At 39.8% G+C, this 121,896-nt stretch overlaps 2 long non-coding RNA genes across 3 annotated transcripts; one reads left to right on the forward strand and one right to left on the reverse strand.

Moving 5' to 3' along the window:
* Nucleotides 1-33,021: 33,021 nt before the first annotated feature.
* LOC135294142 (uncharacterized) lies at nt 33,022-78,133 on the reverse strand. 2 transcript variants are annotated; one of them, XR_010356295.1, is made up of 4 exons: nt 71,243-71,429; nt 70,415-71,060; nt 62,500-62,642; nt 33,022-33,929 (listed from the first exon to the last, which is right to left on the reverse strand). It is a non-coding gene; the product is annotated as an uncharacterized LOC135294142 (long non-coding RNA). The 2 variants fall into 2 exon arrangements; XR_010356296.1 differs by lacking the exons at nt 33,022-33,929; nt 71,243-71,429 and adding exons at nt 55,017-55,583; nt 77,866-78,133.
* A 1,650-nt stretch (nt 78,134-79,783) lies between these two features.
* Nucleotides 79,784-121,587, forward strand: LOC135294143 (uncharacterized). Its single transcript, XR_010356297.1, has 3 exons — nt 79,784-80,042; nt 121,204-121,377; nt 121,462-121,587. It is a non-coding gene; the product is annotated as an uncharacterized LOC135294143 (long non-coding RNA).
* Nucleotides 121,588-121,896: the final 309 nt, after the last annotated feature.

Genomic DNA, 121,896 nt, shown 5'->3' on the forward strand with positions numbered 1-121,896 from the left:
CTGCTTCTATTCATAAAGTACAAGATATTGCTGCTGCCTGATCCACTGCTGGCTCATACCCAGCTCACCATCAACTAAACCTACAGCAGAGCTGCCCCACAGCAGAGCCAATCCATCCCCATAGTTCTCCCTGCCTAGGGGCAGAACTTCATCTTCCTTATCAAACTTCAAGAGGTTGTTGTTGTCTGTTCCTCTGGGCTGCCCAGCTCCCTCTGAATGCAGCCCTGCCCTCAAGCATGTTGACTGCACCCACACTTGTAAGGTGTCAGCTGCAAAACTTCCACAGTTTATTTAGGCAGTCTCTTCTCTCTTCTCATGACCTCCTTCTTGCTAGATCCTATTTGTTTTTTGTTTTATCTGCTTGCTAAAAACAGGGTAAATTGCAGCCTGGCCTGCTGTTTGAGCTGGCAAGCAGAAGTCTCCCTGCTTTAATCCAGATCACACTCCTTACACAGCTCTTTCTCATTCATAGTATCCAACCACATGGACTTGGATAATGTAAATTTCCTTGCTGCTGCAACAAGGCATTTTTCTAACGGCAGTGTAAAACCTTAATCAAAGCCTACAGTGTACTTTTGCAATGCATCAGCAAGACCAAATGCCAGCTCTTTCCATGTTAGCTGATTAGGCTAATCTCAGGAAAACCAGTTAGTGAACTGCACTAGAAGAGTATTTCCAAACTGGATTCCATTCTCTGATATGCAAATAGTCCTTAAAAACTTTCAAAATGTTACTTTTATTTTAATGAGCAGATTTTTTTTCTCTTGTCATATGCAGGATTTTGTAATATTTATAAACATATATTTTAAATATTGATAGTTCTCCTATCAGTGGGGTTCACAGATTCTGAAAATTTTAAAGGAAGAGTTGGTCATCCTATATTGCTTTATTTTTCTGATTTATCATGTTAATTAAAGGATCATTAATTTCAAACATATTAATAGAAAACTGCAAATAGAAAACTCAAAGCTCAGTTACTGTTCCACATTTTGCTATTCCCCTGCATAAAAAATAGGGTAGGGGTCACTTTGTTCTAAAAATACACAGAGAGTGTATTTTACAGCTCAAATATATGTCAGCAAGTATTTATGGATCAAAATGGGGTAACACCAAATAGATGATACTAAAAATGTCAGGGAAAACATTAGAATGGAAATACACCACCTATTTGTTTGTCAGCCAAGTAACAAACCTGGACTAATGCTTTCCCTTTGCCAGCCTTTTCTGGGGTTTTTTTCAAGCCTGTGTAGCTTTAAAGAGGAAATCATGCATTCTGTGTGCCTATAAATATTCACATACCCCATTTCCCTCAGCTGCTCTTTTGTCCCCTGACTGAGATATATGGATGTTCACCTGAAAAGCAAATGCCTGGCTGTCATTATTCATGTCTGAATGCCAGCTCCAGAGCAAGGAGAAGCCAAGGCTCTCGAAATAAGCAGCCACCAGGGGAAGCTTCAAATAGCATTCAGGAGCTAACCTCTAACAGTGGCCTCTTGGTGACAAGGCTGTTCCTCTCCAGAAGGCCCCAGCTGAAGAGGTAGATCAATGTCAGGCTCGGGATTTGTCTTTGTCCTTTCTCCAGACATCACTTATTAGTTTCATTGGCATAGTCCAAAACAAAACTACAAAAATAATAATATGAACCAAAGGATACTAAGAACAGCAGTGAAAGCATACAAGAAATACAAATCCTATTTATTTGTCAGTCCCACCCAGAATAAGGTCTGCTGCCTTCTTAATGGCTTGACATTATAAATGCTTTGAGATCCCTGGGGCAATCAAATTATTGGATGCCATCTCCCAGTGTTCCCCAGAGAATAAGGGACTGCAGGCTGATTCTTTCAGATGAGTCCATCTTGCTTGAGTATATTTACCTTCTCAAGCCTTCATTTGCTTCCTCAGATTGGAATAAGTTAGCATTATTTGCTCTAGGTGTCTATAGGACTCCGAGACAAATACACTAGCTAGAGACAGGCTGGGAATGAGTTGTCAGTGCCCATCACCTTTCTGAACTTTTTCTTGCCGTAGTTATGTAGTGCTGCATGTTAGCTGTACCACTTGCCTAACATGTGCTTGATGACAATAATCCTCTGTGCCTTACTTTTCTTCAGAACAAACACTGAAATCCATCAAACAGCTTTATTTCACTATGCAAGGGTTTGTTTCATTTGTGCATTGCTAAAGCACATATCTCAAGTTGTAAACACACAGTTGCACAAAAAGTGAACACACCTAAAGTAAGGTGAAGGTCCTCAGATGCTGTCCTGATTGATATTACAACAACAGTACATGCACAAATGAATACTTTTAAATATTTGAATTAGCTTTTGCATAGAAACAGCCCCATGGAAAGAAGGAAAAGATCTCAAGCTCCTAGCAGCTCAGAACAGAAACATTTCATATGTCCACTGGATTTTCTTGCTGTGAGTAGTTAGCCCAAGTTTTGCTATAGAGCAAAAAGTGTGATTGTCATGAGAAAACTTATTTTGGATGGCAAAGAAACACCCATAAGATCTGAGACAGTCCCATCAAAAACAGATATAATACATCCAAGAACCCTGTTTTTCAGCTTGCTGTGTTTTTCAAATAAAAAATGCACTGCATTTATCAGATTCCTTTCCATTTACAGCATGAATTTTTGCCCTCAGTTTATTCTGTAGGTCTTCAATTTTTCTAAAGCAATTCACCGCAAATTCTTTTTCTGCAAGAGAAAGAGAAGATGGAGAGAAAAGGACACACTGACGATGCCACACTGCTCTTTGCACTGACAAATTCTCTCACCACACTGCTTGCAACAAGCAATATAACCAGTAATGGCTTCAGTAATCACAATGCCCCGTGTTACATTGTAGCCTAGCATCTCTCTAACAAAGTCATTTAATGCCCTGGAAAATCAGCCCAAAGATAAAGATTTTTCAGTACCTCACAGAAAAACTATTAGGTGTAATTTCTGTTGCTCTCTTAAAGACATTTGCAGGAACATGCTTCAGAAATTATTGTCACTGAATGATTAAAATCCTGTTTTCAGCATAAGGTCATATGAAATGTGAAAACTACCTACTTTCTGTTTTGTAATTCATAATGGCAATTTTTAGGATCTTCCAGTACCTCCTGTTTCCAATACTGAGGAGCCTCATCATAAAAAATACTGAAGTTAACTGAAAAATGGTCCTGGAAGGTAGAGAAAGTATTTTTGTTCCAGTTTTATAAATGTTAGTTTGTCTTGCAGACAAACAGATGTAATTCTTACTGTCACACACTGAGGAGAAGAGGGCAGAAGAGGGAACAGAAGAGGGTGGAAGTCACCTCAGCACTTCAAATATTAAATATACAGTATAAAATAAGCTCAGAGAGAGGTTTCCCAAGCAGAGTACATCACGCATTAAGATAGATGGCTGGGGCATGCTGCCCGCCAAAGACATCTCTCCCCACTGGTTCTGTCAGGAGCTGAGCCAGCCTGAGCAAACAGCATTTTGACAGCTGAAGCCTGAAGTCTTTCCTTTAGCACTGCTTCTTCCAAGGTGACCGTGGGAGTACCGACCCATTGGGCTGTCTCCTTGTGCAACCTAGGTCAGTTCTCTGGGCAGTTCATTTCCAAAAATTAAGCAGTAACCCTGTCACAACTGGCCATTGTGTTCCGTCCTTAAATCAAAACTATTTTGCTAATCAAGACATGACTTACAATTTCACAGAAGAAACTAATGTTCTTGAACATAACCAACATAACTATATCAATTATCTAGCATTTTAGACCAATATGCTCTGCAGTCTGCTCTGGGCAAACCTACAATCTGCATTTATTTTTAGGGCATAGACTGTGCTAGCCAGAAGAGAAGACCAGTACTGAAACTGCAAACATAAGTCGCAGATCTCTGCTCCCACACAAAAAGGTTTCTTCAGTAGAGTCAAAATACTGTTGATTTATTTGCAATAGCTTTTCTCTATCTCATGCCAAGACTCCCAAAGGAAGACAAGGAGTCATGCTGCTCTGCTTACTCATGCAGAGGAAACTAAAATCTCTTATGAAATAATAAATGCTCTATGAAAGACCTATTGCCAGTCTAATCACTCCGCAAATCTTGATCTTAAGTGGCAAAAATGCCTGTGCTGCTCAATGACAAAATCCAATACTGAAGCCACATGTGGATGAGGAATAGAGGTACTTTAATACATCTCATTTTCCCTTCTGTTCCAAAGTCATGGTTGCAGAACTTGGTTTCTGCATTAGTAGGAGGTGATGTGTAATAGCAGTGAATCCAGGGAGTGGGACAGCTGGTGTTAAGGGTCTGCAGGACACATTACCCCTGTTTCAGGGAGCAGTACCTCAGGTAGGTCTAGTTGTGTCTCATGGACTGAAGGGGATGACTGGCTAGAAAACACTAAAGGCTCTCCCGAACCACATAATTTTGTTTACCTCAAACAAGAGCAGTCCACCTGTTTCAGAGACTGCCCCATGACCCAGAATAAGGTAACAGGGACAATTGGTCTGCACTAAAGTACTGATCTAGATTCACCAGGCATTGCTTTCACAAACTTGCTGGCAAACAAAAACATGACTGAAGAGCTGACTGTCTGTGGCTTAGTCCATACTACTGAGATTAGATTGTCAATGACACCTAACAAACAGGCAACTCATACCCAAAAGAGGAACTATTTCTTAGGCAGAACTACACCATATTTCTAAACACCACCCTCTTTATTGGCACCTTTTACCAGGATAAACTACATATAAGTTTGTATTTACACACTCTGAGCTAGTATAGCTTCTTCAGCAAGAACTTTACATTTTGATATTTCATAAACTCTGTGAAGTCTATAGAATTCTGAACCAAGAAAAACATCCAGGAAGAAATCAAGGTGCCTAAACCTTTCCCTGGTGAACCAGAATCCTGTTCATAAGCACATTTCATTCCAGCAAAACATAATTGATCTCACACACTGAATGCTTTCTCCTTGCCAGTCTTATCGTCACTAATCGGATATTTGTGTGAGCTAGAATCTGCTTCCTGTAATACTTAAATAATCATGAAAGGAATGTGGCCCAACTGTGAGAAACCTTTAATACTCTCTTCCCCTGCCCACAAAAACATGGTGCAAAACTTTTAACACATCTTTCCTTTGACCTCTTGTGCTCTTTAGCTCTGTTGGTACATAACCAATTCTCTGTATCACAAAATACATGAATTATCTCTGTGTTCATCATAGCAACAGGTAATAAGAAGTAGACAATAAGCCTTTTTGGATATCTGAGGTCTGGATCAAACAGAAGATCTGTGTACTTGAAAATAACACTCTGTAAGACCTAAGCCAGGACTTACTAACCTTCTGCGGGTAGAACCCAGAGATGAGATTGGGCCAAATGGCCAGACATGCTACATTCAGTAGAAGTCATCTGAGACTTGTCCTTAGGAGACACTTAGCACAATGAAATGTCTCAAACCCAATCCCTCAATAGAGTTTAACTGAGGCAAGACTGGAAGAATATACACCTCTATGTTCGTATCCATACATGCCTACACACACACACACATACATATATATCTTTGTATGCATACAGTCTGGATCCACAGCACAGTGTCCTGCTCCTCAGAGAGAAGCCTACAGTTTTGCAAAGATATGGACAGTCTCTTCTTTGCAGAAGCAGAGTTGGAATTGCAAACATGCTGATGAAGAAAGAAGGAAACCGAGGCAACTTCCTTCTTCAGCTTGTGTGGTTACAGAACAACACCTTCTGATACTTCTTCCATGTCTGTAAGCATGAAAGTTAGTCTGGATATGGTCAGTATCCATGTCTTTCCTTGATGTGATCACACTATGTAGAAAAACTCTTAAGACTGGGAAAAATCAGAGAGCATGTGCACTTTAGAAAATGTGGTAGTCAGGGCACTCACCTACAAAATAGAAAACTCACGCTCTTATATTAATATCCAGAGTCCCTTCTGGGGTTTTATCCAGGTGAATAAGCAGATTGTAACAAGTATGCCATGCCTTTCAGAGGGTACCACCATTATGGAGGAAGACTGATCCCTGTTCCCTGTCCTGCCTTATGAAGTTTGCATTTTTGTCCCTACATGTAGGGCACAATGCCCTTGCCCATGAGTTACAGACCCACAAAGTGCTCTTCTGGAGTTCAGGTACAGCCAAACTTGCTGAATGCAAGCACTGGTGGCCCAGGTCACCTCAGAGACTGTGTCAGCTGTCACTGTGTGGAGGAGGACCTCCTTCATCAGCTGTATGTTTGAAAGTAAACTGTTGAGGCTTCTGGGGAAAATAAACAGCTGGATGCTCAGTTCCAACTAAGTAGTAACATTTAGCCTTTCACTGGAGCATAACTTGGGCACTTGAGAAAATTTTATCACTAAAACTCAGGCCCTTCAGCTGCTTCAGCAAGCTAGGCACCATGGGGAGGCAAAGGAGAAGTACTCTCTTGTACCAGATTATGTGCAGGCTGCATTCAAAGTTCTTAAATACTCTTTTGTTCCCAAAGTCTTTGAAAATGAATCTGGTCAGGGAGTAAGCATCATGAAACTTTTACAAACACCAATGAGGAACTTCTCAACTGTGCCTTGATCTTATTTTACAAAATGATGCCCTATTCAAGATCCAGCCTAAATTCTGATGAGTCAAATCCCCAGCAGGAAGGCCAGAAAAAAAATTATCGCAAGCTTTGATCATCAGCCATGGTCTTCTGGAAAATACAGATGCAGCTCAAACAGGGTCCTGGTGTTTCCAATCTAGTGACACATAAGAACATCTGGATATGGGGACAACAGCTGCTGAGTGAAATCTGCCTGACTGGTTACTTGGACAGAATAAAAATATTATGTTGGCAGTGGAATAAAATGCTCCAAATTTGAACCTGAGTGTAGTGTTATATAGGTGATTCTTTGCTTTCTGCCCTACCTCCACTACACTTCTGTTTTCTCCAAATGGCTCTACTTTTGGCTCTGAGTCCTGTTCCTCTTCTGTCTGTCACTGCCACAGTCAAACTACTCTCAGGAGGTCAGGCTAGACTGCCAGACATTCTGGCAGTAATGCTCCTTGGAAAGCTTACTCTCACCCTTTCTCTGTCAGAGAGAAGAATGGGATGCTCTTCAAAATGCTGCAATACTGAATTTTCAGAGAGGGCAATCCCTGCATGGCTTATGAATAGTTACACTTAATAACCCACCACAATAAATTGCTCAAGGGAAAAGAGTTCAGTGGCACCGAGCACATATAAAGTATGTGTGAAAACTTGAATCTTTGTAGAATGCAGATAGTGAACACATGAACTGTTACCCAAATTTTTCACCCTATTGATCTCAGAGCTATATTTGAATCTGGCAGAGGTATCACCTGGAATGGCATCATTTAGGGTTTCTGTAATACTCTGTTGCTGATTGACCAGCTTGGAAAACTTCATAACTGGAAGGGTCAAGGCCTGAACTGGCAGCACATATTTGACTTCAGCTCCAGGCACTGCTTGTAGCTAGTCAAATTCCTAACTGTTTTATGAGAAAAAAATACATATTGCATTTTGGTCTAGTCTTTTTTAAAGGGAAGAGCAAAAAAGAGGGTGGTTCAGACTATGGCATTATCCTTTCTCTTAAAACCACAGGCAGGTTGAAGCATGGTGGGAATTACCACATGTTCTGCAGGAGCATAAACCTAATTTCAGGGCCATTAGTGATAACTGGGCAGCAGAGGCCACTTACACATTGTGATTTCCATAGTCCTCCAGAAGTAAGGAACAAGATTACAGCAGTTCTATGCAAAAAAGGTAAGTTGTAAAAAGTTGTCAAATATGGGGACAAATACGTCCCCACTGCAGGTGTCCACAGCTAGTCACTGATATCCACAGTAGAAAAATTGAGGCATGAACCCCTGGGGAAAACTGAAAAAATAAATAAATTACTCTTTACATGCATATGAGCCTAGAAATGGATAAACAACAGACTTACCAGGCCTCTCCTTCTGCTATACACTGCTTTGTACCTTGTGACATTAGCACAGGTGGCTGATTCTCATACTTTTGTGTAATCCATTGATTTCAAATATAAATGTGCATATGTGCACATTTTACTGTGATCATGGCTTACATTGAAATTAGTTCAATATTTCCATGACCGTTTAATTACAGAAAATGACCACAGAATCTGCAGTTTCTGTAGAAAGGCTAAAATAAGGGTTGGGTAACAAGATACATTTTACATACTCTAAAGAGCTTTTCTGTAGTCTCTATTTATCTTTTCCAATGTAATTTCTCTCATCTTCCTCAGTAAAGCTAATCTAAATAACCATAAAACCAGATTATACCTTTTATATGGACACTCTTATTCAGAAAGAAATAAGGCTAAATTCAATTTAATTTAAATCACTTCTAAAGTCCAAAGGAAAGCAAATTATAGTGAAAGTAAGTTTCATTTTGCATAATAGTTTCCACTGGTTTGGGGGATTAATGTAACTTCAGTAATCAATTTCAAAATCACTATTTTTAATTCAGATAGTTTTCCCTCACCATCAAAATGTAGGAAAGCTCTAAATGGCAGCTATTTTTTAAAGTTCATAACCCTTTAGAAAGGATTAAGGATATTCTTAAAGAAATAAAAAAGAGCCAACTTCAGTTACCAGAGAACGACAAGATGAAGTTCTCCATCAGCCATTAATGGTGTTCAGTATCATCAGGCACCCTGAGCTTCACCAGCAACCTGATGACACCGCGCACTGTCAAGTGATAACAGAGTGCTGGAAAACATCATTTTTAAAGCAGCATGATCACAGTGAATTTGCATGACCCGATTCTGTAGGGCTTGAAAAGGCCAGTTTTCTCTGAGCTGCACTCCTGTCTTGTAGGTCACAGATTAGACTTCGATAAAAGCTTAGGTATTAGAACAGCTTTTGTGTTCCAAAAATGTTGTCACAGACATGGGATTGCACTGTTAATTTGGCAGACTATCGTTCCTTTCCTACTAGCACTGTGACATATGGGGGTGGAGGAGGAGAAGAGATGGGAGTGAAAGGTGGTTGTTTTGCATCCCTACTCAGCTTGCTTTCTCTTTTTCAACTTAGTCATCCATTGCAATCCCTGACTGAATAAACCTGGCAAGCTCAGGGGCCAGATGTCAAAGCCCGGCTCTGACTGTAACTGTCCAACACTGGCATTTGGCTGTGCCATTGCCTTATGCATGGGCAATCCATGACTTATTTTTAAAAGAGTAAAGCTATTGAGTTTGCATCATTAGGCCTCTGCATTCAATTCAATTATTTACAAAATAGCCATTTTTTAGCCACAAAAAATTCCAAGTGGCCAAGTAACTCCATTCCTCTTTTTAATACTAGGAGACAGATCAAGCATTATCTAGGTAATTGGCTTCTTCCTTAGCAATCTAAAATCACTAATCTTGTTATTGAATCCAAATACCTCAATCTGCAAGTATTTTGGAGAGCTCACCCTGGGCTGCTTTTGTGTTTGTACTGTGGATGCCTGTAAACAGTAACAAGATGCCACAGTAACTTGTGCATGAATAGGGTCAGGCTCTGAGATGGTGTATATCAAAGCTAATTAGAAAACAAATTCCTGGAGGATGTGAAAGCATTTCTCTGAAGTGCTGCTCTATTTGACAGCTGCAGAAGTGTACCAGCTATTGCCACCTCCTGTGGGGAGTCTCAGTTTTCTTATACAAACTCTTCAGCATGAAGAGGGGCAGATGAGCTGGGCCCATAATAAAGAGGTTTGAAGTTAGATTATTTTTGTGTAAAGAGCTATCTAGGCATTTGAGATGTATCTATGGAGCTATATATTGCTGCCCAGTGATGGGGGAGGGATGCGTGAGATGTGTCATCATTTCAGCTCTTATAAAGGAAAAATGAAAGGTATTAGTTGGAGAAAACAATGCCATTATTGTCAAGAAGAATGAATATTGCAAGGGAAAAAAATGGAACTGAAAGAAAATGTGCTATAGTATTGTTTTTAAATATTCATTTATATGAACAAAACTACTGTTCTTTTTATTGGCTGAGGTGCTTCACATTAATATTGGAAACTTCTATATGGAATTTACCACATTTTAATTATTTCTTGCACTGCCTGGGATATTAATGTTGGGATTACTTTTGAAAGAGTATTACTTTTGGTGATATATGCAAAGTTCAGCAAGTTCTATGACTCTACCAGTTTGAATTAAAACAAGCAATGGAGGAAGGATGCTTCTATCATGACAGCTCCAGATTACTACTTTTACCACTTGATGTGATCAGTGTACTTGAAACTTTACCTTTGGTCAGTATCCTGGAGCTGTACCTTTCCTTCAGCAGCAAATCACTAAGGGAGGAAAAGCTGGGAGACTTGGCTCCATGGACTTAGATTTAGGATTTTAACAATATCATTATGTAATGTGTTTCACCTGTTGCACCTGTTTAGATTCTGCATTCAGGCCTGTGCTTTTATTGTTTAACTGTTACTGGTTAAGCAAGGCAGAAAGTGTGCTAGTAGATAAAATTTTCTGACTGTGTGGAGCTGGAAATGATTCTTCTCCTGGCATTTTGTCCCATTGGATTTAATTGTAAAGTATTTGTACCCACTGAAACTGCATTGTATTGGGCTGGTGTGGCAAGGTTTTGGTACAGGGGCAGTTTCTGTGGGAAGATGTCATAAGTTTCCCCATGTCCAACAAAGGCAATGCCAGCTGGCTCCAAAACAGACCCATTGCTGCTCAAGGCCAAGCCCAACAGACCTGGCAGTAGTGCCTCTGGGGTAACAGATTTTAGAAGGGGGAAAAAAACCCACCTGCAAAACATCAGCTGCATCCACAAAAAGGAATTAAATTATATGAGAGGAACAGCCCTACAGGCACCAAGGTCAGTGAAGGAGGAGAGGGAAGAAGTGCTCCAGACATAGGAGGTGAGATTCCCCTGCAGCCCCTGGAGGCCTACAGGGGAGCTGAGATCCACCCACAGCCCTTGGAGGAGCCCACCCAGAAGAAGGTGAGCAGGTGGTTGCCTGAATGAGGCTGTGACACCATGAGAAGTCTACTCTAGAGAAGGCTCCTGGCAGGACCCATGGCTTTGGGGAGAGAGGAGTCCAGGCTGGAGTAGGTTTACTGGTAGATCCTAGTTTATTTTTCATTAACAAACTAATATTTGATTGGAGATAAGTGATTTCCCCAAGTTGTTCTTGTTTTGCTCATAACAGCTATTGCTGAGTGACCTCCACCTACCCTTATCTTGATCCATGAGCCTTTTGTTTTATGTCTTCTCCTCTGCCCAGCTAGGAAGGGAGTGACAGAGTGTTTTTGGTGGGCACCTGATATCCAGTCAGGGTCAACCCACCACACTGAGTTACTGCCATTGTTCGATAGACTCGTTTATCTCAATGGCGTAAAGTATTTGGAGATCAGAGAATCTCACAGTGAATCCCAAGGATCTTGTTCCTCTACTAACTAATCTGGCCGTGGTTCTTTCAAATTTCTAGAGTTGGCAGGAATTTCCTAAACCTGTTCCAGAGCCTATCAGAGCTTTCTTTCCTGGTCAACAAGAGGCCGTTCTGCTTTCCAAGCAAGACAAGAAGAGGCAAAACCATGATGCCTGATCAAACTGGCAGCTTTGCTTTAGTCTATACAAAATATCAGCTACTTCACTGTATTAAGCTGGAATCACTGAATGTTTTTCTGATCTAACTTGTCAGGGAGCCTATGGCTACCACACAGTGTTTGCCACTTGGTGCCCAGAACTGGAATATTTTTGTGAGAGAGGCAGAGGTTGTAGAGGCAGCAACTGGAGGGAGAAAAAGAAAAAAAAAAGGAAGCTTTCTAATGACATACCAGCTGACAGCATTAAGCAGATGTTTTTCATGTGCAAAAAAACCCCAAACATTTCTCTCTTCTCTTTCTTGCTGTGGTCACTCCCAGTGTAAACCACTTGAAAGTTGTAGAATAAAGACATCAGAGCAGTGATACCAAGGGAGATAGTGAGGAATTTTGTTTTGTTCTGTTTTTTTCTTGCTGTCCCAGTGTGAATAAATAAGAGACATACTGAAGTACAGTATGGCAAATCTCGATCTAGATTTTCTCCACAGGAAATGTGATAAGAAAAGAATAATGAGGTTACATTTGTTGTTAGTGATGACTTACCTCATGAGAAATGTGCCTTTTCTTCAGCCTTGTTTTCACTCCATTCTATAACTACTCAGGCACTCATGTGTGAAAATTTGCATAACAAATACGAGTCAAAAATCCAGGTTCCTGTATGATATCTAGGAAAGATACTCAGTTTAAAAAAGGAGTCACAGAAGTCAGTACATTGTATGAAGTACACAGAGTTCAACCAGAAGAAAATACAGAAACAGAGTTCCAAAAATCTTGCCCTTCTTTTGTCTTTGAAGTATGTATTTACATTTTTAACTTGCTCACTTAGTTGAGAATTGTTTTTACAGCCCAAAATCATTGTGAAAACTATGCTTTCTTTTAAAATATGGTTGCTGAATCATATGAGCCATAAGACTGCCTTGGCATATAAGACAAGGCAGCACTCTCCACTTCTTGTACAGAAGGAAATAGACTCTGCTCACCAAGAGAACGGCTTAAGTCCTCTGCATCCTAGGAAGGTTCAAACTCACCATTCCAGGAAAGAACCCAAACCCTGGAAGAGCACCACTTTCTACATTTACTTTTGAAACAAGGACAAAAACAATGGGGAACAAGACATTTGTTCATCCAGCCTTCTGCAGCCTCAGGCAGGGTGAAGACTCTCCAGTGTGAGATGGGATGTAATAGAGCTCCTCAAGGCAAAGAATGACTGGGGTCCAGGTCTCTGACTCCATGGGTGGCTATCAGCATCTAAAGTGGTGTCTAAAATGCATTGGGTTTCACACCTGTTATACAGTTAATTGCATTTTGGTTCTTCAGAACAATACTTACAGTATCACACGTTCAGGAATATGTTTTGCAGAGAGAGAGAGAATAAAGGCACTTCCCCTGCAGCGTTTGCTTCAATTTCTGGAATCTGGAGATGGACAAATGTTTTATCTCTGTCCTTCTTAATTTCTTGCAACCTGCCCAGAGTGAGGTTTGAGTCCCAGGCACCAACTAGGGGTATGCACGGGGTGTGTTACACAGGCCTTTCAACTTCCATTCTGTTACCAAGACATCCACTCTGCCTTTTTTCTCCTACGTCTTCTCTTTTCACTAGAAGCTGTCAAGTGATTTCTTATAATACACATCATTTACAAACGCACTTCTTCATTTTCTGTATTAACAAGCTGATTTGAGGAGTTATCCTAGAAAGAACTACCTGACGACATAGTACAAAAAGTATAGGACATGAGTAAAATATGTAGAGAGATCACAGAAAGCTGCCAGTTCAACCACTATTATCATTATTCAATATGGTGCTGGTGAAACACTGAAGAAGCCACCAAAATTATCTGGAGTAAAAATTAGAGCCCTTCATGAAACCCTCCACCGTGTTTGTACACCAGGAGCATATCTGCTGATGGCTACTGAAGAGAAGTTGTAGCTGTCTTTGAAATCAGCTGGATATGCTTCATTCAAACACATCAAGTCATCTAGAACATTCTGCTCCTCTGCATTACAAGTTTTTATGATACGACTTTCCTTGACAAAGCTGTAAGTTATCTTTCTCTCTGTGCAGCACCCACTTTTGGCAGAAACCACAAGGAGCACCTTACCACCTTGTCGTTAGGCAGATGGTTTTTATCCAAACACCACCCCATGGCACTGTGGCCAAACCTAGAAAATGTGCTCTCACCACCTGGGACTGTGTAGGTTGGCACTCTCTCCTTATCACTGGAAAGAAAAACCAACCATTTTTTCCATCCGCACTGTAGATGATAGTACCTACTGTGGCAATCAAATTTTCTGGAAAAATCCCTTCCAGGATTCTTCTTCTGGGAAGCTGAGAAGCCTCAGAGAAGAAGGAAAACAATCTTATCTCATTTGCTTCTCCTGTGTTTTGCTGCTTTGGAATGTGGTTGGAGATTTTATCCAACAGGTGATTGTTTCATTGGTTTCATGTGAATTGCTTTGACTTAATGGCCAGTCAGGGTCAAACTGTGTCCAGGCTCTGGAAAGAGTCACGAGTTTTCATTAGTATCTTTTTAGCCTTCTGTCTGTATCCTTTTTGTATTCTTTAATATAGTTTATTTTAGTATTCTTTAATATAATATAGATCATAAAGTAATAAATTATCCTTCTAAGAACATGGAGTCAGATTCATCATTTCCTTACTTCGTCTGGGAACCCCGCAAATACCATATACCTGCCTCCTGCTGGCTGAGGTCACACAATATTGGCCATAAAAGGATGACTAACAGCTCCAGCACCAATTTTTAATGAAGGAACATACATACTTGTGTCATCAATATAGGTACCCTCAGTGCTGGTACTGAGGGCATCCCAAGTGCTGTCAGAATAGCTGCACTATCCACAACTTCTGGATACTGTTTTTGGCACAGCAAGAGAGGAAAGGCAAGTGGCCAATCCTTGCATCCTTGCTTCTCCACAGAGGATGTGGATAGTTTTCTATCAGAAACAGCCTTTAACACAGTGTACAGCTAAGAGCCCAAAGTGTATGTGAAGGCAGGAGAGGATGAGGGTGTAAGGGCTGGAGAGATCACAAGGGTATCTTTTGACACCTCTGTGTGGGCAGGGAATACTGAGTTGGAACCATGCACACTGCTCAGATCAGCTCATACTAATGAGCAGGGTTTGTGTTCACATGACAACCTCCAAACATGCAACATCTTGCAAGCAGATGAGGACTGGGTGTGAAATCCAGCTGCGCTCCAATGGAACAATATGTATGTACCTTCAAAGATTTGTACTCTAAATCTGAAGCTTTAAAAAGCAGAAAAAACTTTAAATAGTTTCCTATTTAAAAGCCAGATAGGCAGAATTAAAGTTCCTGCCCAGCAGAGAGGGGTGAGAAAAGTTTTCTTGGGCCATATGAACTTACAAACTCATCAAAGAAGGTAAAATATGAATGACTACTCATCAATATGAGAACTATTATTTAATTCAGCTGTCAAACTGAAATATGTCTTTGAAGTCTAATCATGTACAAAGCATATTGTGCCTTTGTGTATGTATATATATAGATGTACAAATAAAATATTTAGAAATTTTATATATGTTCATATATATTATATGAATGAAGAAATTTTTATCCTCCTGTTCAGTTTCCCACAATTTTAAGTTCAAGGTTATCAGATTGTTGCTTAAAAACAGATAAGACCACATCTCAAACACAGAACACCTTGATCTAAATAAAGTGCCATTCAAAAACTCTAAATCAAATTTTAAATTAATTTATTTCTTGAGATAAAACACACCTCTAACATTCTTGTGTTACAAATATGTGGTGGGCAATCTGGTTCCTCTGCACTATGAACACTACAAATGTTAATTGGGATATCAGTAAAAATCCAGTAGTTCCTTTGGACATAGTGGAGGAAAATTCAGTTTCTTCCAACATGAGCTTCGAATAGGAATCCCAAGTAAAGGAAACTGAAATTGCATTTCATACTACATTTTCTCTTTTAAACTTGTGTGGTGCAGAGAAGAGTATTGATCTTATTTTAACACTCTACTTTCAGCACTTTACAATAAATATTTTAAAACATTTTGCACTTTACCTTTTTCTTACCAAAAACCAACCCAAAGGCCATTGATGGAATGAGTAACAATGGGCTTCATTAACATACCTAAGAGATTCTTGAAGATTCACAAGACATCCAATGCATTCAATCTGTGTGCAGTACCTCTTTACATCATAGCTTACTACAATTATGTCAACATGTCAATGGGAAACATGAGGCTATCACACAAAGTGTAATTGAAGACAATCCAAGAAGACAGAAATTATTCCAGGAAAAAATGGCCCCTCAAGGAACTTGCTCAAGCCCTGAATCAGCATGCTCTTCACTGAGGGTATGTTCTCCAAATACAGTGAAAGAGGAAGCCTTTAGCCAAATGCAGTGAAGGAGGAATCAGCTTCATTATGAGACCCTGAGACTTGAGCAGTACCAGAGCCTCTTTTTACAGCAGCACAAGCACAGCACCCATCCCTAAGGAATGCAGTGCATTTACACATTACTTCAGGATTACAGTCATACAAATACTGCTGTCCTTTTGCCTGGGCCTATGAGTTTCACAAAAACATTTGTGTTCCCAGCAGGCTTCTGAGGCAACAGGGCCTTATTGTACCACACTACTGCTTTAACAACTTCCCTCCAGTTAGGTCTGATCTTAGTTCAGAACAATTTGGGAATCAGAAAGGGCCTTAACCTTAAAACATTGTGTGTCCCAAGAGCTACCTATTATGAAAACATGCAAATATGAAATGATCAGCAAGGAAGCAGGATTATTACCACAATCCATAGCTATTTAAAAGTCAGAGTAAACAAGACTGAGGCTGAAATATTCTAATTATCTTTATCTATGGACCTTGATGACTAAGAAGAAAATTGACAGATTAAAATAAATGAAGCTTCTCAGCTGACTCAGCAATGTCTTCTTTCTTGTTATTCTGCATGTCCTGCTAGTCTTTTCCCCACTCAGAAATCCCTTTTCTGGGATAGTGTCCCTATTCATCTCCCAGAGACCCTTCATATTTCAGTCTTAGCACTCCAGTCAATTTGCTGAGACAAATCTTTGCTGGCAGGTGCTTGCATAAGCAAGAAGTCAAAGAGAATATACTTTGATCCATCATTGATCAGAGAATGCTTTCCAAGGGTCAGCCTGTGTTAGAATCCTTGTTCAACTACAATCTTCAAACACTGAATGGTCTACTTGCCTTTCAGACTTCCTTGATCAGACTCCTTGAGAAGAAGTACAGTAACATTCCACACTTACAATTGTCTAAAACTACAAAAAGTTTAGGAGTACATGCCTCGTTCTTCAGCTTTATGTGAGGAGTGACTGTAACTATTCCTAATCACAGTTATTTCTCCCTTCCCCCTGCATTTCCCCCACATTTTTGCTAACTCAATATTTTCTAGAAGACACACATTCCATAAGTCCTGTATTTAGCAATACTTCCTCCAGCAACAATCACCATATCACCTAAGCCAATTGGAAGCCTATATTCTTCGCAGATATACAAGTAATCAACACCTTGGGAATAACCCTTAAAAGGCAAATCCACTCCATGATGGAACAAGCTGGGTCTTGGAGAGATTCTAGTAATATATTTCCAACACCTCAAATAAAGAATGCCCCAAGCCCTCTTGCCAGGGCACTTCATTTTTCAAAATTAGTTGCACTTCAACAGCTTGAACCTGTAACTCAAAGACCATTAACCTACTTCCTCTGCTTTTCTGCAGGAAATTAATAGAAAGGTGTCTTACAGTATCTTACATATGTATGATTTTCCAGTGGCTTAAAAAAGATTTACTCTACAACACCTACTAAAATAAGGTTTCATTCCTCAGTTGAGACTCTCCTTGCCAGATGATAGCTCAGACTGACATTTTTTAATGGCTCAATATATAGGCATATCTGAAAACCATGGGTTTAGTGCCAACAATAGATTGACTTTTAATGAGAATAGCATTTACCAGTGTCCCAGTAATTCACTTATCACATACTGTCATTAATGTACCAATAATTGTAAATTGCTTCTGCCCACAGAAGCTCTGCTCACAAGGTCCTGTGAAGTCAGCATCTTAGCCTTTATGTACACTGTAACTTCTTGCTTGGCTAGTGAATGTGCTTGTGTCATTTATTTTTACTGCCTCATTCGTACATGGTTCCCATTTCTTTCAGAAGTTATAATCTGCTTTCCATGACCAAGCTATCTATATTTATAAAGAGATAAGAATCCTTTTAAAGGATGAGTGCCTAATTCTGTACTTTATTGAGGCTGAAATACAGCTTGCCACACTGTATTCTAAAAAGAAAACAGAAGAACAAATTAAAGAGCCAAAATATTTCAGAAGAGCTGTTTACAGATAAAACAAATCTATGTATCAGAACCACTGGGATTATTAAAGGTGCATGTGGTTTCATTTCCCCATGCACAGTAGAAACTCCTTTCCTGAACTGCACACAGAGTAGAACACTCAAGAGCTCCTCATCTTCTCAGGACAGTGCTCAGGTGCAACAACAATTAATCAAAAACAGAAAGAGGAAAAATTATCATTACAGAGTTAATGAGAAAGACTGCACAAATATAATTTCACTGTCTAAATTATGTCAGGAAAAAGAAGAATGTAAAGCCTTCTGGAGAGCCACAGATAAACGTACTTGCCATGTCTGTATTACATCATTCAGGAATGAAGCCAGAATTTTTCTAGAACTGAGGCTTAAAGACAAAGCCTTGGGAAGAGGAGGCAAATATGTTATACTGCACTTTCAACAGAACTTTCTATGCATGTTACTGACATTTTTCAGAGCTTCTTTACAAAATTAACTTTATGAACTAATTAGTTCAACAATAGTAATGCCGAGATGACTAAACATAAGATAGAAATTCTATATATATGCAAGTGATAGTTGCATAAAACTCTGAGCAAACAACCAAGTACCTCTATGCTTTTTCATCAAAGAGGAATAATACAAAATTTAAATAATCAAAGTGTATTTTCCATATCATATTTTCTCATAGAAGTGTTGCATCCATAGCCTGGAAGCAAGCAGTAGGTAGAGTTAAATTACCATTTATTTTAGATGGCCTTGCTTGGCCTCAATCTAGGTTTGTAGGGAAAAACTAGAGGGGAAAACATAACCATTACAGAGGAATTAGAGTAATTTGCAAATGGAAAAGTGGGTCAAATCTGCTGCATAAATTATTCATAATGAATTGTTCATTCAGATTTGTATTGGATAGATTTGAAATCCCTGAAATTGAGATCAGAATTCCTGTAAAGGTGAAATTACTTCAGTGTGTTACTGAGAATAGCTATAGTATTTTACTTTGTGAAATATCGAGTTGACATTTATTTATTCATTAGGGTTACCTGCATTACAGAACAATCCATCCATCGAGAAATCTCTAAGGACAAAATGACACAAACAGGATGTGCATTGCATTAATGGCTAGCATTTAAGAGAGGGTGTCAGAGAGAACCTGACTAAAAATATCCACTAGTGCTAGAAAATCACACTCCAGGCTCGATCTTCCCCAGTAATAGGTTGCAGGGCATTTTGGCAGGCACAGAAGCAGAATGCAAGATGCATCTCTCTTTAGGACTGACTCATCCTTTCTGCTGGCACAATCTGTTTTCCCCAGCATGCAAACATTTAATCCAGCCCCCCGGGGATGTTTATGCTGATAAATAAACGGGCTCTGTTTCGACCTCACTAACAAGCTGTCTCTCTTTCACATCCGCTCCTAGTGGCATGGTTAGCAGAAGCCTGTTGGGTCTATCAGCCCAGATGTGTGCTCCTGCTTTACTTAGAAGTACAGCTGGGGAAGAGACAAGGAGGTCTCCACCAGCTTCTCCTCTGCACCCCGCTGTGCCCACTCCACAAAGGGGACGTGTCAGGGAGGAGACCCAGGCCAAGCCTTTTGGGTGCCTGCTCAGAGCAGTCTCTGCAGCACAACCACTTGGGCAAGGACTGGGCACAAGAACCCTGCAGCGGCACCCTGCCACAGGAACTCATCCTCCAACAGCATTTTTCTGGATCTTTTCAGGGAGGCACAAACTTGGATAAGATGTGCTTTTCATTGGAAATCTGTCTTATTTTTCCTAATTTATTTTTGGCACCTGCCTTGGTTTAACAGGCAAGTAAGGGGGAATTTTCCTTCTCTTGAGACAAATTTGTCCTTGACAGAACTGCACCAATTGGAGCAGTTACATGAGGGATGGATCTGGCCAATTATCTTTTCAGTTTGGGTAAACATGACTTAGCTGCTTTAGCATCATTTGTTCAGATAATCAATAGACACCACAGGCATTTAGAAATTAAGGCACACCCATTGCATAGCCCTGTTGGACACAGCTGAGGAGATATGCTATGATGTGAGCAAGACTACACAAGTCCCACAACTTGAAAATGCATAGTATGTCTCTCTCAGCAAAGGACTGTTCCTGGCTTTGATCACATATATGCCCAACAGAACCCTTTTTAAATGCTCATGACTCCCACTCTTGTTTCTTTCAGTACTATTGGTTCAAAAGACAAATACTTTTAGTACTTAATAGTGTACAGGATTACACAGCATTAGAAAGATGACCTTTTTATTCTTCTCCACAAGTTACATGAAGTGCTTGTAAAACATGCTGAGCATTGCTCTCTGGTCTGCTGAGTGGCAGAGAAATTATAGCAGCTGAAAGGAAAAGGTGCAGGTTAGGTAACTATTTTAAGAGATTTTTTTTTCAGTCTTTTCTTGTAGCTGTGACATTTTATTTATTTTACATTTGGAAAAAGTGGTCCGTCATAAATTCCTCACTTCATGCATCAATTGAGGGGAGAGATTCTGATGGAGAAATATACTTAATTTTGTAAATGTTAAAACCTTGCATAATATTTTTGCATAGCCTCACTTAGTACTACCATGCACACTGAACTCTGTTTTAGAAATGCCTCCTGATCTTGTATCCCCTGGGCACACAAGGCTTGGGTCAGAGTGGTTGCCCTGCCTGGGTTTGGGTGATGTCTGGATGTCTCCAAAAGGATAACACTTCTCCAAAATAATTACCCCTCTGGCTACCCTGGGATGAGTGCTGAATACCTTTCTCTCTCTTTTGCTGCAACAACCACCATCAACTTTATTTTTTTTTAAAGCCCACTCTGTTAGAACTGACAACTGCAGAAACACATGAGGGTAAAGGCAAACTATCCACTGATGCATCTACAAGGTTCAAACCCATGTAAACCATGGCTAGACTGCAAGAGACAGACAAACCAGTGGCTAAAAGAACTGAAATCAGTTGCTTATCTTGTCCCTTCACATCTTCCAGAACTTCCCAGGACATACTGTTTCTCAAGATCTCCATCTGGACATGAGTGCCTTTTTATTTCTCTCCTACCTCATTAATTAGAGGTCAACCCATAGAAAAGCAGTTTCATGGCTGATTTGGAGACTTCACTTCCCAAGTGATCACAAAGAACAAGTTACTGGCTGCTAACAGCTATTCTTGGCTGAGATTTGAAGTTTTGTTCCAGAATGGAGGTTAAAAAAAATAAACAGAGAAGTGATGGGGCAGACTTAAAAACAGCTAAATGGTCTTTAACTCATGGGAACAGTTGGAGAATAGTTGTTTGATGTGGATGTAGGCAGACATGCACTGAATAGTCATAACTAGATTACTCTCTCAGCAGAAAGAAAACAGCACTAGCAGCATCTTACCTTCCTCAGGTTCTCACTCTCCAAGACACTCCTGGTTTAACACTTCTGCCTGCTAAAACTGCTCTGTCCATTCGAGCCTCACAGCTATTTTAATTGAAGTCCAACATTATGTTACCAAAGAGGATGTAAGGGTTGCATTGAACCTTGGTTTCCTCTCACTTCACAGAGTGTTCTTATCCTTGTGGATATGAAATAGGGAAGAGGGAAGAAACAATACTCCATCTTGGACATTTTTCCTGCTCATCATCTTCTTTCTTGCTTAAAATCTCACCTAAGTTGCCACAAGATAACTGCACTTCTCAACAAGTATATGCTTTGAAAAAAAATTCCTAACAATTACTCCTGTTAGAGTCATCATGGACTGAAATAATGAGATACCTTCTTGTCAGAAAATGAGGAACCCCACACTCTGTCCTTGTAGCAACCTCCAAGAATTCACTCTTCTCCCTGACTTCTCAATGGCTTTTCACTATTTGTTCTCCTTTATGAATAGAGAGCTGCTGCTCCAGCAGCCCAGAGAAGATACTATACTAACAATTTTGACAGAAAAGGTGAAAGGGAAAGAGGGTCAGCAGCAGGGCTTTGTGAAGACTCAGGGTTCACAGAACACTGTAGCAAGGTGATCCACTCTATAACCTGAGTTCTGTGTCAGGTTGTGGAGCACATCCTACAGGCACACATAAGTGGGGCAGTAGGTCATGGGACCAGTGATGGATAAAACTTTCTACAATTCCTCTTGCTCCAGGATTAGCACTATAATCACACAGGATAAGCTCCTATATATGATGTCTCATTCTCTTACTTCCATTTAGAAAGTTTTCTCCTATTTTCAGCACTCTTATGACTGACCCAGTGTCCCAATTAGCATGGCTTTCAAAGTGTGCACTTTGGGCATCACAAGAAAATTTTAGAAACCACAAATGGACACACACTCTTTGTTCAGCTGCTGAAGGTTTGCTGCAGTACGCTTGCATCAGAACAGAACTGAAATAGCAGCAAAGAAAGCAGATCAGGAGATTGCTGTCTGAACACCAGCCCTATCCAGTCCAGGACCTTGTGAGGGAATGCCTGTTTATTCCACCACTAAATAGGATGAGTAAAATTGGGGGGGGGGGGGGGGGGGGAGGGGGCGGGGGATTGGGAAATCCCTGTTGGCCTTTCAGAGGCACCACAAAATTGACTAAGGATGCTATTTTATTCTTGTCAAATGTAGTTGGCACCATAATTTTATTTGCATTTGATTCACAGGCACAATAAAGTGCAAGATATAACACTAGGCAGAAGCAAGTGTTATGTGACAGGAGTATTAATCTCACAAAACTATCACCTGCATCAAATGACTGGGGCAAGAAATAAGTCTCAGTAGCATTTTGGTGTCACACACTTATTACAAACTACATCACATAATTCCATAAAGAGCTGTTCAAATACTTATTTGAACTATAAAATTATGTAATATTTTCAAGATAAATACATTCTAAGTTGTTGCCAAAGTTTATTTCCTAATATTTCTCTTTCTGTATTGGATCCAGTATTTCTAACCTAACAAATCTCTCTCAGTCAGATATAATATTTCATATGTCAGTAAATTTAATTATTACCAATGAATGGTCATTCATTATCCATGAGTTATGTTTGAAACATTGATGTTGTTCTTATTCAAATTGCAATCTGTTGGTCACACAAATGTGTGCAAATGCAGTCTGATTTGATTTGCTAACCAGGGAAGAACCCACAATTTCATTAAGAAAGAGCTGAGGAAGGGAAGCTTTCTTCATTAATAAAAACAATTAGTGAGTTGCCCAGCTGTGTTACAAAGCAGTCAGCGACTTTTAGGCTGGCACCCTGGCAGACTAATAACCCAGTGCTAATTGGGATACACTAGGTACGTTGTTCAGCTTCTGCTTCTTATTTATACTGATCTCCATTCAAAAGAAAATTTATTTCAAATGTTTTCTTTAAAATAAAATAAAAGCTTTATTTACTCTGAAACATCAATTGGTGAAGCCCTTGATATTGGAATATTTGAGAGGACTCTGAGTAAGGTTTGCCAAGGAAGAATACAGCCTTTTGCTGCCAGTGGGGTTGTCACAAAAACAGGGGAAGGAGACTGTAATTCCTTCTTCACCATCCTGACCCTCAGAACAAATCAGGTGAGAAAATACAGACATTTCTCATACAAAGGAACAGTAAGTCAGGCTCAGGGGTCTGACCCTGCACTACCTGGGGATCTTCAGGGAAGCATTATGGCTTGCTAAGGACCTCTGCCTCTTTTCTCCTACCTTGAAGATGGTGCACTATCTACAAAAAAAAAAAGTATTGCTGATGAATGCTCATCATAAATACAGTAAAATTCCCCTCTCAGTAGCTGCTTTTTATATTCTCTGAGTTTCTCACCTTTTTATATTCTCTGAGTTTCTCACCTTCTCTCCCAAGTCCCAGGTTATACACTTAGTCCTACCTATTAAAAATTACCATGATTCTCCGAGCAATGTGTGTAGCACAGTTGCTTCTTTTCATCCCCAGAAGACTCCTCCATGCGGATCATTTGGACTGGAGTCAGCTGGCAGTGAGAGGCAATCAGATTCCCTGGTGACCTATCTGCACACTCAGTGCCCAGGTTGGTTTGGTACCCTCTGCCTAACATGTCCAACATACACCAGCAAAACCTGGGACATGCCAAAATTTCACAGTCATGGAATGGTTTGGATTGGAAGGGATCTTAAAGATCTATTAGTTCCGATCCCCTGTCATGGGGATCGGAACCTTCTCTTTCACTAGAGAAGGTTTTTCAAAGGCCAACCTGGCCTTAAACACTTCCAGGGATGGGACATCCATAACTTTTCTGGTCAGCTTGTTCCACTGCTTCATGACCCTCACAGTAGAGATTTTTTCCCTTATATCTAATCTAAACCAACCGTTCCTCAGTTTAAAGCCACTACTTGACTTAAAACTATTGCATCACCTGACTTGCAGCCATCTGATTTATTTGCTTGACTTTGGATTTCAACCCTAGTTGAGTAATTACGCCTTTCAGCCATCTTTGGGAAATTTAAGTATGAAGCTTTAGATTCCTGGAGGTTCTTAGGTGATGGATGGAGCAGACAATTTCCAGGGAGTTGTTCAGAAATATGTCCTTTCCTGACTTACCTCCTACCTATGGAGACATCTGTATTCTCCTGTGCTGCTCCATCCTGATGAACAAGATCACACAGCACGTCAGGAAAAGAGGTGCCTGCAGGTCAGAGGGTTTCCTTGCAGCAATTGCAGACACAGTACAACTTACACTAAGAAAAATAACTCAAACTGACTAGAAAAGAACAAAAAGAAGCCATTATGTCAATTCTAGTATAATATTCCACCTCTAACTGGTAAATTATTGGGCATGCTCAATGAGATGGCACCTGTCCTTTATTGTGAGGCATACTTTTGACTGGCAAATGAACCAACCTGGGGCAAAGAAAATTACCCCTTGTTTAGTGAAATCACCTTTGCCAAGTCACACAACAGGGTAAACTACCTGAAGGAAAACCATTTGTCATAGGCAAATGTATCAGAATGTAAATATTATATGAAGAATGTAAATATCCCTTGAAGGTGCCCCATAAATAGAATGATAGCAAAATTAGTTTATTTGCTCAGGTTCTACATGTATAATATGGTAGTCATCAATCTGTACAGGCAAAATTTAAACAAAAAGCAATGCAATCAATCAAATATGAAGCTTTCCTGCAAATGAAAGGAAAATTGCTTTTTAGATTATATGCAGTAAAGCACAACTGCATGACCGTTGACTTTTTATCAGTTTGGACACAGGCAAAGCCCACAAATCATGGAGAATTTCCCCGTTACTAGCGGAAATTTTTTTAATTTATTATTTTCATATGTCTGACCATAGTGTGTTAGTGCATGGTTTCTTTTTGAGATTTTTTCTTTTGCTTAATGAGTGTATTCAAGCATAAAGATGTGTAAATACACTCAACAACTGTGAATTCCTACCAAGGTCAGAATTCACTGGTAAAAATATTTTATTCATTGTCTTTTTTATTTTATAGAATAAAGTGTGCTTTACCACAGCCAGTGAAATACATAGTTTGAAATGTAAACTCCAAAGGGCTATGTCTGACCTTCACAGATTTAGGTCAAATCTAGCTATGAAAGCTACTGTGCAAGAAACTTGCGCATCTTAAATTTAAAAAAAAAAAATCAAAAATTAAACTAAAGGCTTCTATTCCACAACCCTCATATGGCAAATTGCATTACAGATGTAGGAACACAAAGGCAAACTCAAAACTTTGCTCAAAAGGCAAACACAGTAGGGAAAAACTGATGTGATAATGTACAGTGAAGAAGTTAACTCCATCATAATACAGTTTCCTTGACATAATTACTCAGGCACAACCTTAACAAATTATGAAAGATGGTACTTTTCTTATTTGTCTGTGTTTTAAATGCTACAAACCATTCCTGATCCACCCAAACAACCCTGTTGAGCATATGACTTAGTGGTTTGTACTAGAAGACATGGTGAATTGCTTTTGGGGCTACAGCTAAGAAAGCCTCATTCCTTCTCCCACTCAGAGGACAGGTATGAAGGAGGCAAATGGGACAATGTCCTTTTCCACTGTTTGAGCTCAGTTACCATGCCCCGGGACACGTCCATTGCTCCTCACAAGTTCCTGGCCTTTGTCATTGCATGTGTCAAATAACACCATTTGATGCTGCATTTTGTCTTCACTGCAATGTGCCAGGACCACAGGCAATGCGCCAGGCTATGTTGGGCAAAGGCTTCTCAGACAGGCTCTTCCAGCCTGGGGATGTGAAACTGTCCTTGCTGAAGAGCAGAGGAAGCTTTATCCCATGCTGACAGCAGCAAGTGGTCTTACCCAGTGGCACTGGGTAAGATTCAGCCCATCTCCTGGTGTGCGAGTTTGTGCTAAATGACACCCAGTCTCATTTGGGGGTATTTTTTATTAAAACTACAGACAAACCTCAAGTTTTCTATGAATCTCACCTGCTCAAAATACAGCAGGTGAAGTAGTAGAGCTCAGGATGTAACCTCTACTCTGTACCCCTTGTCCTTCTCTGTGAGAGCTCAGTGGGCTCAGCACAAGGAAGAGGGATGCAGTCTCCCCGTGCTTTCACAGTGACAGCACGCTGGGAACTGGGTAGCAGAGGAGCTGACCATCAGTCGGAAGGTGTCTGCCAGTGAATCCCCCCGGGGCTAGCTGATAGTGGAGGTTTGGCATGCCCCTGGAGCACTGTCTTTTCTGCACACTCAGCCCAACCATTAAGTAAAAATTGTCTTCTACACCATGGCTATACCTTTCATAGATTGATGGAGTCTTGATCTCAGCAGGGTCTCCAGACTGAGCCACAGTTCAAATACAATAAATGACTCAACAACAGACTTTGTGTGCTTCTGACAACTTCTTCTTTGGAAAATGAGCTTAGGAAATGCCTGTACAACTCAGGGTTGTACTAGAGGTTGTATTTATCTTCGTAAGTATAAGAAAAGGAAACCCTGTTGCACTATTCCATTTTTTCTGGAAGGTGTCAAGAACTAGCACACAGAATAGCATAATAACATGCCAACAAAATTAAAGCACAGCTGGAAAAAGCAGCTTGCTCATATTCTGGGGGTACTTTCTATAGTACCAGAAAAAAGACAGGTTTATGGTCTTTATGTAATAGGTTTACCAATGTATTACCTTGTATTTTACCTTGTATTTCAGTAAATCAATAGTAAAAGAGTGTGGTTGAAGGACATCAATAATTTATAATTTTGAAATGCTTTTTTTCATTTAAACAAATTGGAGCTCAAACCACTGCAATAAGAAGTTGGCATCTTTTCTCTGTGGCATTGTTATAGTTCTGTTATATTGCAATGTGTGTTACAAAATGAAATGTTAAAATTACACAGACCAGTAGATAAAGTATTTACTGAAAATCTACCTGGCAAAGAGGGCATGATTTGTTTAAAACAGTGTCTGAAGGATATAACAAACACAAAATGTATCTTCTGCCCACCTTCAATGCTCTACTTCAGTTTAATTAGTTTTCTTCACCTCCTCATGTCAAACTTAGTGTCTGTGAAAATACCATCAGCCTTAGAGAATTATGTTGTCTACTTGCTGCGGTGCAACGGATTGAAGAGATCAGATCTTTGTCTTCTCTCTGCTGCCCCATAACTGCGAGTCAGGAAATCACAGAGTCTCATTAACAGAACCTTGGGGTGGGAGAAATGTCCCAAGCACAGACATCATGTCATAGCCCAGCACAGATAGCACAGCATAGCACAGAGAAGGTAGCACAGCATAAATACATAGCACAGAGAGGGACAGGTCAGGAAGCAGCAGGCAGGCATGACAATCATTTTTCCTGCCATGCTGTGTAAACTGGGGCAACCTGTCTATAAATACCAGCTTTGCTTTTACTAGTTCAGCTGATTCCAGCCCAGGCTTGTAGGCATCCACAACTCAGTACAGAATTACACTGTCAAAATTAAAGGCACTGACTATTGACTTAAGGTTCCTGTCAGTCTCAGCCCTTGCAGCAATGTATTTCCCTGGGCTGATGTTTGGGTGGACATCCCACAACCAGCGCAAGTTCACCCTCATATATGACTTAGGGGAAAAAAAAAAAGGATCTTTCTATGCTTTTTTCCCTCCTTGAGCAATTTGAAAAACCTGGAACTTGACAGGTAACCAACAATGCTTGGTGAAGAAGGACCTGTATGCCAGCTGCTGATTTCTCTTTTTTCTTTGTCCTGATACAGAGCGGTCCAGCAGAGCAGGTCCAACACTTCAGGCCTTTCTGCAGAGGGTGTGAGTCAAAATGAGACTTAAGCTGCTTGAAGCTGCCTCAAGACTTCTCTGAAGAGCTTGTATCTTCACAAGAGATAGATCAAGCCAGGTTTCCCACCACTTGTAACTACAATGTCTTTAAGTAATACTCTATTTGGTTTTACAATAGGCCTTACACAATCTAGTCTCCCTTCCCCAATCTCTCAAGTGTCACAAATAAGTCTTGCCCTTACACAGCAGATGCAGAAACACAGCAGCTCTCTGAGGAGGAGGCCTGAATCACAGCCTGAGTGACTTTACATTTGTATGAAAGATCTTCACCAGGAAAGTGCACAGCATTTATCTTACTTATCTTAGAGGTCTGCCAAGCACTTCACTGCCACACGCTGCTGAATTTATCAGGGCTGCGGCAGGATGCAATTGAGACGCACTGCCCCCACACATGCTAACAGCCTGACTCGTACAGGGAGAAGAAGAAATAGATAAGGCAGGATGCTTCATCTTCTCATGAGTTCAAATCTAGATCTGCAAAAGAGAGGAGTCTGGGAACCCATAGATAACAAACAGAAGGTCTGACAGGTGCACAGCTTTTCAGCCGGCAAACATAGGCAGTACAAGCCTTATGGAGAAAAGTATCAATTAATTTAGGAAATTGCATACAGAAGGTGCATGAAAAACCCACTTCTAGAAATCTCTCCAGCCAAAGAGCACCTCAGGCTGCCTGCAGAATCGTGGTTTGCTCAATACAGGCACACTTTTCTTTCTTTTCCTCCCCCACACAGTAACACTTCTATGCTTTACAACTTGCAGCGTAGATGAATACCCACCCCTAGTTTAAGCAAGCCCCAGGGTGACACACATCTGAACACATTCCCTGCTTTTACACTCCCCTCTGCACAGACAGTGTTAGCTGCTTCTGGACACAAGATGCTGAGCTACACAAACCTTCCACTAGCTGCCCTGACCTTGGGATGAGTTTCAGTTTATTGTGATGCAGGGTAGTCATACGATTTCCATGATGCCACTTGATCTCCAGATTGGCAGTCCTTCTCTAAAATTCTCTGTAGATGTTCAGCATCTGCTCCTCAAGTGGCACCCATTTGCACATGACTGACACTGGCATCCGTGCCAGTCCCTGGGAGGCACTTTCAGCTCAGGCTCAGCCGTGGGATCCAGCTGGATCTGCAATCCCTGCCACTTCACAGCATTGTCTCTGCCAGCCAAGAGACTCCAGAGCAGCACCTTCCTTGTTGTATTGAGACTTTCATTAAAGCATGACCAAAAGCACTTACTCTATTATTATTTATTGCCCTCTTCCTCCTTCTTTCTATCAAGATACAAGTGATAGCAACACAAGAATAAACTGCCTCCTGTCACTTGATTATACCTCAAGGAATTTAATACCTCTTAGGAATTTCACTGCTATGACACATGGAAAACAGATAAAAAGGCCCAGGTACCCCTCTCTCACACAGGTTTAGGGAAGTTTTCCAGAGAACATGAGAAAATGAGAAAAAATGATGCTCAGGAGAAACCTATTTGCTCTCTGTAGCTACCTGAAAGGAGGTGGTACTGAGGTGGGGTTTAGTCTTCCTCTCCAAGGTAACAAGTGAAAAGACAAGAGGAAACAGCCTTAGGTTGCACCAAGCAAGTTTTAGATTGCATATTAGCAAAAAATTCTTCACCAAAAGAATGGTCATACATTGGAAGAGGCTGTCCAGAGAAGTGGTAGAATTGCCATCCCTGGAGATATTTAAAAGCCATGCAGATGTGCAGATGTGTTGCTGAGGGACATGCTTCATTGGAGGACTGGGCAGTGCTGAGTTAACAGCTGGTATCAATGATCTTAGAGGGCTTTTCCCAAATGATGGTTCCATGATCCTACAAATATTTAGCAAATGTATAGAGCTACACCATATAAGAACTTGTCATTCTTTCTGTTTATTTCTTAAAAATACAAAGTAAATTTAATTTCAAATGCTTGGAAAGAACAGGAACATAAATACATTGGACACATTTGTCTCATAGGTAAGGTCTCATACAGACTGTGTTGTTCTGGTTCAAAATCCAACATATCAGGAGTATTCAGCTGGTTGCACACAAAACATTTTTTTTTATCATACAATTTTATAAAACATTAAGAATTCATCTTACATCTTCTGTAACGGTAATTAAGAAGGAACCACAGAGATGTGTTTCAGATAATAATTTCTCTGAGACAGGAATAATGAAATCTAATATAAAACAGAAACATGTTCAGCCAAAATTAGTTGTGTTTAAAAAAACTAAGGCTCTAGAGCTAAATCCAACTTTATTGTTATTCATTACTTCCAATTTTATTCTGCTAATTGTCAGGCCTCTACATGGTAGCACAACTGTACAATAGCATGCAAATTTTTTCCATGTACTTTTGGTTTTTTATGGTGTATATATATCACTTGAAGAAGTTATCACAGAGAAAGAGATCTGGATTTCTATGGCTTACCTTGGCTTGTTGGCTCTGTAGCTCAAACCTCAAAATTTTTTAGTATTGCTTCTCTTCAGAGGTGTACAAGCCATTGAGTTAAAATATGATTGATACTATTTGTCTTTGCAGGGTAGGATAAAGATTTTTATAATAAATAGCAGAAATTGAGAGATACATGTGTTCCAACCTGCAGTTAGACAGGGTTTCTTGAAGGGTACAGCTTCATCCACAATCTCCATTACTTCCAATTCATTTGGCGACTTGCAGTGAGATCTGTATCACCAGTGAAACCCAACCAGGCCTATTTCCAAACAGCGGCACATTGGCACGTGTCACACATCTTGACACTCCTTTGAGTGGAAATCACCAATGTGAAAAATGGGAGGGAATTTTCCATTAAGAGTAAACTGCCAAGGATGTGAGATGGCATATTTTTCCCTTGGGTTCCTAGACAGTCTTGTTCCATTGAACTCTCCTGGAAGGACTTGCTAGAAGGTTTAAAATCCTGTCTCCTCTGGACTAGACTGGACTAGCATAAATTGGTGTGAGAACAAAACAAAAATGAAAAAAGCAAAACAAAGAAACAAAAATACAACCCCCCCCTCCCCCCAAAAAAAAAAGGGTAAAAAACCGTCTATGGTAGGCAGAAAGAAACCCAATGCTAAATATGCACAATGGACATGCTACAAAAAGAATAGCGGTATATCAGCATTCAGAGAATATTTCCCTTAAACATTGTGAGAAAACCCTTAAGAGCAGCAAACTAGAAATGCAAGAATTGCCTGTAAAACAAGAGCCAATCTTCTCACAATTAAAGATTCTTAGTACAGTAGCATTCAAAACAGAAGGGGTTTTCTTGACCTTCGTGGGGTTTGCTTCAAATCTTGTTATTTTGCATCAGTTCATCACTAGAAATAATAAGACTTCTCTTGTTCAAAAACAACTGAAGAAACTCTGCACTAGATATGCTCCACTAAGGCAGTCGAGGAGAAAAACATGCCATCATTTCCTTCCCTCTGGCAATCCCTGGCTCTTTCCAACAACCAGTCCTAACATATTTACAATTTACTTGCCTTATATATAAATTAATTCAACCTTTGTCTCAGTATCTTGTATTTTTAGTTTCCCTAATCTGATTACTGTACCTATTTATGTTCTGAAGAATCTGTAATTAATCAAATTATCCATCCAGCCTGATTACTAGTGGTAACTGCCCCTAGAGATTGATTAATACATTCTCAAATTATTCAGGAAGGCTCTTGAAAGAGCCAACAAAATTTACCCTTCTTGCAACCACAAAGTGCCTTATGAGGCCCACAGTTGCCTGAGGGTTTAATATAATCAATAATCCATAAAGATAATTGTTCCCACATGACTGGTGAACAACCTCAAGCTGAGTGCATAAGGGCTATGCTGCAATTGATGTTTTGGTTCGGTTTTTACACTTAATGCAATTTCACCTTCAACAAGCCAACTCATCCCTTCTCTTGGAGAGTGAATATAGACTTAAGCTTTTCTCCAAGTTATTTCACATTAAGGAAAAACATATGCCCACTTTTTAGTTAAAAACCTGAGGTTTAGAAAAACTTATATTTTAATTGCTAAGATATCATACCTAATAACACTAATACTTTACAAGTGTATGCTAACTTCCTCCTCATTTGTGTTTCAAAATGCTGATAAGCACAGTTATTTAGAGCAACATAGATCTGTCCATTCCAGCTCTTATTAATCTTATAAGACTGCAAGGCTTCTAAGTAAGTACCTTACCTAAAATCATTCCTCCTTGTATCATCGCTGACTGCACATGGAGATAATTCCTGAAGCTATTTCTGATATAGAGAGATCCTCAGAGACTCAGAGATATGGAGAGGGTCAGTCAAATGAAGCTGTGGGTGTTTTTCTGGAAGGAACAAGGTTCATAAGCAAGCAAAAAAAAAGTATATCATCCAATATTCCATTATTAACCATAAACAAGAAGCACTACCAAACAATTAGAAATGTACCAAACCCTTTAAATACATATATATGAAAGAAGTTCAGGGAAGGGAAGTGAAGTTCAGGGAAGGGAAGTGAAGGGAAGTTCAGGGAAGGGAAGGGAAGATGAAGGGAAGTGAAGTTCAGGGGAGGGGAGGGGAGGGGAGGGAAGTGAAGTTCAGGGGAGGGGAGGGGAGGGGAGGGGAGGGGAGGGGAGGGGAGGGAAGGGAAGGGAAGGGAAGGGAAGGGAAGGGAAGGGAAGGGAAGGGAAGGGAAGGGAAGGGAAGGGAAGGGAAGGGAAGGGAAGGGAAGGGAAGGGAAGGGAAGGGAAGGGAAGGGAAGGGAAGGGAAGGGAAGGGAAGGGAAGGGAAGGGAAGGGAAGGGAAGGGAAGGGAAGGGAAGGGAAGGGAAGGGAAGGGAAGGGAAGGGAAGGGAAGGGAAGGGAAGGGAAGGGAAGGGAAGGGAGAAAATAACCTCTCAAGAAGTGTGGTTGTGTCTTTTGGAAGAATAAAAATCTGCTGCTTCCTTTCATTCCTGTAGCATTTTTCTCACCTACACTTTTGTGTCTTCATTTGTCTTCTCGAGATCTGCAGATCATTGCTTTGCTTTTGAGAATGCTTTGTCATATTTAGGATAAAAAGTTTCCCTCAACTTTACACAACTTAGGTGATATCACAGCCCCAGAGTTATTCAAGAATTTCTTTATTTTTTTTTTATCCTCCCTCTTTACTCTTCCCCACAGATCTGTAAGACTTTTTTCTCAATCCTACTTTGTTGCAGTACCTTCTACATTTTGCAATGCTAATGGTCAGATCTTTAAAAACAGCAGCACCCTGTTGATTTCCTTCCTGCTCACGGTCTTTGGAGGTCTCCACATAGCCTAATCAGAAGGAAGATGAAATATATATGAACGTACTAGCCAGTTAAAAAATGCTTCATAACCTGTGATGAAGGTGCCTGCCAGAGAAAAAGCATTGTCCTTCAGGCTCTGAAATACTCAAGTGTCCTTAAAGGCCATAGGCGGAGGAATACATCAGCTTCCAGTAGCAACAGCAGAACTGTACCCATCTCTGGACTGCAAATCACTGATCTAACATGGGAAAAAAACAGTATTTGTACAGTTATAAATAAAGAATCAGGAGTAGTGTGAAGCTTCTCCTTGATAACGTGGCACCTCTTTGTGGTCATACATAGTTCCTATGATCACAAACTCCAAAGTCACATACTCTTTTGCTACCATTGTTAACTTCACGCCTTATTATCATCAGCCATTAAAGTGTCCTGGAGAAATCTGTGTCTTCTTATTTTTCCCATAGTATGCAGAGCAAATATTTGATGATGTAAATGAGTGAACAATAGCAGATGCTTTGTTAATCTCTAGGTGTCCTCTGTGGCAAGAAGAAAAAAGAAATACTTATTGAGACATTTTACCAGAGATAACACCAATTTTCCCAGGCTTTGTATTCTTGCTGCCACCAGTCCTTATGTTGCCATCTAGATATGGAAGAGATTTTCGACTTTGTAAATATAATGGGTGAATCCATGGAACCAGATACAAGGATTGAACAAATTTAGGCCCAAAATATGACTCTCAGTATTCCCCAGCACTGTCGCCTTTTTCGTTTTCAGCACAATAGCCTCATGGACTTTGTTTATACAGGCTGATTGCCTATTGGGTGAAATATACCCCTTTTTGTTTGTTTTCAACCTCTTGTACAGTCTCTGTTAAATTCTTCTATACTTGTATTGGAAGAGACAGTGAATATATCAACCACTATCACCTTCACATCACTTATGATGTTTCATGCCTCTGTTTTGTCCCCTCCTGTAGGGGCTTCCTTTCCAGTGCTGAAGAGTCCTGGTTTACTTAGTTCATTCCCACCTGGAAGTTATTCAATACTGTGATCATTTTGGTTACCCTTCACAAAATGTTTTTCAGCTTTAGCATTTCCTTTTGAAAACGAAGGTACCTGTGTTTTATACAACACTTAGGATGTGAGTAAACCATAAATCAATGAAATGACTTTATAACATTTTCCGTTATTGTTCTCTCTTTCCTTCTCATGATCCTTAACATTTACATCTGCTTTTGACTACTACTAAGCATCCTGAATGACATTTTCATGGAAATATTTATTGTAACCTCAAGATCTTACTCTTGAGAGGTAATGGTCAGATAAAAGGCCATCATTTTGTATGCAAAGTTAGAATTTTTCCATCTGTGCATTTCTTTCATAATTCTACACTGAATTTCATCTGCCATTTTATTCTCCAGTCACTCAGTCTCATAAGTTATTTCTGTCAGTCTTCACGTTCAATCCTTGCCTTTGTTGTTAGTCTTGCTATGAATAATTTTATATCATCACCAGCTTTTGTCTTGGTGTTGTTCAAACCTTCCTCCAGGTGTTTCATTAATATGTTGAACAGCCCATGTGCCCACTCAGACCTCAATAGGAATCCACTGGTGATCTTCCTCCACCTCCCTCATGCCTCCAACCATTTACTCAAACTTTCCTTTCAAACAATTATTCAGCAATAAAAGGACTGTCATTCCATCACACAGATTTCTTAAATGTTTGAGTCTGGAGCTTGGGTTTTTTTGTGAGAGAATCTGTTGAATACCCTTTAGGATTCAAATGGATTTTGTTGACAAGACCATCACATCTACAATCCCAGTGTGTTCCCTAAGGAACATCAGCAGATTGATAAGGGCAAAAACCTCTCCTCACCAAGGCCATGTCAATGATTCTGAAGTAGATGGGACTTACCCAAAGTGATATCCAATGGGAAGTGGCTAAGTTAACTTAGTGATCCTCCATTCTAGTGCTTTATGAATATAGTCAGCTGTGATCAGATGTCAGCTTTTGACAAAAGAAACTCCCCCAAACCACCTGCTGTTTTCTTCTCTACTGTATAAAGCTCATTTGTATACTGTATCCTTAGATCATTAATTCTGGGCTATGTCTTGGGCTATGACATATATCCTAAACATTCCTACTGCTAAATACATAAATTTGGGGGTTTTTTTAACTTGTAGAAACCTGTGCATTCATACATCACTGCTAGTCAAGCTCAAAGCCCTCATCTAATAAAGAAAATAATTGTGAAATTTGTATATTTTTAACAAAATTTCTCATTTTTCTACATGTAGCTGCTCATTCACATGCTCAATACCTAATCAGCAGATGTGACCAAAAAAACCTCCTTGAGCAGGTTTCACAACTTGTTAAAAACAATACCTAAGGAAGACACATTATTACTAAGCAGCTGTGTTCTGAAATCGGTCTTAATTTAAGTAATCAACAAGGCATTTACTGTTATAGCATGCACCTGTGTTTGTACAGTTCTGTTCACCCATATATGCTTTATCTTTAGAGATAAAACCTGCTAGTTAGGGGGAAACAGGCACGCAGGTGCATGGACTGCAGCTCGCCAGGAGCACCCTTTGAGAAGGGGGAGATCAGATATTGTAATGTGTTAGGGCTGGTGGACTACAAGGACTTGTTATTACTCACAATTCCACCAACTAATCTGCTTTAAACTCTTCCTCAAAAGTAAAGGATCATTAGAATCTCACAGAAAATTCAGGCTTCTCAAAAAAAGCAGTTCAGATTGGGAGCTCCAAAAAGCTCTGAGACACTCAGAGTGCTGTATTTCAATTATGATGTTCAGATTTATTTTGTTTCATATCAATATTTGAATAGCAATGAAATAAGCACATGTATCATGTATTATTGGCACAAAAATAAATGCCAGAAAAGTCTCTGAAGCAAACTATCTGACTTCTTCCCATTAAATATTTGCAACACTTTCCTGTAAAATATTCTTATATTATCAGAACCTTTCCTTTTCCTAGGAAGATAATTCCATCAAAAAAACAACAGTGAGTTTATTATCTGATTACCTAAGTTGTCTGTACCCAGTATGTGAGCACCTCAAAAGCATTTTTTTTTCTGTGTTCTTTTTCCTACCTGTGACAGGTACTTTTCTTCCAGGACTTTAATTATTGACATTTTCCATGGGGAAGAATGTCTCTATTGGGAATGCTTGACCTCTTAAGAAAGGAGTCTTCCTGCAAGAGTCTAACTGTAGAAACCTTTGGCTGAAAAGACCAGTAAGTCATTTAGGATCATTCTTTGGTGAAAGACAGACATTTGGGACCCAGTTTACATCCCATACACTAAGACACTTTGAGCCTACCCATCTCCCCTGCTTAGCAGAGCAGCCTACACATTTATTCCAGGTGCTCTGATATTAATTACTGAAGGTCTGTAGCTAGAGAGGATCTATTCCAGATGTGCTGGCAAGTACCAATGACTCCATTCGTGTATGGAAGAGCTGCAAGTTAAAGTACAACTGAATAGAGAGCACAGCGTTGTCCCTCCACTCCAGTAAAATGTCCCTGAATCCCTGGTGAAAAAGGGCTCAATTTTCATATTGCTGCTGAACTAGAAAGGAGATAATCCATGGGAAACACTGACCCAAACCAAAGACTCAAAAATTAACGTTTAGGACAGTAATAAGTTCTGTTGCATGGAAGAGAAGCTCTTTCTGAAACTTAACTGTGAAACTAAAATCTCCAACCAACATTGTGACCTTTGGGTTCTAATACCTTGAGGGGATTTAAATATGACATGTGGCATTTTTTGATCTTTGAGGTTTTATACTAATCAAAATTTTGTAGTATGTTTAACAAGTAAGATTTTACAGGTTTTACACAGTTTTTATAAAAAAGAAAACTTTGCTTGAAATAAAATATTCCACATTTAGTGTCCTTTGAACTCTAAAACAAGGACTATAAAATTTCTTTATAATGGTTCAGCCACATAAATTGCTGCATCTGCTGTATGCTACTTATTTTTTAAGGCTATAGTTTGTGATTATCATACATTTCCTCACACCTCTATGGTTTTCTTGTATATTCTTCAAGGCTGTATTACTTTATTTGGTGGTACTTCTGCATCTCAATATGCACCCAGGAAGCTCAGTGACACAAGACTATTCAGTGTGCAAACTTTAAAAGGGTGGACAAGGAATCCCCCTGGGCTTCCCCCTGTCACTAGCATGTCTCAGGACCCATCCCAGGAGATTGTTTTTCTGCTGACCACCTATATAGCCTCAAACATCACTTTTGGGAGACATCCTCATAAAGCCATTGTGTGATGTCTAATTTAGTGGAGATAAGAGGGAAATTTTTAAGAGTTTCTATGATTCTCTTTATTATAAATTTAGACCCAAATCAGAGGAAGCAATTCTCCCACTGGAGTGTTCTTCAGCCATGAAGGTAAGAGACAGGGGCAGCTTCAGGCTTGCCAGAACTTGATGCTCTGAAGGGTGTCAGAGCTCTGTATTTTCAAAAATGTCACAGCTCCTTAAGGCAGCTGTTATTTTTTTCAACACCACATTTGAAACATATTCTACCTCCCTGCCAGTAACATATTCACTGGAAACAAAGTGTTAGGGACTGTTCCTGGAAAGGCTTAATTTATGACAGCTTACAGCTGTCACCTCATAGTTTTCTGAATGGAAAGGTTTTTTTCCCTGTACAGCCATGTGAGGTATTCCTGAGAGAGCACAGAACTGGTCTTGAGGAGACTCGAAATGACATTGTTAGAAAATCCAGCTGTAAGACAGGCAGGCTGCCTGGCTTGGTGACCAGGTAAGGACAGCTGCCCTGGGAGCAGCGAGGTGCTGGGGCCGCTGGGCTGGGCAGGTCCCTCAGCAAGGCAGCTGAGAAAAACAGGAGCTGATGCCTTGCTCTGCTTGCTGCCTGTCCTCTCTCAATTCCCTGCTCTCCCCAGGGAAAAGCACGTAACTGGGGATGTGCAGAGCCTTGCTGTCTCTTCCCTGTCCTGGGGCAGGCCTGAGAGCACCTGGCAGAGATGCTAAATGAGGCTGACTCCACAGATGCTGCTGGGGAAGGCAGCCTGAAGCACACACCACAGGCAGTCTCCAAATCACCTTGTGAGCAAGGGACAGTGAGAGCTCAGTCATTACCCAAATAAAATACTGTTTGAAACCACTGTTCTTACATGCAATCAACTGTGTTTAATTAGGAAAATAACCAAATAGGTGTTATTCCTAAGATTAGCTCTAGGATATTCTTATACAGGCAGAAATTTAGAAGTAAAATATTTGCATACAATTAGAACTATTTGTTCTGCCATGCCTGTCTAAACCAGTCATTCACAATGTATCTGAGCTGCCAAGGAGCAGCAGGATAGAAACACCAATTGATCAACAGATGGATTTAATGATCATTGAGAGTGAGATTCTCCTAGAAAAAAATATACTTGGGGCTTAGCACATCAGCTGAACATCAGGTCTCATCTCACATCCCCCTGGTGAGGCTGGTAGAAGGATGGATTTCCAAATTGTTATGTGCCCCTGCAGATTGCCAGTGTTGAGAGAAGTGGTGACAGCAGAAGTGCTGAGCCTGCCTCACAGGCCTCAGCTGCTGCACAGGCATCAACAGACATCAAGAGATGGACAACCTCAAGGAGAAGGGGGTAGGCTGGCAGATTTCACAGCCCTCTGGCAAACACGGACACAGTATTACAAATGTTCCTATCATGAAAACACATAAAGCTGAAAGTGAATATGATCTTCAGTCTTCTGTAGAGAATCAGTGGTATATAAATTCTACTAGAATAGCATTATAGATGCAACTAGTTAGTATGGAATTTAATTTCAACAGACATTGTGTGACCTCCTCAATCTCAGTTATTTCAGGCAGTAAAAGAAGTCTGCCTCCCTGAAAGTTGAAGGCAAATTTCCCATTGTTTTCATCCTCTTTGGTCAGAAGCCCCTTCCCTTCCCTTCCCTTCCCTTCCCTTCCCTTCCCTTCCCTTCCCTTCCCTTCCCTTCCCTTCCCTTCCCTTCCCTTCCCTTCCCTTCCCTTCCCTTCCCTTCCCTTCCCTTCCCTTCCCTTCCCTTCCCTTCCCTTCCCTTCCCTTCCCTGAACTTCCCTGAACTTCCCTGAACTTCCCTGAACTTCCCTTCCCTTCCCTGAACTTCCCTTCCCTGAACTTCCCTGAACTTCCCTTCCCTGAACTTCCCTGAACTTCCCTTCCCTGAACTTCCCTTCCCTGAACTTCCCTTCCCTTCCCTGAACTTCCCTGAACTTCCCTTCCCTTCCCTGAACTTCCCTTCCCTTCCCTTCCCTGAACTTCCCTTCCCTTCCCTTCCCTTCCCTTCCCTTCCCTTCCCTGAACTTCCCTTCCCTTCCCTGAACTTCCCTTCCCTGAACTTCCCTGAACTTCCCTTCCCTGAACTTCCCTTCCCTGAACTTCCCTTCCCTTCCCTGAACTTCCCTGAACTTCCCTTCCCTTCCCTGAACTTCCCTTCTCTTCCCTTCCCTTCCTTCAAAATATTAAGACCCCAAAATATTCCAAAGAACATTTGGAATGTACCCAAGCCACCTATATCCTGCATGTCCCAGGGGCTACCTGGAGTTTCTGTTTCCTGAACGTGCACTGATGGAAAGTGTCTGTAGCTGTCTCCCCAGCATCCTGCAGTTATTCTGCCCTTTACCTCCTATAACTACATACCAGCCCCAACAGCACTTCACAATAAATAAAGGGGCCATAATCTGGGAGAACTAAATTCCTTATGGCTGAATGCCAATACAATTCATGTACTAAAAAAAGGCACATCTAATCCTGTTTATTAAGTCTGATCATTTATATATAATGTTTACATTTAAGAGACCTGATTATTGTATAAGGTACATTCTTTATTTGTGTTGAGAATCTCTTCTCACTTTTATTTGCAAATATGTTTCCTCTTGATTAAGGAAATTCTCAAATTATATTGAAGGAAAAAAATCAGCATATTCAGTTGATTTGCAGAACACGTCATTCAGTAATAGTACACTCCACCATAGCATTCTGAAACTAAATAGTTCAGTGCCTTTGTATTTGCATAGAAAACTTTTATTCACTGTGTAATGCTGCTATACATGTGGCAGACAGAAATCTGAAAAGCAAGGACTGAAGGTTAAGGAGGAATAAAGAGAATATTAAACATCATATTGGGCTCCGCTGTAAAGGAAAATGTCAAAGGACAAAAAAGTAGAAAAATCATTAAGAACAGTGTCTGCTCCTGTGACTATCTGTTGTATATTTTTGAGGATCAGGAAAATCAGATGGAAGGAATATTCACAGCCATGTGAAAAGGAGAACATCTGGAATGGGTGAGTATCCTCTTCTACTTGAAAAGAAAATTTAATATTTTTTATTCAGTTAATGATAACATACAGTATAGAAACAAAGTTTCAATCATGATTAACATCATCATTCAGCTCTCTTTGTTGCACACAGAGTGCAGTGCTGCAGCTGTCATGTCTAACTTCAGGAGGCTCCCCAGACAGCCAGAGTGCCCTGCTCTGTCCCAGCCACCCACTGTTAACAAAAGCTTTTGCACTGGTGAACAGAGGAGGAAAAATCTCTGTGGAGAAATCTGTGTGTTAGAAAGGGATCTAAAATAAGTGAGAAGTTGAAAATTCAGATGCAACAGAAAAAAGCCTTTGGGCACTTTGCTGCACCCTGACCACGTTTGCTGAGGGCACTCAGCTGGGAGACAAGGAAAATGTGTCAGAGAGGAGAGTCATCTTCAGAGGCAGCTGGGAGAGGGGTCTGGCAGGAGCTGTACGAACAAGCACGAGTCAAAGTGCTGCACCTGGGACAGAGTTACCAAAGAGCACAGGGCAGGATCTATGTGTCAGGGGAGAACCTTGCTGCAAGGGACCTGGGGGTCCTGGCAGGCAACAAGCTGAGCATGAATCAGCAGAGAGCCACTGTAGCACTAAAGGCAAACCAGCTCCTGGGTTGCGTTTGCAGGGGCATCACTGGAAGTATAGATATGTGATCATTCTGCAATATTCAGTGCTTGTAAGGCTGCATCCAGAGGACTGTGCCCAGCTCTGGTCCCCACAACTCAAGAAAGATGCAGACAGACTGGAGAAGGCCCAGAGGAGTGCCATGAAGATAATTAAGAAGGGCTGAAAAACCTGCTCTCTGTGGATAGACTGAAGGAGTTAGATCATTCATTGGTGAAGAAGAAAATGCTCAGCAGGGACGTCATCACAGTATCTCAGTACTTAAAGGGCAGTTGCAAAGGTGACAGACACTCTGTATTCACTAGGGGCTAGATGGAGAAAACAAGAGGCAATGAGTATAAGTTGTACTGGGAAAGATTTCATCTTGACATAATAAAGGATTTTTTTGCAATCAGACCAGTCACTGGAACAATCTCCCCAGGTATGTGGTAGAGTCCAAACCACTGGAAAGTTTTTAAGATGGACAGGATGCTAGATAATGTCAGCTAGAATTCCTTTCCCATGACAGGTAGAAGCTGATGATCCTTGGAGGTCACTTCCAGCCTGGGCTCATCTGATTTTGTTGTATTCTGCAGTGCTGGAAATAGCCAAGCAACAATCTCAGGCCTGAGCAGTGCTACAGTGCATGGGAGAGAAGAGGTTCCAGTCTTTTCCAAATTCAGTAAAAAACAATAAACCAGCAAGAAAATAAAGATTTCACAGCATAATGCTCTAGCAGGGGAAAGGAAAAGAAGAAAAGGAGGGGAAAATGAGGGATTGTGTTACTCTTTCTGCAGCAATGCCTAGATACCCTCCCACATAAATTTCCTCTTTGAGGCTGTCCAGTTTTGTAAATGTGATAGAACATTTCTGCCAATAAAAGGCGTGCAGGTAGGTATGAATATCTACAACTGGCATTGTGGTATATAAAACACCTGCAATAAATGATAGCCTTAGGAATCCATCAATTATTTCTAATTCAGTTATCTGAGCATTACACTGAACCTATAAGTTTTTTCAAATACTAGAAATCTTCCCCAAAACAATGGCTGTTCATTTTGCAAGTGTTTATGTTTGGTACCCCATGGGAACAAAACATTTTAAAAGCCACATTGAAAAGCTGTTCAAAATATTAAGGAATCAGTAATGAAAGAAGAGAAAGCAGAAAAGTAATGTAATAAGTTTCTTCTGAAATTAGATGCTATTACACTAGTTACTACCTAGTGATTAGAAAACATTACTTCCCTCATGAAGAATTTGCCACCTAAGAAAATAAAATAAACAAAAGATGTAATTGATCTCATGTGACAGGTAAAAATGAGGCTCTTCCAAAGCAGAGTAGAAAGAGTAACTCTTCCACAGACAAATATTTCTTTTACCCCACCCCAGTTTCTGTTAAAAATAAGTTTAATAAACTTAATTACTATCTACAAGGAAGTAGGTAGCAATGGTAGGGGTTTTTTTCCTCTCTTTATGTTAATTTGCCTGCAAGAAGCTTCTACCTGGCCCTGCCTTCCATGATCTACTGCTATTGTTTTATCCTTGGATGAGATGTATGCTAAATGTCTAAAATCAGAGCAGCAGAAAATAATCTAAAAAATCTATAGAGAAATAACAGACCTGAGAAATCACAAGCTTGATGGCTGCGACCCTGCAGTTTCACTGTGCACCATTTGATACATTTCCTTGCACCACCTTATTGCTTTTTTAAGGCCTGTCCTTGCAATTTACAATCTACAAGGCTGCTGAGCTCTGTGGAAACGTTAATTTGCCACCTCTTCAAGGCACAGACTTTGTCTTTACTCCCGGAGGCACACAGGATGCTATGAGCACTCTACAAATATTACCTGAGATAATGTAATGGCAACTCCTCCACAAAAGGTGTGTTAGGGTGGATTTACTGTTCTCCAAATGTCTTCCATCACAGTGGACAAACAAGTAACACATTAAAGAACCAGTTTTCAACCCACAAAGGACCAGCCTTAAGGGAATATCCAGTACCATCACATTTCTCACTGACACCAAACACTAACAACATTTCCAGCATGCACACACATTCGATTCAACAATGTTACCCTCACTCTCGGTGCACATATCAAACAGCTGAAAAGGACCAGCTAGTCATCGACACATAAATGAGCCCTGCAACATCAGCTGGGGTAATTGAATGCCTAATTCTGGTGCTACTTCCAAGGTGATAAAAAAACTAAATAGTAGAAGAGATGTGTAGAGTAAAATAAAGCTCACAGTCAACAAATATCAAGATTCTTTATGGAATTCATTGACTTAAATTAATCATATGGAACTACAAAAAGCAAGGAGCTCACCAAGCTCCATCCATGCCTGAGGCCAAGTAGAGGAAGCTCAGACTGAGACCAAATCAATTTATTTTCAGCCAGGTGTAAATTTTTGAAAAATAACTGCACCACAGTTGATGTTCTGGGCATACAATTACCATCACTAAAATGAGAAGTATTAATCCAAAGACTTAAAGCCACAGAAAATGGAAGGAAAATACCTTTCACATAAATTGTGTCTCTCCCAAAAGCCTCAAGTGTTTGTGCTTTAGTCTCATTTTAAGGGCTTTTTTATGGTACTTTGGTGGTGTAAAATAGGTAAAGGAAAACCTGTAAGTTAGGAAAACACTAGACAAAGAGCTATGAGGGTCCTCTTCTACTTCCTCCCACCCCTCTCAGCCCACGGCTCCTTCCTAAGAGGAGGCTCCTGCTTAGGAATATACTGGGAACTCTCATCTCAGGATTTCACGGTGGCCTCAGGTGTCTGTCACCTCCCAGGGAGCAGACACACGGGGGTGCAGCAGCATCCACCCTGTCCCCATGCACACATCCACGGCCAGAGCTGCACAAAGCCATTCTTTCGTCTTCTTTGTGTTCTTCCCTATACTGCCACGTAAATCTGGAATAACTCCATTACTGCAGCAAAAGGGCAGCAGCATAAAACTGAGCATGAATGAGGTCAGATGAGTACAGCTCTCAGCTAATGTGTGAAACGCACACTCAGTTTCATATCATTGATTTGGTCCACCATGCTGCAGTTACCAATCAAATGGCTTTTTAGGAGCCTGGCATCCGGAACCAATATTTTAAATCAGGAAAAAAAACCATCCAATCACATTAAGGAAATGGAGAACATGAACTGAAATTTAATATCTAATTACATTATCCATATATCCAGCATGCATGCAGATTATAAAAATCTTGAATGACTAAGATTTGGTTTGCAGGAAAAGAATCCTAGACTCTGCTTACTCACAGGCTAAGGAATGAGAGTGCATGCAGAAAGAAAGGAGCCACACAGTATCTGCACTGACATAATTAACTTGGATTCTGAAGGAAAAAAAATCAGTATGGACACTAGATCTTCCAAGGTTTCAGAGAGGAAAAAAAGTATGGAGTTTAAAGAAAAAAGATAAAACATTGGACAAGATCCAACCCATTATTTTCTGGTACTCAAACTGGGAATTGCAGTACACAAATTTGGAATCTGACTCTCAGCAAGGACATCTAAATTTGATCCATCCCTTTGTAGGCAGTAAAGAAGATAAAACTGAACCAGAGAGAATCTCTCTGTGTGGGCTCTGTCCTAGAGACACTCAACAGGGAAATCACTATGAAAAACCTCCCACCCTTTTGTGGAGCTTAAGGAGGCCAGTCAGACCAATACAAAACACCTCTTCTCAGAGTGCAGCTGTCCCAGCTAGGGAGAGGCACCCGCATGCGCAGGGCTCTGAGCAAAGCGAAAAGAGCAAAGGGAGATGAACACTTCACACAGTGAACCTGGCAGGCAGAGCATGCACCTACCAGGTGTCTGAGATCCTGACTCCACACTGTGTTGCCTGCTGGATTTGATGAAATGTATGTGAAAGGGATGCACTAAAGCACAAGACTTTTGGGGCATTTGGATGGTGGGGAGAGGGGAGAGATTCTTGTTGTGGCAACCGCTCTTCTGGTCAGCCAAAGAGGAATCTTCACAAGCAAGAAATGTCTGGAGCAAAGGACTGTGGCCCCAAAGACTCAAAGTTAGGGCACTCAGATGTTCTAGGGAGTTCTGGTTTATTCCTCTGGCCTTTATCTGATAAAGATCTAATGTAACATGCGTAAGCAGTCCAGGGACTTTTGTTGATCATTGTCTTAATTGGCTGAAGTGCAAGGAAACTGTTCTATGTATTGATTTTCTAATCAAATTAATGTCTGGTATTTACCCTCCATATGTTTATTCCTCTGTTGTGCAAGGCTCTCTAATGTCCCATGGGGTTTGTGTCCAAGTTAAAAGTTTATTGTCCTGTGCCTTCTCTGAATATGCACAGAATGCATCAGGCTCTCATACCCATTAACAACCAACTGAAGGGGAGAATTTATTTATCTCTTTAATCAATGAAGCTGCTGATAAAGAATTAGCCTTGTATTTAGGGAAATCAGTTTCATTATGAATTACAGTGCTTCAGATTTCCTTCCTCACCGCATAGCCTGACTTACTCTTGCCTTGGTTTCACACTAAAAGTCCTGAGGGTGATAAAGATGTCAGAAGTTTTAGGCTGGAGACAGCAGTGATGAGACCATTGAAGTCTTTCTACCATGCACAGCAGTCTGCAGGATGCCTGTCCTGAGAAGCTGGGTTCTGCCCTCCCTGACTCCAATGGCTTCTTCACCAGATACTCCATTTATTTGGCCTGGGAAGTGAGTCCTGAGCCAGGGGAAGAAAATATTATACACATTTCAGAAGCATCTCATAATGCAACTGGGGAAAATCTTGTTACAGTGCACTCCAAGCAGCCTATTCAAGGTAATCACATTTATATTTTTTAAATGAGGCAGCATTCACAAAAAGTCAGCTTTGCAGCCAAGACATAAACAAGCCAGGACATAGTCCAGAAGCAACAAAATGGTTTATGACACTTCCTGTTCTCAGCATCCTCCTTTCTACTTCCTAATGAACTTTAATAAGAGGATGTACCAGCATTTATGTACAGTGATTTCCAGGCTGGCCACTTCATATAAATGCCTCTCTCAATAAAGGAAACACCATGCAAGGTGGAAAATTAAAGGTGAATGCCAAACTTCTTTCTCTATAATTTAGTTAATTATACCCCAAAAGAGCACCTGCAGTAGGCTTTTAAAGGTTTATTTTTCTGATTAAAATATTTCTTGTAAAATAGATGTAAATTTGCTTTCTTTGTTTATCCATTAATTTATTTAGTTACCCCAATGTAAAAGATAGCAGATATAAAAGAAAGTGGATCTGAGTCAGTTAGAGGTTTTGGGGAAACAGCTGCAGAAGTAGTGGTGAGGTTTCAGAATAGGAAACAACGTAAAATAAGGAAACAATGCAAAGGCATTTCACTAAAGGGTTGAGGCAAAATAAAAAGAGTTTTACTTATTTTCATTTGAAAAGCATCAAAATATGCTTTTCAACATATGTGCCAACAACACCTTCTTTATTTCAGAACTAGAGCTTCTAGTATTGATTAAACACAAGCATAAGTTAACACATGCTTTTAACCATTAAAATAAATACAGCTCAACAAAGTAATTAAGTCACTCTTATATGGTGTCTTGAATAAGGCTGAAATTCTGAACTTCATTCCGCAAAGTGCTTTGGGGCAAAATTTTGAAAATTAATCTGAAAGTGTCAATATACTGCCATCACATTTTAATGAATTTGTACCGAGATAAGCAATGAACAATGGATTCAGGATTTTCTGGCACATTATTGCTGAGAACAAAAACTACTATATTTTAAGAAAAAAATGTATTTCAAAAAAGCTGTCCTGGCAAGAAGGAGATTATATCAGAACCTGGAACTTACCTCATGCCACAGCATGAGTTCAACAATCAAACTGAAACAAGAAAGTCAGAATTACTTCTCTATAGCAACAATGACCAGTTCTCAAGAAAGATAAAAGCTATTGTGGAAGCAGCATGATGTCACTGTAATTAGATCTATAAGCTGCAAATAAATACCTACACAACTTCACTACCCACCAAAAAAAAAAAAACCAACTAAAAAACAAACAACAAAAAGCCCCACCCAAAAAACCCAAAACAAACAAAAAGCCATGCATACAAGCAAAAACAGCAACAACAAAAAAGCAAAACAAACCAAAACCCACATAACACTTAAAATGAAAGGGAAATTTCTAGAGTGACAGATATGTTGGTTGAGATGCCTACCTATTTTCTACAGAATTTTACATATCAAAACATTTTTCTTTCTAACCTTCAAGCTCTGATTTTTCTTTCATTTTGATGTGGCTTTCAAAAAGACACGGCATTGTAGTCAGACCACAGTATGAGGTCTGTAATATGCTCTGATGGGCAAAGCATTTCTGCTGTCTTGGTCTCACAGTAATTTATTAATGGATGGGCTGATAATGTTTATTATGTGCCTGAGATAACCTCAAAAGTACAAGCAAATACAGCTAGACTTAAATAGTGTCTGTTCTTGTGAAGATTTCTTAGCAAGAAATTGGATTTTCAATGCAAAATATATCACATTTTTGAAAAAAGAACAACCAGACCTTTGAGAGTGCACTAGATGTAGAAGGTGTTTGGGAAATAAGCAAAAGCACACCTCATGTCTTCAAAATTATTTAATTCATCAAAGGGCAAAGAAATCTCATTGAAACATGGCATTCTGTATCTTTTATTTCTGATACACATGACAGTAGGGAATAGTAGTTTTCTATTATTACATTATCTTGTAAGAGTTATTGACAAAAATACAGTCATATCATCTAGACTATAAAGATGAGGTGATCCTCTTTTATTTCCCTCGTTAGTATTTAATCATGTACTTCAAAAGAATTTCTGAAAACACAGGTTTTCCTAGTACCATTGCACCTAAAGATGAGCAGCTATGTTTCATATTGAACAATTTATTTGTATCCAAATGCATGCTTTTGAATTAAATTAGTCTTGGGGGCTTACTCCTCTGCCAACTGCTATTTGTCCTGCAGGAAAACAACTCCCTGAAGAAATGCAAATAACTCATGGTTCTTAAGGGCTTTGGTACAATTACCATGCCATCCAAGCTCTCAAAATTGCAGTAAGTAGGTTATATAGCCTTGGCATCATCATTCCATATGGCTGCAGCTGAAATAAGATGCTTAGGTGGGTTGTAATGTGACATAGTTTGAATACACATAATTGTATCTTAAGCTCAGCTACAAGCCCTGGGCCACCACTGGTTCAATAAGGGATCAGACGTGGGTCAATTAAATTCTGTGAACATTTTATTATCTGGGAGCTGCAAGTCTTTAGCTGAGATTAGACAGCTACAGATCTTCACAGATTATAAACACTGCTCTGATGGACTGCTGCTGCTTGATGCAAAGAATATCATCTCACATCACAGGTAAAACTGAAAGGGAAATAATGTTAAAAGGTAATTTCAGGAGACACTAAAACACAGCATTGATTCTGTGCTTTACACATGGGAGTCATTAAATAGGTCTACTTTTGTAAAAGCTATATGAGCAATTAAGTGAGAACATGGATGAAACCAGCAGCTTTTCTACCATAAAATATTTCTGTGTTGACAGATTGCAAAATGTATTTCACTGGAAAAGGTATTCCCACAAAACTCCTGTCCAGCTCTTGTCAACTTTTCCTGCTTTATCTGAGAATCCCAAAATTAAAGAATTAACATAACACAAAGGAGATGGGTTTTGCTGTGTGTTACTGCATTTTTGTCTTAAACTGGACTGACTTGCCCAGCTCTTCCTGAAACCCAACCCCAGTATGCTGTTTGGGAGAAGGTACCATGGGAGCCAGCAGTTGCACTAAATTTTTGTGCTGTTCTTCCCATCATTACCTTTCAGTTTTTGAATGCTTCGTGTTATGCCCATGGGACAGATTACTATGTAGACTGGGAAGTCCCAGGCCACAGAATACTTGTGACTTTTTTGCTTTCACACTTTCCTCTCCTTTCCCTTCCTAGTCACGGTATAATTCTTAATGCAGTTATTAATTTACCTTTAATTTAAGATGCTTTTAATTTGATTATTCTCATTATTCTTGCAATAGTTATTACTTTCTTCCCCCTTTAAAGTATTTTTAGAAAGGCTTTTCAATGCAAGACGACTTTGCAAATGCAAATTTTAGCAAAAAATTAATGCAAATCAAGATTTGTTATTCAAAAATAGATTAGGAGTTTATTCATTTTTTAGAAACAAGTATCCTATCTACTTCACAAGTACAGTTCTTGGATCTTGGACTGTATTCTGAGGCACTTACAATTCAATCTTGACTAAAGATACAAGAACCAAATATCAGTAAAAGTGGCAAGGGGCAAACATATTTCTTTTCCCCCAAGCAAGACCCACCTGACTATGTAGCACCACTGGTGCCATCAATTATGCTGAGCACATTAACAGATTGCCTTTATTAACAAATATGATTCAGAACTGAAGATTAACTCTATTTTATGGAGCACACAATATCTGCTATTTTTCATTGTGATATCTTCTCACTCACAGAGCCTTAACAGGTACTTCTTCCCAGTTTCCTAAAGAAAAATACTCTGTTTAATGTAGGCTGTAAGTGCAACCATACCAAATAATGGGACAATATGTAAAGGATTTACAAAATTAAAAAAGGGAAAAGGCAGAAATTTTAAAATATAAACTCATTTAAGTACATAAGTACTTAAGTACTTAAGAAACTCTAAGGAAAAGGTGCCCTTGTAAGGGTGTTGTTGTTTTTGTCAGGTCCATCAGAGATATGCCTTAGTCCAACACTCTATTGTATTGTAACAGCTATCACCCCATTTTCTGTGGATATATCACAAGATTTACTGAAAATGCACTGGAAAGGATGCCTATAGCAATGATAGTGGAGATTACTGTTTCACAAAAAATATAAGGTTGGAGATGGTTCAAAAGCCAAACCACTTTGGAATTTTCCAATTTGGAATTCTCAACGTAGACATTCGAGATTGCATGGGAGCATACAAGCAAAAGTGGCCAGGTTTCCAGTGGCACCAAACATCCCAGTTAACATAGGAGTGCATGTGTTCATGTCTATGAAAATTGGAATTCATGCTTTGCCCTGAGGCTAGACACCTACTTTGCGGTAGCCAAAATCTCTGAGGTTTATTCTTAGTTCAAGTTAGTTCACAAAATTAATAAAAAAATTTGAATGACCAAAAAGGTTTTCTAGGCTCCTAGCTGATTATCTGATGTCTTGAAATAATTGCAGGTAATGGAAGCAACCAGGAAGTTGGAAAGACTTTTATAAGGTGTATTGGGTTTATGTGGCCAGGTTTTGGTAGCAAAGGGGAGTACAGGGACCTGCAGACCTGTGGAGAGCAGAGCCCACACTGGAACAGGTTTCCTGGTGAACCTATGACTCCATGGGTGTACCCATGGAGCCTGAAGCAGGACTGCATGCATGGAAGACTGACCCATGTTGCAGCAGTTCACAGAGAACTGTTGCCTGTGGGACGGACTCACACTGGAGAAGTTCATGGAGGACTATTTCCTATGGGAGGAACCCCATGCAGAGGCAGGAACAATGTGTAATGAGCTGACCTTAAGCACCATTACCCATCTCCTTGCACCTCTGAGGGGGAGAAGGTAAAGCTGGGGAGTTATTGATGGGGGAGGAGGGGGTAGGGAAATTTGATTTGAAGACTTATTTTATTTTTCATTAACCCACTCTGGTTATGTTAGTAATAAATTCACTTCTTAACTCAAGTCCGTTTTGCCTGTGATGGTATTAGATGAGTGATCTCTCCTAGTCCTTATCTTAACTCATGAACCCTTTGTTATATTGTCTCTCCTCTGTCCAGGTGTGGAGGGGAGTGATAGAGTGGCTTTGGTGGATGCCTGGCATTCAACCAGGGTCAACCCACTACATATGTGAAGGCACTAAATAAAAATAAACCACCATTCATGATTTCTAATAGAGTGATGCCTAGGAGCCAGACACTTCTCTTTGTTGGACACATCTGTGCAAAAAACAGGAAGAGACTAACAAGCAGAATAAGGACTATAGATGCCTCCATTGCTTTATCTTCACTCATAACACAATAGGCAAAGAATAAGCAGTGAAATCAACTGGTATCCAGCTGCTACAAAGATACATGGGTCTTCGTGAAAAGTAATTTACTTTGGAATTCACTGCTGCAAAGTGCCTCTGAGAATCTCCACTTCTGAGCAAAAAGAGGAGCAGGAAGTTTGCTCACACACTGGACATTCAGGCATCGCCTCTACTTAAACATTACACCTTTCTCAGCAGCTCCAAGTTAGTTTCTTGAAAAGGCATATTTGGGAGCAGCTCCCTTTGGGCAGCTGTTCTTGCATGGACAATGCGCCAGTTAGTCTCTTTCTGCTTTCCAATGATATCCTCAAAGGATTCAATATTCCCAGATGCACTCCAGGCTATAAGAGATGAGTCCTCAGTTTCATGTTGTGAAAATGTCACTTTCAAAGATCTGACATTTTGCTGACATTATCTCAGATATTTAGAGGTTTAAAAAAAAAAAGGAAAAAAAGAAACCACAGAAGAATCATTCTTATGTCTTTGAACCACAATTTGGGCCAAGAAACCGTATGGCAGACACACTTTGCTGCAGAGTGGCATTGTGAGTACAACCCAGTTGGTACCATCAGTCCTGGAGGTCATTTCCTGGCCTTCCAGCACCATGAGATCTGACACATCTTTTATCCTCAGTTAGACAGTGGGTATGCATCTGTTTTATTTACCAGCATAGATGTAATCAATGAGACCAGTAAATTATGAGGATCAAAAGAGTATCTGATGTTTGCAAGAGAGCATCAGGACCTACACACATAAATCAAATACAAAATAAACATCACCTTAGCTGTGAATCCGCATGTTGCAGGGCAGCAGTTAGCAAAATTCCTGTGATTAGGCAGAAACTACCAGGTACACAAGTTTATAAAATAGGTGCCCACAATGGTTTCCCATCTTGCTTAGTACAAATCTTCACTTCCCACTATCTGGATTGGATCTGAAAACTTCTGTGATCCTAATATTGGTATCCGGTCATGTTTCTGTTCAGCCAACATACATTTTAATACATGATGTCAAATAATTCTGCTACTACTGTTCTCTTTGAAGTTTATGAATGTAAAGCATTAACCTATTTCCAGCATGAGATACCATATGATCAAATTAGAATATGTAAATTGCTCACAAGAGCTTCCTATGGTGCATGAATTTTCTGTTAACAAGTGCTTTCCAAATGAAATAAGTGTTCTTAACTCCTCTTAGTATGACTAGAAGACATCAAGTATTTCAGGATTAGACTTGAGTCCCTCAGTCCTTACCTGTCTCCTGGCAAAATATGTCAATCATCTGGCCTAAATACCAAAAGTTCACCTTGCCAACCACCACATGATCCTCCTGCAATTGAAACACATTGGCAGAGAATTGCTGGATCAAATGTAAGCATCTGAGAATATGATCTAATGTGACTTAGTTGTCTACATTCTCTTAATCAGTCATTAAGGCAATAGAGAGCTCTACAGATCAATTAATTGAAATCTAATGGCTTGAGCACAGAGACCTATCTCAAACATTAGCAACTACTATAGATGTCTACCATCAAGAGAGGTGAAGCCCACAGCAGTTTATATGATTCAGTAACTTCATCAATTGGACTAAACTGTGTTGCAGGTAAGTTCTGCATCATCCTCACCATAAAAGAACTTTTCAGTTTGCTACTCTTGTTGCAGGGATGCTTGTGCACACAAAAGCACGTCGTATTTTTCCAGCCTTACTATCTTTTTTTTACTTGGTAAAAAAAAAAAAACATTATTTCTGCAAACAAAACTCACTTTGGCCTTTTTTTTAGACTGCCACCAGCACACCAAAACTACCCTCCTTACATCAGCATTTCTTCATGTGGGAGTTAGTCAGCAGCACGGAGGCTAAGCAATGGCATAAAAGAGCTGAGAGTGTTGGATGGCAGCTGAGTCGCTTATCCTGGGACATCAGCTTTCCCCTGCCTGCATCCCAGGTCTTGAATATTGCCACAGCTGTGGGACTCAATACCTGCTGGTACCTTGGCCTTTGCTTCCCTCTTCTTCTCCAAGGTAATTCCCTTAACAAAACCTGCTGATGGGCAGAGATGGAGGAGAGGGGACCACACCCCACAGGAGTATGTCCTCACTGCACACAGGAATGAGGTCAGAAAGGGAGCATGAGTAGAAAACTTGGTGACATTTCCCTTCCGGAAGAGAAAAGAAAAGGAGAAATGGAGAAAAGATGGGATTCCAGTTCCTGTATTCAAGTCCTCAGGAACAATTCACAAAAACTTTTGGGAGGATAATTTTTTCTCCTCATCCTTTTCCTCTGTTGGCTTCAGTGCTCCTGTAGGACACAGGAAATAAAGATGTTAAGCTACTGATGCTGAGGAAGAAGTCAGATCATCTACTTCACAGGCACCTCCTGGTATTTACCTACACTGAGCCTCTAACTGTGTATTAAAGGGAAGTAACCACAGCTGCAGTTAATGAGGAATCAAATCTTTGCACATATACTGTATGTGTTTGGAGAATGGTGATTGAATTCAGGACCCTGGAGTTTGCAGGCAAAAGGGTTCTTATTTTCTGCGCCATCATTGGGCTAAGGCATCAACTAACCATAAATTGCTCAGACTGGGGGAAATTTTTTTATAAAGGGAAACTTTCAAAGGAAGGTTTAGCGACATCTAGATAGGTGGGTTTAGATTGAAACTTTGGGCTTTGGGAAATTTCAGGCATGCATTTTTTTCCCCTAGGGTCAAATCCCTTTGTGCAGTTTTCATATTACTTGAAACAGAAACTATCTTGCAGATGAAGCAACATAATATTTAAAATTAACATAATTTAAAATTAACATTTAAAATTAACGTCATTAATTACAGACATAGAATCTGATGAAAGAGTGAGAGAAGAAACTGAGCAAAAAGGTTTAAGAAGAGAAAGGCAGAATTAGGATGGAGTGGAAGAAAATGAGAAGAATTATAATTAAAAATAAATTCCAGCCACTTCCCATGTTGAAAGCTCACAGCTAGTAAGCTGATTGGCATCTTACAATTCCGCCAGGGTATTACAGAAACTGCATTTGAAGTTACCATCATGTGTTTTATGTGCTTCATAATTACTTTTGTTAATAGGAAGATGCAAGATTTCATCTATACTAAGCTTTAGTACTTTACCACTAAAGTCTAATTAGTAAATTATGAAGGAAAGGAAAGCAAGCTGATGCTTTGCTCAACAAGCTTCTATGTACAGTCAGGATTAAATGTCAGATAAAGCCTCTGCTTTATTAATTTTCACTTTACTATGAAACAAAATATATGAACCATGCAATTATTTCAAAACCCTACCAGCATTAAACTCTCCCCATCTCTTACTTCTTCCTCATCACACTTTCACCCCCAGCAGTAGAGAACAGTGTCTCCTGCTAACCTGCAATAAACTCTGCTTATTTCTGCCTTCAAACGAGGTCCACAGAAACTTAAAAATAAATGAGACAAGACTCAGATTAATAAAATAGGCAAGGATAATTGTTCATTTTTTTATGACCCAAATTCAATCCATTAAGGGAAGTGTATAAGACTCCCTTCTAGTTAAATTGACTGAAACATTCTGCAACAGCGGAGAATAATAAAGCACAATTAAAAGTGAAAGTGACCTGGAGCTTTAAATACCCAAGAACCATGGTAATGGAACAAGAAGGCCATTTAAAGGTCAGCAGCTTATAAACAATGTCCTCAGAGCAATTTCTCAAGAAGAAAATAATTTCAGATGGGCCTACTGAGTAATTTATAAAACGGAAGGCTTCTCCCATCCTGAACGAAGCCAAAAAAAATTAAATGCCTACTATGAGGCTCTGGCAGCCATTGTTTCATGTCTTAGTTCAAGCAAAGCCATTCCAGTTGGCCTTCAGTAGGATCATCTGGCAGGGTAAATCCCACAATCCCATGCTTGCAGAGTCTTGCATTTCCCAAAACACTTGTTCCTTTGCAGATGACATCTGGGCTGCAGCCCATGAACTCTGCCTGCACAGCTGGCAGGGGTTACCCGAGCACATGCACTGCTGCAGAGCAAGAGGCAAAAGAAAACACTGACACTCACAGTTCTCTGTGGGTGGTGTGGGAAGCTATGTCCGTCAGCCCCTTTGGTTCTCTGGCATATTTTCTGTGGCCTCTCATGCACACACACCTCCCAGCACACGCTGGGCACTGGCACCTGCTGCCAACATGCACAAGCAGTGAGTGTCCTGGCACCACTACTGAAGTCTCCAGTTCTTCCTCGCCAAGATGAATTGTCCTGCATGCACTGGTCTATGACTCTGGAAATATGCCCCCATGAGGGAAAATACAGAAAACACTCTAGAAACCTAATATAATTCCTCATATTTATAGAGATGCTGTAAACTCAAAAGGAAAAAACAGAATCTTTCTCTTAGGGCCTTTATTCATTTTTCAGATTTGAAGGTAGAACCCCGTTCTAGCAGGGTCTGTACACCACAGCTGGAAATATAGATTATACCCAAAAAATATTAATTGAATGTGTAGGAAAATAAAATTATTCATATGTGTATCCATTACAAATCTGTCAAAAATATTAAGCTAGAAAATTATTTTTCATCCAGGCAGGTATATTAGGTACAGCAGTCCAATAACAGCTATGTTGTGTCAGCACCTACAGGAAAAACTACTAGGAAGGACATGGAGGATCCAGCAAGTTATTCTACATCACCTAAATCCATGTCCAGGAGAAAAATTAGTGATCTTACACATTTATTTAGCCTGTGCTATATCTCAGTCATCAGTGAACACACCTCATAATCTAGTGTACAGAGGAAAAGTCAAGAAGATACTAGACACAAGGTATTACCACATGTAAGGTATGTTTTATGTTTCATGCAGCTTCATCAAAACTGACATAAACCAGTCATTTCAGAAATCATCTAATAGCAGAGAAGAATTATACTTAGGCTTTTAGTGAATTCTTTGCTGATGTGTCTTAATTTGAGAGATAGCATAATAGTAATGCTACACAGCACAGGTTTTCACTGACTACTTATGGGCATTTAATATTTCATTAGTCCTTTTTCTGATAGCTTTTCTTCTTCTGTGCTCATTCTGTAGTTTTTTCTCCATCTGCCCTCTTCCCTCCTTCTGCACACCACAAGTTCACTGAATATTTTACTCCCTCTTCCTTTCATGGTCTCTTTTATCTAAACAACACATCAACTGAATGACTTGAAGCTTGTTCCCCCTGTGTTCAAGTTAGTAAAAAAATTAGCTGGAAGACATCAGCCACTTTGCTGTAACTATGTTTTGTCTGTAAAGTAACATGAAACATCACATTGCATAGTGCTATTTCAAGAAAAATAGTCTCTCTCCTCTGCATTTTCTGCTGTTGCAGTTCATTTACAGCAGGCTGGCTATGTGCCCACTATGCACAGACAGTGCATGCAGAGTCAGAGGAACAGCTGATCAAACACAACCAAGATAAATTCAACCCAGTACATTTTCCATTGTCTATAAAAGAAATTTGGTTTTATAGATTTTGTCTGCGTCTCTCTTCTGAGCCATAGGTGTAAAAATAAGTCAGGAAACTGGACTGATTTTCTTCCCTCAAGACTGTAAAATCACTCAATAAACCTCTTCCTATAATAAAAGCCTTAAAATTATGGTTGAAACCCTGGCTCCACTGGAGTCAATAGTAAAACTCCCATTTACATCAGGAGCAAGTGACTTCTGCACTAATGAAAGCCCTTTAACGGTACCAGCTATGCTACAAAATATAGCATATAATAACTTCATATTATAACTTGCTATAAAACACATGTTTTTCTCCAGATAAGGTCTCACATTTTTTTACTAATAATACATTTTTAAAAATACCTGTTTCTTCCATCAGTAAAAGTCAATACATAAATGCCTATTAACACAGAACAGCGGTTGATAAAAAGGGCTTCTGAAGACAGCATGAAAATGAAGCTGCAGGCTGAATGTTATATAGGCCAAATGGAATGGTCAAGGCTGTTTCAAGTCTCTGCTGGAAGCTGGTATATCTAGTACCAAAGTAAATGTTAAAAGCATTATTGGCCAGGATGGACTCACACTGACATCTGGCAAATTTGTACAAAACTAGGAGGAATTTGTAGTCTTTGTTTCTGTCTAACATTTTGATTTAGACTAACCAAAGCATATATGGTAAGCACCCAGACAGAAAAAACAAATTCCAGTATATTGCCTGCAAAATGCCAGCACAAAAGGATTTTAGAGAGAGAAATTCACATTGTCAACTGTCAGTTCACAGCGCGGATAAATCCTGGCATGTAATTGCAGCATTAGTCATGCTGGCTAACAAAGGCACCACAGAGCAGGTGGGGGACCAAGAGTGGAGAGCAGAGAGGTCATCAGCTGTCTGAGGCACCAGCATTCCCCAGCAGACTCCAGCACGTGCTCAGCCAGCAGGATGAGGAGCCCAGGCTGGAGCACTGTGCTTGCTAACGCCCTCTCTGTGCCCCACCATCAGCTTGTCCAGGGCTGGCTGCCAGCCCTGCTCCACTCACTGGCAGCTGTGCATGGGCTCAGGTCCTCCTACACCACTCGTCCACCACAGAGGGGACAAAAGTGAGCCATCACTTAGAAGCTGTAACTGTGTTAGTGCTCCCTTGGGCTTGGAACAGGATGGAAGAGGAACAGAGGAAAAAAGCTTTTCCAAAACAGCCACAGATCGGAGATGGGCTGCTTCTGAATTCAGGCTTTGGGTTAACAAATGTGCCACTACAAAGGTGGGATGAAACTCACTTCTCCACACTCAGAAAAGTCTTTTGAAGAAACAGCCCTACACAGTTTTGGGTTTTTTCAGCAAGTCAGTAACTGAGTGAGGGCCTGAATATGGAAAAATAGTCCTCATAAAGATTCCACCAATTTGTAAAGAGTAGCAGGGGAAGAATATTTCTGATAGTGGCCTCTCTTACTTTGTCATTGTTTGCACCTATGATGATCAGAACTGCAAATACAGAACTATGGGCATAACCTATGAAGTGATGTGCTAGATTTGCCATCACCTGAAGTAATTAAATAAGGTGTGGAAATCTTTGAAAAACATATTCTAGCTCAATCAGAAGACAAGTCTGTGCCATGGGCCTGCATTGTACAGCTGAAGGATATGATGACAACAGCTCTTATAGGCATTAAAGGTCATGAACATTTGAATCTGCTTTGCCAGAGTGGTTTGGATTTCTTTTCATTCCATGATTTTGGGGCCTTACAGCATTCATATTTGCCAGCTTGCAGAGTAACATCAAAAACAAAGGTACAAAGCCCAGCCTTTCAGGATATAAATAGATTCATAGTTCCCAGGGGGAAAGGTACCTGAAATACCCAGGCTGATTCTGAGCCATTCCAGAAGAATGACATTAGACAAAGCCTTCCCCAAATCCCACTCTTAAGGGCATTTGAAATGGAAAGAGGTATTGGCCACAAGACAGGCATTTAAAACACACGACCTAGGGGGTAAAAAGTTCAGAAGTGTTTTATAAGGAGCTAAAGGCATCTGAGGAGAACAGCCATTTTAAAGTAAAGAATAAAGGCAGGAAGACTGAAAAGGCTGTTTCTTTCAAATCTTGAAGAGAGCTGATATTGATGAAGAAAGTGCTTCTACAGGCCTAAGTGGAGCACCCAGCACTGCACAAAACATAACAAACCTTCAACATTGCTCGGGTGTCCTCCTGTCCGTGAGCACACCCTGTGCACAGGAGGAGCCATGCCAATTTGTCCATCTCAAATTGCGAATTCCAGCTGGAAGGAACAACCTAATTTTTTTTTTTTAATTTGTCTTGTTCACCAAGATAGTATTGTTTTAAAGAGGGAGAGATTCTCCAGAGCTACAAATAAACACCAGCTGATCCTGCACAGAGGTAGATATCACAGGTCTCTCTGCTGGCACATCATGTAGGAATAGGATGAAAGGCCTGCAGAATCTCAATCTTGCAATGAAGTGAGCCAGGGATTCACACCGAGTCCACACAAATCCTGCAAAACTGAAACATGACTCCCAAACAGGGTCTTTCCTTTCCTTCTATACCTAGCACAGTAGAGCTCCTGAGACATTTACAGAGGCAGTGTTACAGCAGAATTCAGTAGCACACGTAAAGTAATATGAGGTAATTGACATGATTAATCAATAATATTTCGTCCCAAATTGTTAAGCTTTTTATCAGATTTTTGATTCTACCAACATACTAATGAACAGTTGGTCTCTCAAATCATCCCCAAGCCACACTGGCAAAACACTGGAGCTTCCCTGTCTGTGGACAGGGAGGAGGAGTTTGGGAAAGCCATTATTGAAAAGTGTGACACATACAAAGAGCAGCCTGAAATTTTGGACTTGATTACTCATGTCAGACCCCTTTGGAGTCCCATAAAGAGCACATAAAACCTGACATTTCTGGGATTATGTAGAGGGAGAAAGAAAAGCAGGAGTGAGGAGAAAGAAAAAAGGAGGGGCTGAGAAAGCCATTTTCCATGGTAATGTGATTAAGAAGAGCAGGAAGAGAAGGGCTGTGATCCAAAGGCAAAAACAGGTTCAAATACCATGAATAAGGAGACATCATGAGCTGTCCCATGTTTTGGAGCTGAGAAGCAAAGAAGCAGGTAAGAAGAGGAAAGTAGCATCTGTGCAACAAAGAGTAAGGAAGGTTGGGAAAGTGGAGTTCGGGACAAGCAAGAAGGAAATGGTATTTTTTTCTTGGCAATCAGTGAATTCTTCTTACAGTTTACAGACAATATTGCCTTCCCTTGGAACAGCTGGTACATTCTCTGAAAGCTGATAACTTTTCTGCAGTGAGGTGCCCTGTGTGCCAGAGCAGTTGGGTGCACAAAGCGGTGAATTTGTTTACACATTTCTCTAATCCATTGACAAAAACCAGTATGGTTGTGGCAAAACTGCTCCTCTACACACCTTGCCTGGAAGAGGAGTCTCAGCAACCAGCAGTGGTGTGTGGGGTGCTCTGGGCCACTGAGCAGCAGGTTGGAAGAGGAACCATATCTCTGTTGCCCATGGATTCATGAGATCCAGGAGTGGCAGTCAGGAGTGCTGATTTCTGTGTGTGCAGGTACAACATCTGCCTTGAACACATCTGGCATTTAAATGCATAGGGCTGAAGCTGCTGTTAGTCTCTCTGGAGGCAGTTCTGCATTTGTCCACCCTTCTACCATAACCTGAACATAGACCCTATAATTCCCCAGCACTTTGACAAAAACATCTTGTTTCCTCCTCTGAAGAATGCAGCAATATAATTAATAGTAAGAGCTACCCCACAACTGTATGCATTCTCTCATGTTCTCAGCCAAGCAAATCTTTCATTTTGTCGGGTAATTTCTTTTTAATGCGGTGCTTGCTATTATTTCTTGATAGTGATAAAAGACCTGAAGCAAAATTCTTTTCAGAGAATTCAAGGGGAAAAAAAAACTTTGTTGGTGAAAGGAGCATATTTAATGCATGCAGAAGGTGTTAATTAAAAATCCTTAAAGCTGACATTATAGTCCTAAAAATCACTAATATTTTGAGTCTTAAATGTCTCAGTTATCGTCACAGAACATGTCTGCCATGGCACCCATTTCTTTGGCCTGAGGCATCACTATAAAATTAAAAATGAGCATTTGGAGCTGGTAAGCTTTGATCTAATTGAGTATGTGGTAGGATCAAATCATAATATGCCCATGATTTGCTGATCTCATTCCTCCCTTCTGGCAAGGGTTTATCAACGGATACTAACGTACTCTGATAACCTACAGATGTTTTACAAAGTAAGCTGATTTTTGCAACTTATTTTTGTGCGTGAGCTGAACAACTCACACCCCACCCCCCAAAAAAGCAACACCCCGCCTGAAATTTCCATATGAACCACAGGACAGAGGAAGCTTTCCAGCTGTTATAATTCAGTAAGTATGACATTTACCTCTCTGTGTTTTTCTGCAGCTGGCTTAGTACACACCACACTGTGCAAAGCTGAAAATCAATTAATTTTGGAAAAAATTTGTTTTTATACACTCTCTTCCATGGATCAAATTTCTCATCTGTTCAGGGAATTCTTTTGGCATGAAGAGGTAAAACTGATGAATATTAAATCATTGCAATCTTAAAGAGAGTAGTGCTTACCCAAGTTTCAGTGATATACAGTTGTGTATATACATCTACCTAAATATATACAGTTTATATACATATAAAGACATGATTAATGCATAGGGTTTTTGTTAATGTATAGACAGAGGTTCTAAATAAAATAATTTTTTTTTATCCTTTGAGATGTCAGATAGAAAAAAAAATTACTTCTGCAAATGAGAAGTGGCATCAGCCATCAGAGGAAGAAGTGTACAGAATCTGAAACAGCAAAGCAATTGAACATGAAAAGTTTGGCATAGAAAAGAAGGGTGAATAATTTAAACCCACTCAGGAACAGGTGTGACTTGTTCATAAACCAGTTAGGAAAAAAAAATGTTCAATTACTCCTCTCTGGTAAATAACAAATTACCATAGTAACTCCACTTTCAAACAACATATGCATATATTTTGTTACAGAAAAGCTTGAGTCAAAACTGCATTTTTGTATCATATCATGCCTTCTTTCTTAACTTCAAAACAGAATTCTATGAACTTTCCGCTCCTTATTTACATACACTCCCTCAACCTGCAAAGACCACTTTAAGGTTGACAGTATTGCTCAATCCATGCTTAAAATATATTCTGCCTATTTGTTGAGACAGTTACATTGAGCCAATTCAGCCACCAGCTTTTATGATAGGGAGAGTAGCTGTCATTTTGGGGGTAGATTCCCAATGATTTTTTAAAATCAGATGTATTTTTTCAGCAATTACAAATGACTTGGGACATATGCTTATATGCAAGTATATATTTAATTTTATCATTATATATCTCTGTGGCGGTGGTGGTTATCAATTTGTAAGTATTTTCATTTTCAAGGTGGCAAGTTTTCAATTAATTTAAATGAGTGACCATACAAATGAATACAAAATAATACAAAACTTTGTGCAGAGCTACACAGCCCTGGTGGATTAGGAGGAGTTCCAAACCCCACTGCTCCCCAGTCTTTGCAGTACAGCAACATACACTCACTCACTTCCAAATCCTGGTCCAGACTTTGCAGAAGAAAAGTTCATTGAGAACAATCCATCTGCAGCATGCAACAGTCACCTGGTTAGTGATTAGTCTTCCTTTAGAAGTAGCTTAAAGGCAGCCAGTGTCAGTGCTTCCAGAGCTGGACTAGAAAACAAACAAACAAGGGTTATGGAGCCACAATTAGGTAACATAATTTTAACATCTTGAATCTTTAAAATATGTATGATTTGGATCTTGCACCCTGAAGAGTCACTGGGTTTGTGCAGACTCATACTGAGGGGCATCTCACCTGTTAATATTAACCTGTCCAGGCTAAAAGTAGTCTCTAATTAGTCTTCCAACATAGAGAGGTGATCAGAATCTGCTGTTGTTGACAGTTTTCCATTTTGTGATCAGCAACAAATCAGACTTTACTTAATGTTCCCATAGCCATCTGTTGCCTCTATAATGACAATTTCAGTCTGGATCCTTCTATCCTATTTATGTTTATACGATTCAGATGGCCAAAAATATCAGAATGGGCAGCAGCATAACAAACACCTACACTTTCAATTTGAAAATTGCCTTAGATTAATCTCTGATTTTATAAAAACATGCCAGAAGGTTGGCCCAATAAAGATAAGACGTGTATGCAGTTGTAAGCTCTGGTACCCCATCCTCTTTTTTCTAAACAATAAAGGAAGAAGATGAAGTAGAAAATATAGGCACTTAGTCCTTAGACAGTCTCATCTCGTAGTTCATTGGAAATCATTTTTGCATGAAGAGATGCTCTGAACTAAACCACTCAATCATCAATAGATGCAGTGAAACAAGTCTCTTCTCATTCCATTGAAAATATGCAAACAGTAATATATCTCTTGCCTGAAGAATAATCCCCTGTTCATTGCATGGTAATTCGTCTCACTGAATTATCTTGCTTTACTTATTCATTCTAGAAGATTTTAAAGGAAAGAGGAAGAAAAAAGGAAGGAAGGGGGGGCAGAAGGAGGGAAAAAACAGCAGCAAACCGCTCATCAACAGTGCAGACACAATTAAAAATTCACCTGTGTCCAGTGCCTCAAAACAATAGAATTGAAAAACTTTCTTTCAGATCACTCTGTGTGGGCTGCATCTATAGCAGAATTTTTGTCTGTGGCAGGTGTGCAGTTTTGGAAGCCTCTCAGTTTTCCCCACCTGCAGTACCTCAGGTGAGGTCATGGAGACGAGTGGAGTCACTGTGTGCAAGCTGTGCCCCTCCCAGTGGAGATAAGCTGTCAGATGCCTTCCAGGGAAGCACTCAAAGCACAGCAGCCATTCTTAGGTGCTCAGTCCAAGCAGGAAGGTTAGAGCTACCCCAGGGAAGGCCTCTTGAATGCAGAGAAACACCCAGCCCACAGCCTCACGTCCTTGTCTTTTCAGATCCAATCCTCTTGGGTTGCACCACTTACTGATACAGGTACAGGTTCTGCCAGAGATCTTAGCTTCAAAAGACTTTCTTGCATGGAGTGATTATGTCAGGTGGATTTTATTGATATCTTTGGTTTCATTACCTCCTCCCACCTTTTCATCTTTGTATTCAGGTAAGAAATGTAATTCTGCACAGGTATAAAGTTATCATATCCTCGCCATAAACTGAGTGACACGATAACTTGTCTTGTCAGATAGTTTTACAGTGCTATGCATCAGCTGAAAGGCTGAGAATGAAGCAAATAGTCCAAGTTTTTTTATATCTCCCCTAAAGCCATAAGGAGATGTAAGTACTGATATAAAATGACACTACATTTTTTTGGGGAAAATTTTGCAAAGTTGTTTTAGCCCAAGATAGCAGCAATTACATAAGTAGCAACAGCATCTTCTCTTTTAAAGTCTTCATTTTCTCCTTTTTCATGAGGAACAAATGTACCTTGAGATCAGTTAGCTCTCCCTTTAGATAATGAGAACAGAGCAAAGTGCTTGAATCAGCACATGAAACTTCCTGAGAAAAAGATATGGGATCTTGTCTTAAAACTGCCCCTCCCAACATCAGATAGATGCCTGAAGCTTGCAGAGATGGAGTAAAAATACAGTACTAGCAGCTGGAAGTGGGACAAAGCTGAAGGTAAAGAATCCTTCCTTGAAGCATTTCTTTTTTAGCTTTGAATTTTCGACTTTGAAATTTGTGACCTTTGTTGAAATGACTGTCACACAGCCACAAAACATCCCTTCTGTCCAGGGCACTCATCCCTTGGGCCCCGACTTCCTTTATCTCCCATGGGCAGAACAGCAGCAGTGCAAAGCTACTTCTTTCCCTCACCTCAGAGCAACATCTAGTCTGCATGGGTATCCCAACACAGCTGCTCTATGAAGCACTCAGGATCATCACTAGCCATGTTAGTGTGAGACACATGCAGATGGAAGTGAAAAGAGTAATGGAGCTGCTTGCTCTTCCTTGCCTCATTTTTCTGGTCATTCTTGAATGCTCCTTGGTCAAGAAGTTCTTCAGTTTTATTACAGCCAGTGCTTCACTGCAATCCATGAAGAACTTTTCTCATGATTCCTTATAGTAGGTAGCTGCTGAGTTATGGTGCTCAGAAAACAAGAAAATCAAAAGACACTTCAAGCTCCATAAATTTTTCTTGAAAACTGAATGATGAGACAGACCAAGAAGTGCTGTTTCAGATACTATTTCTCAACGTTTTCAAGCTAAAAATCACCATATCTTTGCAAAAGATTTCATTAACAGCCAAAGAGAATTTCACCTAAGCTTTGAATAGTCATTTATTAATTCTGGTTTTCCACATCCATATGGATTCTATTTTCTGCACATTTTCACTCATTTGCCTATGTAGAAACGTGTGCATTTTGGGAAAGTTTTTTAATGGATTTGATCTTTGGACCAAGTTTTGATGTCTCCTGGACCTCTCAATCCTGGGGACAGCAGGTTGTTAAACTCCTCTGAGTGCAGCTACAATCTTCTGTTGGAGACTGATCTTTATTCTCCTCAGAGACTATAAACAGTCAGGCTGCTGTAGGTTTTATGTTCACAACTACTTTCTTTAACCTTAGCTGAGAAGAGAAATTGCCAGTACCTCAAAAAAACTGCACTCTCATTTCTTTCCTTTGTTCCAAGCATTAGCTGCATTTTTAAACCCTTTCATTATAGTGGCAGTGGCCTCCTTGATAAAGCTCCTTGTGGGAGGGGTCCCATAAGGTCAGCTCTGTCAGTTTGGCTTTCCTGATTTGATTTTCCTTTCTTCATCTATGTCAAAGACCAGCTTTTACAGTCACAATTTATTTTGTTCTGTAGCTTCTTACAGAGTGTGAAATTTCACCTAAAGGATCTCGTGGCTGAGTCACAACTCTCCAAAAACAGGAATTTCAAAACCGCATGTGGATTTTTCCAGTTAAAATCCACGTGTCGTTTTGGCACATTATTAATCAAAATTCAAATGGAAATGTTTTCTCTTGCCCCAACAGCTGTAGAACAGCACAAGCTTTCTCATCCTTCGCATTTCAACAGCATTTATAGAATTCCATGTCTGTCAGCCACCCTTAGAAAAAACAGCCAACCTAAATATCAGCTATCCAGATATCTTAAATTCTGACTTTGCTTCATTGATTCTATTTTGCTAGTACAATAAAATGGCACTGTGCAATTTTACTCTTTCCTTCATTCATAATTGCCCTTTTGATTTTGAAAATAATGCTTCTCACTGACTGCAATGTGAGCTGCATTCAGTTTGCTATGTTATCTAAATCTGAGCAAATATTATAAAGCTCACGCAGTTCCTCTGAGGGACAGAATGTTCTCATTTCTTCAGTTACTCACATTTGAATATAATGTTTACAAAGACATTTGCACATGTCCTTCTTTCTTATAATGGTAAACTTTAAGATTAGCATGGCTGCTTAAGAAAAGATACGTTTGAGTGAACAAGTCTTTCTAAACTTAATTTTCTTCACTGAAGGTTACTCTTTTTTGTTTGTTCCAGCTTTCATTCAGATATTTTAAAATGCTCTTGCTGATTTAGGTCCAATTTGTCACAGAGGTCCTGGCCCAATTATGGCTGTTAAAACACTACAACTATTGAATACATCCTTCAAAGGGACATCTTTTTCACTAAACTTAGCAGAAATCTCCCCATTACATGCAGGGTCACCAAGTTTGGTCTCCAGCCCACCACCATTGAAGAAGAACTATTCTTTTTGAGGCTTCTGCTGCAGCTCCACCCTCAGGTCTGCATAAGGCTGGCTGTGCCAGAGCTGGCCATGAGGAAGGACCTGATGGGGTTCCAGTGCCACCCTGGGATGGATTTCCAGATTTTGCCAGCCAGGAAGCCTCATACATAAAAATATAGGAATGTAAAGGTTTTGGCCAAAATTTAGAACTTTATTTCTAGCACTTGAGTTTGGATATTTCTACCCTTGGTTTAGATTGGACATGGTGATGCTTTCCAGCTCCAGCAGGGCATTGCTGAGCAAGGCCACTGCAGGCTGGAGAAATAGGACAGCAGAGAGCACTGTCCCCCAGGCTCACAGTGATTCCCCCTGGCACCCAAGGGACACAGGCGCACCTTCTCCATGTGTACTGCCTCACAATCTCTTTTACACTGCTCTGGAGGGACAAAAGCTCCTGTCTTTGAGCCCTGTTTTCTGTTTTTATATTCACACAGACATGTGTGTGTGCTTTTATAATAGAGATTAATTAGAGAACTGTTGCCAGCATTGATGGCAAAAGGTAACTGTAAAAAGAAAAAGTACAAATTATAGAAGACTTTCAAAAGCACACAATATGAAGGACATGGCCAATTCAATGGCTGGAAATAAAGAAATACAGACATTTTATTTAAGCAGTGTGGTATTTCAGTGTGGTATTTAATGCCACAAACTGAAGGGAAATCCAACTGCAGAATAAATAAGATGTAGCAAGTGTATTAAGGACATAGGTTTATGTATATAGCGCACATCTGAGTAGAAAAGATGTATCTATGTACATTTGAATCTGGATGCATGCATAAAAAGAATGTTTATTTTTTTCACCCAAGGGTATAGTTCTGAAATACTCTTAATCATTTATAGCAAATTGGTCATAAGAAACATCATACTTGAGGTCCAGCCTCCAGTAAAGACTGTTTTTCTCAAGACTTGGAATGCTGTGTGGCAGCCATGCCCGGCCTGAACAGAGGCATCCTTTTCTTTGTTTAATGAATTGGGCTGCCCTGCTCTTTATGCAGACCAAGTACAGCCAATCTGAGGCACATTTAAGTAAAAAACCATTCCAGCATTTCATTTGCCTCAGATGAAAGAAAGTCAGGCCAGCCCTCAATGTCTTAGTGGGGTTTGTGGCTGTATATCCTTTTTCAGTTCCCCAAAAGTTATGTTCTCATTAAAATGTCACCTTACAATAATGCTCTAATGTAGTGGCTTCTCCTTCATTAGCTGTTGAACTAAAGCTAGTAATGGAAAAACAGATTACCCTGAATTTATGATGGGGTAATTCCATTCCTTCTAGTCACAAAGATAAATCACCCTTTGTTTACAACTGAAAGACCAGTAATTTTTAGCAGAATGAAGAATAGATGGGAAAATATAGTTCTAACTCTTGGCACAGACGGTTTTGAGGCCCCAAAGCAACAATGTGGTCAGCAAGTAAAACATAAAATCAAGCTCTGGTAAAGACCAATGAGCAGTAGTTTGAAATTGCACTTATTTTAGTTCGTTGAATATCCCACCATTTACCTCTGAAAGTGGGATTTGACCCATGAGGCATTCCCTGTCATAAGGATATTGTTAAACAAAAAGTGAAATCCAAATCAATGAAAAAAACAAACAAACAAACAAACAAACAAAACTTAGGAGAGATAGTAGAAGAAATTATTATAAAGTCAGGAGTTAACTAAAAATTACCAGACCACAAAGTCACAATGAAAATTTCCCAGATCATCAATGGGGCAAACAGTAATTCTATTATTGCTAATTTTTTTATCCTGCTTTAAATCATATATAGAAAAAGGCAATGAATAAGAATGTTATGTGATGTCCCTTACTGAGCTAGGATAGCACAGGAAAAGATTCCACCTTCACAGGCACAGGTATAGGAAGGAAGCAGGGATTCATTATCATGCAATAGATAATGATAAGCACAGATTTGTAAGAATAAGCAGCAAGATTGTATGTAAAGAAAAAATACTGAAAATATGTTTAGAAGCTTTTCCTAAAGGCTTTTTTATATGCCTCTAATTCTGTAGAAAGTAGATGAAAAATATGTTGTAATTATCTGGTTCCAAAGTAAGTTTTATTTCTTCAGCAGACTAGTTTCTATACGTATACAAATATAATTACCTATACCTTTGTTTTTCTTTTTATTTTCCAGCAACACTGATTTATCTGCTCTATTTTTACCAGCTGGTAAAAGAATAGATACAAAGTCAAAAGGGACAAGAAAAAAAAAAAGGGGTGGGGGGAAATCTGTTGGGACATAAATTCCCCAAGGGATAAAATGAAATTAAACAAATTAAACATTTTAGCTCATCAGGTAAATACCATGTCCCTCACATAAGGGATAGCATTTTCACTTTACTGGTTCAAAGAAAGTGATCCTAAAAACCTGTTAATGGTCCTTTGTTTTCCAGGTAAAAGAATGACATAGCTGAAATATAAATTTAACTATTAAGGTGGAAAACTTTTTATTTTTTTCTCTCTGCTTAAAAAAAAAAAAAAAAAAGCAAACCAGAAATTAATTATTTTAATATTTTCTCTTTTTTCTCCCATCACTCTTGCTGTTTGGGTTATGACTTGGAGTCTGAGATTCTTCACAGGATTTATTATCTTGTTTAAGAAGACATCAGAAGAATAAGTGAATACACTGATAAAAGCTGTGGCCACTGAAAGACACAGTCTTATTTAGAATACCCACAAAAATTAGTCAATTTTAAAAACATCTTGCAACCATCTTCCTCTTAGCTTCAATAACCTAAGAATCCCATTCTTACTCTGGAGGAGATCCCAAATGTTTTCGTGCTTACAACAGTCAGAAATAGATTTAGTTTTGCCCAGAAAGCAAAGTTTATCAGAGAGATATTTGGTTTATGTCTCAACTGATGTGTTCTGCAAACTCTCTTCTTCCAAACTGCAAAACAACTGATATCTGCATTTTATTTGATTAAGTCTCCCTGGAGGAGTCTGACAGTAATCTACAGCTGGGACACCAGGAAAATATCCTTCTTCTTCAACCATTTGGTTCTTTCACTTATTTAAAGCCTAACTCCTTCTGGGTATTTTGCTCTTTAAATGTACACTGAGATCTTTCCTTGTACATGGTTTAAGGAGATAATTGCTGTTGTCAGCTGTGCCATTTTTTATTTGACTCACACATAAGTTGTGTTTTTCCTGAAGTTCCTAGACTCTTTGGTTGAAGCAATTAAATAAGAATTTGAAGGAGCCATGTTCTTAGCTCTTGTGCTTGAGAAGAAGAAATTTTAAAAACTTGAGCATTCAAACAAATCCAGAGAACCCGATGCTTCCAAAATAGTATGATTTTAAATCCTCTCACGACTTCTTAGTGCTCACTATCATCAAAAATGCTGCACTATTAAACATAAATTATAATAAAAATGTTTGCTAAAAATGATCCTTCATTAGCAAACAATAGAGCTACTGATTCAACAATGAAATTTAATCAAAAACTAATAGCCCATGTGCCCACACAAATGTCTTATTTCTCTGGCTTCAATTTTCCTTCCATGAGAAAATCTTGGCTTTCATTGCCTTCCATGTCTTTATGCTGACAGTTGTGTGGGTCTGTCTTTATAAATTATTATAACAGCGCTCATCCATCAGTCACTAGACGACTTCCATTTAATAAAGCTGATTTTTGCTAATATGTATTAAATATGCTCTAAAGGTGTTTTCCAATCTCCTCTCCCACAAATTTGTAAGAAAAGTGTTTTCTGACTTACCAGCCTTTTTCAAGATCTGCCTCTTATGTTTTTTTGTTTCACTCAGTGTGTTTCCACCCTTTTAAATTTCTCTGCAGATCACTCATTAGAAAATTCCTTTAGATCAACCAGTTCTGATGCTGAGGTTGCCTGCCCTGCCTAGGAACCAGTTACAGAATGCTACACCAAATGGCAGCTGTGGCTTGGTCTCTCCAAGTGTTATGTGCCTGAGTGCCACTCCGAATGCACCCAGAACTCCCTCCTTCAGCCCTCTCACACAGGCTTTCTCAGTGATTTTAAAGCTTTAATTTCCTCAAGCCCGTAATGAAGGGGTCTTTAAGAGCACTTAAAATTGTTGGGCAGGCTGCAAAGGACCCACATCTGATTTCTGAAAGTTTTCTTTCACCGGCAGACACTCTCATTCTTCCCTTCTGAGGAACCTTCAGCTCCTAATCAGGGCAACTTGAACCCGAACTTGTGCTTGGCACAGGCTGAGAAATGTGTCTGTCATCTGCTGGGATCTAGCCTCGTAGTCCAAACACCTTTTCCAGTGACAATGTAAATGTTTTTTCTGAAGATTTCAGTTAATGCTCCATCAGGGTGTTGCAAATCTGTATGTTAAACCCACTTGTAACTTAAAGCCTTCACTTCAGGAGGAGTCTTCTTCCTGAAGAAAAAAGATGAATCATTATAAACAGTTTCAAATTACCAAGTGACACAACACACACAATAGAAGCAGCAGCAAGCAGGGACAGGAACATTATTAAGATCGTGACAAAAGGGAAAAATAAAATGAAGACTTTAAAAATGCTAATTAACTTTTAAAAAAATGTAAATTTTGCAACATACTTGGAGGTTTTGAACTTGGTGTTTGAGGAACTTATTACTGATCCTGAGTTCATTTGTTCCAGCATCCTGGAGCTGCAGTACAAGGGATTATGCAAAAGATGAAAAAAACAAAGCACAGAGCAAATCTGGCGAAGAGGGAAGCAGGTAGGCAGTATTTAACCAGCTGTAAGGCTGAGCACAGATGTGCTCCCCACCCCTAACAAAGCACCCCGAGTGCTTTGGCTGGCCCAGCAGGGAGGGCAGGGCTGCCCTCCAGCTCCACAAAGGAGTTCTTTCTTGTCCCAGGGTTATCCATGCCCACTTGCTCCTGATGGCACTCTCAGCTGCTGAGCTGATCACTCACGACCAGCAGCCCCAACTAGAACAATCAGTGTCCTGAAGTCTTGCCTTTACTTTTTCGTATCTTTGCACACTGATGTTTTCCCTCTTGAATACACCAGCTACTTCTGATCTTATCTCAACAATCCCACTTCTGTCAATAATTTTGTCTTTTTTATCTCCATGCAGCCTTTCTCACATCACTTTCAGACTTGCCTGTGTGGAGGTTATACAGCTGTGCTGCATCAGAGATGAGTCTTGCGTCCAAATACACGATCAGAGAGACCCTGGGTGACAGGGGAGAGCTTGCAACTGGGTATCCAGAAAGGGGGTTGGTTAAAAACAGCCATAAGAAATTCCTAAACACATCAATATAAGTTTCTCTCTTCATAGTGTATCCACAGACACACACACACACACACCAAAAATAAAGCTCCCTCTAAGTAATAAATATTTTCCTCCTATGAGCTAGCTAGTTAAAGAGGATTTTACAAGGCAAGCAACCTATGGCTAGGACAGGCCACCTGATTCTTCACACTGAAGCAGTTTATCAAACACTCATCCAGCATCCCTAGGCACTCATAATTCCTAACCTACTTAGAGCTTTAGGGGCACAACATCTGGAAGACCAGATATAAAATGACAAAAAAGCTTTGAAGGTCATGCAGGATAATTTACCTAAGCTTTGAGTATTTGATAGATGAGAGGGCTGTTACTCATTGGAAATGTTAGGAGGCATTACAAGAACTAGTGAGAAACAGAAATTTATAGGTTCATAAATTTTAATGCCAGAAGAATCATCTAATCTGACCTGCATACCATAGGCAATGAAATTCCAGCAAGTAATTGCCACGTGAAGCTCATCAATTTGGGGCTAAAGTAGCACTTATCTCCTCATAGTTACAATCATCATAGAGCATGAGGTAACTACTATGTAAGAGCAAGAGAAAGAAGAGAAGGAAATTTTCTAGTGCAATTCTATCCACCCCCTTTTTCTCTATACTCCATGCCTGGTGGAAGCTTTCAGAAAGTTGTACTGCAGTTAAGATTACAGAGAATAAATGAGAAGTACCTATGCAGTTTGCACATGACATTGCACTTCTTGAATATCTAGAAACTGCAGAGAAGAGGGTAATAAATTATATTTATGCAGCAAACAAGAAATGGGGAGCTAAAATAAACACAAAGAAAACTAAAGGGACACAAAGCATTTACGCACAAGAAAAAATACTCTTGGCAAATGGAATGTAATAACAAAGCTGCAGCATACATTTACTTTCAGTAGCTTTGCACATTAGAAAATGATGATCATGAAAAAAAATTATAACAATAACCTAGGATACATGGAGCTTCTTTCTGAAAGGAAGTTATGGAAAACAATAAAAGCACATCCCTTGCAGAAAAGATTACAGGCTGGGTAGGTAGTTTAACCTATTCCAGAGCAGGAACTGTGGACAAAATAACAGCAGAAGTTGAGCATAAAAGAAAGGAAATTGGTAGGTAAAGGGGAGAGCTAAGGAAATGTTACTTCACACGGATTTGTCTTGCAAGTGGCTGAGTGACACCTCACACCTGCTCACCTCAAGGACAAGAGCTTCTCCTTACACTGCAACTCCCACCATTTTACACACAGTCTCTCCAGTGTCCCATCACTGCCCCATGGTGCTCCCAGGACTTTGTTCCCCACATTCCCACAGCACAGGAGCCCTCCTGCCCATGTGTCCCTTCCCCATCTGCCTCTCGGGGCTCACTGCCTGGGCAAGAGACAGGACCACAGCCTCACCGAGTGCCCGTGCTGGGGGGGCATGCTGATAACCTGAACTGAGGCATGAACAAATCCTCTGTTCTTTTCACTTAGAAGCAGAATCAATGAAGTCAGTGTTCTCTAAACAGCCCCTGATTATTAATTTTTTTTGAGACTTCATAGTCTTTGAGGCCTCTGTCTCAATTGATTAAAAAGGGACAAAGAGGGAGAAGAGGTGGAGGAGAACAGTGAGATAAAACAATTTTATTGACTTTGTCTCTCATGGAAAAAGAAATTAAATGTGTAATGTATTCATTAGGAGAAAACAGAGAAAAAACCATGCCATCATCATAGGACTAAATACTGACAGGCAGGCTTAATACTTTTGCAAATAAAGTATAAAAGTCCCTTTTAAGTGAGTCATCAGGATGTCAACCATCTAATCAGAATGATTAGGGGATCTCAGTAGTATTCTTTGTTTTTATTTTAATTCTATGTGGGAGGTTGAAAAATCAAATCTACACATTTAGGTCAGAATGGTCTTTGTGGCTGTCTCATGAAGGAGGAACATATATCTAGGTGTTTCATGAGAAGAACAATACCAGTACAATTACCAGTAGAAAGGATGATACAAAATGTACCTATCTAGCAAGTGAATATCTAAGTTAAGGCTTGAGATTAATAAATGTATAAATAGATTAATTAAATAAATGCATTTGCAAAAGCAACTTCTATCAGAGCTTAATGATTATCAGACAAATATGCATGTAATTTCTATTTCAAGTTCCTTATTTCCTTTAACTATAAATACCATAGAATCTCTTAGCATACACACTTACACGAGTAAGTGTTTAGGTAAATAACACTTCTATAAATATAACAAATGTTTCTATAAATACAACTGCATACTGATGAAGAATAATTATTTTTCTATTTTCTTGGATCTCTCAGCAATAGATACTTGAATAAACATGAGACAGCATCATTCTAATAAATGACTGTAGGACATGCAGCCAGAAAGATTTAAAGGAGACAGATCATTAATAATCATTGTCACTGCTACAGCTTGTTTGCAAAAACATAATGCTTTAGTGCCACCTGGGACATGGGGCAGAGTTGGTCCGCCTAACTTGGGGGAATTTGACTACTGGTAAAAGGACCAGGACCTGTCTTAGTGACAAACCATTGATGAGCCTTCCAGTGATCTCCTATCTGGCTGTAAAAGGACATCCAACCTGCCTATGGAGCTGTTTTCAGAGCAGTATTTTATACCTTAAGATTTTCTTCTAGAATCAGGTTTGGGTAACTGCTGCTTTCCTCACAGGGAAATTGTCAATAGGAAACTTCTTTCTTGTCCAGTTCTCTCTGTTTTTCAGTGTCCCAACAGGAGTGAAAACTCCCATCCACCTAATGCTGAACTTCAGCAGCTTTAGTTCTATATATTGCACTGGAGTTGCTCACTCTCACTTTCTGCTACATTCATTGGAGAGAAGCACTTTAGTGGTTTCTTGACCTATTTTAGGCATCAACTTTAGGTTTGAAACAATAAGTTTAAAATAAATATGTCTCTCAGGGCTCATTCTAGTTTGTTGCTTCTTGTTTGTATTTTTTCCCCTTGGAGGGGGTACAGGCTGTACTTGGTTACTCTAATTTTAGGCATTGAATTTAAGGTTGAAATCACTTTTGCCCAAACAGTACCAGTGTGCTCTGAACTGAGGTACATAAACTTTTGATTGCACTCAGACATGTCCAGAAGGAAAAGGCACATTTTATAGATGTATTTATTGCAGCGAGCTGCAGTAGTGTGGAAGCTGTCCTGCTCCAGGCAGAGGGAAGAGGCGATCTGAGGACACACAACACGCCAGTGGCTGCAGGTATGGTATGCATGATTCCAATTACACCTGACACTGAACCTCATGCCTTGATGAAATAACTACTGAAGGTTGCAGGAAGCTGCCAAGATTCATACATATGCATCAGGAACCCTATTGAAATATGGGAGAGCAGCAGCTGACTTCAGTCCAAGTCATGGGGTGACAATGACAATTTTTTTCCTGTCTTCCATGTGTAGAAAAAATAAGTAATCCTGCCCACTAATCATTGTCTAAAAAACGAATAGCTATATTTTAGCTATATCTTGTTTTGTATATCTTACTTCTAAAATTCCTTTGCATTACACATGTGTAAACACAAAAGTCTGCTACCAAATTTTCTGTTGAGATTCCCAACCAAACTAAAATGGATTAGGGTTACAATGATAGAGAGAAAGCAGGCTGTGATGGGAACAGAAGCAGTTTGGAAGAACTGAAAGACTTTCCCACTGGCTTGTGAAGAGAGGTGCATCACCTTCAGAAGTGGCTCATCTGCGAGCTGAAGGGAGCACAGCTCGAAGCCAAACAGGTGTGCAAGGCAGCTGTAAAGTCTGCTATTATTTTCCCTCCCTGTGCTTGTCCTAAAATGGAGTACATGGTTTTTCTTAGCCCTGCATTTCAGACTGGTAAGCTCGTTTTCCTGGGAGGTAGTTTTCCCAATAGACTGGCAGCTTCAAAGGAGATTCTTCAAAGGTGCTGCTGAAGGTAAGGTGCTGGTGGAGTCCCAGTTGTCTTCCATGAGGAAGCACCTAGTCCCCAACTAGGAGCACGAGCAGAGCATCTTCTCTGCTCTCCTGAGGTGCCAGCTCAGAGGGCAATCGGGCCAGGAGGGGAGAACATGCCACAGGCAGGGTGGCAAGGAGCGTGAGGACAGCTGAGGCCACCACAGTAACCTCACTATCTCCACCACACACAGCCACCAGGAGAGGAGCAACTCTCAGGTTATGCACAGGGCCTTGTATTTTCCTGTAGTTAACTGAGAAAGCCCAGGTTCCATTTTGCTACCTACTGCACATATATATGAGTGCAAGATGACTGTGGGGGAAAGATCTTCAATAATATCTGTATGATGAAAGCAAAGATGTGAATCCTGAGGTCAAGATAAACATATTTATATTTATACCCTGACTGATCCCTTCTATTCACAGCTCTGGATTTGTGCTAACTTTTTATGACTGGAGCAAGGGGTGGGTGCAGCACATTACATGTGTGCCTTTGGTTTTGGGGGGAGCAAGTGGCTGACAGATAACAATTCTCTGCTTTCGTAATTCTATTCATTAGCCTCCTCCCTCCCACAGTGTTCCTGCAAAAACGTCCTTTATTTCTTTTTTTACCACTAGATGGTAGTAGCAGGTAGAGACTTGGGGTTTTTTTTTTTTTTTTTTTCCCACTCTTTTGCACTCTCCTTTGTTTACGATCTGTAGATTAGTTTTAGGACTCCGGGTTTAGTAAAAGGTTTATTGTTTTCTCTGAATGGTGAAATGATTGTGCACACACTAAAGATTGGAAACGTTTTCAAAATGACCATTTTCTTCCTTTTCTACACCCCTGCTCCCCACACATCCTTGCTGAGCTGATCCGAGGCAGCATGATGGTCAGAAACAAGCCTCACTTGCCTCCAAAAACCCTCTGAAGACCTTCCTATGCACTATTAATTACACTCAGCGTTTTCAGTAATTGCTTCTTTATGGGTAGTAAGGGGCACAAGCAGCTGTTTTGTGGCCTCCAAAGCAGCCCTGAGCTTTCCCTCAGTCTGCCTTGCCTTTCTTTCCCCACTTCCTGGGCTTGGGTGGGAAGAAATATTCCCAGCCCTGGCAGTACTGCAGAGGGATTGCCTGCCATCTGGCTGGGACCAGGACAGAGCCAGGCAAGGAAGCAGCTATGTTTCCTGACAGTGTCCACCTTGGAAAATTTTTAGGAAAGTAATTACTTCCCTATGACTCCAAATCATCTGTTTTGATTTTTATATAGGACACATTTCTGCTCTGCAGATGCAGCCAACAATTATTTAAACATTGTCTTAAATTAGTGCAAGCTGTGCCAAACCATCTCTAAGAGTTCATAAAAAAAAGCTGTTTTGCACTATCGTGTTAGAAAGAAAATACAATCACTGCAGCTGTCATTTGATCATATCAAATATTATCCTTGGCTACTGATAAAGCAACACAAAAGCATCATTTTGCAAGTGCTTGATGACTAAAGTCTGGATTTTAAGACTGCATTCCCTCTACAGAAATTTATTATAGATGGATGAGTACAAATTAAGGACTACACGTAATAAGTACTTTATATACCCTCCCTGTCCCTCGGGTGCATGCTCTTACACAGTTCACTGCATTTGTGTGACCCCAAGGAGGACCCTTATGTTAAAGGGCAGGTCAATTTACTGAGAGCTGTATTTACTGTTAAAATGGAACTACAATAATGATAACTGAAGGAAGAGCCATCCTTTCATTTAGTGAGAAATAAGCCTTTTATGATTTTCTCAATAAGCCTATCTCTCAAATATCTATTTCTGCACAGATAAAAGTGCCTCTTTAGCAGACTGTTCAAGACTAAGTTCTGAAGGGTATTTTCATCCTTTTTATGTAAAGCACAAACCAAAATAACACCCAAGCAAAACAAAAGAGAAAACACATATTCCTACATCTATTAGTATTAGTCTGCATTAAAGCTTCCATTTCCCCTACCTTTGCTTTTGTAAGGCAATAGAGACATACATCTTTCCTCTTTCATACTGACTTCTTTCTGCCTCTTCTGCCTTTCTGCCACAGCAGAGGAACACTTGAAAAATAATTAAAACTAAGAAGCAGATCCTCAGGTGCTGAAAATCAAAATTGCTTTAATGAACTCGAGTTATACAAATTTTTATTAGTTACAAAATTGGCCCCACTGGATTTTAATTGCACTTCAACATCTGATGTACCTTTTGATAGCAAAAGTAGGCAGTCCTAAGCAACCCTTTAATTTTCACTGGAGAAAGGTTTAACATTCAGTAAAGAATTTCTCAGCTAGAATTTCTCCTTTCAATTCATAACTACATGCATGATCTGCTCTGTAACTTCAATACTTCATATTAATTTCCAGGTACCTGGTCCAATTACAAAATGTTCATAGAAATGACTGCATTAATAAAGAAAATCTCTATCAGAAGAGAAATATGTTCTTATAGTTAAATAATTTGTGCTGGCATCAGGCATTTTGGGCCACCTTCCTGCTCCTTCACAGGCCTTTTGTGTGTTCTTGCAACAAGCCACCTGGAAATTGTTCTTCCAGCCTGACCAAGGGCACTTAGCAAAGTCCCCAAACTGAGAAGGTTGTGGCCCTGCAGTGTGCTCTGTGCTCACGTGAGGTATCTCCTTTTGCTCATGAAAGGGAGTATAGAGCCCCAGCAGTAACAGGTCAAAAACCTTGGTTAAATACCTAAAGTTAGGTGTGACAATTACTATTCACAAATGTTTTAAGCAAACACTGCAGTCCCACTCTTTCCCTGCCTCCTGGCACTCATCAACACCCACTCCTTCCCTTCTCATGTCCCTGCACAAACAGCCAGGATTTGCCTGATAAAGAGAACTATGGACGGGTGTGGACCGAAACTGATGTTGCAAAAAACAAGGATTCCCACCACTCAGACCTTCTGTCCATCCTACCTACCACATGGGCACATATTTGTCTTACCATGCAAGCACATGGAATAGATCACAGGACACAGAGGATGAGAAGTGTGGTGAGCTCTGCCTGTTTGTGGACCCCCACGGGTTTTTTTCTCATCCAAAACAGGGAGATCTCATCCATACTGCTTACTGGGATAAGTCTCCCAAGCCATGGCCAGATACAGTGTTGGATGATACTGGCAAAAAATAGCTGTGGTAGCCTAGTCTGAGCGTGTTCAGTTTATTAATGTAGACAGAACTGTGAGAGAGGGAGAAGTATTTCCTAATGGTGCATCAGCGCTGGGTTCTGTTGTGAACACCCCAAGTGTGGAGACATGAGGCTTGACTCCACGTTCTCAGAAGGCTGGTTTATTATCTTATGATATATATTATATTAAAATACTACATGAAAACTATACTAAAAGAATAGAGAGAAAATATTGATCAGAAGGCTTGAAAGAACAAGAATAGAATGCGTAACAAAATCTTGTGACTGCTCACAGCCTCAGCACAGGTGGCTGTGATTGGTCATCAAGTGAAAACAATCCACATGGACCAATGGAAGATGCATCTGTTGCATTCCACAGCAGCAGATAGTTATTGTTTACATTCCTTTCCTGGGGCTCCTCAGCTTCCCAGGAGGGCAAAATCCTAGCAAAGGATTTTTCGTAAAATATCATAGCTGCAGGGTTCATGAAATAGAGACAGGAATACCTAATTCACCTAAAAATATGCTGTCTTGTCTAATTAGCTTTGGGCAGCCTCTAGTACCATGAGGGCACCACTGGACAATAAAGTAAAACATCCACAAAAAAGTAAAACATTCTCCCACATCTCCCGAATGGCTCTGAGGCTTTTCTTTGAGCCAAGATATTGTGTCTTAACTCGGTTCAGTAGAAACTTTGTTTCGTAACAACACTGTGCTTTATAATTGGGTTTGTAGTTTTAGCCTCATCTGTCCCTGTGGTGTTGAGCTCCCAGGTTGGACTCTCTCCACATGAATACAGCACTGGCTCTCGTCTCACTGCCAGCCCCACCACTGCAATGAGCCCACTGTCTTACCCACCCAGGACAGAGTGACACTACAGGCAATTCAACCTCCAAACCCCACCAGGCAGAATAACGTTGCAGAAACCTGCAGATTTGGTGCTCAGCTAGGAAAAGATCAAATGTCAAATTGTTTCTGAATCCATTTGAGAACACTTTGTTCCGAGGTGAGTGTTGATATTTTCACTTCTTGTCCCGAAGAAGATGGAAATTCTAACTTTTGTTCAGCCATTTCTGCAGGTTCTGGCTCCTGCTATAATAAAAGCAAACCAATTACAATAAAGTAAAAATAGGTTTTAACAAACTATTCCACAGATGCCTTGTACAACAGTCTCAGTATTCTGAAATTAACCTTTATTTTTTCCAGAACACAGAAGATTTCCTCACATAAAATGGCTAGTTCTGGCTAGTTCCAACTAATTATGTTACATTTTGTGTGTGCCATGTATTTTTTCTTTGCCTAACTCATGACAGGACTTCCAATATAGTACATTCTGCTCTCAGCTACTCTGCTGCAACCACATTGATTTCAGGGGCTGTGCTGAGCTCTGAATTCTGCTCCCACAACTGCATGTTTGCACACTCTGCAGTCAGATGTGTTCTCTGTTACACTCATTTGGGACACAACTTCAAGAATGAGTCAAGAGGCTTGGAAAGTGCAGTTGTGGTTGTTGTTCAACAATACTTGCTCCTGACAATAGCAATAACTAATCTGGGCTTTTCATTCTCACTGACATTATGATCGCTTCTGAGTTTGCTTTTGTTGTTTTGGGGTTTTTTTTCTTTGCAAGAGGGAGAACTGTGGAAAGCAAAGAACATTTTTAAAAATAAATTTCAGGAAAAGTTATTATAGCATGCTGTGTTATTGCACATGGTGCTTCAAAATTGGCAGCTAGGCTATGTCTTGGGATCAGGTTGCTGTGTTGTTTGCTAATGATTTTGCAGTATAGAAAGCACTGCCTAAAGGGTAATGGAGATAGTGAATGACTGTGTTCTTGAGAGCAAAACTCTTCATTTCACATGTACATGAGGTGTACTTCCTGAGCAGCCAGACTGGCTATAGCTTTGTGATTCTCAGAATTGTCTCAGCTATAAGTTAGAGACTAGGGCCATCCCATTTTGGATATCAGTAGTAGAAGCAGATACCTCAACTGAAGAATCAGACTATCTTGAAGCTAGTGAAACCTTGTCCCAATTCCAAACAAATAGAGTTTGCTCTGGTTCACAAGCTGATGTCTGTGCACTGCTGCAACAGGATAAACCACAAGAGCACAGGTAAGTGAGTTATCAGTTTGGTACTGGCCAGTGAACTGCTGGAAGTTTGCAATAAGATCTTATCATGGGGGGATCATGCTTCATGGGATAAGGTATATAACTGAAAGTTTTGCGTGTCATGGATATGGCTAGGATTTTCCCAGAGGAAGGAGGAGCCAAAAATGTCAGAGGCAAAAGATATTTCACCTTGTGTCTGCAAGGTCTTTATTGATACCTAAGTGGGAAGCAAAAGCAAAACATATAATGTCAGGATATTGAGGATGCCTGGCATCTATAGGGTGGGGCAAATAGGAACTAATTTTCATTTTGACATTGTTGTTTTCAGTGAGTTATTAGTGTCAACAGCTATTCTAGAGGACTGATTTTGGCTTAGAACAAGAAGTTTAGGTTAAATATAAAGCAGTGGTGAGCACATTTAGTGGGTTAAATGGAGTATGCATTTACATAGCAGACATTAAGTAAACTAGCATTTGGATACCACTGTGACAAATATCATCCAGACTGTAGAACTCTGCAATAGAACTGCAGGGGTAAATTTAAGCACTTTTATAAGAAAGTGTCCGGGAGAATCACAGGGTTTTTCAACCAGTCACACACACAGAAAACTGTGGCATTCAATACTGAGACAGGTTCAGAGTCAGCACAGAGGAGATCACATCCTCCTCCAAAACTAATACTCCAACAGCTTGATAATGAGGAGAGAAACTCAGAAAAGTATGCAATATATTATTGGTTAAGTGGAATGGGAGTACTAATACATTTGTTAAAAAAAAAAAAAAGTATTCCATATGTTCTGTTATATCATGTATTGGTGAGTTGTTTTGTAAACACTTTGTAAATATACCTGTACTGCATGAATGCTATGAAAGCACAGGGAAAAGCTATTATTATCACAGGATGTGTAGGGAGGGCTGCTCTTATTATTGAAAGAATAAAATATATTTCAGGTTTCAGCTTTGTCTTTTGTCTTGATCTTTAGATGTAGAAGGGACTGTCATAATCAATTTCATTCAACATCTTTATCTGAGAGTTGTATGAGGCATCTCATGGGAAGTCTTGATGATTTTTATGTTTTGAAATTTAGTTTCTACATTCTCATACTCTTTATCTTATTCGTTTATTTAATGATAGCTTCAAAATCATTACTGAAGAGAGTAACATATAATTGAGAGTGGATGAGCCCTATAAGTAAGGAGATATAAGCATCTGAAAAATATTCATGTGCCAGTAATAGATGTTATATTCTTTTTCTGATCTGTTACTGCCTGTGGAAAAATTAATGTGAAGAAAGGAAAGGACTTCTTGTTTTCAGATACTGAAATTATTCTGTTTGCACTGAGCTCAATAGAGTCTCCAGAGCTGATGACTGAGGCATTATTTCAGGAATTATCTTCTGCGATCAGAAAAAAGGAGACTAATCCTAAATGAATAATGGGGGAACTGGTAGTGGCAGAATGTCCCTTACACACACCACCTTTCTCCAAACTTCTCAGTTTTTCTGCTGGCACAGGTTTTCTTTAGTGGATGCATAATGATTTGTGCCTCATTTTTTCTTTCAGATTTTGACTGCTCCCAGTATATTTTAATCAGAACATATTAAGCCTAATATTAGCCAAGCAAGAAATCCCAGGCCTCTGGAACCCCCTCCCAGGGAGCAGTCAAAATGAGGAAGACTGGATATAGCTACTGCCTGAACAATTTGGCACTTATCACCATTGCACATTATTTTAGCTGACATGTTCTTAAAACCTGGTCAGTGCTGTTACAGCAAAGACATAAACCCCAGCAATGACTGACGTATCCACTCTCTGAAATCAATTATATAAAAAATCCTACTCAGGCTATGAAAATAATTCTGTAATCATGGTAAAGATTGCAAAAGTCTGCTTAGGAAACAGGCAGGATTGAATGATGAGGGGGTTTTTTCTCTCTCTGCCTGTAATTTTGAACATATGAGATCAGAAGGATGTAGCTGGAAGTATGAGACAGAAACATAATTTTGAAAAATCACTTTATATTCTCTGTTCTTAACTGAAACTAAGCACACTCCAGAAGTATTCTGTTTCTTGTAGCAGTAAATGTATTGGACAAAGCCCAGAAAATTTTTCCCAAATACATTTGTATTTGCATTGTAGGGGCTTAAAGGTGGTAATAAATAGGATAGATGGTCTTAATGAATTGTGACTGTATTTCAAGTCCATGCGTTCCCCTGCCTGGCCGTAGTGTCATTCCCAGATCTGTCCCTATGTAAGTCTTCCATTTATTTAAAGTCATCTGTTATATCAGCTTTTTTATTATGTCTGAGTCTCATTGATTGCAGCTGATCCATGATAGCTCTACTCAGAACCTGGAATTCCTCCTTGAGATCATCTCCTTGTCTGTGTTAAATTACATTTCTGAAAAGTGGAGGGGGGGAGAAAAAGCCTGTGTGCTGTGAGTGCTGAGTAGGACACGTTGCAAAATCCCAAACTGTGAATTCTATGCCCACATTAGAGCATTTGTATTCCACAGGCTTGAACTACAGACAGTGCTCAACTGCAATTCTGGTGCACTTTCCTGGATAAATTCTTCACGTGCCAGTAAGCTATCTTTAAACTGTCATAGCAGGGGTAAGTTGTGTCTAGCTTGTGGTTCAAATGGTGAATAGAGTTTTCTCTCTGAAACCCTCCTGAAATCAAAGAATTGGAGTAGAACAAAATAGGAACAGAACAAAAAGGAAACAGAACGTAAATTCAGGAAGTCTCTAAAATAACAGTGGTGACCTGTTTGCGCCACGGCCAGGTACAGGTTGGCCATGAAGAGTAAAAACTTGCTGATGATCTTTAGTAGTAAAACCTGAATAAAGTAACTGATTGAAGTGTAATCATGTCCAGAAAAAGGAGGAGAGGAAGGGCACCTTTATGAAGCTGAGGTAGCCCATTTTTTTTAACGAGTGGCTGTTATCCAAGCCACTCGTCCAGAGACAACACTCGAGCACTGCTACCGATGGAGCCAGTCTTGCTCACAAAGATATCCTCACTAGTCCCAGTTATCATCAAATATGACCTGCTGTGATATTATATCAGTGTAGGATTTTTTATATAATTGATTTCAGAGAGTGGATACGTCAGTCGTTGCTGGGGTTTATGTCTTTGCTGTAACAGCACTGACCAGGTTTTAAAAACATGTCAGCTAAAATAATGTGCAATGGTGATAAATGCCAAATTGTTCAGGCAGTAGCTATATCAGTGAACCTTTTTATTTCTTGCATGAAGCTGGTAATAGAAATTTTAATGATCATCAAGATTATTTTCAATGTAAGAAAGATATAAACATTATCAGGTATATGGAGTACAATTAAGATTATCAGGAAAACAGAATGAAACAGCAACTGATGTGGTTAAGCGCTTAAAATTTCCTGATTTGTTTAACTAATAAATTATTTGCAAAAAGAAAAATATTTAGCAAGAGAAGCAACAGATAAAACCAGAAATTAAAAATCTGAAAAATTAATAAAAGTGTGTTTCCAATGTAAGATGGCCATGGTATCCATGGAAAATAGAATGTGGTGATGTAGGAAATGTCCACAGCACAAGAAGAGATCACAGAAGACCATGTAAGAAAAGTTTCAGTGCAAGAAAGGGTAGAGAGGCCACAGCACAGGGAGGTCAGGCCTGCATACATGAAAGCTGATAAATGGTAATTCAGTTTAAGGGTTGCACACCATATGTTTGATTAACTGGAACATGAAGAGAAGCAAGGAGAAAAAGTAAGGTCAAAGGTGAATGAGATCTTGGGGCACGTCTGAGACTATCTTTCATTGTCTTTTGATATGAGAGAACAGTGGATTATGATCGCCTTTAGGAAGGAGGGAGGTTGAAAACTGAGAATAGAAAGTCTTACTGAATTAAGACTTCCATGAAGGAAGCAGAGGGAACAGACCAAGAAAAACATGTAATGTTTTAAATTCTTCACTAGCAACTCCAGAAAAGGGTTTTGGTTTGATAATGTCACATTGGAAGCCTATAGGAGTAAAACTTAAATCTCTTTATGGTATGAGGATATCATAACCACAAAATCATTCATCTTCTGCTATATTCCACAGTTCCATCACCACAAACTACCATGAATAATTCAGGAAGCACTTTGACACTGGTCTCATTAATAAGACATATAATCAAGGAGATGTTTAAATAATATTGTAGAAAAGGCAGAAGAACTCAATAAATATCTAATTTCATAAGTCGAAGAAGCACTTCCCAGCCATCCCTAGTAAAGAGGAATGTTTAACTGAGTGCCTCTGAGGTGTGGACATTACAGAACAAATGGGTTAGGTTAATTTTTAATAGATATCAAATTACTAAGGAAATTTGGGAAGACTAAACAGTGCTAATGTTAAGTCAATGATCAAAAAAAGATAGTGCATTTGTTGATAAGCTTTCAGCAGGGAGTCAGCCTGGGCCCAATAACACAAAAACCAGTGAAAGATTGAATCTATAGCAAGAGATAGGAAAATAATTTCAGGGTGTTAAAACAGCTTCGTCAAACTAATCTCATTTTTTGGTACTACAAATTTGTTTGATAAAGGATGTGTGGCAGACGTTTGTAAGGTATTTGCCTTAGAATCACATGACAATCTGATTAAACAAGTAGTTCTGAGAGCTAACAAAACCTGGCTTTCTAGGGAATTGTGTCTCTCTTGGTTAATTGACTGTTCAACAGTATTACACTTAGATTTTCTGTTTACTCTGCATATATCAACACAGGTCTATTATTTCTTGCTGCAGGGTATTTCAAAATGACAAACATTCTGTCATCTGTAACTACAGAAACCACCTAATGGATTCAGAAATTATTGAGTGATATTTGAACTCTAGAAATATTTTCCTACACATATCTAATTTTATGAAGCATATTTATTTTTAAGATTTTTATCTTCCAGCAAATGTGCCTGAAAATTACCAAAAAACCCTCAAAAAATATTGCAGGGGGTTGGGTGAAAGCAAAAATAGGCACCTTGCTTCCATGGGAGTAAGAGTACCATGAGCTCTGCAGAATCCCAATCAACAACAGTTGGAAACTGAGAGATTTCAGAAAGCAGTGATCAATAAAAAATCATAAACTAATAAGAGTATTTCAAAAGAAACCTCTGAGTATTAGAAAATAGACTACTATTTTACATGTTGAAAGAACAGTAGCAAGCATAGGGAAGTCATGGAAGACATTTATGAGGTGGACCATTAAAAACACATTTTTAGAAAACCAAGTTCAAGGTCCAAAAGTTTGGAACAAGAAAGCAATCAATAGCATGGAACTGAGAGGTGTAACTTGGAAAGCAAATAACTTCAAGAAGGGTTTAGAGAAGACTATGAAGAAGGAAAGGGGGATCATTCTATTAGGGGTAATATCAGAAGAAAAGTGTTTTATATCTACACAAGGAAGGACCAGCAAGCTTTTAAACCAGACACAGCTAACAGCCTACAGCATATGTCTATGTTTATAATGGGCTCCCTAAGTGCTTGTCTTAGGAAAGAAGAAGCTTCAGAAGTGACCAAAGGCCCCTGAGATCCAAAATGTTTAATTTTCTCCTAACAAAACTGTTCCAGGGTCTGTTCTTTGACATTAATTGCCAGGTTCTAACCGTGGCTGTACTATTTGGCTGTTGTAACTGCAAGGAAGCATAGCCAAGGACAAGGTCTCCAACTCAGGAGTTACCTAAACCCTGGATGCCCAAACTGCCTCAGGAATTGCTCCAGCCTTTAAACTGGGGGCATATGGGGCCATGTCTTTGCATTTTCTTTTTTCTCAGTGACTGAGAAGTCGCCATGGTGAGCTCTGTGCAGAACTCTGTGTAAAAAGATTCTGTGCAGTAATTTACCCTCCTAGAAACACTGTACCCATACTGCAAATATCTGTCACAGCTTTTTCCTTGAAAAGCCAGTCAGACACCATGGAACAGGGTTCTCTTAAGCCTTTGATGTTGTATCTTCCGGCATGAATGGCTCCCATGCTGACTGTATCAATCCCTGAATCACCTGCAGCATCCCTTCCACTCCCACTTTTCTCCATGCCAATGCTCAGGGCTTTCTACAATGAAAACCAAAGTGTGGTGATACTCTTTACCCCAGACTCTCGTAGGATACAAAATGTGGAAGGTTTAGCCCAGAGAGGCAAAGTTAACCTCAAATCATCCTAATTTCTGAGTGCTTTATTGAGAAATGTGGGAGTTTTCCCATTTAAGTCTAAGAAAAAAATGTCACGTGTTGCTATTTATTAGATAATTAATTAATGCACAACATTACATGCAACATATTCCTCATCATGGCAGAAATCTCTGTGTATTTCTGTATCATGTATCTTCTGGAACCTAGAGTTCATTCATATAATCTTTCACAGATCTTATTTCCAATCCTCAAATAACTACTAAATTCCATCCACCTTTTTGTGCTTGCATCTTCATAGCTAATGGAAACCTGAGACATCATCTAATCAATATTCACTTATTTAATATATTCATGGCCATAGTGTGCCATAAAAATTGAAGTTTTTTTCTTTTATCCATTTAATATAATTTACGATGTGTGTATAATGTATGTTATTACAGCACCATAATCTTAAATCTGATTATTCAGCAGACCAATGAAAGGCATATCTACATTCCAGAACTATGTCTCTGACAATTTCAATTTTTCAGCAGTTGTCACTGCAATGTGAGTGTTGTTCAGATGAAGGTTGAATTAAAGGGCTTTTTCACCGCCTCATCTTCTTTCCATCTAGAAACTATGTTACAAATTTTTCTTTAAAATATTATCTCATATTTGAGAATATCATACTTCAGCTGAAAAAATAAAACTTTGAAAAAGGTCTGATAAACAACTGAATGTCATCCTTTACATGGCTAAATAAATAATTATAGCATAGCATTTTAGCAAATGTTAGCATATCTGTCACCTTTCATCTATCCTATGATCATCAGTCACATTATCAGCAAACTTTATGGCCTACCAATCCTTTAGCATAAAATGTAATTATAGTGTCCATTTTTAGGCATCTGATAATATGAATGGGTTTAGGGGGATAACTGTCAAAATATCTGTTAGAATTTATAGTAGTGGGTAAAAATGTCTGCCTTTCTGATGTTCCACGATTTCTTTGACATCAGAGAAAATCCTCTGTGTATTTGAGGACTCAGAATTTGCTTGTATTCTGTTTATGCATTATACTATTGGTGTGACTTTCCCAAACCTTAACAATCACTTAAATCACCAGAACTTTTATTATTATCACTAACATATTCCAGAATAATGGGGTTTATTGAAAACAAAATATTGTTATATACAAAACATCAGATTTCCTCCTGTTATGGTAAATACAACATGAGGAAATGTCATCATCCTATTTATTCTATAGACAAGGTTTCAAATTCTCACCTGTTTAATTGACAGGAGTTGGAAAATTTAGCTTCTTAGCTCATTACAGAGGCTTTTGGATAAAACTTAACACAAGCAAAATTCACTGGAATACAATGGCATATCCATTGTTATTTTCTAAATATTGCCTTAAGTTGCCTAAATGCTAACATGCCAAAACAGAATGCTACATCTGTGCATAACTCCAGTCTGTAACACATGTCAAGATATGTTTTCTGAGCCATTTGATTCCCAAGCTCAGCATCTCTGTTCAATTCCTTTTAGCTTCTAGCATCAACAGTGCTAAGAAGCATTATTGTTTATGCTTTGTAAGTGTACTACACATTCACAGTAATGTTTTATATGACATTCTTAGCAATATATCTGAAGGTAATAGGAGTTTCCTGACTGACAGAAATGGTCTTTGAGTTCAGTTCTACACCAATAAAAAAATTCTTGCAGCCATCATTCTGAAATTTCTGATGTCTTCCCTCACTTTTTTTTTTTTTTTTTCAGCAGAAACAAGTCCCAGATCAATAAAAGATGTCAGGAATGTTCTAGTCAGTCCCTTATAATTTTTCAGTCACTCCTGTAACATAAAAATACAGCACTGAAAACAGTTTTACCAGACAAGAAAGTGGTATACTTGAATTGCATTTCAATTTTGTTTTAGGTTACAAATATATTATAAATTTATTGAATTAATATCCAATTTAGGTAAATTGGGTGCCTTGTAGAATAAGGGCAATAGTGCACAACCAGAGGAAACAAAGGGTCAGCATAATCGCAGACCAGGCAGTGTTTATAATGAAAAATAAAAGTCTACATGTTAGAGAAATAACAGGATCCTTTACTTAATTTCATATTCTAATGTTGCAGGACCTTCCCCTCCTGACGCCTTTGAATTCAAACAATGTATATAAAAGTGTTACCAAGATGTGAGATGACGCATCCTTAAAAACTTTTATTTTTCTACCAAATAATTTTCTTACCAGATTGGCTTTTTATTTGTGAATTCCTGTCTTTGATAGCTGTGTACAGCAGACTTCTGGGTGACTTGGAGCCATGGTTCCAGTGAATTTAATGAGGTCTGCTCATGTACCCACAGGGTTTGCCCTCATGCTTGCAGTGGGGTTGGCATATAAATGAGCAGCCACTTCTTAAAGACCTTTGGAGGCTGAACAAAGAGTTCTGCTTTTGAAAATCTGTAAGCAACTGTGGTACTGACAGAGAAGTTTATTTACTGGTGAGGAGGTGAAAAAAAAGAACACAGATGAGGACAGCAGTGTAAGAGTAAAAAAGAGTAAAAAAGGACTTTAAAGGAATGATGTAAAACTTTAAAAATACCAGGGTGGGTCTAGAAGCAGATAACTCCTGTTCTTCACTAACTTATCTAGACTGGGACAACTTTTGAGGCTCTCCAAGGTGCAGTTGACTCAAAATATAACTGGGATGCTTAGAACTAATTTGCCTCTCTTAAATGTTAGTCACCAGAGTCTGGTGACAAACACTGGTTCCCATTGATCTCCCCACTGACCAATAGCAAGGTCAATATAATTTATTTTTACTGCTTACAAACATAGTCAGATGGACAAGTCCAGTTCTACTGAAATCTGGCATGAAAAGCTTGTTCCTTTCATGTAGGTAAACCTTTTCTATCTGTCCAAACAAAACTACTGCGGATGGAAGGAAGGAAGGAAGGAAGGAAGGAAGGAAGGAAGGAAGGAAGGAAGGAAGGAAGGAAGGAAGGAAGGAAGGAAGGAAGGAAGGAAGGAAGGAAGGAAGGAAGGAAGGAAGGAAGGAAGGAAGGAAGGAAGGAAGGAAGGAAGGAAGGAAGGAAGGAAGGAAGGAAGGAAGGAAGGAAGGAAGGAAGGAAGGAAGGAAGGAAGGAAGGAAGGAAGGAAGGAAAACATGGGCTAAACCCACATTTTAGATGAATGAGTACTACTCATCTAAGCAAGTATTTGCACAATTAGCATGATCAGGAACTAAAGTTTTATTTCTAACTTCTTCAAGTATAAATAGATCACCTGAATTTACTAAATCAGAAAACCTACACATGCATATATATTCATAGTATTGGGATCTTAATTTGATATCTTTTAGGGGTTTGGGGATTTTTTTGCATGATATCAAATAATTAATTGAAAAAATGGTGAAATTACAATATGTCTAATGTATGCTTGTTTAGTTTTCAAAGGAAGGCCAGGATTTTTAAATGTTTATACAGACATTATATTTTCTAGGGCTGGTTTTGGGTTTGTGGGGGGCTTTTTCGGTGGTTTTGTTTTTGTTGGTTTTTTGGGGGTTTTGTTTTGGTTTGGTTTGGTTTGTTTGGGTTTTTTTTTGTTTTGTTGGTGGGTTTTTTTTAATGTACTGTGTTTGCTCTGCTTTTTCTTTCAGTTCATTTTGAAGGGGTTTGATGCAAATAGGCTGCCTCAGGGGACAACCTTCCGGAATTATTTTTTTTTAACTTTTATTTCTAAAAGATATTTTTCCTTATGCATCCATGCAAGGGAATAATTAACTCTGTGTACTGTTGCTGACCTGCAAGTGCCTGCGAGCCTTAGTTAAAACAAAAAAGGATCCATATTGCATGAGATGCTGTACAAATACAAAGTAAAAACATTAGATTTGCCAGGCAGATTTAATGTATTAATTAAGGAGAAGATTCATATATATATTCATTCATTCTGTTTTTCCTCCATGGAAGATGAAGCACCTCACAGGAAAGCCAAACACGTTATCTTAATTTGTAACAGAAAAAAATTTATGTGGATAGTCAATGAATCTGAGCAATTTTGTGCAGCAGGTCAGTGGTGAAACTGTGACTAGAGCCAGAGCTGGATTGAGCTCTGTGTGATCGTGAGGTGTATCAGGTCTGAGGGCTTTATCTTTTATGTTCCCTGTGCCGTAAGATTTTCTTTTCCATATCCACCTCAGTGAGCTGAATCCTTCCCTGTACTGTGCTGAACGTCCTAGAGCTGGCCTGGCAGTGCCTCCTGTGCAGCAGGGAGGCTCGGACACCAGGGGCATCTCCCCTAAGCAGTGCTGTGACTCCAAGGGCCCATGGCCAATCTTCTGGATCCCAGCATAAACCGGGCTACAGAAAGAGTCCTAACTGGGTTTCTTTGGTGTAGAACCAGCTGCAGGAGAAGGATGGCCACCAGGGACCCAGCCAGCACAAGGCACAGGGGGCCATCAGCCAGGGAGGGTTTGCTCCCTCCTGGGCCCTTTGAGAGAGGTTCCTCAGGCCAGCAGCCCACAGTGCCCTGCCCATGGATCCCCTTCCTTGGACTTCCCAAAGACAAAGGCAGCAATTGCGGGGTTTTATGCCATTCTGACACCAAGCTGCCTTTGCTGTGTGGGATCTTAATTCCGCGTGACTGGCTGTGGCTGTCAGGGTGGCACGAAGGGCCTTTAGGCAACTGTGAGAGAGGCCCTCCCAGTATTTCGCCTGTTTAAATAAAATCTTCCTCTGGCCCATTGTTTCCAGCTGATGAAGCTGCTTACTGTGTAACTTTGATGGATGCTTCACTGTGTGGAAGGAGGAACAAATCCCTGACCCCCATGAAGTGTAAAGCCCTGACCTAACTCATGACAATGAGCAGTGGGTTGGAGAGTCTGCAAGGGCTGGGTGTCTGCCCCTCAAGTACCTTCACAGCAGCTTCATCCTTCTTTCCAGAGGAGTCTGCCTGGGAATCCTGCATGCTTGCAGATTCATTGACCTACCTCTGCTCCCAAGTTCACACTTCTCCTTTCCCAGTTTCCCAAACTCTCTGTAGTGTGATTTGGGGACACAGACCTGCCACCGCATGTACTGCAATATGGTCAGGAGCTTCTGCAGCACAATCAACACTGGGGAGTTTTGTACTTGTCCTTTAATTATCTTCCTTCCTGTAAACATACTTATTTTACTTTCTTGTATCCCTCCATTTGTATTCCCCACTAATTCGTCTTCCAGAAGGAAATCTGTTTATAATATGAGCTGTCAGATATCATTAGGTATTATCAGGAAACTATGTTGCTCTGTTTTAAGAGCATGCATATTTCAGGACACACAGATCCATAATGTTTGCATATTTGATACATATTTGCATTTATGAATCTCCATGCCTTTTGGAGCTTTGCCAGTTGAGGAGCTGCCTGACTGTGGAGAGAAAGTAGACAGACAAAAAGAAAATGGTTCAGTGCATCATTTGGTATAATAAAACTTGTTGTTAGCTGTTGTTTTTAAAACTATGACATTGATACAAGCACAACTGGAACTCACCTGCCATTGTGTTTAAAATAATTAATGTTCACTGCATATCAAGTGGTATTTGGGTGAACTTAACAATGAAAGTTAATAAGCACATTAGTTAATAAAACCCAAATTTAATGTGCACATTAATAAGCACTATGACTTGTTGCAATAATATTGACACCTGTTGTTCCTTGGTAAAGCAGAATTACTTGAATTACACATTAAAAAAAATCGCAAAACACATTTGGGAGTCAACGGTGTAAATTATGGAATGGGTCTTTATTGCTTAATCCAAGGTGTAAAAGCCAGTTAACAATTTTGCTAGTAAAACAAAAATTTAGTTTTTGACCACAGAAATAAATTTTTGACAGTGTTAGACTTATTTCTTTATGTAATATAAATCCCTGTGTACATGTATGCACTCACACATGAAAAAAGGTGCATATGCAAAGAAAAGGAGCCTTGTAGAAAGGCAGGAGATCTCTCATGCTTTCTGTACTTCCTCTTAGACCTTAGGGATAAAAGTTGATGTGGTTCATTTTCTTTCCTTATCTGTAAAATAATGATTTAAATATGCACCTGTTTTACAGAAACGTTGTTTTGCATAAGTTGTTTCCTCTGGCAGTAAACTGCCTGACACATACTGATGGATAGTTATTTTGTGCCTCCCCCTTAGAGAGCATTAGCCATACGAAACTTAGTCAGTTAAGAGTGTTCCTTCAGAGCAGGGATTCAGTGACCTCCATTGCACTAGGTGTGATGCCCTTGAAAGGGGTAATTTTACTACTCTACTGGGGCTTATGTGGCTGGTTGCATGATCAGCTCTGGAAAGTGACCTTACTTTAACTTGGCCAAACTCAAAACCAGAAAAATGCCATTGTCTAGATCACTTTCCCAGTCTTGTGTTAATGCTGGCAGAGGGGAGCACGCAGAAACTTGCAGACTGGGATGAAGGCAAGGCAAGAGTGCTCAGGTACACTAGTACGTGGATTTAGTCTGTCTTCAGCCAACCATGAAACTTCACCTTGAGCAAATATGTTTTGGCAGTTCAGGTACTATCGGAATCAAAAAGGCCCCTGTGGCAGGGAGAAATGACCAGGACTCCATCTTGTCAGAGGGCTAATTAATTACTTTATGATACTGTATTATTCTATACTGTATTGCACTACATCTAAACTGAATCTGCACAAGCACCCAACTGCACTCAGCTGACCAGAATCTCATGACTGTCTGCTGACCAACAGTCTGCACACACTCTTGGCCCTGAGAGGCCAAGGAAACAAAACACCATCACTTTGGGTAAACAATCTCCATATTGCATTCTGCTTTTGCACAAACACAGGAGCAGCAAATGAGATAAGAATTGTTGATCATTCTTTTCTCTGCTTCTCTCACTGCTTCTCTCAGGTTCAGAGAATGTGAATCCCACAATGTACTGCAAATATCTTGTCAGTTGAAGACTTCCTGATCACTTTTCTCACCCTTGCTATTACATTGCTGTTTTCTGCTGCCTCCTTTCCCTCTCTGTGCCACTGTATAAAATACACATGCAGGCACTACCAATGCAGATGACTGCACAAAACAGCCATCCACAGCAGATTCAGAGTATTCTGGAGAACAAAATGCATACTGCAATTCAGGTTGATTGTGAAAGCATGGAAAAAAAGACCATTTTGCTTTTCATGCCCAGTTTAAACAGATGGTGATAATTTAAATACAACAGTAAATCATTATTTACATCTGGATTAAGAAAGCGTATGATAGACTTTTTAAGAAACAAGATACTGTGTTAGCATGTCTGGGCTGTAACACGCATGTTTATTTAGTGTTTCTGTTGTGATTTTACAGAAAAGCTTGCCAGGCTAGGGCCCTGTGGGATAGATCATAAAAAAACCCAAAGGGTTTACAAGCTCAAGAATGTGCAGCAAAACAGACAAGCAAGTATTCAAGGGCTGGTGAAAATGTATGCAAGGTAACAAAGACAGTTAGCCAGGCACAATTCTCATGCAGTCAGAAAGAGTGAAAAATGGACACACACACACCAGCAGTGCCTTCTTTACAAATGAACTGCACAAGGATTCACCTGTGGTCACATCAGGAGAACTTCACCAGACCTGTGAGCACCAGGTGGCCAGTGTGGAGGTTTTGATGAAGTTTAATGTGTCATCATGCCTGGGAGCACCCTCAGTCAACCTCAATTTACATAAATCCCCCTTGTTGTGAAATTGCTCTTACAGTATAGGTGGGAGTGGAAAGCTGCCAACATGTTTGTGTTCTGGGATTGGGGTTTTTATTAAGATCTTGATGATTACATATTTAATTTGGTTTCTGCTTTATTTTTATTTGAACATTAAATAATACTGCAATAAGAATGCATAGTAAGTTTCAGCCAGGCGCTGCTTTTTTGTTCAGCATAATCCATAGTTCCAACTTGCATGAAATGTCCTCCCAGAGCCATGGAAGTTGCTGTTTCCAGGACAGGGTCAAAATTAAGGTGAAAAAAATGATGTTCTGGTGGTGATTCATAGCCCAAGCTCTGCGAGGGTTCTCCTACAAGTCTTTGTGATATTGCTGTTTTCAAAGGCTGAACTGCAACAATTTTAACAAATTGTTCCACTCTGTGGAGAGGGTTGCTATGGAAATGAACAGGGCTAACATCTCTGAGAACCCTACTAAGAACACTACATGAGGTGGGGAATTTAAGAAAGTAGAGCATGTAGGGGATTAACATCTTGCTCTAAATCTGTTCACTGTTCCTGTGGGCTTCAGAATTTGGCCCACTGGATACAGATTTTTTTTTTCAGTCCATTCTGCAGACATTTAGTGCAAATTGAATTAAACAAGATGAGAGTAAATGATTTTGAAAGTGATCTCTGGGACTAAGCTTATATAGACATAAACATCTTTATTGAATTATTTTTTGTTAATAATGTCTAGCAGAAATACATAATTGTAATGGAACTGAAAAGGTTATTGAAGCATAATACTTTACATGGTTTTTTGGGATAGTTGCAGTTTGCTCAAAACCTGAAGCAACTGTGGTGTTCAGAGCATTTGGATAGAAAAAAATATTGCTATGGCAACAAATTACTTTTATATTCACATAAAGCAAAAATAGATCTCTCTCTCCCTTTGTGGGAAGCACATATTTTAAAGTGCATGAAAGATTAAAGGTGATAGGCAGAAACAGCTGCATGAATATATTTTCATTTTTCTTCTTTAGGTTTGTACATATTTCTGTATAAATCTGAAATGCAGAAATAATTTGCAGCTCGAAGCATTTTGCAGTGAAGAAGGAGAAACATTTTTTAAAAAGGAACAAAACTATAATACAGTCAGAACTTCTAATTGAAGTGTAGCAGCATCAGACTTTAATATATTAAACAAAATATTCTCTGTGTCATTTAAAAAGGAGGGAGAGAATCCTCTCCTTTCTGCATGCACCCAGGAAACAGAAATCACTTTTTGTCTGTAACTTAAGAGACTTTTTTTTTTCTTTAGTCAGTCTCCTTGTCAAGCTCAAGAAATAGACCTAGTGGCAAGATTACTGATTGCTTCATTTTAGCTGTGTGGCTCTGTTTGAGGTTTTTTATTTAGAAGGCATGCAGCTTTTACTTTTGTGTGGTGAAGAGCTTCTGGTACATCTATATGCCATGGTGAGCACCATCTGCAGAGGAGCTATAATATGTCTGCATTGATATGTCAGGTCTATCCTGAGGTTCCCTCTCAATTATTCCGAACCACGTGAGCTGTCTTACACCATCTGTATCTCTTTTCATAATGCACAGCAGAGCAGCCCACATTTTGTGCTTCTTAGCTGCAAACTAGAGGGCTCCTCATAAATGGTGTGTGAATTTTTTGGCTTTTTTTCCAGCTGGTCTCTTCATATGGAGAGCAGATAGAAGTATTGAAGGTCAGAAATGAGGAATATGAGGGAGGTTGTAGTTCAGTCACTTACTGGCCTCTTGTTCTCAAACCCTCAGCCTAAGCAGAACAAACTGAAGGATGAGGCATTCAAAGAGTGAATCGGGGTGTGTTGGAAGCATGGTAGTTTCAAACTGGATATTTTAGGGCAAATACAGATGTTTATTGGTATGGGTAGATTTGCATGCCTAGATGTGAGTCACTTTAAATTTGACCCAAAGTACTTAACAATTCAAAGGCCCTCAAATCCCTTCTTTTAATGCCCATTGCATGAGTGTCTGTGAAGGATTTCAAGGGACCTCTACACTGAAGTTTATACTGTCCCTGTTATGAAAGTTTCAGAGACTACATTTTAGGTTGAGAAAGGGAAGGCTCAAGATGTAATGGATGTAGAAAAGGAAATGGAAGAATCAGTTGGTTTTTCTGAATCTCTGCAATACCTCAAAAGCTGTTTCTGTAGTGTTTACTAGGAGGGTTCTACAGAGCAATTTGAGGCAAACTGGCTCACGTACAGATACTTGTTCTTTATCTAGTACATTGATGTCTCAAGTGATGCTTTTGAGGCCAAAGAGGTAATTACTATTTTGTGAGTCTTTTCAGCTTGGGTTGTCTGAAATAATGCGATACTGGGTTGTAGCTTTCTGCAGTGCTGTGTGCACAGAGTAACAAAAGGTGTGTGACATACCCTGAAATATGGACAGTGTGAGGAGCTGAAACTGGGATTGTTGTAAGCCATTCCAGGTACAGTTACACCTCTGCTGCCTGCTGCAGGCAGTCCCTGGAGAGGGCTCTCCTCTAAGCTGTCCCTGTATGTCTTTGAACACTCCTGAGTCACCCAAAACAAGCTCTAAGAGTCAAGTAACAGAAGTGAGCAGAGATCCAATCTTTAACTTGGTGTCTGGCTTGCTTCAGAGCTGTGCTGGCACAATTATGAGCATGCTTGCAATCATACAAGAAAATCCTGGCTGTTGATCAGGAGTAGGCATGGAGCAGGAATTGTTTCAGTAGGAGTATGGATCCAGCCCCCCACCACAGAGGGGTAACAGGGTTTGCATGGCTGCTCTGTCTCTGTTGGCTATCATGTATTGGCTATCTGTTGGCTTCAGTGCCAGCATGGGCTCAAGAATATTCAATTTACTGCCGTTGGCTGCAGAAGTAATGCTGCTAGATGTGGTGTCACACTACTGTGGTTAGAACAGCTAAGATAGAGACTTGTATGCTATTAAAAAAAAAAAAAATGTCTGTGGCTAGCTTATTCTGGGTTTGGAGAGAAAATGAGGCTGAATGGGTTCCAAAATGAGACCCAGTCTGGACAGAATTTCAGTAGTTATGTTTTCTGGCAACACTGTCAGAAAATATGTGTTGGACTCTATCCACATTTACAGTGCTTTGAGTACACGAACTACACAGTTTAAAAGTTGGGTATACCCATACAATCTAAAATTATGCCTGTGAATACTCTGTTGACATACCCTCAATTTTACTGCTGCAAACTTCTCTGCATCAAAGGACCAGAAGTGGGATAGTCATATTTTTATACCTGCAACCCAGAAAGAGATGGGAGAGACATCATGTTATCCTTCCTTAATATGGTTCTCTGGACTGTAAGACTCCCTCATATTTCCCCTATTTTATTTTTGTGTGTATATGTGTGCAGCTGAATTTCTGCTCTCTGTACCCTGGCTTTTGTTGTGCTAACAGATGCCAAATGCAAATTTGATCATCAGTTTTGGTTAAATGGCAAAAGTCTTGCATACCTCACTATGCACCCCAGCCTTTTTCTGATGAGGAATTGCACGCATTTTTTTTCAATTTTTGCATCTCTTTTCCGCCTGTAAAGATGGCAGAAAGCATGCAGTAGGACAGAGAGTGCACACATAAAATTTAAAACATGTCTGAAGTAATTCATCCTGTTTTGCAAGGAGAAGTGGGTCAGAATGAGGTACAAATCTATCCTAACCTAATCTTACCTGTTTGTTCACTTGTTCCTGTCCTCTTATTCTCTCACCATGCTCACTGCATAGTTTCCTGGAGTCATTCATCATCTGCTTGGCACTGAGCTTTACTTAGAAATGAATAGAGCTGGATGTTGGCTGTTATGCCTCTGCTGTCCATATACCCTCCAAATGAAGATGAGACTAGAGTATTTTAGTAAACTGGAGCATGGTTGCACAGGGACTTTCTCACTGCTGGGAGCTCTGCCAGCTCAATCAAACTAGACAAACACAGGAGGTATTCAAAGGTAGCGATTTTTCCTATTATGTCAACAAGAGTCCAGTGACTGATTATTGCAGACCTTGCCATATATTACCTCTAACATAATATTAATAATACACCTATGCATGATAAGTCTTCCTCTTCAGTAGGCATAAACCAGTATGGTGGAAAACAAGGAAATTCTGGAAAAAGACTGTGTCTTCACAGTCATTTTTTCCTTTGTTGTTGGTGTAATCTAACAGAACTGCTGCACAAGTGGTTTTGGTTAAGTTTTGCTTAAGCAAGTGCTTGCAGAACAATGAACAAAGGGGTTTGGGGATTTATACCTTCCGTTATAAATACAGTGGCATTTCCACGACCCTGTTTAGAAGAGTAAAGCTTCTATTTGTCTCCTGCTGATTCTGTCAACATTCACACAGTAAGTTCAGTAGAAATCCCTCAGGTATTCAAGTGTCAGACCACAAAGTCATTTCTGCCTTTTAAAAAGAATACTGTGTTTCAAGGAACTAGGACTTTTGGGAATATGCCTCTGAAGTAGAGATTTGATGCAGGAATGCAGATGTAAAGAATTGAAGGGCTAGGCACAGAAATGAAAAACAAATAAAATAGTGAAACAAAAGATATATAAATATATCTTCTGAGTTTAGTTACCTTAGTGAAAATGCACAGTAGCTCCAAAATATCTACAGAATTTCCTGGACCAGCTCAGATTAAAATATATACCTGCCTGAAGATCAAATGAACTGCAGTAAACAAAGAGAGAAGAGTTGGGGAAGGAAAAAATTTATGGGTTCATAAATTTCTCCTTCGAAGTTTTCACAACTATTAATCCTTTGGATCAATTCAGACCCACTTACATAAAGTCAATTATTACAAAATCCAATTACTTATTTCATTTCCTGATTTCCAAAGGACACATGGCTCATGAAACTGTGTTGCACAGTCTCCTTTCTCCAGCAATTTCTTAAAGTGCTGTCTGATTTTTACCAAAGAAGCAGACAGGTACCAGGTTCCCAGCCAGGTTCCAACATGCATGTTGAACTGAGTGAGGTTAGAGAAAAAATCCAGACCCATCACAAGACCAGAAGTTATAACTGAGCCTTTTAGCATTTGACACCTTCAGTGTTTTCTGCCCACCATGGCCTAGATATAGGCATGAAGTGGGACAAATAGACCACTGAAATTATGAAGTACATATGAAACAGAAAATGGAAAGCTGTTTTATTCCCACACAGGTAATAGCTGAAACAGAAAAGGAGGGTGTAAGGTAAGTGTGGTGCACTACTGGTGCCTGTGGTACAGTTCAGGTGCAGCTTACAGCCTGCTGAAGTGACCTTGGGGCTTTATAGGCATAGTGGCACAGAGCCATGGCAGAAAGAAGCCGAAATCATTCCCACTTGTACCATAGAGATGAATTTTATTCTGTTGTCTAGAATTGGTGCTCAGTTTCGGGAGCAGCACAGGAGAAGGCCATGATGGAGTAAGCTGTGTTTCCTTTCTGCTAGGTTCTAGAAGTTTTGCAGTATATCACAGCCTGAAAAACACTGAAACCTGACCCTAAAAGGAATTTTTTCTCAGCCTGGGATTGGCAAAACACAGCACATTCCATCCACAATCATTCCCTACTTTGGTAGATAACAGTTCTCCGTATAAGGGCTTTTGGTATTGTTAAAGTACTGACCAAGACTATCTGTGACAAGAGGGATTATTTCTTAAATTGGAACTTGGATTTGGTTGTGTGGGATAAATTCTTATTGTTGCATAATGAGAACAGTACTCATATTGATTGTGTATGATTTTTTTATTTTTTTTTTCATACTACCTGTACAACTTGAAGGATCAATTCTAAGACACTTGGGTTTTCATTCATGTAATTGAGAAGGCAAGGATTTTTTCTTTCTCTTTCAAAATACATTTTTTTAAAGATTTTTTCTGGCCTCATCCTATTGAAAAGGTGCATATAAACTTAATTTCTCTCTTCGATTGGCTTAACTTTTGGAAGCCAATATTAATTGCAATTTCACACCTTTCAGTGATTTTTTTTGTGTCTTTGCAAAGGGGGACACACGATTCTAAATCTTCCTGTGAAAAAGCCTGTGATAGGATATCATCTGGAAATGAAAGCTTTCAAAGTCCAGATTTCAAATCCCATTGCAGCAGAATATTTGTCAAACCTTGCTTTTTGCCACTGTTGAAATGCATGTAATTTCCTGCAAAGGAGAGTTTTGGAATGTGAGGTCACAGCAGTAATGAAGGAAATTTGTAAGGTGGTTGAGCTGATAGTGGGAGTGAGAGAACTCTGCATTGTAAAGTCAACACAATGCCAGCATTAGTATTCAGAGGAAATTTATTCTTCAGTGAAGGGGCTGTCATACAGTTTGTTGAGATAAAACCTCACTGTGTTCATGCACACTGTGAGTGGTTCTGCAGCATTTCAGAGGTGAAGTACCAGTACTTTTTGGAGCATCAGCGGTGTTCATCCTTGATATGGAGTGACCTCTTCTCTGGCAGGATAGTTTTAGATTGTTGGTCACTGTCTACACAGACTCCTGCCTGTGCAGTCCAAAGATAAAAGGGCACTGTTTAACTGATTTTGGGTGAATGGTATGAATTTTTGTATTTTAAATATTTTTTTAAAGATGTAGCAGAACACCATATAAAATCAGAGACTAAAATGAATTTTTCTAGGCCTGCTAGCATTAGTAATTATTGTTGCATAGTTACAGCAGCACTTTTGGGATGCTTAGGATGCTGGGCCATGTTCTGGCTCCCTGTTGTGCAGAGCAGTGGTAAGCTACAAACAAAAGAGCTTACAATCCACTTCTTTTGCACGCAAACGTGAATGGCCATGCTCCAGGAACTGGGTTTTTCCTTGGCACAGTGCTGTGCCCAAACAAGGAAAACTGTACTAGCTCAGCTAATTCAGTTATTCAATTTCCAGCACAATTGGATTACTCTTGTGTAGCTGCATCAGAACGAATATTTTATAACTCACATCAGCAGAGAACAGTGTGCTCATGTCTACCATGAACGTGGCCTGGGCAGGGATTCAAGAAACAGCACAGGATTTCTGGCAGGCAGGCTAGCAAAGGAAATGGGGAGAAAATTCTGGGTCAGCTGCAGTCTCAGACAGTGGCCTAAACACTGTCTGGTATTTTGTGGTGTCAGGATGGATTCTGTACTTATTTCCCAGACTTCATTGGGAATATTGCATGTCAGGGAAGCAGGGATAAGGCTAGGAAGTCACTTCATACTCTCTGCAGTCCCCTGCTGCCTCCTTTTGATTCAGTGTCTTTGTACATCAGCCTGCTCAAGCAGATGGGCCCCAGGCAAGCTTCGAAGGGAGCAGGGTGTAAAAAATGATGAGCTTATTTCTGCACAGAAATTCCTTCATAGCAATGGCTATGTTCTACAGTAGGAAGATGGGAAATTTCTCCCCAAAAAAAAACAAAAATAAAAATAAAAGATGCTTGGTTTCAAAGATTTGAACATAATACATGAGCTGAAGCCCAGGAGTTTTCATTTTGTTTTTGTGGAGGGATTCTACTAAGCTTAGGGAGGCAGTGAAAAATAACCTCCACCGATCAACAGGTATGACATTGTGAGGTGTGCTCTCAGGTCCTCCTGTACCATCATCCACCCAGAGTTCACAGCATCTGCTTTGCTTCTGGGAGAGGCATAGTTCCCAAAAACTTTGCCAAATAGCAAGGGGTGGTAAAATGAAAACTAGAATACATACAGCTGTGAAAGACTGTATTTCTCTAGTGTCTTAGTGTTCTTTGAAAGTACTTTCAATTTACTGTGGAAAGAAGAACAAGGCAACATAGTTCTACCCTTCTGAAAAGGTTTGATAAAAGTTTTTAGTAAAATTTGAGTAAACTTAAAAACCGTAGAGTGATGAAGTCTTGTTGTATACTAAAAACAGACTAGCTCATAGAAAAAAAATGTGTGCAGTAATAAACTTTCCACCCTAGGCTGCAGATGAGCTCATGGTGTGAGCCCTGTGAGATTAAACAATGGTAAATGTATTCACAGGTTAAACAGCTAATAGGCAAATATGCTAGCGACGTTTATAGGCTCAAATCTAACCTGTCAGATAAGTAATTGGATGTCAAGGCAAACTAAGCATTTCCATTAAAATTTTAACTTATATTTTAAATAGCTGAGCAGTTTGGAGAATTGTCTCTTTAGTTCATGTTTGTATATCAGCCAAATCCTCAGGACACACAAGTCAAGGGGCTGGTGGGTTTTTTGGCTGCTAAAACTGAGTCAGCATGTACCTCGTCTTCCTACAGCTTGCCAAAACAGCAAGATTTGTCTGGTTGGTTTATTTTCCAAGGGTTTGGATCTGACCACATGCAGACAACCTGCTTTAGCCCTCTCCAGAATCATGCAAGTGATGGGAAGCAGCAAACTGCAGGAGCACAGAGCAGGAGATGGGAGTGGGGGAAGAATAAGTCATCTGGAAAACGGTTAGATTTTTTTCTTTATAAACATTCTAAATTTAACAGCTGGGTAAAAGCTTTCTCCTTATTGACGTGACAAGCCTATTGCCTGGCCAACACTGATTGATTTGGAGGACAATTATTTTCTTATAGGCATCAATGAAATGTGACTAGGGGCCCAAATACTTCTGTGTAGGGTTGGTGTCACAGCAGACTTAACAAAGCTAGTGTTTATATTTCTAGAAAGAATAGAACAGCAAGATACAGAGGATGCTATACAGTAAAAAGTCATATAGAACAGGTAGAAACAAGAATAAAAAGTATGTCATAAAATAGAATAGATGTAGCCCATTTTTGTAGAAAGGTAGTGAATATTTTTTAAACAGGAAAAATACCATGTAGGGTGAAAAAAAAAGGCTAATACAAAATTAGTAACATTAATTTTAAACAAATAAAATTTTCTTTCTTTTTTTTTGAAAGCATACCTAATACATACATACTTATATATATATCAGTAAGCATATTCTGTAACATTTAACATATGGCTGCCTTTTGTAGTTTTTCATGGTTTCTTTCAGACTGGGGGGAAGGACATGGAGCAATCCCAAATAGATTCTAAGTAGGGTGATTATAAAGACTGCTACTTCCAGAAATTCAGGAGACCAGAGACATTCTTCCCCTCCCTCCTGTGGGGCTGCCATGGTGTCACCTGCAGGTTTCCCCACAGGTTTTGGTTATGTGCTACCATCAGAACCAGACCTCTGGGCAGGAGGCACCTTTGGCTTCTGCCAGTGCAGCACTTGCTCTGTTTCTAGGATAGAACTGGGGACTGCAGAAATGTTTATGAGCCATTACTGACATAGTATAATCTAAATTAATCTTATTTTATCTGTTTGAGTTAATGGTGCTTTAAAATTTGGTAGTCAGTAGAGAATAACTACACTTCTAAGAATTCTGTTTTCCAAATGCATAAGTTATAGCTTGTAATTAAAAGAAAGGCACCTTTACTTTCTATGAAATAATTTTTTGGGCCTCCCAAGATGTGAATTATACTGAAAGACAGACTATCTTATAATTAGAACCAATTTACATGCATAGTAGTGCTCTGTGCTAGTGGAATCAAATCCATTCATCCATGTGTCTCAAAATCTTTATTGCTGAGAGATCTTTGAGGTTTTTCTAAAGTACAGCTAAAAGGGAGGGGTGACAAAAGTGTCTTTGTTCCATCTTTTTCACTTATGGTCCCACAAATTTTTCTGCCTGTTGTAAGCTGGTTCTGCAGCTGCTTCCTTCAGCTCTGGGTGTGCCCCTCGTGCAGCCTCCACCCAGCCAAGGTCATTCCTGCTGCAGAAGTTCACTTTTACAGAGACAAAGGCACAGGCATGTTGTGTTTGCCCAAACCATGAGACTGGACCAAGCATCTTACTGGAAACCCTTCTCCAGCAAGGCCAATCTCCCTCCTCACTGGAGTCCTTCAGAGGGAAATGAGAACCCCTAAAATGACTTGCAGATCTGAAACATCTGTATTCTATTATTACAAAAATATCTTAGTGTCTTGCCATGGTTCACCGGGAATTTCATCTCCTGAGTGGACACTGAAAGTTTTATTGATTTATCAAGCTCTTGTAGGTCATGATATCAAATATACCCATCTTTTATAAATATTTTCAATTGTCCTGGTTTCAGCTAAGAGTTACAGTAGGAGACAGTTCTTATGAAGATCATGAATGACTGCTCTAATATGGGACATATATTTCAGATTCTAGGCAGGTTTAATATCTGACTAAGCAGCAAAGGTTTTTCCCTTCCCTTGGAAACTTGGATTGATGAGATCCTTAATGGAGCAGATGCTCTGACATTGAACTTCTCTGGTGATTTTGCCATTCAAGAAGATATAGGCCAATTTATTCACCAGCTGGTCATTATTCTTTTGTCTTTTCTTGTGGAGACAAAATTGTGGAGAAAATACTATGAGATATTTTCTTTTGCTATTTTTTTCCTTTAATTTCAGAATATAATGCTACTGAATTTTTGGCACCCTATATCCTATATCATTCCTTAGGCCAAGGACACTGAGTAGGACAGATTGCACAAGCAGGAGAATTACTATTCTTTGTCATCAGTTATAACTCTGTTGGGGACATTGAAATTTCCCTGTGGCTTCAGAACGACCTTCTTTATTTTGACTTTTAAAACCATATTTATTTCAGAATGAATTTCCTACAGCAGACTGTGTTTTTCTCAACTCTTTATATGGTTTTATGTAAAGGGACTGGGGAATTGGCAGCAAGTTCACTCATGAGAAATAAATTGCTAATAACTCCCATTATTTTTTTCTCTTTCCTGTTGTGAAGCTTGTTTTGTTTAGTGATTTGTATATCAAAACTGTTTTAGAAAATTCATTTGTCTTTGAAACTTAATGTTCAGGATTCTATACTGCAAGATGACTTGTAACTTTTTAACTTCATATATCAATATATTTTTTACAGATCACACCACTTTCATCTGTTTATGAGGGCTTCTTTGTGACTTTGTTTGTTTTTCAGGCTAAGTTGTGCCAACATCACCAAATTGGGCAGAAAGGAACGGTGACCACTCTCTAGGTTTGTTGCCAAAGTAAAACTACTTCGTATTCTGCTAAAGTTACTGAGAGATTTTGGCTGTTGTCTGTAACAGGAGCATATTGTCCTGTACTATTTCTAAAGGTGACAACCTTTATCCCCAGCCAGTGATGGGTATCAGTCATACCTGTTTCTTCTTGCTTTTGGCTGAAGCTGCTAGGGACAGCAGAGATAAAAAGTTTTCCAAAGCCTGGAAGTGTCAATGGAAACAGTGCTAGAAAAAATTATGAAGTTAAAATAAAAATAAATTGTGTAAACCAATTATGTTATTAGCTACCCTAAGTTAGGAGGTGATTAGGAGACATTGCAACCACAAGAACAATGCAGCTGCTCCCAAAGTGAGTCCTTATGGAATGAATGACCACGGCTGGTTGAACTCAGCCAAATGGGAGTGAAGAGCTAACAAACAGAGCTGACAACAGTGAACTTACCTGTTGGGATGTTTTTTGGGGAAAAACAATGAGATAAAGACATGGAGCATTCTTCAGGCAATAACTGGAGAGTCAGACTCTTTCTGGGCTGCCTAGAGATTTTGGAATGCTGACACACTACTGATAGGCCAGCTCCTTTAAGAAATACAAATAGTGTATTTATTTATTCTATTGTGATGCAGAAAACAGACTTCTAACTTACCACAGTTCCCTCTCCTCCATTTTATCCTGCGCTTCATTTGCCTTGATATCTCATTTCGTTCAATCACCCGTCCACCACTTCTCCACAACAGCAGCCAAGGCTAGGGCTCCTTTATATTGCATGAGTTCCAAATCTCTCACACATTGAGGCTTTCATGGACTGGAATTCAGTCAGTTCCTTGGCTGAAAATTACAGGGCCCTCACCAGAAGAGAAGGGACACCCCGAGTCAAGCCCAGGCTTCTGCTGAAAAGAATCCCATAAGCTCACTGAGCAAAACAAGGTCTTTACATTAGGCTTAGCCTCAATTGCATGCCAGAGGATAGGATTTGCTGGGATATTCACAGTCCCAGGTCTGAGTCTTTGCTGACCTCCCATTTAATTTTCACTGCTCTCACTATGTTTTTTTAGTACTTTGGCAAGATGAGATCTCTCTGCAGATCCATCTTGCTCTGACTGATATGCAACAACACACAAGGGGGGGGATGCACAGGTCACATCAGCCAGTAACTGGTAGAGTTCCATCAGTTTAAGATTTGGCCTAGACCATTCTGGCTAATATATTTTACTATATCCATATCCTGGGTATAACTATGGCTCACTGAACAATTTTAGAATATATATAAACCTGGGGAGTATGGCAAGTGCACTGATGGTTTAATTACAAATGCATTCAGTGCCAGGCTGTGAATCCAGCTATGCTGGTATAAAGCCAGAGTAGTTCTGTTGATGTCATTGGAGGAGTTACTTTGGCACTACTTTATCACCACACGGATCAAACCTTAGCTCACAAGTGGCTCCAAACTGCTTTGAAATTTTTTATGGATTCCCTTTTATCTTGCCTGTTCTCTCTATATCATGTTTGTTTGGTTTGGCTTAAGATAGTAATTCAGGATTTGTACACAACTCTGCCATTCTTCAGTTTTAAGTCAGTTGTAGATGGGCTTGTTTTGTTCTGAAATTAAAAGAAAATAGAAAAAAAAGCTGCCATTTTTCCTGTTATGTGAGCTAGCAGGCAAGACCTCTTGTGCTTTCAATTTCTGAAAGATTTTTAAAATTTTATCATCTTTAGGATGATAGGTCAGCATTGTTTTGTCTGTTTTCATCCCAGAAAGAAGAACCTGGGGGCTGTGCAAACTATCTTTGCAGACAAGTTAAATTCTGGAGGTCTGTGAGACTGGGTCCTTGCTACTGCTGTACTGTCAGAAGCAATTCTGGCCAGAGACATCGCAGCTTTGTATTCAGCATAATTAAATCAACCATTTGGAATTGTTTGTAAGTAAGGAAAAAAACAATAGGCATTGAAGCTTTATTATTGAAAGCAGCTGCAGTAAAGGAAGTTCTGTAGCCAGGGGCTGTTTAGTAAATCCTGCTTGGGATATTTTAGTTTAAATTCTCATGATCCTTTCTGTGAGGCAGGAAGCTATTTTGCACTGTCTCCTACTTTTTTGGTCCTTATTCTTCCCTCGAGTATTAAATTCAGGGGAAAATATATCAGAGGCCTCACTGCAATCCCACAGCTATCTCTGAGAGCAGAACAGGTTGTGTATATTGCCCCTGTAAATTTTATGAACTGAGCATTGTAAAAACAGCAAGGGGAGGCTGCAGCTGGAATTCATTGTGGAAACCATCACCAGCCTCAGAGGGGTTGGATGTACATATTTCAGTGGGCTGTAGTTGTTTAGGATGAAATCCTTCCTGCTTAGCTGGGGCACTGGTACACCAACCAGACTTCCATATTACTGCTTTGAGGTGGAGAGGGCAAGGAGGAAGAGGGAGTGGATCAGACAACTCAATACAACTGCACAGTTCAGTGTTAATGGAGAAAACTGGATTCTCCTATTTAAATTCAGTGTCTTTGTCTTTCCACTGACTCTACACAGCCTGTGGATTCCTTCCATGTTAATATTGCATTGCTTGGTTCACTTCTGCAATGGACACCTCCATTCTGTTTAAATCCAGTATTTGGCTGTCTGCGTGGAAAGTGTAGCCAGAAGGAAATCTGAGTATTCAACTCCCTGGGACCCACACTGCAGACTCTCCTCCTGAGCAGACCTCAGGACAATATGAAATGTCAGTTCACAACTTCAGCAGAGCAATTACTACACTTCTCAGAGCACTTCATCAAAGAGACGATGGCTTCACTCAGCCTCTCTGCTTTACAGTGTCTATTATTTAGTTAGTAGGATAGCCTGTGTGAAAACACCAGGCCTTTCAAAAATTCAGCTGCATCCATATTGCTAATTAAAAGGTGAGCCCCTAGGCCAACACTGCTCTTTGCCCCCTTCATCATGGGCCTCCTCTTTATAGCAGTAAGGCATAGAGAAAACCAGTGAGAGCCCAGAGGTGAGCTAACAGCTGCTCAGTGTGGGTGCACCTGAGGTTTGTGTCTGTCATCCCAAAGGGAAGAGGTCATGGGAATAGTTCCTGACCCAGAGTCAGGTGGCAGTCTGACTTGTGTCCGTGCTACTTTGGCTGAGCTTCTCTTGGAGCAGGCTGGCCACATGAACACCACACAGCCCATGGCTTTAGCACTTTTTTGATTCCAGGGTGATGCTCCTGTGACCACACCCTGTGATGATGTTTCCATGTGTTCTTTCAGTTTAGAGGGGGATTCTATTGGTGTATATAAATACAAGATGGGAGAGTCAGACACTTCTCAAAGCGTATACTTGACCACAAGAAACATCTGTTTACTGTAAGAGTGATGAATACTAGATAAAGTTGCCCAGACAAATTGTGGAGTCTCCATCTTTAGAGACATTCAAAACCTGCCTGACCACAGTCCTGGGCTGATGCACAGCTCTCCCCTCACTGCATCCACTCACACAAATGTGTCTTCTTCAGAATTTCTGTAGAATACAATTTCATTTTTTTTCCCCCCCACAGGGCCCTAATATGTTGGACAAATGCTTTTTTATCCCTGTCCTTACAAGGATTAGATTACTTATCTCTTCCCAAACTTTGTCTGTGGATGTTATTGCTGTATTTATGCATGCAATTTTCTTTTCTCTCACTGTCTCACCTGTTGCCTCTTAGCTATCCTGTCATTTTGGGGTTTTGGCTGCCTTTTCAGACGTGTGGTTTTGGCATGCACTGTACAAGCACATGCAGTGGTGCAGAAGATGCAGGGGTAGGGAGAGATGCTTCAGGAAATTCAGAATGGCTCCTCTAAGCTGAAAAAAATTCACCATTTCTAACTAGATATGATATTTTAATGATGATCCAAAGTAACGCAAAATCAGGTTATTGGCTTTTGTTTCAGGACCTGATGATGCCTCCATACCTGCTTTGATGTTTCTTCTTTTTTTTTTTTTCAGGCTCTGCAATTAAAAAGAAATAGGAATAGAGGTGGGGAAAGGAAAAGCTTCTTAAATGGTTGTAAATCAAAAGTTAGGAAATTAACTATTACAGTGACAAAACCGCAGTTGTCAGTAACAAAATTAAGTATACCATTCCATTTGGCCAAAATTGTGCAAATTCATCCAGTTTATTATAAGATGCCTTGTTTACAGTGCTGAAGTTTTAATAAGGATAAACTTATTTCTATTTCATCTCCTCTGCTCTTTTGTTCTCAGAAGGGAATATTATACAAGGAGCTCCCATTTTCCCTCATGGCAAATATCCCACAGGCTAAGCAGGGGAGTTGCAAGGCAAGAGCTTCCCCCCAGCTCAATTGGCAGGACTCCACATAATCATTTAAGCACAAACTAGATTGGTTTTCTCTCCACTTACGTAAATCTATAATGCTCAAATCCACAGTCCTTTACTGTTGAATTACTGCCAGTGGTTTCCAATACAAGCTCTTTATTAAATAAACAGGGATCAGATGGCATGTGTTTGAGTGCAGATGACCAGTGCTACTATAGATTCCTTCTATCTGAAAAGCACTGATTTGTAAGGGGATGCCGGATGCCTGCAAGAAAGGATTACCAGGCACAGATGGCAATGATCATTTATATAGCTGGAGAGCAAGGATGTAGTAGTATTAAGTGAAGGCTGTGATTCTGTACATGAAGGAAGTGAAACCTGTCACAGGGAGATGTGGAAAATTCACCAACGCAGGCAACTGGCAGTATTTTCCTGCCTAGTCCATTGTAAACTACGTTAGTGGAAATGCTTGAGCCATTTTCATGTGATTTAGCCTTTTAATCCAACTTTTGCACTGTCTCGGGCCCAAGATGGAGAGGAGAAGGAGGAATTAGAGTATAATGCTGTGTAATAAGGGAATCTCATAAATCTACCTGCACTACCCAAAATCCATCATAACCTTGTGCACCAAGGTGTGCATGAAGGACAACGAGTCTCACAGGGATTTCTAGGAGTTGGACAGCTGCCAGTCCCACTGTTCCACAGAGTCATCTCCCTAGTCCAAAGCAAGAGGCGAAAGTATGGAGATGTGATACTTCAGCAATGTCTTAGCAAAACTTTCCCATGGGATGTGTATCCATGTTGGATTAGACAGATTCAGAATCATTTGGTTTGGAAAAGGCTTCCAAGGTCATCAAGTCCAACCATTAACCTAAAGCCGCCAAGGAATATAAATCCCATTAAAACTTAAGCAAGTCTATTGACACCCTCATAAAATCTTCTAAAAAATCAATATTTATTTGAGACCATGAATGTAATTGTAGGGTCTGTCAGGATGGAAAAAAACAAGATAAGAGGTTTCAATGTCTGTTAACCCAAACTGGAAAGTGTTGGAATTTGAGTAGTATGAAAACATATATTTTCAAGCACATAATTAGCCACTTTGAAAGGACTATCAGATGTTCAGATTTACAACATGTTAGCAATTTATTCTGACTTCTTTAGATCAAGAATATGTGACTGATGCTCTGCTACAGAAAAATACCTGGTGTCTGGTTAATTCCAGTGTGTTTCAGCTGCATGTTCATGTTGTTCCTTCTCTTTTCTTGGCATGCTACTTTGTTTGCACTCGGGAAGCCTGGTACTGGATTGCACTCAGGAAATCATCTGAGTTTTTGCAAAAAGAATTGTTGAAACCACAGTTTTCTCTGAAAATGCCATTGATAATCAATTTTTCTCTAGCAATACTCATTGTAACTACCAGCTTACAGAGCTGTGGTCAATGTGTGGTTTCTTGACTATCTGGTTTTTGCTTTTAGTTTTTTGTTTGTTTCTTTGTTTTTTTGTTTCTTTGGTTTTTTGTTACTATACAGAAAGTTATATATTGAAAATTATTTCACATGACGTCTCTGTTCCCAGCAGTCCCTGAACTGTGAAATGGTGTTGTGTATTGTTTTATTCTGCTGACTACTTGCATCTACATCTATAAAATGATTCAGATCTTCAGTGGCCAGAGGCTTATTATTTTCTTCCATTTAAATAACTCTTTCAATAAAACGTTGAAATGTAAAATGCAGTTCATTGACTATGGACTTTTTTTTATAAACTGTTATTTTTCTGAACATAATTCACTTCTTCAAGGTTGGAATTCTGAGTGTAAATATTAGCTTTATTAATGGAAATTGAATGCATAAAACCTTAAAGCAGAGTGCTAGAAATCTTTCCTCCTCTTTGTTCCCAGGTACAGCTCCTTCTTAGTACCTCAGGCTTGGTGGGGTGGGTTCAGCCATAATGCAACTTACAGAAATATGTATTTTTTTCCAAGGTGTCTGCAGCAGGAAGAATCAAGCACTAAATTTACAAGAACTTCAGGTTAATACTTCCAATTTCATGCTTTCCATTTGTATAATCATGTCAGTTTTGTAATGGCATAAAGTAGCACTAAGACATTCAATCCAGTTTAATCTAATTACTGCTTTGCTCTCTCAGGCATGCCTTATTCTTAGATAGGAGAAAACCATCAAGTGTGATGATTTTAAGGATTCACATATACACTTGGCACGATAAGTAAGCTATATAATGATATTTGCCTTTTGTTTTCACATATATCTTTTTTTAGACGCTGCAGAGTTTGCAGAGTCAATCTCTGGGTGAATTTTTTTCTGCCCCCTTTAGGGTAATGCTGCCTGGACAGCATCAGCATTCTAAGGGATGCACAGATACATTTCTAAGGGAAGTTTTGTTGCTTAAGCCTCCCTTCCAGTGACAGCTCCATGTCAGGAAGAGGGAGCTGTGGTGGTGATGCAAACTTGTTTTATTACCCAAAGCTGTTGCCAACATGTGTTTATAAAAATTCTCCTCAGATGTCTGATGAATTGGGCAAGATGTGAATTTTGTGTCACAAGTGCAGCTCCGGAGAGTAAGCTGTAACTGGCACAGCAGCTGAGCTTCTAGAAGTGACACACCCATTCCACCAGCAGGTTTTCAAATACTGTTTTATTTTACTGTTTCATTTAATACAATCTTCTTTCCACATTAGGACTAAGAAAATGTGCCTGCTTTTGTTGTTTTTCAGGCGCTGGATTTGCTTTTTTCTTCTTTTACTCTGAGTTGGATGTTTCTCCTCTCATGCACTGTGTTTTCTTGGAGATTTGCAAGGGGCTCCTAAGAAAGGATGTGTTGTAGTGCTACACCTCCAATGGGCTGGAATCACCAAACTGTACCACAGTGGTCTGGGCTAGTAAGGAGGAAGATATCTGTCTGTCCATGAAGGCATCAAGAATATAGAGGGGAATCTTATGACTGGTAATGCCCGAGGTCAGGCAGTGCAGACAGCATGGAAACAATGCAGAAGTCCAAGAACATAGCACTGACACTTACAGAATCATAGAATCTTTTAGACTGGAAAAGACCTCGAAGGTCATTGAGTCCAACCATTAACCCAGCACTGCTAAGTCCATCACCAAACCATGTCCCTAAGATCTACACATCTTTTAAATACCTCCAGGGATGGTGACTCCCCCAGATTGCATCAGCTTTAACAGAATGAGTGAATATTTAGTTTAATACTCAGGTATCCAGTGTCCCAAATTTCCTAAACAGGTTTTGCCTTCAGTACAGAAATATTGGTAAAATTAGTTTCTATTTTGCAACCAAAGTTCACATTTTGAAAGTCACAAAGGGCATCAGTGTGTAGCTCAAGTCTTCAAAATGCAACACTTTCTCTGGTCTGAAGGGCCAGAAAGTTTTCCCATAGCTTCCAACCCTGCTTCTAGGTTGCATTTCAGAATCCAGGCTTCACAATCCAGCCTTCTATGACAATACCCATATAGCAACACCATCTTCTCTCTGAAGCTAAATTTGTCCTCATTTTCCTTTCAAAATACATTGGGCCTTCTCAGGGCAGTTTCTCTCCTTGCCCATTCCTGCAGTACTGGAAGCTGTACTGGGTTTTGGCCATGAGTGAGGCTGCTCTTCAGGGTTAATTACCTGAATTAAGTGAGCATGTTCCCATGTCAGGTCTTCCAAAAGTTGTGTCTTTTCGGGGGGAGCACTGGGTCAGTATCACAGATGCCATCCTTCACTTCTAGCTCTTCTTTCCTGCTTCTCTTCTGCATGTAGCCATCTCCCCACCTGCACTTGCAGAGTGTGGTGGATTTGGAAAGGCATGTACCAAATGGTGGCTTTAGGAATATGGAAAAGATGAAGATCTGATGCCTCTCAGCCATTTAAAAGGGGTAAGGATAAGTCCAGTATGATATGCTGCAGAAAGTGGGAGGCTATGGGAAGGTTTCACCACATTGTACTAATATTAATAAGGCATTATGAGAAATTCACAAATAGCTGAGTAACTATCAAATTGTGGTGCTGTGCCTGTGCATGGTGGTATCTGGGAAAAATGTACCAATGCCAATTAATTTAAATACTAATCTGAAGTTCCTCTACCTATCACTGCTTTTTTATCACCTTTTCTTTTTCTCACTTTTGGTCTTCTATTTTTCATTTACATCCTTGTCCTTAATTTTCCATCTTTATTATTTATAAAACTCCCTTTTATCACTTTCTTCCCATCTAGTACTTTAATTTCTCTTTTTCTTGTAGCAATTCTGTGCCACATATTGCATTTCCCTTTCTGTTAATAAGTCTTTCCCCAGATGCTGACACCTCATGGGAACTGTCCTTCAAGGGCTTTAAGGCTGATTTTTCCTCTCTTGTTCTTCTCTTATCTGCTTGGCAGGGGTAGAGGCTGATAATCTGACCAGCAGAGTGTTCCTGTGGTGGCTACAGCTGCTGGTGGAAGAGCAAATTTGGTGAAGGTCTCTGAAGGGACCCTAACAAGGTCCAGATGAACATTTGCTGTGTTTCACTCAAAGACTTCGTGCTCCACAGGCAAGCTATTTCAGTGCAGTCACAGTGTGATGTCTGTGTATAAGATGGGAATGCTGGTGGTGCAGGGGGCACAGAGAGGGAGAAGGATTAAGCAGGTTTTCCAAATATATAATCACAAAAATACTCATTTAACTGAGGGGAGTAGGTCATCATCATCTCTTTCATAGGTATTGGAAACAGTGTGGTCCTGGAGTTGCTGTTTTGGATTTTCTGCTATGATAGAGCAGCTGTTACATCATTTGCTGGCACTAATTGCTGTAAGACTTAATCTAATAATATCTCTGAAAAAGCCCAGCTCAGCTTGGCAGCTCCAGTTTTGTCTCTATGGCTGGCATCAGGGAGGGCTCAGTGGTGCCTGGACAGAGCTCTGAGTCAGCCCCATTTCCCATGCTCCTGCCAGCTTTTCCATAACATATTCCATGTGCATGGGGCTCTGGAGGGGCCAGAGGGACCTCGGCAGAGCTGGTGAGAGTTTGGCAAGAGCCACTGTGATGCTCCAGGCAGTCTGGTCCTGTGCCTGCCCCCACAGCTGCAAGTGCTCAGGGGCAGAGGGGAAGAATAGGCTTTTCTTTTAAATCAGGAATTACTCATTCCATCTGGGAGCTTTCTGATGACACATCCTTCTAGAAGACTGTCCCTGTCAAAAGCAAGCTTATTACCAATTCAGTTTATTCTCTCCTATTAGGTTGAACCACAAAGCTGCTGAGTTAAATTGACATCACTGGGTGTTACCCAAAGAATGACATTATTTAGAATTAGAAAGCCTATTCTTCTGCCTGTTGTGGTTTAATCCCAGGCAGCAAATAAGTACCATACAAACAGTCCCTCACTCCTCTCCAGCAGCAGGATGGGGGGAAGAGAACTGGAAGGGTAAAAACAAGAACAGCTTAATTATTGAAATTTTTATATTAATAATAATATTAATAATATAATAATAGTAGTAGTAATAGTAGCAGTAGTAGAGGAAGGAATAAAACCTAAGAAACACAAGTAATGCATCACTTGGGGATGACAGCCCATCCCCAAGCAGCAATAAACTCCCACAGTTTACACACTGGACATGACATTCCACAGTATGGAATATCCCTTTGGCCAGTTCAGGTCAGCTGCCCTGGCCATGCTCCCTCACAGCTTCTTGTGTACCTGCTCTCCAGCAGAGCATGGGAAACTGAAAAGTCCTTAAGGTAGAGTGAGCACTACTCAGGAGCAATTACAACATCACTGCGCTATCAACATTACAGTCATACTAAATACAAAACACAGCAAGGTACCAGCTACTAGGAAAAAAATTAACTCCACCAGCCAAAAACAGAATAATTTATTTTAAAATTCAAAAATAAATTTAAGGCGTTAAGAACACTGCAGAAGTTACCATGCCACAGCCAGAGGATGAGCTCCTGTTCTGGATATGGGAGTCAGAGCTCTCTCCACCAGCAGCCTGTGGTTCCCCCTGGGGAGCAGTGCTGTGAGGTGTAAGGGCTTCAAGAAGCATCAGGCACAGCCTGCACAAAGCTCACATCCCACAAGAGTAGTCAGAGCCTTCACAGGTTAATAATCATTTACGAACTCAGAAGTTTTCAATAGCTTTTAAACTCTAATTTAATTTCACTTTCAACCAAGTTGTGCCAAATTTAGCTGAAGATTAGGTGACAAGCATTAAGACTGAACTGCTGCTCTGCTTTTTGCTTTCCAGTCAGCCCTGGATGAACAGATTTGGTTTTTTTTTTAATTTACATAAAGGTAGGGGTAAGTGTGCTCAGAAAAAAAAATCTGCATTCATTCCCCAAAGCCTTTGTTATGCAAGTAAGCAAACTACAGCAATGTAAAATGCCATTGTGTGACATTTGCAGCAGCAAATATCTGATTTTGTGTTGGGCAGAAAACATCCTTTGTCCTGAAGCATAGCTTGATTTCCCTGTGACTAGAGAAAGAATGTTGGTGATGACAGAGAAACTGGAAGTCTTTGAGGTTCAGACTGGCATGTATAAATCATGTCTTTGAACCTGAGTCAATCCCCTAGAAATTATTTTCCCACAGGCGAGATTGGTGGACATCCCTATTTGCTTTTTGATCTTGGTTTTGGGTTTTTTCCTTGCTTCTGTGATGTGGATCATAAATGGCTTCCTAAGATTGTCAGAACATTTTTTACTTACTAATCTCAGTTTCTGTGCCCTCAAACATCTCTCTCCTCTCTTCCTCTGGTGCACTATATTTTAGACAGGTTTCAGCCTGTTGTACTAAAAGCATTGAATGGAGAGCTGTTGAACATTTTGTGCTTTATAGTTTGGTAAGTGTGGGAGATGGACATCCACTGAAGCTCTCCGGGAAGATATGTCCATAGCAGGACTGCTCGTGGCTGGGAATCAGCTCTTTCCCTCCAGCCTCTCCCAGGAGGGTGATTTTCTTAAAAGAACCTTATGGAAAATTTATTTTAATAGTGCCTTTCAGAATTGGACTGTTAGATTTCAGAGAGTCCAGAGCATTTACCCCACTCTTGGAGCTACCCTTTTAAAACAAAATATACAGTATTTTCATAATTATAGGAGGGAATCACAGCTGCTGCAACATCTGTTTCTCTCCCTTTGCAGAGGAGACACTGCATTACACGCAGCTCGTGATTGTTTTCTTGCATTTAAACATTTTTGTGCCTTAATTTGAAAGGGTGTCTTGCTGTGTGGTTTCTCCTGCTAGGTGCTTTGATAAGCACTTTCTTTCTTTTCCTGCTAGTTAAGTATCAAGGTAATAGCAAATCTCAGGCTGTCCCTCAGCCTAAGCAAGCTCTCCTGAGTGTGTGCTAGAGTTAAACAGCTCTGTGCTCTTCACTCCTGTGATCTTACAACAATCCACCGATTATTATTTCCCCTTGTCAAATGAAGCAATAGCAAAGCTTTGAAATGATGCTGCAGCTTTTCCAAAGAGCAATTTCCCTTTCCTTCTCTAGCCTCCTTCTGCCTTTCCCCGTATATTTGATAGTACATCAGCTTCCTCTTGAAACTATCCCCAGTAGAGCACTTCAGCTATTTCAACCAGGGTCTTTCTGAAGGCATTTTTAAAAAACTGGCTTCTACAACATATAATGAAGAACAATAAAAGAAATCCTTCTGCCTCGGAGAGCCAGTTTTGTACTCACTGATGCATGTCGTGAACTCTGTGCCTGGAATATCCCCACTGGAGTCACTCAGCAGTATTGTTTGCACACACAGAGTTAAGCACCTGTGTAAGTGCTTGCAAGGTGATGGCTTTAAACCTCACTAGAAGCTAAAAATATATGCATTGCTCTGTGGGAGAGACTAAACCAGGGCAACTCATCTACACTGTCTTTTTTTTTTTTTTTGTTATCTGTGTTTCTAGAGTGGCTGTAATTTAGGAACGCATATAATGAAGAGAACAGTGATGAACTTCCAAAGAATTTCTTCATCCCACTCCAACACTTGTCATCACCTTGATCTAGGCAATTTCCCAGTGATGCTGACTGAAAATTTGATATGACAGAAGACACCAAGGGCTACAAGATTTAATCCTAGCACAGTTTTTCAGATAAATAAATGTCATAACCAAACCACCTCTAGAGTTAGTTTCTTGCTGTTGCTGCAAGATTGAATTTGGTCTTAGTTTGCTCCAGTGTTTCTCTGTGATGTAATTGCCTAGGAAAATGCAGAACAGTAGTCTTTTGGGTTGATGGGATTTAAAATGTGCATGGGTTTGAAAACAAGGGCCAGATAAGGACTGTATCAGGAGTCAGATTAATGGCGATTGTACAGTGCAGAGATCTTTGGTGAGGCTCTGCCATCAATTCTTTTGCATCAGAGAATTTATTCTGCATAGAGTTGTTAGGATCATACTGTTGGAGTGGGGACAGTCTGTCTTGGTGGCCCAAATGTTTGATAATCTAATGAAATCCTGTCATGGCCAGTATATGTACAATGAAGACCACCATTTTTACAGCTTGTCTGGACAAAACTTTACATTGAACTGAAAATGTCTTAGGATGCAATCAGCTATGCTCAATATCACAGGGTTTTTCTGGGGGCATTGCTAATACCTGAGCACCAGGCCAACTCAGAACAGCTGAAAAAAATGGATGCTTGGAAAGCTGGAAAGATATTTGTCCCCAGTAATACACAGTGTCAATGAATTGTGTGGTAGGAATCCTGTAGATATGGACATTCCTGGGTGCTGAATGAAGCAGAGGACAAGTGACACATCTTGGAGATTTTGTTTCTGACTCTGAGATTCTTTTGGTGTTTATCATCATTTTCAACTGCCATGTTTAAACATGTGTCTATTAACAATAGGCTTGTTAGAAAATATCTTTTTCAAGGGTGGACTTAAACTTTGGAAGCATTTATGAAGTGAAAGCTAACAGCTTCTAAGTACAATATAAGCAAGTTAATAAACGTTGTGTTAAAGGTCATAAAATTCCTTTCAGGTTTATATGAGAAAACAACACATTGTATAAAAATGTAGAACAGATGGCCTTTCTTCCTTTAAAAGCTTCAGCAATTTCTCTTTATTGGCAACATAATATTTGGAAATACTATCTCCTAAATAAACAATGTCATGCTGCTTAAGTTAAGGAAATGTACTTTGGTAACAAGAGTAACAGTGCATGTTTTTCTCCCTTCCTTTTCTCTAGGACATTTTTTGTGTGTCCCGCAAACTTTACTTTTCCCAGTTTATCACAGTCCAAATGTTGGGAAGCATATTTGTACCAGATCTTGGCAGATTTCAAAATGTTTACAATATGGACAAATAAAACACACACAGAGAACCATCACATTGAATTTTTACCAATGTCACAGGCTTTCAGCTTCTAGATTGCTGCAATTTAAGCTCAGGCTGTTGCCAAACTGTTGTGGTGCCCATGGACAAGGGCGATTTTCAGATGAAACACAATTGCCAAGAGTGGTGCCACGACACTGGACAGGGATCCACCTGCCGGATTCTCCTCTGCCCTCCAGCCCTGGGAAGCAGCCCCAGGTGTCAGATTAGAGGGAATCCTTTCAGTAGCTCTTGCTCAGTTTAAAAAGAGCCTATCCCTTCAAAAGCCAAACACAGAAAAAGACATGAAGTTCCTCTTCCACACAGAGCTCACAGGTAGTCCTCTTTCTATCCTTTCTCCTTGGAAAATAGAGTCTAATATTAGCTAAGTGTTGGCACTGTTTCACAGTACCTCTTCTCAGCTGGTGCTGAAGTAAGACACGGGAAGGACTGAGAGGGCTCCAGCTTTTCTCTGGATAGCCTTCCTTCATTCTTCAGAGATGGCATCAGCAGTTAATATTAGACAAGCAGTTCAGAGCAGACTTCTATTTGCAGCTCAGCAGTGATTCATCTCCCATTCAAATGGAATAACAGATTGATGGGGCCCCAGAACAGGTGCTATGGGATGGCAATAACCTAAATATAAGATTTAAATATTTGAAGGGCTCCTAAATAACTATTTCTCTTTTTTTTAAATGATTTAGAGATGAAATCTGGGCTCTGACCAAGGTTAATATTGATGCAAGTTCACAAACAGGATGTGAACTAAAACCTGCACAAGGTACAGAGTATTATATTAGCCTGACACATTTACCACCCTGATTTTAAGATGAACTATGAATTTTATCATGCAAGTGAGAAGGCAAGCTTTTAAAATTCATAATCTATTTTAAAATGCACTTTGTGTTAAGATCCAGATAATTCTGCAAAGAAATTATTAAAAATTTAGGTAAGATTCTCTGATATTAAAGTTGTTCTTATCTAAAGATGTCTGCCTTTATTTCAACACAAGTATTTCAAGTTGGGAAGATGTCAATTTCCATGTGACAGGCTCCATTATGAAAAGGAAAATACATGGAGATATCAGATAAAGAAACTCCCCTGTTGTCATGGTGACAGCAATTAGCAGCAGTTAGAACAGCAGACAATGGATTTAATGGTTTGGTCTAATAGTGACTTAATTACTTACCAGCCTAGTTTGTCTATCAGCATTTCAATACACAGGAATAATTCAGTGCTGAGCTCCCACTATATGATGCCTTCACTTAGCATTTTGAGTCTATTACAAGCAGAATTGCAGTAGCATCATTACCATAAATATTTTTGATTTCATACGTGCTGGGCAGGCCAAGGTAAATGGCCTTCTATAGTGATCTCACTTGAGCACCTCCTGTCACACAACAGAGAGCCTGCTAGGCAGGAGAGAGCAGTCTGTGCTCATCATACTGTGAGGGTAAAAAATAACCTGGATTCCACTGCACTTGTATCTCCTTTAAAATGCAGGAGAATTTCAAGCTAGGCCAGTCAAGGGTATACATCATGGCATATGTCAGGAATACATTTTCTTTTTTACAGACACCAAATGAATGCCCTTCTTTTTTCTTCCTCATTATTCCTTCAGGCTGGAGGAATGGCAAATAAGTTCACATCAGCTCTCAAGTTGATAAACTGGGTTGTAACTGCTGTTTCCCATCAGTGGAATTGGCTCAAATTGGAGGCCATGAAGCAGCACTCTGCCACAGCTCACATCTGCCTTGTGGGAGTGAGAACTCCAACACTACCTCGTCCATTGCTGGTAAGTTCTATATGCTGCCAGTGGCTCCAGGACAGACTTATAAAGAGTGTAAACCACTTAGGCTGGCACTGCTGTGTCTTCTAGGTTTGGGATTTCTTCATTGACCAACAGAATATTCTGAGTTGTGAAGACCAGGTAAATCTGTATTATACAAGAAATGTGTATTATTGCAAACACAGTGAAAAATGGCAAAATGGGTAAGTCACACACACATGAGGTTTTTTCCAGCCCAAGCACAACTAAACTACAATGTGAAAAACAGAAGAGGCAAGACTTGTTTGTGCCTTATCACATGGCAGAAATTTGAAATGTCTCTGTCAGGAAGAAGATATAACAAAGAAGCTTGCTTAGGAACACTGTACATATTCAAAGCTCGTTATACCCTTCTGAACCTTCCCAAACACTGGGTTTACTCCCATGTTCCATGGTTTGTCAGCCAGCACAATTATTTTTGTGTTTATGAAGAAAGATGACCATGACATTGATAGAGCTGGAAAGTAAGCCAGCAAGAAGAAAGGT

Source organism: Passer domesticus, chromosome 2 (genome assembly GCF_036417665.1).
Source record: "Passer domesticus isolate bPasDom1 chromosome 2, bPasDom1.hap1, whole genome shotgun sequence".
In the NCBI taxonomy this organism is placed as follows: domain Eukaryota; kingdom Metazoa; phylum Chordata; class Aves; order Passeriformes; family Passeridae; genus Passer; species Passer domesticus.